The 144,179-nt window shown below is 33.8% G+C and overlaps 1 protein-coding gene across 3 annotated transcripts; it reads right to left on the bottom strand.

Annotated features, from left to right (window-relative positions):
* Positions 1–24,817: 24,817 nt before the first annotated feature.
* On the bottom strand, positions 24,818–84,933 carry CLINT1 (clathrin interactor 1). Of its 3 annotated transcripts, none has more exons than XM_074291936.1 (12): positions 84,654–84,933; positions 51,695–51,799; positions 50,956–51,052; positions 49,104–49,212; positions 48,033–48,197; positions 44,633–44,810; positions 41,578–41,824; positions 39,453–39,525; positions 32,327–32,401; positions 29,418–29,710; positions 27,325–27,475; positions 24,818–26,546 (listed from the first exon to the last, which is right to left on the bottom strand). In XM_074291936.1, the coding sequence occupies exons 1-12, from the start codon at positions 84,692–84,694 to the stop codon at positions 26,200–26,202; spliced, it is 1,881 nt and encodes a 626-aa protein (XP_074148037.1). In that variant the 5' UTR covers positions 84,695–84,933; the 3' UTR covers positions 24,818–26,199. The 3 variants fall into 3 exon arrangements, with proteins under 3 accessions (XP_074148037.1, XP_074148036.1, XP_074148039.1); XM_074291935.1 differs by having other exon boundaries at positions 27,325–27,529; positions 84,654–84,925; XM_074291938.1 differs by lacking the exon at positions 84,654–84,933 and adding an exon at positions 73,338–73,446 and having other exon boundaries at positions 27,325–27,529.
* Between the last annotated feature and the right edge of the window lie 59,246 nt (positions 84,934–144,179).

Below are 144,179 nucleotides of genomic sequence, written 5' to 3' on the forward strand. Positions count from 1 at the left end.
ATTTAATCTGCATTGGGGCACCTAGATGGCTCAATGGATAGAGTATCAGCACTGAAGTTAGGAGGAGCTGAGTTCAACTCTTGTTTTCAGACACAATACTAATTGTATGATCTTAGACAAGTCACTTAACCCTAATTGCCTTGCCAAAAAAGGAAAAAAATTTTATCTGCATTAACATTTTATCACTAAATCAAGCCCTTATTTTTATCATTTGCCAATTTCTGAGGTGTAAACTCCCATATTGGAAAAATTAACAATCAGCTCTCTTGATCTGATGCAAGCTAGCTCCAGCACATCCTTTCTTTCATTTTTAACATTATCTGATTCAGATTAATCATCACATCTCCCTTCCTAGAGCTATTGTAAAAACCCATGGCAAAGTAAGCAGAACAGAGATTAATGGGAGATAGAACACAGGCATTCCCATCTCCACCATAATTCTGTTTGTCTCATTGAATGTTTATTGTTTCAAGTGATAGATCAAAAATTAAAGGAAGCATGCCCTAATGGATAATTTGCTAGATATGAAAAGTCATTTTTAAAATTAAAACGTTTTTGAGTTTCAGGTAATTTTCTAAGATTAAAAGTCATAAATGGATTTTAACATATTGTTTAAAGTTTTAGACTGGTTAAAGGGAAGTTGAGGATAAAAGAAAGTTCTCCCAGATATTGCTTTTTAAAAGTTCACTGTTTGTTGTTTAGTTACATCTTTGTGACCTAGAGATATGTTCATGTGGTCTTCTTGGCAAGTATACTGAAATAGTTTGCCATTTCTTTATCTAACGTGTCCCCCATTTTATAGATAAGTAATTGAGGCAAATAGGATTGAATAATTTGCCCAGGATTATGTAGCTAGAAAGAGTCTGAGGCCACATTTGAACTCAGCTCCCCTTGACTATAGGCCCAAATGCCCTATCCATTGTAACACCTAGCTGCCCCATTTTTCTTATCTCTCTAAAATAATTCCCTCACCCTTCCTCTTCCATCCTTGCCTTTACAATAACTTGATTTGGTTGAATGCATTATTGGGAGGATCCATGTATGGTGAGTGGGGAGCTGTATGGTTAGCCTTTCCTTAGTCTTCATGGTTACTAAAAGGCAATTTTTTGAGAACATGCCATTGTATGAAGAACACTAGACTTAGAACTGGGATGCCCAAGTTTAATATCCACTTCTGACAATGTGTGAGTAACCTTTGAAAGGTATCACTTACCTTTTTTGAACCTCAGCTTCCTTATCGAAAAATTATGTTAATAATAATACTTGTACTACCCCAGTTTTATAAAGTTATAAAGTAATTTTAAAAATGTAAAATGATATGCTTCTATGTATATGTTATCACTAGTATTTTTTTTGTTTTTAAGTATTACATTTTTTAAATACATGCAAAGATAGTTTTTAATATTCACCTTTGCAAAACCTTGTATTCCAAATTTTTTTCTCTCCCCCCTCCTGAAGACAGCAAGCAATCCAATGTAAGCTAAACATGTGCAATTCTTCTAAACATATTTCCATATTTGTCATGCTGCACAAGAAAAATAAGCTAAAAAGAGAAAAACAAACAAGAAGAAAAAAAGGTAAAAATACTGTGCTTTGATCCACCATCAGTTTCTATAGTTCTCTTTCTGGATGTCGATAGCATTTTACATTTCAATTCTATCAGAATTACTTTGAATCACTGCATTGTTGAGAAGAACCAAATATATCACAGTTGATTATTTTATAATCTTCTTGTTACTATATACAATGTTCTCTTGATTCTGTTCACTTCATTGAGCATCAGTTTATTTAAGTCTTTCCAAAACTTTTCTGAAATCAGAAATGATATAGTCAGATCTGCTTTTTAGCAGTATCAATTTGACAATTGTATGGAAGATGATTTGAAAGGGAACTGGAAATTGGAGCAGAGATCAGTTAAGAAGTTATTTCTGTAGTCTTGGAGAGATGTTTTGAGAGCCTGAACTAGCATGGTGACTAGTGAATGGAGAGAAGGGAGCAGATGCATATGTGTAGACACAGAAATGACAAGACTGTAGAATTAAATGGACATAAGGGTTAAGATACAGAGCAGAGTCAAGGATTACTCCAGGATAATGAGCCTGAGTGAACAGAAGAATGCTGATATTACAAAATTACCTTGAAGTTTTACAGAGCCTTATGGACATTAGTCTTATAGACAATGACCTCATGAAGTACTGTGCTGTGCTGCCTTTATATCTATGTATAAGTATTCATAAAGGAGAGTTCTTGCTTCTCACTCTAGACATTGCAAATTGTCCAATTCTAGGGAAATGGAGTAGGTTTGACTGTTAACTACTTCAATTCTCTTAGTTTAACCTTTTCTGATAGTTTCTTCCAAGAGTCTCTTAGTCCTAATTGCTTCCATTGGCTTTCACTGTGTTAAAACTTCAATATATCATTGGGTCTTATACTGCCAGTGGGGTTACATACTCCCTAAGCATCCATTAGTCACCACGGGAGATACATTAACTAGGGTCACCAGAGTGGCGTAGAGCACTAGAATGGTAATTTCCTACATGGTACCCTAGTGACCTAGAGCCAGCTAGCTCAGCTGGTCCAAGCATGTGGCTAATGAGGCTAGGGTCATAGCTTCCATCCTGTATGGCCAATTAGCTTCATGCAGAGAAAAACTCCCTTCTAAGATTATAGTTTCTTATCTTCAACCAGCTATCTCACAAATGTGTACGATTGGTCACAAGGAGGATTGAGTGAGAGTATATGAATGGGTCAACATAGTCCATCACTACTTCTAAAAAAAAAAAAATAAATAGTTCATAGCTCACATCCTACTGAGGGGAGGTTAGTAGCTGCATCAAAGTATACAAAGAACAACACCTTCACCTCAATGACCTGGGGAATAACATACTTCTTGAAAAAGATCTTATCTAATGAAAATAATTTAAAGTTCCATTTTACTGGAAAGAAGCCTAAAGGTTCATGCCTTATAACCACCATTCATGAGAAACCAATGGGAAAGGGAAGAAAAAGACTAATTTTAATCAGTCAAATATAGATTTCATAGATTTCAAGATGTGGTTTAAAAATTTTGATCTGATCACTGTTTCAGCAAATCCAATTCTGATTGAAAATATCATATAAACATACTTATTACTGTCACACTAATTTTGCAAAGCAAGCCTTCCCAAAAAAACCAAAAAACTTAAATATCATACAGGCCTAAGTCTATAGATTGAATATATAACAGTTCCTAATATATATATATATGTACATATATATATATATATATGTACATATATATATATATATATATATATACATATATTATGTAATAGATGATCTCAGAGGAAGACAATAAGAGTAAGGAAGTCTGGGAAAAGTTCCTTGCAGCAGGTATAATTTAATTAAAGAAATGAGATGTGAAGGTTGCTACCTAGAAGGCAGAGAGGAGAGAAGAGATGTTCTAAGCATGGTGACAACCAGTGAAAATTCTTGGAGTTTTTTTAAAAATTCCCTTAAATTAGGAGAGGCAGTGTTTTTGTTTGTTTGTTTTTTAATTTTGATAATAGGTTTTTTACTTTTCAAAATACATGCAAATATAGTTTTCAACATTCTTTTTTTTTTTTTTTTTTTTTTAACTGAGGCAATTGGGATTAAATGACTTACCCAGTCATACAGCTAGAAAGTATTAAGTATCTGAGGCCAGATTTGAACTCACTTTCTTCTGATTTCAGGGCTGGTGCTCTATCCACTGCACCACCTAGGGGTCCCAAATTTTTCTCCCTCTCTCCCTACCTTCTTATCTTCACCCTCCCCTAGACAGCAAAAATCCAATATAGATTTAATATGTGCAATTCTTCTAAACATATTTCCACCTTTATCATGCTGCACAAGAAAAATCAGATCAAAAAGGAAAAAAATTGAGAGAAAAAATACAAGTAACCAAACAATAACAACAACAAAAATGGTGAAAATACAATTTAGTCCCCATAATGCTCTTTCTGGATGCAGAGGGCTCTCTCCATCATAACTCTACTGGAATTGGCCTGAATCACCTCATTGTTGAAAAGAGCAAGGTCTATCAGAGTTGATCATCACATAATCTTCTTGTTGCTGTGTACAATAATTCTACTCACTTGACTTAGCATCAATTCATATAAGTCTACTCTAGGCCTTTCTGAAATCATCTGAAGCAGTATTGTTTAAAAGGAACAGGAAGAAAGTCACTGTGACTAGAGTATATAAAGTATATGAGTATATGAAAGGAATTAGATGAAAGAAATCTAGAAAGGTAGGAAGGGGGTGGATTGTAAAGTGATTTGAAGACCAATAATAGTTAAGTAAAAGTTAACAGATTGTAGCAGAATACTAGAATGGTATCTCAGAGAAAACAGAGGCTTCAAACTCCTTAAGTAGATCCTCTACGGCAAATTCATGTACATACATATATAGGAATACCTCAGTTTGAGATAATGTAGGGATGGGGGAATTGTCTCAGTGGAAGAAGGAACAACATCAATAAGGGAATTCATTCATTGGAAGTACTGAAATATAAAAAATATATATTATTTAATTATAATGCCCATACTCAATTAGCAAATCTATCTCTTAGGACTATTTTTACTTTTACTCTGTGAGATTAATATGTACTTATATTTTGCTGCTCCACAAGGAGAGCTATTATTTTAAATGGATTTCAATGAATTGTCAAAGAAAATTTTTTCATTTTGACTTAAGAAAAAACTAGGCTTTGTGTGTGAGTGTGTGGTGAGGGTACTACAAGATTGTTTTGGGCCCCAGACTATTTGTACATTCTCCCTTGGTGATCTTATCATTTCTTAATGGTTTCTGTTATATGCAGATAAATTTCAAATCTATATATCCAGGCCCTAATCTAAAGGAAACAGATGATGTAGTGGATAGAGGGCTAAGCCTGGAGTCCAGAAGATCTGAATTCAAATCCCACCTGAGATATTAAATTCGCGCTGTACAAATCATTTAACCATTGTCTGCCTTAGTTTCCTCAATTGTAAAATGGGGATAATAACAGCACCCTTCTTATAAGGGTTGTTGTGAGGATAAAATTAATATTTGTAAATTACAGCATAGTGCCTTACATATAATAGCACATAATAAGTGTTTCCTTTTATCCCTTCTAATCTCTTTCTGGAAATCTAATGTCATGTTACCTATTGCTTGCTGGATATCTTCACCTGGAGGCTTCCTCATAGTTTGCCCAAAAACTGAACATTTCCCCCCCAGATGTGGAAGAACAAAGAATAACTAGTAGGACCATTTAATTAGGAAATGATATGAAGTAAGGCTGAAGTAGGTGGGAATGAGTTTGTTGGGCACATCTTAGAAACTGTACAGTCACAGAATCAAACAAGGGAGACAGAAACACAGAGAAAGAGACACACACACACACACACACACACACAGAGAGAAACTGATTGATTTGACAACTATATGAAAGGTTGATTGGAGAGGGGAGAGAGTAGAAGAAAGCCCAAAGAGTATTTCAGCAGTCCAGAAATATCCCTTTCTACATTCCCATTTTTGTCAAAGGCATCATTACCCTTATAGTCACCAAAGCTCCTCAACTACTTTCATTATCTAACCCAGAATTGTGCCAGTAGCCAGTAGTGTTTAACAACTGACACTCAGAAAAAAAGGAAAAAGAAAAAAAAAAAAAAAAAAAGACTACAACCTACTTTTAAGCTTAGTCTCCATTGTTAGCATTTTCTCTATCACTTTCTTAAGTATGGACAATCCACAAAACAATTAAGTCAAGCTCTTGATTTACATCAGAGATGTAAATACTTATATTGAAAATTTAATAGTTGGCTCTCCAAAGTTGACAGAAGCTGACTCCAGTACACCTCACTTCAATTTCTTCCCTCCCCTCCCCCTTCAAATTTCATCAGTTTGGGTAGTTCGATTATCTTCACACTATCCTTTGCATCTCATCTTCTATTCAACCACATTGTAGCAACCTTAGCTCAGACCCTTATCACTTCTCATCTGGACTGCTGAAATACTCTTTGGGCTTTCTTCTTTCTACTCTCTCCCCTCTCCAATCAACCTTTCATATAGTTGTCAAATCAATCAGTTTCTCTGTGTGTGTGTGTGTGTGTATGTGTGTGTTGTGTGTGTGTGTGTCTCTCTTTCTCTGTGTTTCTGTCTCCCTTGTTTGATTCTGTGACTGTACAGTTTCTAAGATGTGCCCAACAAACTCATTCCCACCTACTTCAGCCTTACTTCATATCATTTCCTAATTAAATGGTCCTACTAGTTATTCTTTGTTCTTCCACATCTGGAACACAATCCCTCTTCACCTTTGCCTCTTGAAATTGTTAGCTTCTTTCAAAGACCATCTCAGGTGTCACTTCCTATGTCATCTTTCCTGATTCTCTAAGTTATATGAGCTCTCTCTTTCCTCAAATTATCTTGTATTTTCTTACATGTTGTATCCCTATCAGTAATATCTTAGATATCATGGGCTCTCTTGTCTTTCTTTTTATCTAGACCAGTGGCCAGTAATGTTTGTTGATCCATATGTAGGTATAAGGTTTTATACAAATACCATTTGTGGAGGATTGAGGATCTTTGGACTAGGTTAGCTTTCAAAGGGATAAGCTGTTTATTTTATACCCCTGCTTTTTTCATCTTCCTTTTATTCATCAAGGACAATAGTAACCATGTGACTTTCCTTCAAAACCAGGTTCTTTTAAATAATAGCTTATCTTTTAATCACATATCTTTTAAAAATGAACCCCAGTCCACAGTGCTGAAGGAGGATCATGCGAATAAAACTTAATAGAACACTAAAGAGTCAGGGTAAATCTTATTCTAGGGCTAGCTGACTAGGTTAGGCAGACCAGGAACTCCTTTTCTAAAAGTTCAGTTCCACTCACTGATTGTTCCTAAGCTTTCAACAGTATCGAAGTGTGTGAGATCAAGAATTAGCTTTTGAGGTTTGGCTTAGGAAACTGATATGGTTTTTCCCTTCAGAGTGCAAATACTGGGGCTTTCTTGGGCAACCTTGCTCCAAATCCACAAATACCTAGATTGGAATTAAGAATGTGGTACTATCAACAGCCCCAACTGGTGGCTCCTGACTTGGAGATTCTTCTGCCAAAGCATCCTGCCATGTACAAATCTGAAAGGGCTAAAAAAATTTGGTGGTAACCCATCCTCATCAACATTTTGTTAAAGGACTAATTGCCAAATAGTGCATGCATGTGGGACCATTAGTAATTCTGTAGCTATGCAAATTAAAACAGTGATGTATGATTTATAGCTTTAATAATGTTCTGAAGGCTCTTAAATTTTAATCACTTGCAACATCCTTTTTAATATTCAATTACTTTATTAACTAATTAGGTCACTTGCTGAAAAAGCACATAAGGCTGGTGCTATTTTAATATCAGCTGAGCATCACAAAATACCTTTGAAATGGTGTAAATGGTTTATTTATTTTAAACAGATCATTAAGATGCTATAATTAATAAACCAATTATGAAGAATGGTCTGAAAGTGATAGATGCAAAAGTACAATAGCTATGTCCATTAGATTAGTCATTTTTACAAACATACATCAAGGGGGCAAAACTTAAATGAAAATCACTGCAAAAGTGCCTTCCTAAATAATTCAGTCATACAATGATTGATAACTAGAGCCTGGTGAACTTAACTTGAGGCTTGTTCATTACACAAACCTGTAATGCATGTTTTAGTTCAGCCTAATGATACTCAAGTTGGAAAAGCCTTTTGCAAGCTAAACTTTGTGTTCTCTGATTGCTTATAAGAGACTTAATTTGAGGACAGGGCCATGTGCTTTAGTGGTGTTAGTGGTTTTGAGAGATGAGAGCCACCAAGAGGAAAACCAGAAGGAAATATCTAAAGGGCCATAGACATCTTATCTGTTTTATTTCTCACTCTCAGATACTTGAAAACAAAGAATATTAAAAGAAGATTTAGATCGAGTCTTAAAGAATCTTTCAAACCCTGTTGCTTCTGCTGCCAAATTGAGAACCACAAAACTACAGGATATCAGAGAGTAAGTGACCTTGAAAGGTATAATGTCAAAGCTGGAAGAAACCTTAAAATGTAGAATGTCAGAACAGGAAGGAATCCTTAGAGTATAGAATTAAAATGTAGAATTTCAGAACTGGAAGAGACCTTAGGACATGGAATGTTTGAATTAGATGGGAATCTATTATATAGAATATCAAATATGAAAGCAGCATTAGTACCTAGAGAATGAAACAGTGAGAAGGGACTTTAAAATGTAGAATATTAAAATGGGAGGGATGTTAGAACATGGAATGTTTGCATTAGAAGATACTTTATTTAAAAAAATAAATTTAATCAGATAATAAAGCTAGAAGGGATTTTAGTATGTAGAATATCAAAATTGGAGATAGCCTTCATATGTGGAATTTTAGACAAGAAAAAGACCTTTAGAGCATAGAATGTAGAGTATCAAAGCTGAAGGGAATATTAGTATATAGAAAATATCATAATTGGAAAAAGACCTTGGAACAAAGGTAGAAAAAAAAATCTTACAACATAAAATGTTTGACTTGTAAAGTACCTTCATAGATAAAATAACAAAGATGGAAGGGACCCTCATTTATAGAACATATATAGAGCAGGCAGACTTAGATCATAGTATATAGAAAGGCAGCTAGGTTACAACATAGTGCATAGAGTACCTGGCCTGGAGTAAAGAAGACTCATCTGAGTTCAAATTTAGCCTCAGACACTAACTAGCTGTGTGACACTAGGTAAATTACTTAATCCTGTTTGCCTCAATTTTCTCATTTGTAAAATGCGCTGGAGAAGGAAATGGTAAACCACTTCAGGAATTTTGCTAAGAAAATCCCAAAGTGGGGGGTCTCACAGAAAGTTGGACACAACTGACACAACTCAACAACAGCAACAACATAGAATATAAGAGCTAGAAAGGCCTTATAATTAGAGGTTATATATAATTCAACCTCCTGTTTTGAAACTGAGAAAACTAAGTGGGGAAGTGACTTAGCCTAAGTTGCAGTAGCATTACCTTCAAAAATAGCACTTCACTAACCTGCAGTGTTAATTCAGAGAGATGGAGGAATCCTGACCGTTTAGTATTTTGTGATCTCCTTTATGAGTTAGGTAAGAAAATTAATCCTATTCTTTATCAAAGTTTTCTTGACTGTGAAGATATCACTAGCAATTTTACCAGGTTCAGTGCTTCTTTGTTTTTGTTTTTGTTTTAATTTAATTATATTAAACATTAAGCAAATATGATTTATTAAATAATAATTTAATGTTTATGAAATGCCTATTATGAGTACTGATTAAATACTGGGAATAGAAGAGAGATATGACACAGGTGCTGCTGGAAAGTAGTCTAGCAGGTTGGAAAGACATGTACCCAACTAACTATGACATGAATGTGTTAAGTTCAAAGGAGAGGCCCAGTCAATTATTCAACTGACAATGCTTATTAAGGCTGAGAAATCAATCAAGAAAAGCAAAAACTATCTTTTCCCTAAAGGAATTAACATTTTAATGGGGAACATAATACAACTATGTGTTTGAATCATGTACAGGAAGATGGGAGGTAATCTCAAAAGAGAATAGTCTAGAAGCCTGGGGTGAGGGGAGAACAGGAAAAGGCTTCTTTCAGAAAGTAAGATTTGAGCTGAGTTTCAGAGATAGCCAAAAGGTAAAAGTGAAGAGGAAAAAGGGATGGAAAGGGTGAGAGATGTCATGGAAGATTTTATGGACATGACATCTGAGCTGGGTCTGGAATTTAAAAATAAGACAGAATAGGAGAAAGAGAGTGAGAGAAAGGGAAGAAGGGAGGAGGGAAGAGAGGGAAAAGAGAGAGAGAGGGAAAAAGGGAGAGAGAGGGAAAGAGGAGGAAGAGGAGAGAAAGGGAGAAGGGGAGGAGAGAGGGAAAGATGGAAAATGGGAGACATATAGAGAGAGAGAGATAAAGGCAGAGATAGAAACAGAGGAGGAGAGAGACAAAAAGAGACAGAGACAGACAGACAGACAGACACAGACACACACACACAGACACAGAGACAAACAGAAGAGAAAGGAACAAAAATACTGCTATCCATTCCATGGACAGTCGATAGCATGAATGGTACATTGGGAGAAAGAAAAAAGAACCTTCTTAGAGATCATCTAGTATAACTTTCTTATTTAAAAAAAAAAAAAAAGATAAAAAACTTTTATTGGTGCCTTTTGTTTTTACATCACATTTATCTATCATTAAGAGGAAGTAAGAGGAAGAAGAAAGAATCATGAATTTGGAGTGAGAAAAACTTTCAAATTCTATCTCTGCTCCATGCTGTTTGTGTGGACTTGGGCAAATTTGAGAAGAATTTTCACTTCCAGCTTTAAATAAGTTATGTTTGAGCAATGATACTCTCATCTTTAAGTGAGATCTCCCTTTTAACAGCAGAAACAGAACAATCAACCTGCTTGTCTATGTCCCCTTTTGAAATTCCATCTGCTCTTAATTTTTTTTTAACATTTTATTGATACTCTTTCCTTTTTCTTATTTTGCATCATGATTATAAACACTAATCCCACCCCTCTCTGTAAACCGAAATTGTCTCTTGTAACAAGTAAACACAGTAAGAAAAACAATTCAACATCCAATGTTTCTCTAGCTTAAAAACTACTTTATAAAGGAAAGCTGTGTTGATTCTATGGCTTCCCATTCCCTAAACTTCAATCTCAATATAGTCTCTAGGTCTGGGCTCCCAATTAATTCAGATCACTCAGTGCAAGATGATGAGATTATTGGCCCAGATCTAAGATCCTATAAGACTTTCTACTTGCTTCAAAAGGAGATCACATTGGTGGCTGGGTTTAATAGTTACTATGATCTAGGATCTGTGCACCCATTTTATACCTCCTAGGGAAATTCACTAACAGCTTCTGACAAAGATCAGAGGTTAACAATCCATAGCAGAACTATTTTGGAAGTATCATGACTAAGATTCCCCTACTCTTCTCCATTTTAAAGATTAGAAAATAAAAGTCTATAGTGTTGAAGGGAGTTGCCCATTATTACACAGCAGGTTAGTACATTTATTAACTTTCAGTCTAGTGTTTTATTGGGGTGCCATTATGCTGCCTTTTCATTCACGAAATGCTTTAGGAGAAAGTTATATATACTACCTACTCTTTGTTGTAAGCCTAATAAGATGGACTATCTATGTGGAGCTGCATCATTTAAAGTACATACATGTATCCTAATTTTTGTCTTTTTCTTCCTGAGTTATTTTGAAATGAGGAGTTTGGCAGGACATTTTAAGTATAGTCTGTAATAATGTAATATTGATTATCTCTACTTTTGCACTTGTTTGTTTATGTATTGTTGAACTTTAGCCATAGTAATCTTCACCCTCCTCCACCTATTTCTTTGTCTGAAAATTGTAATCATGCAAATATGTATCATTCACTATGTATTCATGTACTTTGTAAGCAGCTAGATGGCACAGTGGATAGTGCCAGGACTGGAGTCAGGATGACTCATTTTCCAGAGTTCAAATTTGGTTTTAGACACTTACTAGCTGTGTGACTTTAGGCAAGTCACTTAATCCTGTTCGTCTCAGCTTCTTCAAGTGTAAAATGAATTATAGAAGAATATAGTAAACCACCAAATGAGTTCACAAAGAGTCAGACTGAAACTACTGAACAACTACAGTAACAGCCAAGGACATTGACATGTTGAGAAAACAACTGGAGCTTATTTTAAATGTTAGGTTATTTAATCCCCCTGAGGAAAATGTCTCTCTTAACTTCTTCATTCATTTGAAAGTTCAGAAAAGACCTTTAACTATGACTGATTAAAGTAATCTATCCCACTGATATATTTGTTTCAGAGAAAAGGAACCCTTCAAGCTTTGATCAGAAATTCCACATAAAATGCAAAACCCTGGGAATAAAGTGGGTAACAATTGTTAAGGGTATTGGGGAAAAACCCAATTGTATATGAATATAATGGAAATATCTTGTTGCAAGAAAAGATGAATATGAGGAATTCAGAGAAATATGGGAAGATTTGTATGTGATATAGGGTGAAATAAGCAGAATCAGGGAAATGATATAAACAACAATTACAATATTGTAAATTAAAAGAATCCTAAAAGAGGACTGAACTCTGAGCAATTGTAATGACACATTTTAATATTGGACAACAGATCCCTCGGTTACCCTGAATCTGGTTTAGTTCATCTGCCAAAATGGTTTACCGGGGTGTGGCTACTGTGCATACTACAGCTTCTTGGAGCTAATCTGGAGAATTAGGTAGATCAGGTAGACGCCTAAGATGATAGAAAGCAATCCTATAAAGGGCTCAGCATTAGTCGTCTCTGAATATACCCAAACCCCTGTCTGCTTACCAAAAAAGATTATAGAGAACTCACACATGGCCAGCGCTCACAAGGTGATCAGAAAAAGCAATACAAGGACAATACAGTCTTTCTTAAGAACTTAGAATTGATTATATGACATGGGAGACACTGGCAGAGAACTGTCCAGCATGGTGTGCCCTCATCAGAGAAGATGCTGTGATATGAGCAAAGCACAATTGAATTAACTCAGAAGAAATGTGGCAAGAAGAAATGTACAAAGTTAGAGAAGCTATCTCAAGTTGACTCAATAGTTGAACTATTTGTTCGTAACCTGTGGCAGAGCATTCTCAGCTCATTATTGGTCTGATCAGCCTCAGTTGAACACACTGGAACTCCATTCTAACATAATGATGTCATTTTGGTCCTCCTCTAGAATCAAGGACAACAATTAACCAACCAATCAGACACAAGTGCTTGTTGTGTTGGTTTGTTTTGCTGAACAGTTTTTCTTTGTTACAAGAGAAATTCAGTAATGAGAGATTGAGAAGAGGGGACTTATATACATAAATAATAATTATAACAGCAAACATTGATATACATTGAAATGTGCCTGGGACTGAGTTAAGTGCTTTATAAATATTATCTCATCTTCACTACAACCTGGGAAGTAGGTGCTTTTATTATTCCCATTTTATAGATAAGGAAATGAAGGCAGAGAAGTTAAATGACTTGCCCAGCAATAAGTGCCTAAAGTGATATTTGAACTTAAGTCTTCTGGAATCCAAGTCTAATAGTTTAGCCATTATATAAAACTGCATCTTCCACTTCTGAATCTATGATCCTAGGACAATTTATTTTCTACTTTATTTGTGTTTCAATTATGTTTAACCATGAGATAAGAACATGGTGAGCATTAAGAAATTCTTCAATCATTTATTAGGAGATAAAATCTTCAGCCTCCTCCCTATTTTAACCCTATTTCCAAAGCTCACCTTTACAAAGTTAAAAACATCTTAATGAGAACAAAGTTCTGGGTAATAATTAATTTGGCTTTATAAAAATAAGTCTTCCAGAAGGCTCTAATCTCCTTCTATGGCTATGACAGGTATGGCTGCCAGGAGGGAAATGAGAGATTGAATCTTGCTCCATTTGGAAACAGTCTTTGATTGTAATCCTCAAGACATTCTAATCAGTAAACCAGAGGCTCATGATCTAGATGACACAACTGTTAGCTGAATGTACAACTAAATGAAAAATGGACTTGGAGTGATTATCAGTGAATACAACAGTGGTGTTCCATACCAAGAATTCCTCAATGGCCTGAACATCATCCTTTGAACTTGTTATTCCTAGCAGGTATTTCTATCTGGGATTCCTGTCTAGAAGTAACTATAGCAGAAAGAATACTGACTTTGGATCAGAATCTGTATTCAAATCCTACTGCTTCTTACCAGCTCTCTGACCTGGGCAAGTCATTTGTACTTTTCCTCAACTTAAAAGTAATAGTAATGAACTTGATTCATTTAACATCAATATTTATTTTAAATTTGTATGTGCATGAATATATGTACATATGCATATAGGGCAGGCTAAGTGGTGCAATGGATAAGAGGCCTGGAGTCAGGAAGTACTGAGTTCAAATTTGACCTCAGAACACTTACTAGCTGTGTGACACTAGGCAAGTCACTTAACCCCATTTGCTTCAGTTTCCTCATAGAAGATAAAATGATAAATGATAAAATGAGCTGAAGGAGGAAATGGCAAAAATAATTCCAGTATGTTTACCAAGAAATCTCAAAAGGAGGATAGTCAGATATAACTGAACAACACATTATATATATGCACACACACACACACACACACACACAGAGTCTTGTTTTTATAGCACTCTTATTTCCACATATATCCCTTTTCCCTCTACCCCAATCCAGAGAGTAATCCCTTGTACCAAGAAGAAAAAAAAGCAAGTCAGAAACACTGTAGATCAATTTTGTATGACATTTGAGTATATGTACCGTCCCACATTCAGAATCTCCCACCTTTGCAAAGAAGGAGGCTTCTGGTCATCTTTTCATTGGGCCTACATTGGTCATTATTATTATATTTATAATCACATTTCTACAATCTTCATTTTTTTTGGTTGTTTCCATTTATGTTGCTGTATTTATCTATGTATATTGTTTTCCTCTTCTGCTTACTTCACTTTGTATCAGTTCATATCAATCTTCTTATGCTTCTCTGAATTCTCCATTTACATTTTTCTCCTGACAACACAATAATATTCCATAACATTCATACAGCACAACTGATTTAGCTCTCTCCCCAATTGATAGGCAATTATACTCTCAATTCTTCATTAATGAAAAAAAATTGCTATGAATACTTTGATATATATGGGACTTTTCTTTTTGATTGGTTTTTCCATGTGGCATATGTGAAGAATAGGACCTCTGAAAAAAAAGATAAGGACATTTTATAGCATAATTCTTTCATAGCATAATTCATTACTTAAGCAGGTGATGGGCACAGTGAGTAGAGAACTGGGCCTAGAGCTAGAAAATCTTGAGTTCAAATCCATCTCCAAATACTTACTAGCTATGTGACTCCTAGGCAAACAATGCATTAACCTCTGTTTAGCTCAGTCTCCTTAACTACAAAATGGGGATAACAATACCACCTATGTCCCAGGATTATTATGAAGATCAAATAAGAAAATAGTTGCTAAAAGCATTTAGCACAGTGCCTGGCACATAGTAGATGCTATATAAATGTTTATTTCCTCCCTTTCTTTTCCTCTAATTCCAAATTGTTTTCAAGAAGGATTGGACTAAATCATAGCTACATCAAGAATGCATTGATATGCTTTCAACAAACATTTGTTAAGTGTTTAGTATATACAATGAACTGGACATAATGGAATATGAAGTCAAAAGGAAAAAACAAACAAACAAACAAACAAAAATACTTGTCTTCTAATAGTTTATATTTTATTGAAGGAACATGGGTGATCTCCAAGGTATCCTCCATCACAAATTCTAGGATCAGATTACTTCTATTTTAAAGAGCAATAGGAACACTAATCATAGTTAACAGGGCAGTGAGCTGGCATAGTGGATAAGAGTGCCAGATCTGCAGTCAGGAAGAACTGAATTCTACTTGATATTTGCTAGCTATGAGACCCTGAGCAAGTCATATAACTGTTTGCCTCAGTTTCCTTATCTGAAAAAAGAAATGGAAACGCATTCCAGCATCCTTGTCAAGAAAACCCCAAATGGGGTCATGAAGAGTTGAACATGAGTGAAAAACGACTAAACAACTAAATAGAAATGGTTCTGCTGCATTTAGAAATAGAGAGTGTCACAAAGGGACATCCTGTATTAAATATTATGAAAGAAAGAAGTCTTCAAAGTCAACAATCCGTATCTCACTCCCATACCCCAGTTTTACAAATGAGAAAAGGAAGAAGGTGAGGGGCAAGAATAAGGTGCTTGAGATCACAAAGAAAGTTAGTAGCAAAGCTTAGATTAGGACCTCAGGATTTTTGTTTTCTAATTCTGTGGTCTTTCCACTATTTCATATAGCTTTGATGGAGCAAATTGGAAACCATTTTCCAGATATATACACTGGCATTCAGTTCAGATAAATAAGATGTACATCAAAAACACAGTTACCAGTTTGGGGCAAGTGTTAGAAGTCTAGAGCTACAAAGACAGTGGTAGCTAACAGTCCATTGTTAACCTCCCAAACTCTATTCAATGTGACAGTGACACTTCACAGCACATTGCATCCAATCTCATTTGAAGCTGACAAAGATTGTTTCTGCTTTACATCTATTGGTTTATTAATGGTCTACAGCCTCTTAAGCAGATGCATATTCATTAGGTAGCCAGCTGTTAGGAGGTTCCCAGATGTCGAATGTAACTCCGTCTTGGAATGTATTTTTTTTTTCCTTATCATGAAACAAAGTAATTGAGGCTCTATTAAAGAACCAGTTAATTACTAAAGCGGTACCTTATGGCATACTTTGTTTTTATCATTCAAATCTCAGAACTCTTGGGACCCTTAAAAATTTGGTGAAGAGACAGTATTTAACAGTCAACTTCTATCTACACACATTTACATATATGTACACACAGATGTTGGGTTGCTGCTCATAAATTCAAATATGCTTACAGTAGAGGAGCCAGAGCAAGTTTTTATAGGATGTTTTTTTAAGACAATATATCCCTCTTCTGGTTCATCAAAGAAACTAAGTCCAGAAGAGAACATTTATAAACCTTGTAAATCCAACCAGATTATTTTTATATTATATTTATATATATTATATATGTATACATATACATATACACATATATACATATATATGTATATATGTATATATATAATAAGCTATCTCATTGTTAGGGAATAGCTTTCAAAGTTGTTCTCTGAATAAGAGATTAAAAAAAAAAATTTGCTAATTTGTTCTCCCAACCTTATTTTGAAAGACAGATAATTTTTTTAAAATATTATCAGAAATGACGAGCTTTGATATTGGTAATAAAATGGAGCATTCAAAATATCATTTCTAAATATGGTGGTTTTCTTTATGGTAGCATGGTACAATGACTAGAATACAACCAAATTAGATTACTTGCTATTCCCCAAACTTAATATTTCATTGTCTTTGTCTATTTTCAGGCCTTTGCATGGGTGTTCCAGCATGCTTACAAAGTTCTCTAATTTCATCTTTTCATTTAAATTCTTCACTTGCCTTAGAGACTTCACTTAGGTGGCACCCTCTGAGAGTAAACTTGTTCCCTAAGTGGTCCTCAACCTCCCACCTCAGATTATCTCCTACCTCCTCACTTATGCAAATGTATCTCCCAGCTAGGGTAGAGCTCCTAGAGGGCAGAAACTAACTTTCATTTGCTGTTATGGTTCCAATAGTCAGTTCAAGGCCTCACACACAGTAAGCACTCAGTAAATTCTTGTTGCACAAGTGAAGAAACTAGGAAGGCCTGGACTCAAACCTAGCTGGGTGATTGATTATGAACAATTACATTAACTCATCACTTTACATTTAGTTCCCTCATGTAAATGAGAAATAACAAGAACGTGCCCAACTCACAAAATTATTATAAGGCTCATACAATGCCTTTAAATTTCACAGCACTCTAGGCTAATTCTTGTTGCTGTTGAGTCAGTTAAGTCATGTTCAACTCTTTGGAACCTTAATTTTAGGATTTTCTTGGCAAAGATAGTGGAAGGATTTGCCAATTCCTTTTCTGGCTCATTTTACAGAGAAGGAAGTGACTTGCCTAGCTAATAAGTGCCTGAAGCTGAAAAGGAACTTAGGAGAACCTAACTCCAGGGGTAGCACTCTCTCCACTGCACCACCTAGTGCTCCATGTATGTTAGTTGAGCTTGAGTAAATCACTTTTCTGTGAAATATTTTCCATTTGTAAAATGGGGATCAGTTATAGTACTAGCTCTCATAATAATGAAGAAAGCACCCTATGAACAGGAAATGCTTTCGAGAAGTGAAAACTCTTATTAAAAAATGAGCTGACTCCCAGATATTAGACAAGAAGCTCATCTTTTCACATGTCTATGAATCAAATGCAAACACCATGCACTGAAGAATGACTCTTTAAGAAAATATATATTATTTTATTACATATTATTACACTCATAGTTCTCCCAATATGAGTAATTTTGATGAAAATTGAATATAACAATAAAAATTCTCTACTCTTTCATCATGTCAAATATTTACCAATGAAGACTTTCTAATGTCAGTTGGGGATTATGTACTGCTTGAATTTTAGCTACTTATGGAAAGTCATATATCTATATTTTACCAAAAAAAGCAAAACTTAGAATTCTTAATAAACTCTGAACTTAATGTCTGTTTGCCTCACAGAACACTCTGAGTTAGTGACCTTTAGAGAATCCACATAATCTATGTAAATACTTCAGAGCTTACTAAAAACAGTAGTAGTCTTCAAGCCCTCAATAAATGTCTACTGAACGGCTCACTAGCTCACACTAGACATATGGGGAAGAAAGCTATCTGGGGGGGGGAAAAGAAATAAATTTCTACTTTAAAAAAATTTGTTTAATTTGAGATTTCAGATCTCAGGGATGGCTGTTTTTTAGTTTACAACATTTATAATGTCATATCTGGGTTATTATAAGAACTATTTTTAAAGAATCAAGAGGACAAAAGAAATTTCTGAGAATATTTTTCTTAACACATATTTAATATCATAAAATTTTTATTGGGTTGCCATGATCAAATAAGTCATCACCAATTTGTAATAATAACATCTATTTGGGCAACTAGGATAGGCTGTGGATAGAGCATCAATCTGGCTTCAGAGACTTACCAGATGTGTGATTCTGGGCAAGACACTTAACCTTGTTTATCTCAGTTTTCTCATCTGTGAAATGAGTTGGAGAAGAAAATGGAAAAGCAGTATCCTTGCCAAAAAAATTCCTAGTGGGGTAACAAAGAGTTGACCATGATTGAAAAATAACTAAATAATTAAACTTATTCTCATTGATATTTTTTGTTTTTCATCATTCTCAAATATATCCATTATCTCTTTTCTAGCCAGCAAGTCCTTGTAACAAAGCTTTTAAAAGGATGGAAAAGTTAATAGAACATATGCAATATTCCATATCCATTCTTTAAAGAGAGGATGGAAATACATTTTCTCAACTTCTAGAGAAGTCTTATATTTTTTAATGCCAATATTCTTCTACTGCTGCTTCCTGACAACAAATTATAGAAGAGAATAGTCTAAAAGGACATAGATACAAGGTTCAGAATTCCCAAAGATCCAATCCCTTCATTTTGTGTTGAAGAGCCTGAAGAACTGAAGGAATAAGAATCTGAGGTGGTGTCTTTTGCTTAAGGTGACAAAGCACCTATAATGTATTTCAAACTCAAAAATGACAATCCTAAATCTTGTGTTTTTAAATCACCTTAATTTATATACATTTATAGAACTTAATAGTAATTGATATGCATTTTAAGAATGTCAGAGTTTATGCTTCAGTTTCCTCTCCTGTAAAATTATTTATTTATTTTTCCAGTAGTGTCCTACCCTTTGTGACCCTGTTTGGGATTTTCTTGGCAAAGATATATTTGTTTGCCATTTCCTTCTCCAGCTCATTATATAGATGGGGAAACAGAGGCAAACAGGATTTAAGTGACTTGCCCAGAGTGACAGGGCTAATTAAGTGTCTGAGGTAAGATATGAATTCAAGTCTTATTGACTTTAGGTCTGGCATTCTATCCATTGTGCCACCTAGCTGCCTTGCCCTTCCTGTAAAACATATGTAATTAACAAGTTTACTAGATGAACAAATTTTCACATATTTCCCCAAATAAGATAAGGTAGATTGTTGGTTTTGATTATGTTCCTCTTTGTAAGTTTAAGAAAACAAAAGATATGCTAGGTGCCAATAGACAGTTAACAGAAGTGTCAAAGACACTTTTACAAAGTTGTATTGAATGCTGATGTCCCAGTTTTTTAGAAACCCTTCTTTAATAAATGTTGCTTACTTAAGACATTCATGCTGTCATACAAAGCACAATACTTTTCTTAAAGCTGTCACGTTTCCCTTGGAAAATAGTGGGCACTTTGCTGAATCTGGTTTCCTCTCTGGCACCACAATAAACCATAAAACTGGGATGAATACTTGGAATTTTGTGATTCACCAATATGTGGATATTAATTCATTTAAAAGCTAAAGTGGTTCAGATACTTCTTGTTTTTCAAAGCCAATGAGGAATCATCTAATAACTGCCTCATTACAGTGGTGAGTGGAAATTCAGCTGAATTTCTAAGAGATCAGCAGAGTTCTTGTTCTGACAAGATCTACTGCTCTACAAAACCTTGAGTAAAAGCCCAGAGAAAGATGTCATGTTAGTAGACTAGTCCAGCTGAATCTGAGGAGGCTTAGAAGCCCCTCTATGTGTGGATTTTTTTCTTCTATAAAATTCCTCAAGACCACCCAATAAAGTAAAAGTGGCGAACTATGTTAGTAAAGAAAAAACCATAGAACTTTGAAACACTGAATCTCTACTAATAATCTATCCTTTATCAATAGAGGCAAAATCCTTAAACACATGAGCAAAAATCATTAATTTTCAAAACATAATCATCAGTCTAAATTAAGTTTTGATATCTAGATAGGAATTTCACATGTAAATAAATAATCATGCCTGAACTTGAGGATCTGAAAAAATAAAGTAACCTAACTTACCTTATCAGGAGTGGTCTGGCCTGGAGACAAAGACTTATCTTCCTGAGTTCAGAATCTGGTCTCACTAGTTGGGGACCCTGGGCAAGTCACTTAATCCTGTTTACCTTAGTTCCTCATTTATAAAATAAGCTTAAGAAGAAAATGGCAAATTAGTCTAGTCTTTTTGCCAAATGAATCATTAAGAAATGAATCAATTAAGAATCATTAAGACACGATTGAAATGACTACTCATCAACAATTACAATTCAAGAAATTCTGAATCCCTAAAACCAACTCAATTGAGCTAAAACAAAATGAAGAAACAAACTTTTCTTATTAGTTGATCAGTTCTTATGTGAAAGAACATGCACAGTAACTACAAATGTTGGTTAGTTAGGATACTGAGTGTTTGTAACATACTTAGGAAACAGAAATAGATCTTAGCTGGAAAAGGAAATGGTGAGCCACTCCAGTATTTTTGCCAAGAAATATTCCAATTTAGGATACATGAACTGAACAAAGGATTCTGCTTAGCAAATATTTCAGATAGGATAACAAATATATCAGAAACTTTACTTTTTTACAATCAAGTACTTAAGGTTAATTTAATGAATTATTAGCTCCTTTGCATCATTCTTTCACATTACAAATTATACTTATAAAAAGTCTCTTTGATTAAGTTGGTAATAGCAAAGATTATCTTTGGTCTATATACAACTTGTAGAAAAGCTTAGTTCTTTCAAATTACTTGTTGAATTAGAGATGAAATCTACACGGAGAGTCACGATGAATAATTCCAAATGAAGATTTTTTTAAAATCATTTTTTAAGAAACAGAAATTTCACAATAAATATTAACATGGGAAATTTATGTGAGATAGATAGCTGAGAGGCACAGCAGATGGAGTATGGGAAGACCTGAACTCAGGAAGATCAGAGTTCATATCCTGCCTCAGAGATTTATTATGTGACCTTTGGATAAGTCATTTGATTAACCTAAGGTCAGGCTGTCTGAGCTGAGATTCAAATCAGATCATCTGGCTCTTGAGAGGATTCATTGTAAATCACTATAATGCTTTTCAATAAATACAGCTTCTCTAAGCCAGGGAATCATTAAGTCTTTAAAAATGTTTTATTGTCTTTTGCTTCTTCACATCATCCTTTCCTCCAGTATGTGTCCTCCTCGCCCTACCAGAGAGCCAAGAGGAAAACAATACTAACAGATCAATACATTAGAAAAGTCTGAAAACATTTGCAATGTACACTAGTGGGCCTCCCTCCTCTGCAGAAATGGAGTATTTACTCATCTCTTCTTCAAAACACATATATATATATGTTGTAGTAAGTTGTTCTTTCTGCTTGTTATACTCATTGCATATATTCTTGACTGCTTAATTCCTATTATCAGGGCATGTAGATCTCTTTATCATATATGTATTTTACAACACAGTATTATTTTATTGCAATGTACCACAATTTGTTTAGCCATAATCCAAAAAATATTTACTTTGTTTCCAATTCTTTTCTATCACAAAAAGTGCTGATATATATTTTGATTCACATGAGAAACTTTTTATCAATAACATACCAAGTAATGGAATCCCAAAAGGTTATAGAAATTTTACTCATACAGGAATTGCCTGCCTAACTCCAAATGATTTCACCAATTCAGTTTCAATTGGGTTTATCTTATGCTTATTAGGTACTTCCCACAATCCCTACAGCATTGACTATTTTTCATGTCATCTTTTGTCAATTTGAAGGATATGGGAGGTGAAATTAGGACTGTTTTGATTTTCAATTTCTTATTACTAATTTGGAGCTTTCTTTCATGTGACAACTGTTAACAAACTGTAATTCTCTGAATAGAACTTTGTCCCTATCTTTGGGTGCTTATCTATTAGAAAATAGCTATTAGTTGTATCTGTAGCTTGGATATGAAACTAAAACATCTTACAAGTCAATTTCCTTGCTCTTGAAAGTCTGATGTATTTGATAGATTTGGTTGTATTTGTAAATCCTTAATACCTACTGAACATTAGCAAGGAAAATACTGATCCACAAGACCAATAGCAAGTAATTAATAAAGGTTGGAATGGTATACAATTCCTGAAAGATGAAGACAGCTGGATGAGGAGCTCATGTCAAGTTCTGAAAACCTACAAAGATATCTCTTAGGTAGCATGCCCCTTGCTTCACAATGATATTTATAATTTCTTGGCCCATTTTTTAAAAAGGGAAAGAGTTTAAGGTCAGCAATTGAACATTATAATTTCAATTAGGCTTCCACCAGTTGCAGACCTCAACTGATGAGAACTCTTTAGACAAACTCCATTAAGGAAAAGACAAATCAAAAGAAAACCTTTTATCAGTGGTTTGTTGAAAACAATTCATTAAACTAACCACCATATTTGGCCTGAGATTTTGTCGAAAATTAAATCTCTTAGAAACTTCTCTAGAATATCTCTCTGGATCACCTGAATTAACTGCATTCAGCATTCCACATGTACTAAAGAATCCAGGTGTACCAATACATCTGAAAAGATGGCCTGAAGACCTGTGTAAATATACTGTTTCTTTCAGGTAAGAGTTCTCACCTTATGACCTTAAGTTTCTTCATTAATAAAATGGGGACACAGAGGTATATAGGAAGCACTATATGAATTATAAAGTTCTATTATAAATGACTTATTATTGAAAAATAAAAGATTGACTTTTAAACTGAAAAAAAATGCATTGTCTAGACCAAAACATTCCCAGAAGATATGACAAGATCAAGAAGCATTAAAATCTATAACTAGATTTGGAAGCCAGTAGGCTCAAAATACATTCAAAATACAAGTTTTGCTATTTTTAATAACTGTGACCTTGGGAAACCATTTGACTAACTTCTCTAGTTTTTTATTTACCTGTCAAATAATGGATTAGACTAAATTGAGCTAAGGTCCTTTTAATAGTAGCTAACATTTATACAGTACCTTAATATGTATGTGTCATGTGCTAAACCAAGCATTTTACAAGTATTAATTAATTTGGTCCTTACAATAACACTGGGAGAGATTAACCCTCTTTTATAGATGAGGAACATGAGGTAAACAGAGGTTAAATGCAATCATAGAAATTCTGAAAAAGATAAAACTCAGTTTTATCAGTTCATCCCCTCATTTTAAAGATGAGCCAGACTCAGAATGACTTCAACCCTTTCTTTTTCAATAAATCATGAGAAGTCCTAAGAATATAGATTTATAATTGGAAGCTAGTGATGTTGGAAATTTTTTGGGTGGGAGGGGTAGGTGATATGAGAATGTGCTCAACCTTTTAAGATGGGTAATGGGGAGCACAGGTCACCAAATGTTTCTTGGTGTCAATTTCAGAAAAGTGTGTTAGACTGTATAGATAGATCATGAGGTTTGATCCCATAGGGCAATTCTTGTCTTGTAGGATGCCAATAATGTTTAAAAGGAAAAAAACAAGATGTAGGAAGCCAACAAACACTATTTTCATGTACACAAAAAATGTGAGATATCTTCTCTTCTGGACTCAGGAGAAATCTTTTAGAAAGACAGTACATTTTCCCTAAATCAATTAAACCTTACTTATTAAAAATGCTAATTCTTTAGGGTATGAGATATCTGGGAATACAAACTTAACTTACTTCCTCCCTCTTACAATTGTATACTCCTGAAGGTAACAATTATCAGTTTAAAGCTTAAAACAAAACAAAACAAAACAAAAACATGGATTCCACCCCTGTCCCCCAATTTATAGATTAAAAAAAAAAAAAAAATCAGCACTGAGTTCTCCTGCCCTACCACTAGAGCCTGGCTTGATTACTTTGAAGTAACAACACTTGAAAGCTCCTATTCTTTGAAACTAATTTAAACACACTGAATTGTTGAAAGATTAAAAACCGCAGTCAGCTAATTACACTCTCTCTCATCTCTTATTCAGCAAATGAATCACTTTTCATTACCACTTAGCTGAAGTACATGAATTTCTGCCTAATTAGAAATGTTGTAGATGGAGCATTAGCAAGACTGGAGCAGGTCAGAATATCTTTGCTGCTTCATTTTTAATTCCTAACAGTAAAGTCAGATAGGAAAGGATAGAGAGAAGTCATTAAACAATTTTAAATTATTTATAAAAATTACTTTGCCAAATTATAATTATTTTTTCCCCAAACAGTCTCAAATGTCAAACAGAATGAAGGAAAAAGCGGTTCAACAATGATTTTAATGAATATTTTAATGTTATGTATAACAGAACATTATGAATACAATGGGAACAAAGTTTTATCAATTTAATAAAAAAGAAATCCAACATAAAGAGGGGAGGAATAATTTGATACCTATATTATAGTGTTTATTTTCAATATTATTATTTCCAACTTGTGGGTAAAACAATTCATTTTGCATTCCAAACTCTAGAATCATGATTTTCATGTGATCTTAATGCAGAATCATAGCAGGAAAACAAAAATGTTTTTTAATTAATTTCCTTTATCTTCCATTAAATCAATAAAATCTTTGACTGCTATAGGTCTCCTTTAATAATATATATTTAACTCCCGCTACTGGAACCACAGCTTGCAAATGCCATATTTACACCAAAAAACAAAACAAACCAAAACCAAAACCAAGTATTGTATAAAATCTAAAAACCAACACTGTTGGGTTTAAACATTTATATTTAACTTAAAAATGTATTAAGGCTTTTTACCTTTTTGGAAAAGATGCCGAAAAAAATAAATATTTTTGCTCTTTGACTTTTGCTGTTAACCAATGGCTATGGGAATAAACACAGAAAGAAGTCTTGTCCATCAATTACTGTAAATTGTAAAGAATGCCTACTGAAATAAAAGATGCTGGAGATCTTTTTTGAAAGGAAACCATACAACAGCCCCAAATAAAGCATTTCTCCCAGTTCTCCACTGAATGATAATTAGAGTGGAAGAAGTGGGGGAAGCCCCTTTATACCTATCACTAATTGCTTCAAAAGATTTTGTTATAATAAAAATTTGGATAGTATAGCAGTGTGCCTGGAACATTAGCAAAAGTATATACATTCCAGTTACCTCTGATTTAGCCATAATCACATATGTAAGCCTTTTTTTTGGACAAAAATAGATATTTTTATAAAAAACAGATTATCAGACTTGAATGACTTCAACTATGGACTCAAGAGTGGTAGTAAAAGCAACGGGTCCAATTATGACAAGGCGATTCAGGGACAGAAAAATCAAGTTCATCAGGTAAAAGAAAAGTACAAAATTAGAGATTCAAACAGATTTGTTCAGCCCTATTTCAGTCTTTCCACAAATTATGATGAAATTGCTTATTTAATTTATAAAGGCTTTTGATGGTCTCACTACAAAACAGTGTCTAGGCTCATTGGAAAAAATAATTATACTGCCTCTTTTGAAGTGCCCTGGCCTGTCCATCTCAAACACTAGATATTTCACTTTTACAAAAAAGCCTTTTTGGTTTTTTTATACAGGTTCATTTTTAGTAATTGATAAAAGAAAAGGGTACTGATCAGCATTTTCTACCCCAACATCACCTCTCTCTGCAGCTAAAAATCCTTCATTCAATCTGGTTCTTTATAGACTCTTATTTGCTAAAGTTGGCAAAGTTTGCAAAGGCATCTTGCTTGGGTTGTACAGTTCCAGAAGCCATGGCTAGACTGGGCACTCCCATGCCCATTGTGCCTGTCAATCCCAGCCCTGAAGTTGGCATCCCCATGTTCACATTCATTCCCATCATTCCCTGGTTCATCATAGGAGTATTTCCAAGAGAGGCAATGCCCATTGTGCCAGTTATCACATTGGGCATGCCCACAGGCATAGGTCCTCCCATCAGTGTATTGGTCTGAGGCCGGACAGGGATCATATTCGGTGGTGAGCTTAGATTCACAGCTCCAAAACTTTGGGTCATCACATTCATAGGCTGTTGCATATCTATAGGAACAAAGAAAAATTTTATTGCCTTAAAATCTCATATAGAAGCAGAGTGGAATGGAAAAAAACAAACAAACAAAAAAAACAGATAAAATTCCCTTGGTAAGGTTTTGTAAGGGCAATTAGGTGGTGCAGTGGATATAGTGCCTAGCCTAGTCAGGAAGACATCTTCCAGAGTTCAAATCTGGCCTCAGACACCTCCTAGTTGTTATGAGCCTGAGTAAGTCACTCTGTTGCCTTAGTTATCATCTATAAAATGAGCTGGAAAAGGAAATAGCAAACTACTGTAGTATCTTTGTCAAGATAACTTCAAACAAGGTCACAGAGTCTAACACAACTGAAAACAACTAAACAAAACCAACAAAAGTTAGCAGGTAGAACTTGAAGTCTTCTGCTCCCAGCTAATCTTGTGCTATTTTGGAAGACCAAGTCCACCAAAACAGTGGTGTAGAGGGAAGGGGAAAAGAGGAAAACATATGAGTCCCTCTATACTCAACCTCTTACTGGGTCCACACTAACAAAAGCTGCCAAGGTAAGAAAGAGTAGGGAAAAAAGAAATTTAATGTGATGGGAACAGACAATAATAGGGCAGCAAAAGGAAGCCAAATTTTAGGACTGACTATAGTTGGGCTGTCTTTGCAAAAAGTAAGAGACTTCATAGCTTGAAGTGTTTTTGACATGGAATCTAGCCACAGTGCTGGAATCAGGATTGTAGGCTGTAACATTGCATGGGAAGGGAACACTTCAAGGCTAAGGTGAAAGGGTTAGTGGCACTTACTTTGTTGCTGGATCATTGTGTTAAGAGATGGCTGCTGGGGTTTGGAAGGCTGCAGACCAGGTAGTAGGTTGTCCAGGCTAATGTTGACACTGGGGTCCGACCACGTAGATGGCAGGGTTTTGCTGACCGATTTCTGGACCATATCTGTATTCTGATTATAGAGAGGATTAGGCTTCTGCAGCACTGTGCTAACATTTTGTAAAGGCTGGAAGAAAGAAAAATGCTCTAAAAATTAAGCCTCTTCTCATCTGACACTATAAGGGAAAATAAGAAAGTTTGATCACGTAGTAGTTTTGTTAAAAAACAGCACCAATATATCAAACTTTCAAATGAAGTCCCTGAAACCAGGCCAACCACGACTGTTTTATGTAATTTATCATTTTTTTTTTTAAAAGCTTACATTAATAGAAAGCTTTGGGTTTATAAAGCAGTTTCTTTATACCCACCTTGTAAGTTGCAAGTGTGAGATGGGGAAACTGAGATGCAAAGACATGAATAAGATTGCCCAAGGAAATAGGTAAGAAGTAGAAGAGTTGGTCCTGAAGTCAAGGTTCTGACTCATTTTCCCCTCTTTAATCATATTTTAACAATTTCTATACCATAAAATCTAACAATTAGTTCCAGCTTTGTGTACTAATGTTTGGTGGCAAATTCCACTTTTATGATCCGAATTACCCACAAGGAACTATATAATATTAGTCTTAAGTAGGGTGTTGGCCAGAATCTACATTTTATCAAGAAACTAAAGTCTAGGGTAGCTTGACTCTCAGGATAAATTAGTTCAAGACCCTTCCTGGTACATAGTAGTGTTACTACAGATAGAAGTGTGCCATTTTTAAAGAAAATATTTTTCATAAAAATATGAACTTTAAGTGAAATGATTCCTTAAAATATTCCCTGATAAAATAAGAGGGTAAGAAATATATATGACACTCTGAATGCACCTATTATATATATATATATGTATATATATACATACATATATATATATATATATATATATATATATATATATATGTTGTGTTTTTTTGTGATTTCCAGAGAAAGGAAGTCACCTTAGACACCAGGATGATACAAGGAAAAAAAGAAATAAAAAGGTGGTAAAACAATGAGAAAAATATACCTTAAAAGATAGCAAGACCCAGGTATTATAGCAGAATTGACAAGCTTTAGTTTACATTGCAAAAAAATTTGAGACTTGTGAGGTTTTATACAGTTTCGCAAAAAAAAAAAAAAAAAAAAAAAAAAAAACCTGTTTGCTTAAAAGTAGGGGAATGCTGTCATCCCTGTTGGTGAAACCTTTCCCAGCACTTTCTCACCTTTCTTGTCCTATTTCCCACCACCCAGCATTATAATTTGTTTTTAAACTCAATTTCTGTATACAGAAGTCACCTCTTTATATTCTTTGTTCTCTTCCTGTATCCTACTACCTGGAAGAGTAGAACCTGGACATTGAAATTGTAAGTTAGCATCAGAGGTAAATTTGCTCAAGAGCTAGTCAAAAAATCAAGTTCCTCATTCAAACATTACCAAATTCTTAACTTGTACTTATTTTCAATTTAATCCTTTTCTATGTAGTAATTTAACCATATATAACAGTACTTCTAAACCTTACATTTTCATTTTATTTATATAAATAACCTAAGGAGTTCTGAAAGAGAAACAATTAATGTAAGATAAGACTCAAATCCATGGGATGAAGTGTTCACTTGAATGGTAGTATTTGGAGAAAAGACTTTCTAAATAAACTCGTGCTCAAATTACTTTTAATATCTCAAAGAGATAATGATTATCCACCTAAGTTTTGGTTTTCAGAATACAATAGGAAATTTTCATGTATCTGTATGTATGTATAAATATACACTAAAAGTGACATGCCTCAGTATGCTTCTTCATTCAAAATAATTTTATTACCTTCTAAATTATTGTTACATTTATATTCGTAATTTGAAAACTAAATAGCAGTATTTTCATTAAGTTGAAATTATCAAGCAGACAATTCAATATCTCCTGAGCTGATGAGTTTACTATTATTTTCTTTTGGGGAGTAGGGGTAAAGGGAATAGATGAAGCACAGGTTAGAATGGACTTACCTGTGATCGTGACATGGGTAAACCAAGGCCCACCGTATTAGTGCTCATCATAGAGAAATTCATACTTTGGGAAGATGTCATGGTTCCTTGGGAGGAGCCCATTAAATCAAATAGATCTGAAGTATTTGAGGCTACTGGAGGCTGACTTAGAGTTGGCTGTGAGCTACTGAAGAGTTCCACAGCTGGCTGGGAGGGGCTACTGAAAAGCTCTCCACCAGAAGTCATAGGACCAGAAGAAGCTTGGTTGAAGGCACTCCAGTCACCAAAGTCTCCATTCCCACTTGTTGTTGAACCTAAGAGAGAGGGGGGAGGGAGAGATGGGGAGAAAAGGGAAGAGATTTTCTGAAAGGCATAGAACAAATGCAACACTCCATGAACTGAAACAAATGAGAGCTGATTTGTGTCCATCCAGATTAACATCTGCAGATACAATTTCCATCTGGACTTCATTTTCTCTCATGAATATTCCATGAGTTTTAACAAGGTAGCAAAGAAAAAAAGAAAAAAAAAAACCTCCTACATATAAAGTAAAATTGATGTTTGACAGGTCTTCAGGTGACACACTTCTGAAGTGATAGTGAAAGAGGTTCCCTTCAGCCAAGTTTACAAATTAAAAGTGCTTCTACAGCTAGATGATAATGGTATGGTATGTGTAGGCTAAGTTCTAAACTGTCTGAACTTTTTCCTAGGAGTGCCAGCATTCTCAAAAAAGGAACCTGATAGAGAGAACAAATGCTCCTAAGGACTCCCTAGGAAAGCAGGCTACTTGGAATATCTAAAAAAACACCATTAATAGAATTCAATTAATAGAACACAAAAATAAGAAGCCAGTAAAATTAAAGAATCTTCAGACTATCTACAATACTTTCTAACTTAGCCAATTCTTCATTGCTAGCACATGTTGCACAAAGTCATTATAAAGGTAGCTATACTAACTCATTCTATTTCTTGCTTTAATTGGTTGCAGTATCAATCTTTTTAAAAAAGTCTTTCTTGACCATATTATAGAAGTAAACCTAAAAATATGTTCTTTAAAATGCAATTGTAGTTTTAAAACTGAAAATAAAGTTTTGTATGGAATATTCGATTCACAGTTAAGGTATGCTATAAGCAAATGCATAATAATTAAGGGATATCTTTTCCCTTTCAGTCAATAAGTAAATAACAAAATTTTCTTAACTCTCACTTAATAAAAAGTTATTTCACTGCTCCAAACACCATACTCTACATTTTCTACAAGTGAGTGGTACAAGAAACAGTTAAAAGCAAATAAACCTTTGAGAAATTAATTCATTTGCAGCACTTTGACAATTTGATTCAAATAGGCTACTATTCATTACCTCCGGGCCTTCACTTGGTCTTTGATCTTTTACAAAAAAAGAGACTGTATTGGGATATTCCAACTATTACTACATATTAAAATTTTAAACCAACTTAAGGTAATCTGGATGAAATGAATGTGCACATTCTACACTTATTTGACTAAAGCATGTTTTGGAAAATAGGGAGAGAAAATGGCAAAAATTGTTGCTCATTTATAAAATTTTATCAAAGATTATTAATCAAAAAAGAGGAAAAGTTTTCTAGAAGGGCTCTTATTATTCAAAAATAATTAATCATCTCACAAGTCTCTGCCCCCCTGAATAATATTGATCAGGTCAGATTAATCATACTAATATAAACAAATGTATTGTTTAAAATACAAACATATTCAAATGATGTACAAGACAGGGTCATATATACAAAAACTTTAAATACTGTAACTAAAGAGATGTTTCTGTTCATTTTGATTTCCATAAACTGAAGTCTATTAACTCTTGGTTGTAAGCAATCAATCATAATTCCCAATGAAACATTTAAGTAATGAATCAAAAGCTCTGGTTTCCCATTAATCTATGTTTCTGAAAAAGTCACTATTCTGTACTTGAAGTAGCTATTTTAGAGGATAATGAACCATGGTCTTTATGTCAATATAAAAACATATCTATTCCATTTCAAACTGAGAAATTTTATTTCTAATTCAGGAGTATCTTCTCATGTCTATATATGTCCAATTATGAGTTGAACAGTTGCAAACTGAAAAAAATAAAGCATATTGCAACTTTAAGAGTTTTTGGGTTTTTGTTTTTTTTAGTAAATAGCCTGTGTCTAATTATTAGACCACTACTAAAAAGAACAATTCTAACAAAGTGTTTCTTTACATAAAGATTTTACTAGGACAAATAAATATTGAAACGATCTGCTTGCTTTTCACTGCTTATTCTTTGAATAGTTATTTCATTCTTTAGATTTAGAAAAGGAACCTGCAATAGTAGTCTCTCTTACTATTTCTTGCCTTATCAAAAAGAGGTCTCAAAATATTTTAGGGCTATTTAAAGGTTTCTGTATCTTCATGTTCTAATGTAGTTAGCTATATTTTGTAGTAATTTATTTAAATATCTAAACAATTAAAGCATTTTAGCTCAACAGTTCATATGAATCTTGATTTATCCAAGAATTCTTCTGGGAAAAAAAATATACTAATAGCTAAACTGAATCACAAACCAAAAGACTTATAAAGATAAAATAAACACTCTAGTACAATGCCTGGTATGTAGTAGGGACTTAACAAATATTTTTGTTGATTTGACTCTTCTACTGCTTCCAAAGATGAAGAAAACTGCTCTGAATTACAATATTTCTCCAAACCAAAAGATATTTATATAAATAACTTATTCAACAGTACAATATGACTTATGTTTGGCAAATAATTCATTTGCCTAATTTAACTTTTTCATCCTAAGTACTCTAATGAGTAAACAGGAAGTGAAAAATACCAAAGATGGGAAAAAATGCTAAGGTGGAACTTAAAAAGAAAACTATTATTAACTTAACCCTGTAGTTCTACAGACATTAAAATCTTATCATACCTTGTGAAGGAAAGTTTCCTGTTGCAGCAGCTGATCCAAAATCAGCAAATCCTCCAAACAGATCAGCTGATCCACCTGGAAATTAGGTACAGAGAAAAAGTAAATATTATATTCAAAAAAGAACTATTAAATTCCAAAGCCATTTTTAACCCCCTAATTTTCGGAATAGATAAAAACCAGAATCCTATTCCCATAATGCTTGAAAGCAAGAGTTGATCAACATTAATTTGCAAAACACTACAATAAGGATTTTATGTGACGAGTGCCACTCAGTTCTATTTCTGGTGAAATAAAATGAACCATTTTGGGTCTTTTAAGTCATTACATTAAAAAAAAAAAAAAAAAAAAAAAAAAAGACTAAGACTAAGATAGGATGCTATGAAAAGTGAAATTACTGTTATTAAAATTCGAAGCTGATGGGATTAAAAAACAAAACAAATGAGGAATATATCAAAGCTCTAACATTTCAGGGAGATTAATTTTTAGTATAAAATTTACAATTTTAAAAATACCAACATTAAAAATATTAGGATTTATTTTTCTAATGTTTCTAGAAAAAGCAAGCATCATGCTCACTTAAAAACTAAATTTACTTTAAAAAGAGTCCAAATTGTGGATCTATACATATGTACATAATGTAAATCTAATTTTAAAAACTCATGTTTGGAATTTATGCCAAATTTAATTTCTAGCAACAGTTTCAACTGAGATATATCCTTTCAAATTATGGTATACTGAACATTTCTTTCTCCATTTCAGTTATAAATTTTCTAATAGGCTGACCTAAATTCTGAAATGGTTGCCCTTATTTTTGTTTGTCCTTAAAGGATTCACCTCATAACAGTCACAACCTTAGAAGTAGCAGCAGCTCAATTATTGTGCTTTTAGTGTTATGCGTACATTATATAGGTTACATCACAGCTGCTTAGCCTGCAGTGCTTAGAAACTAGCCAGGTGGGACTGGAACATCTGTGCTGCACTCAAACACCACCAGGGACAACTTCCAACATCTGGTGCCATTTCTGAATTGTCTTATCGCTGCAAGACATTCTGCCCCATCTGCTACACTCAACTGGGTTAATTAAACTAGAACCATCTCCCCTTTTTAATAAATGGCCAGCAGTAATGAAAGGAACAATTCAGTTTCTGATAACATGTGTACTTGTATTCCTTTATAATGCTATTTTATTGTACCCAGCTAACAGCAGGCATGACAAATACTCCTTTTCCCTTCTTAAAATGAGATCTAGCATCCACTATACCTAAACTCCTAAAAGATCTTAAGTCAAAGATGGAGTCATGTTTCTGTACTTTATACATAGTCTTTAAGGCATAATGTCATTATAACCTTAGTTTTCTCAGTATTTGTACACTCATTACATTTTGTGCTAATTAGTAAATAATCTGATCCATTAATTAATCCAATTTGTTTATATTAATTTAACTTAGTAATTAAAAAAAACTTGAATATAGGTCTAGAAAAATAATCTCAACCTAATAGATTTATTTATTGGATGACAAAACTGGCATTTGTGATTCTATAGGATCACTGATTTAGAGGGTTCATCTAATTCACTGATTTATTAGGGTTCATCTAATTCACCTCCCTCATTTTACAGGACAAACTGAACCTCAGAGGTGACCTGCCTAGTGTCACAGTTAGGAAATAGAAGAAAGGCTCCAAATCCAGGTCTTGCAACTCTAAAGCCAACATTTTCCTCATTATACCACAATGTTTTGTATTAACAAATGTGAACAGGAGAGCTGTTTTTAATTTCCTTGTATAATGAGCATAATACAGCATTTTCACTTAAATACTCCTTCCTCTCAAACAGTGAAGTATAAATTTAAATGCTCTATGTCCTAAACTGAGCCTTAACTTCACTAACTTGGTTCATTACCCATCTCTCTACCTTTTTAACCATAAAGTCCCTCAAACCAGAGGCATTTGTTGGAAATTTCAACTGTCTCTCTGCCTCCTTTAAGACTGCTCAAATTAAATCATCAAATCATCACCTCAAAAATGCTCATCTTATTAAATTCATCCCATATAATTATGATTCTACTTGGGCTCCAAAAAACAAATACTACCTTAACGTTGATGTTTCAAAGTTTCAATTCAAAACCCCTTATGTTTCAGTGAAATTTCCTCACTTACCTAGGAAACCTATCTTTTGCTCAAATGTGATACAACACACGCGCGCGTGCGCGCGCACACACACACACACACACACAATTAAAGCCAGCAACACTTTTTAAGCTTCTGGGGTTGTCCCAGCTAATTTCTTTAATGAGAATTTTAAAAGCAATCTTCTGATCTCTCAACATTCTTTGCTAATAAGAAAAAATGTTTCCATACTTATGCACAAAGTATACATTGGTCTATCACAAATCAAATGCATGTGAAAAGACTGTGTTAAACTTCACAACATGAGCTATCCTTCAAGATTCCCACATGAGAGCTGTCATTATAAATGAACCATTTCCATCTGCCTTCTCAGGGCAGCAAGGAGGTTATTTACAATCACCAGCTGGTAACACGTCTTTTTTCACAACCTTGTTATACAAAGGAAAAATATAGCCAAACTACACGGTGTTTAAAATACAGAGTAAATAGCATCTATTTGAGAAATATTTTCACCAGCTAGGTATTAAAACTGATGACTAAAATAAAACTGTCTAATATAGAACACCTGAATTTTAAGTTGGTATCCTGAGAATGCACTAGGTGTTTAATATTAATATTTATGTGAACTACAACAATGTCTTAGCTCTATTAAGGATTTCTCTGCAGATGTGTTAAGTATGTATTTAAATCTCTAAATTACTCATTAACAGAAAATCTTTGGTATAGATATAATAAAAAGTATTTTTCAGATATTTTGTAATTTTATGAAGGTGATAAAATATTTTATATTATTATTTTCTTTTTAAGAGAAAAATTTGTCACTTTACCTATATATATTTTTTCTTTTGTATACCATACCAAAAGATATAAATTATCTTTAATGGGTGGATCAGTATGGATCAGTACTTAAGAGGGACCTCTGGAACTCTAGAACTGTTTTTCAAGAATTTGTGATCTATTCAATACTAAAAGTAAAACAGGTTCCCCCTCCCATATCTGATGCTTACCAAATTTACCATCTTAAAAGCTACCAAAATATCTCTAAGACATAGCTCCACATAAAAGTATCCCAAATGTTTGAAAGTTTCCAACTGAATGGCTGTGTGTTAGTTTCCTTTTATTTTAAACTGTGTGGAATAGTTTATAATAGTTTTATGATAGGTGTTCTCAAAAAATGCTAACTGAAACTTGTCTCCCCCCCTCATATAAAAATTTTTCTTTTTTTTCTTCCTCAAAGGAGACTGTCATCTCTAAGCAGCACAGATGCCATATTTGCTTAAGTTTTACAGTTCATGCTCTTATTACTTGCAGGATGGCACCAGTATAAGTATAAGCACATCTGCTAAACAGCACCCAAATGGCATCCCATATAGCAACGTTTATGTGGTAGGTTCCTGCATCATCTTCAGATGTGTAGGTGTATCTTCTGTAAACAGTAAATTTGAAATGATTTGTATATTAATATTATTAAAACATTTAAATAGAGATCTAGGGTTTCTCATACAAAACTGATTTAATTTTTGCTCAAACACAAGAGAAAATCATGTTTAATGTGGGAACTTAAAAATTTTAAGTTTTCAATAAGTACTGGGGATAAAATGTTGACAGAACTTTATGGTTTCTGATACCTTATCACACCGTTAATAGATTTCTAATCTGCTTGTACTTGAGGAAGAAAACCATTCAAAGTTTTCTTGCCAAAGAAAAGAGGCATGCTGTTGCTCAAAAATTCTCTTTGTATTGATAGTTTCTCCTTCTCCCCAGGTTATAGTCATCCAACTGACATTCTTAGGACTGCTCTATTAGAAACATACCACAGATATGTGAAAGGAGCTATTTAATATTTCAAGCAAGGAAGTCTAAAATAATTGATGCTTTGTGACATCACTTCTATATTGAAGATAAATTTCAATTTAACTATTTTACATAGCTACAGAGGGAAAAAACTCAAAACTTAAAAATACATCCAAAAAAATAGAAAAAGATTAAATGGCTAAAATATTTACTACTTTAAGGTTACCAAACCAATAATGTTTGATAATTTTAGGTCTATTTATCAAATGAACATGAAGAAACAATAGTACAAAGGGGAACAGGACAGGTTTATGCATGAAAACACCTTCAAACTGTCTTCCAAGTACTTATCCTGGAATGCAAATTGTTTAGCTCAAATGTGCTTTAAACATTAATTACCTTCAAATGGTAACATTCAATCTACTCTAGCAGATTATTCATATCTCTTTCCTTATCCTGTCACCTTTCTTGCTGTTACGATTTCACTTAACATGTATCTAAAGTTGACTTAGTAAAATGTTTTTACTTGTTAACCTATCTTTCACCAAAACAATAATTTATTATGCTACAATCATACATACAAATCTTAAAAAAGAACATTTTTCCTGAATTCAATTTAAGGTTTAGAGAATATATAAGATGTTATTGTCTTGTTTTTTAAAAAACCCTACTAAGTAGAATGAATAAATTGTACCCTGGATTTTCTTCTTCCTGCCTCCAAACTGAACAAAAACTTGCTGTCTTCTAAACATATCATATGTTCAAGAAAATTAAAAGAAATTACATTCAAGAGAGGAATAACAAAACAAGCAGAACTTAGTGCCTTATCACCCCCCAAAGCAAGAGGTTCAATGGTTAGCAGCTTTATGAAAAAAAGTATTAACCATTTCTTTCCAAGTCAATTCAGAAAAACTAGAAAGTGACATGTGGTTTCAGTGACAATTCCATTAAACACCTGTAAGCTGAATATACACAAAAAAAGATGATTTTAAAGTCAAGCTATGGCTCCACTTTTAAAGAATTCAGATCTTGTCATGAACAGGAAACATCCATAAAAGACTGTAGCAAGATAAGCATTTGACTACACTGAACAATGCAAGCTGGAAGATTTTCCTTCAATAAAATATCTCTATTCATATAGAGATCAACATTCCTTGATAGCTCTGATTACAAAGATAACTATTCAGCAGTCCTTTGATAAATAATATTAAGCAAAGCATAAAATGGTGAGACACCAAATGTTTGTCATTGACATTTAGGAACTGTCTTATTCAAAGTTAAAATAGGGGCAGCTAGGTGGCGCAGTGGATAGAGCACCAGCCCTGAATTCAGGAGGACCCTAGTTCAAATCTGGTCTCAGACACTTAACACTTCCTAGCTGTGTGACCCTGGGCAAGTCACTTAACCCTAGCTTCGGAAAGGGGTGGGGGACACAAATTTTTTAAAAAATGTGGTCTACATGGACAGTAAATTTTTCTAAAAATTCCTTTTTGTAGACACAGTAAGCTATGGAGTTCTCTACAAAGTTTCTCAATGACATTCTACCCATTCAAAGAGACTAGTCTAGTAATCCATGCAACAAAAAAGAAAACAATTTAAAAAACACATAAAGGAGATCATCACATTTAATGCATGTGTCATTTATATTTTGGGCAGGTATTGAAGACAGACAATGAACAGCCTAAGTCCATGATAAAGTGGACTGGACTGCATTTGGAAAACAGTATAGCATTTTCAAAGTTTCCCTGCCATGAAATCACTTATTTTTATCTCCCTACATGCACACTTTTTTTTCCTTTTTTTACACAAGCACATTAATTTTTTTTTTTACACATTTCTTTATGAGTCATATTGGGAGAGAAAAATGAGAAGAGAAAAAACATGAGAGAAAAAAAACAGAAGAAAAAGAAAAAAGTGTTTTACATTCAGTTTCCATAGTTCTGTCTCTGTATCCAGATGACATTTTCTTTCCAAAGTCTATTGGAATTGCCTTAGCATTGAACTGCTGAGAACTACCATGTCTTTCATACTTGATCACTGCACAATCTTGATGTTACTATGTACAATGTATTCCTGGTTCTACATGCTCAGCATCAGTTTGTGTAAATCTTTCCAGGCCTTTCTAAAATCAGCTTATTTATTTATTTTTTTTTTTTTTTTTTTTTGTAAAACAGTAATATTACATTACTTTCATGCACCATAACTTATTCAGCCATTCCCTAATTAATGGTCATCTACTCATTTTCCAATTCTTTGCCAAAATCACATCTTTTTAAAAGTAATCAATGTGGCTATAAAATCATAGAATGCCAAGCTCACTGAATAATCATAATCAAAATGCAGGAGACCCAAAGAGAAATGAAAATTCATTTGGAGGGGGAAAAGATGTATAGAGGTAGGCTCCAAATGCTAATAGTCCAAAATAACGATTATAATAGCTTGCTGGGACCAGAAAAAAGAGGACTAGTCACAAAGCAGGATTAATAGATGGACAATGTTCAAAGAACCAGACAAATACTTCCATTTCATAGATACTATACAAGGCATGTATGAAAAGACAGATGAAAATCAAAGACTGAGAAAATATGACAGGACTATAATTTAGCTTTATGCCAACTAAGTGGCAGAGGTTACATATATTAGAAAAATTGAAAGATATATAATCAATAAGGAGTTAATCAGATTTTTTTGCCTTTCCATTACCTTATTACATCTAATCAAATAGTCATTATCATGGCAGGAGTTGAAATAGTAGTCTCTCATTTTCACATACACATATCATCACACATTATTTAAAGTTCCCTCTGCAATTGCTTTGTGTCTAAGTACTGTTGTCTTTTCCACCTTTATTTTTGTAGGATCGTGAAATATATGCATTACAAAAATTGAGAGCATATAGTTCAATCTCTTCATTTTTTAAAATGGAAGAAACAAATTTAGAAAACTTAACTGGCTTGACTATAAAACACAGGATAAAGTGGAGACAGGTACAAGACTGGTCTTTCTTATCCCTAATATAATGCTCTTTCTATTATATGTTATACTATATCCTTTTCAGAAATACTATTTTACAACTTTCTTTCCAGTTGTTTAAAAGTGATGCAATAAGGTGTTTTTTGTTTGTTTTTTTTTAAACTGGAGTCAAAGAGGTTCTTTGGATGAAAGTTTTTTTACTGAGGGAAAAATAGTAAACATGAAGCTTACCTGTTGGTTGGCTGGTACCATCGAATAGTAGATCAACAAGGTCACCAGATGATTTGCTGCTAGGCACTGAAGTCTAAAAGGAAACAATGTATAAACTTAAATAAAGCTTAATCTGTTCAATTTTTTTGGACCACAATTCTTCAAATGAATAAAACTTTTTAAGTGATTGAAAAAAGTTAAATGGATAGAAACTCTGGCCAGCTGGACAATTATTAAGTTTTATATTTTGCAAATTATCTACTACTTCTAATAAAGTGACTAAATATTCATTTTTAAATAAGGAAAGTCATATTCTTAAAAAGACTAACTTCAACTGCTGAAGAGGCTATTCTGAAACTTGCTCTTACACAGCAGATGCCAATCTGTACTAAGTAGGATCTAGTTCCTCAAAAGAAGCTTCCAAACATTAAATTATACTTCTAGTTAAAAAAAAAAAAAAAAAAAAACTTACGCAAACACTGACATGTCTACCATACAAATATTTTATTAAGAGGCTACAATCTGTTCAAAACTAGGGATTATGACAAATATCATGAAGACCACAAGATCATTATTCTAAATTAGCTCACAATAAAGTCAAGTTGGAAGGAATAAGATAAACTATTCTCTAATTTTCATATGTACAAGACAAATAATAGCATGTGTAAGTGCTCTAGATTTTGGAGAAGAGAAAGCTAACTGTAGACTGGAGTGATCTCCACAAAGAAAGTGGGACTTTAAAGAGTTGGACTGGTAAAGAAGAGGTGAAGAAGACTCCATACAAATGCACATGAAGCCAGTTGGGGAGGTCTGATTGAGAAAGGAAGGGCCAACTGATGGACAGTGAATGTCAAATTAATTTTCTTTTCTCTGAGCTAATATTTAATCTAGACCAGTGGTATCAAATTTGAATAAAAATGAAGTTCACTAAACCATACATAAAAATTCTTCTGAGCCCCATGTTGACTTAGAAAGCCACATATTAACCATACCTATGTCATGTTTTTATTTATTTTGTTAAATACTTCCTAATTACATTTGAATCTTGTTTGAGTCATACTTGAATGTAGTGGGTAGGCCACTTGATACCTTTAGTCTAGACCAGGGGTTCTCAAAGTACAGCCCGCAGGCCAGATGTGGCCCACTGGGTTATGACAAATGGGCTGAGGGGCGGAGACAGAGTGTGAGTTTTTGTTTTTACTATAGTCTGGCCCTCCAACAGTCTGAGGGATAGTGAACTGGCCCCCTATTTAAAAAGTTTGAGGACCACTGTCTAGACCACACAATCTAATACTTTAGAGATATATTTCTTCCTAATAGTCTCAGGCATGCATACATTATCTTGAAGTCTTAAAGTATCTAGTGACATATCACCTCTCCCAACAATAGGTTTGAAGATTTCTCCCAACCAAGATAAGGCAGAATTATAAATCAACATGGAAGATATATTGCTTAATAATCAAACCCTATGTCATGTTACATGTTACTTATGTCTGGGCAAGAGGTATAGCAAAATCATAAGATACATTTTTTTTTTCCAATTTTTAAGTCAGCAAATGACAGAAGATAGAATTGGAACAAGAACTTTGAGAAAATAAAACATTGAGAAAGTATAAACATCACACATGAGAATTTATTCAAAATAGCAGATATCTATATTAGCTCTTGTGTTGGATTTATTTCTAAAATGATTCATGAACAATTTGGAGTTATTTGACACTCTTAAAAGCTGACTGGCAAATTGGCAAATACTCTCAATCCCTTCTCTCTCCTCACCTCTTTTCATGTGTTTGTTAAATATTATCCCTATGTACTTCATTTCTTTTTTTTTTTTTTCTCTAAAATTTTCAATAACGGACTCTACACTCCAAAATTCTTCCATGGCTCCAATACTGATGTTAATTATTCTCAGAAGCAAGAGGTAGCTCCAAGAAAGAAATTTATAAATGACATTCTGTTTCTTCTACTTAAAATGAAATGTTGCTTCTGCATTCAGGATTTGTGTTCAGGAGTTACTAACTGAACACATTCTCTGCACAAAGAGCTTTCCTCTCATAAACAGATTTACTAGAGAATCCCTAATTAACATGGTTACCCACAATAGATTACTGTGTCCATACTGAAGAAAATTTAAGGCTATTCCTACCTTTATTGAAGACTGAGGTGTATGAGTTGTAGCATTTTGATCTGGACTTCCTTTATCCCCCGTATAATGTGCTGCTGCTCCAAGATCAATGGTTTTGGAAGGATTTGCTGTGCGTTTGTGTCTAGTGGTAGTTGTTTCTGTGGCCTGTGTAATATGAATATGTTTCGTCGTCACAGTTTCCTCTTCATCTTTGAATTCACTTTTGGGAGATTTACCTCTTCTTGCTTTCTTTTCTTCATCACTGTCACTAAAAGATATTTATAAAAATCAAGCAAAATAAGAGGGCTGCTAGGTGACGCAGTGGATAGAGCACCAGCCTTGAATTCAGGAGGACTCGAATTCAAATCTGACCTCAGACACTTAATACTTCCTAGCTGTGTGACCCTGGGCAAGTCATTTAACCCCAATTGCCTCAGCAAAAGAAAAACAATAACCACAAACAAGCAAAATAGAATATGATACTATCCTGAAACAGTTATCCTTAGTGATATGTATTTAAGAATATGATTTACAGTAACATCTAAATACCATACTTCATTAACTGTCTGGGATCATCAGAAAGCTATTTGAATAAATATTTTCTGGAAAGGAATAGCAATATATTTTGCAAATAAATCTTATGAAATCCATTTACTGTGGAAAAATAAGAAAAACTTTAAAATATCTGAAAACAACTGACAAGTAATCATCATTCAATGTTATTACAATAAGGAAAATGACTGAGGCTTTGAGTAATTAACTTATTTACCTAAGACATTTTTCTGATATATTACTTTCTAAATACAATACTTTCTGATACAACTTTCTAAAGCATATTTAATCTGAGATTAAAAAACAACCTAATAGGATCAACTTGACTTATTTTCAGATTTCAACAGTGTAAGCACCCAGATTTGGCATCCATTTTCTTGTCAAGATGCTTGCAAAATAACTTCCTGTTTGTTTCTTCTACATATTATTATATCATTACTAACTCACCTGAGCAAACTTTTGAAACACTACAGTTATCCCCTATTTCAATGGATAATTAAGTTGATTTCTACATAACCAGAGGAAAAAAAGCTCAGAATATAATTAATAACAAATATGCTGTATTTTATTCTACATGGAAAACTTAAATTTATTGAAATATTTAGAATTATCTTCATGTAAAGTCTAAAGCAAAAGTTTTTAACAGTATAAAAGAAAATAGTGCTTTAGTTGTCAAAACTCAAACACTTTAAGGGATTTGGGAGAAAAAAAAGGAATATGCCACATGTCGAATTTTATGTAATTTTACAGTAGGCGGTTTAATTTAGAGATACTATTTAATATAGTGTAGAAAAAAATTCCTCACTCACTATAAAAATAATTATTGAAATGCTGTAATTCAGGCTAATTTCAAGCTAAGAAGCAATTTTCTACTTAAACATGAATTATTCTGGAATTCTGAAAATCTAAGATGAGGAAGACTAGATTTCCACAAAGATAAAGAGGTTAACAATTTTTTTGGTAGTTACATGATTTTAAAGCCGTGATTGTAAAAAGCATTCAATGTCCTTTTCTACTTACCATCACAACAATCACTGAAATGAAGAATTATTATGGATCATGCTAGTTATACTGATAGAAATTTTACTTTTTTACACTCCACACATTTTAGGAGCAGACTAACTAACTTTGTAGCTTGTGACTTTTAAGCCCAAGATACCAATAATAAAATAATGAGCTTTGAAGTTCAAGTTCTATGAAGCACAATGAAAAGATCAGACTCGTTAGATTCTCTTACCCACATGACTATTTATTTTTGTCTGATGCTTAGAAGGGTCTAGCCATGTAAAAATCTTCATACCTCATTTCCCAAATAAGAAGATAATAGATCTGACCAGAAAGCTTCTGAGTGCTCTAAAGAGTAAAGCCTCTGTGATGTCAATTATTAAGACTTAATCTGGTAGGTCATATCCCCTTTTCCAATTTAGCTTCTCTCTATTCTTTTATATTTTTCTCTCTACTACAATCTGATTACTCCAAATCAAAGAAATGAAAATGCTAAGTTCTTAGACATATGTACAGAGGTTTTATTTTACATTTCAGGAATAAATGGAAAAAGTTAAGGAAGGGAGAAAAGATGTGAAAAAACAGAGAAAAAAAAAAAAAGGAAACAGGAAGAATACAGAAAAGAATATTAAGATTCAGAAAGTCAGATCCCTAGTAAATGGGCTATCTATCCTATCACCTTATTTATCTTCTAAATACAGCACTTGAATACAAGAATGCCAAAAAGAAAATTCTAAAAAACCATAAATTCTTAGGCCAAATAAGGCCATATTTCAGGAATGATCTTGAAAGTGATGGTCAGATTCTCAGGACTCTTGAGATGTAAACAAGATGCAAGGTATTAGTAAATATTACAATATCTTCACAGCCTTCAAATACAACAAATATCTCAGAAGATTAGTTTTGCTGTTTCTACAATGGTCATAGAAATATCACAGATTAATGTTTCTTTTAAATGTAGAAGGCTGTTCAACATGTAGAAAAGAAATACTTAAAAATAGGCTTACGAAAAAGCAACATAAATGCTGAAATAGTTAAATTTTGCTCTGTACAACTACTGGAGATAAATGGGACATATGAAAATGGATGCCACATCTCAGAACCATACTGTATGATATGAACAAACAATGAAGTGTCAGAAAGGAAAAAAAAAAAAAAATCCTAGAGCTTCTTTATATTTAGGAGAATAATTTCAATAAACTTGTAGTATCCATCCCTATCTTAGAAGCAATATCTTCTTTCTTATATGTTTCACCTGACACCTTAAGGCAAGCCATATTCTGCTGCAGAATCAAAATAAACAATAGCAGTTCTTGTTCTAAAGGAAATATTCACCACAGAAGAGATTAAGTGATGTTGAATAAATTCACAGAAAAAACTTTTTCATCTTTAGAATTGGTGAGAGTAACTGATAAGGAAAATGAATTAATAATGTTGGCAAAACATATGTGACAGAAAAAAAAAAAAAAAAAAAAGCTACAATCCTTTTCAAGAGACCTAGGAGACAAAGTGTTAATACCTGCATCTTTCTGGGGAGTCTTCTCTATCTTTCCTGCGGAACTTGCTGATGGTGTCATCAATTGTGCTTCCAATTTTATCACTCAGTTCACCTAATTTATCACTGAATGGAAAAGCACTCTTGTTTTTATCCCATTCCTCGTCCCATTTTGACTTTGGTTCAGGATCGTACCTTTCACCTATATGGTGCATTAAAAACATAAGTAAAGCTAAGGACATTAAATTCAAAAAGATGCCTGCAGTTTTAATTTCTGAAGCTTTTCCTCCTACAAAACAGTTTTCAAAGCAAAACTGAAGACTCCCACCGTGCTGAATCAACACAATTACAGCAAGGCACAGCATGTAATGCCAGTCATTAAATGGCAGGAATGCAGATTCAAAAGCTTTTGTTTATGAAAACTTCCATAGTCTGAATGCCCAGCCCAACACATCAGGAAGTTCTTAAATGCTGCTGAAAGAATCACCTCAAGATAGAAGGGGGAAAAAAAAAAAAAAAAAAAAATCAAATACAATGATAACAAGCAGATCAGAGATAGAAAAACAAAACAATTAATGGTCACTTAAAGAAAAATATTTTTAAAATATTTTAATTCTATGAATATTTGAAAACTACTGTAGTCCTTCACAGCCTAGGAAAAGTAATTTTGCCTTATTAACAAAATCTTATGATATTAGACTACATCATAAAAAACCTCTAACATCATTTAGCAAAAATCAAATTTTAGAGAATGGAAAGAAAATGAGCATAACATTTAGTTAAATAATACTGAAATGACACAAAAATATTATTTTCCAACATTACTGTATGTTTTCAACACACCAAAAAAAAACAAACAAACAAAAAAAAAAAAAAAACCTGATAGCAATTTTGAAGATTTAAATGAAATAAAACCAACTATTATTATCAAAGTTATAGATTTTCTAATATGTCAAAGGAATTTTGAGTTCTTTGTTTTAAATGACAGCATCATCAGAGGGAGAATAATTTAACTTTTCTACTGTGTAGTTGGGATCAGTAGTAGCAAATCAAAAGAAACAAATTCTTTCCATTACCAGTTACACAAGAGCAGAAACAAGATGACTAACAAAAAAGACCTTGGTGTAAAAGTAAACTAAACAGTTAAAAACAATACATCATTTGATCAACTATACATAGTCCAAACATACACTTGGACTTGCACTACTTAGAGACCATCTGCTTAAACTATAGGGAGCAGCTAGTGAACAAGTCTGAGACCATAATTTCAAGAGCTTCACTTTTAGTCTAGTTCATCTGGTGGCCCCAGAGAGAAATGAGAGAAAATAGTAATGAGTGGGATCTCATTCAGTGAGTTGAATACATATCCAAAATAAACTTAGGCAAGAAGTGAAATTTGACTTGGGGGAGGAGGAAGGTGAGGAAGTGAGTGAGGGATTCTCTTAAGTGGACTAAGGAAAGCAGTAAGTAAGGGACAGAATGATAAAAATAATGAACTCTGGAATAAGCTAACATTAATTATAATAGACTTCTTTCAATTATAATTTCTCAGTCTCTCAAGAATAAACACAGGGTATTAAGTGCTTCTGGAGCAGACCAATAATACTGCCCAACAGTCTTTAAAAATGAAAAATGCTGCATTTACAACATCATCTAAAAATTAAAAGAACTTTTTTTTTTTAAGCCTAGAAATACTCTAACTTAAAAGAAATAACTATATCCATGCCATCCAGACAAAACTGAACCTGGCTGGGTTTATCTTTTCAGTATCAGGAATGTTTCCCAATAATGAAATACAATCATAGGCAAAATTGAGATAAGATTATGAATAAAAAGCAAGAATTATAACTAAATAAGATGATTATATAAATGATGTACAAAGTCATTATACAAATTTTAATTAATCAGTTCACCTAACTTATCACTGAATGGAAATTTAAAATAACATCTCACAGAAAAAGGAAAAAGGCAGAAACAACTATTTGAGTCTGTAGGCTACACAAATTTGAAAAAATTTAAAAAAAAATTTTTTTTAAATTTCAAAAAACACAAATACAGAACAGAAATGATTAAAGTCTCCAACTACACTGAATTACGGCAATAGAAGAAAGTAGCTCATTATGACAGATTTTACATATTTCAATATATTTCAACGGTATCTCAAAGCTCTAAATCCTATGATTCTATCATTACAGAATATCCTTATCTAATTATACCAACATAGAAGTATGTATAGATAAAAAAAAATTTTAATTTTTTTAAAAAAGGAAATAAGTGTTCTAAAACTGTTCCTCTAAAAATAAAGCACACAACTGTCTAGCTGAACAAAATTTTGAAAATCTCTTTAATTTTGAGTAAAGTAATCAGAACTGTTCAACAATTACTTTTCTGTTAACACAAAAGTTTTTTGACTGTAGAGGTATTCCTGGATTTTAGGATTATCTGCATTCAACTATTTTTCTTTTCTCTGTGGTAATGGAATATAAGGAATTAAAAATTCTTCATATATAAGTGTTATACTTCTGTGTTTTCCAAACACCAATAAATCCAAACTTGTATTGTGTATGAATATGAAAGCATGTGTGCATGTGTATGCTTCCCAAGTTCAGAAGATAACTGGAGCCCATAGCATAGCATAGTATAAGCCAAAAGAAATGTACTTAAAAGGAGAGCTATTCTAATTTTACATTTATTACAAACATAAGGTAGACCACAGATAATGGTCTATCTTGTTTAGAAGGAGTAGCAAAGCAAAACAGAAGTGAATGAGTCCACTAAAATCATTCTAATTCATGTAAACTTGAAACCATGTTTAGGCAGGTGTAGTCAAATAGTATACGACCATATACCCAATGACTACTTAATTCTGTTATTTCACTGCCATGTGGGAGAAAATGGCTTTGTTCTGCTTAAGGAAAAGACTATTTTTATTAAGCTAGATTAAAAAAAAAGAGGACAACTCATTAATCAGTCACCTTTTCTTGGTCAGAAGTAGTTTTAGGAGTTGAGACATGAAGCCTCTCCAACAATGCAAAAATTTTCAACAAAAACCACATTGTTAATACATTATGCTTTTTTGTCCCTCTCCCATTGTTGTTGTTTGTTTCAAAGTTAAGCTTTAGAATACAGATATAAACGAACAGAAATTCTTTTGTTTTTGCAGGCACATTTCCTAATGATGCTATGGAATATACATTTAGTTGATGGCTAACTCTTCAACTTTATATTTTGAATCCTGGGTAGCATATTGGAAGATTCCCAGGATTCATCAACTAGATATTAAAAAAGCCATTCACACATTTCAAAGTGTAATATTCTATAGAGTCCTAAATAATTGGGCTCTAGTCTCCAGTATTTCATTGGATTTGCAATATGTCCCATGGGTCAACTAAATATTTCTGAATGCTCTTTGCCCACTACTCACCATATCTGAACCCTCCAACACTGTCTGAAGAAACCCCAACATATTTGTCTTTGTTCTTCTTTGCCTTCTTTCTCTCTTCTCGAAGTCTATCATCATCCTGGGCAAATTCTACCATTTCTTTTACCTTTTGGCGTATGTTTATACCTTGGTCCTTGCCATTTTCATCTGTATGTGTGAAAGAAGAACATAATCAACAAAAAGCAAATCGCAAGGGGAAAAAACAAAACAAAACCATGAACCAAAATCTTTCTAAAACACTAACGTCTACTAAACATCTTTTAAAAATAATAAAAGGTTAGTAGCAACATTTCATTTTTACTCAGTCCCTTCTACTGCAAATTCTAAGACAGTTTTAAAAATATTTTGGTTTAAAATATCTTTATAAGGAGTATCTGATTTGCTAAAAATAATTATAGGGTAGTAATACTATGAAATAGCTTATAACCAATGCCAGTTTGCTTTTCCCTTATATTAAAAAAAAAAATTTAAAAATGCTTTCAGTTTAAGCACTTTAAAAAAACTGTTTCTATTCCTTGGTTTCATTAGTAGTTCTGGAATATTAATTACTAGAGATTTTGTACTTAATTTTTTTTTTAAAGTACTTTCAGCTGGGGTACACTACAAACTGAAATTTGCTTCACTCTCTAGCCTCTTTCACATTCAAAACACACATACTGGCCTTGCTGCCTTTGCACAGTAAATATTATTTGGTGGGAGGAAAAAAACCCAGCTTCAAACAGATGTGTGTGTTTTGGAGCTCTAACCTTTTCTTCCCATATGATTAAAGCTATTCCTTTATGGACACCACAGGGGACCAGTCTCTAGTGCATATTTTAATATAAACCCGAACACTCATGTTGTGTTGGTTCTGTTGTTATTAGCCAGTCTTTTCTGCAAGTTCTTGTCTTCACTAATTAATACTCTAGGGTACCACGTCTTGGATTCTGCACTCTTCACACAACCAGCAACAGTCACATTCTAATTAGAGCGGAGAAGCTTCTAAGCTGGTTCAGGTGACTGACAACTCCAACTACTGTTTTAATTTGCTTATAAGATTTTTCTATTGCTCACCTACAAAGTGGTAATTTTCCAGGGATCGCAAATCATAAATGTGTTCTCTGGCACTTGTAACAACACGCTCTGATCCGTTCCTTATGAGGTAAGCTAGGAGCAGCAACGACTATAAAAATACAAAGCACCTTATGATAGCACGAACAAAAGCTCCATCAGCATTTTAAAAGTGTTTTTCTTTAAAAACCAACTAGATTACCAAATCAATTAAAAATATAGACTCATATCAGGCTACAAAGATTCTTACCTTAAACTATAACTTAGTTATACAGACATATAAAAACATAATTCTCATATTAAATGTAAATCAAATCAATTTTAACTTGTTTGAAGGAAGTCAATGTCTAGTTGAAAAGTAAAAATTTTACTCACTCAGATACTCCTAAATACCTAAACATGTGTTACCAGGTAAGCAAAGTATTTATATAGTGAACTGAATTTTTCACTTTTTATCCAAGTGACCTAGCACCATTATGGAACCATGTTTCTACACTGTGGATTATAGTAACCAAGTCAGTTTAAATAAACCAAGTGAATCCTTTAAGATTAAACAGAAAATTATATTTTAAAAAAGTATATGTGGATTCTCTTTTTTTTTGGTATTTAAAATTTTAAGAGTAATGACTACATAGGTTCTATTGGAAATATTTTGATTTATATTTGATTTATAAGATATAAAAATACCCTAAAATTTGAAAAAGCTCTGTTGGAATTAAAAACAAACAAAACAAAACATGAACATTTTCAAAAGCTTTATCTAACTCATGAAAACCTGATATGGAGAAAAGTGTATAATATGTATATAATTTTCTTTACCAGAGTATAATTTACTTTATAATTTGCCAAAAGATTTTTATGTTAAAATAGGATATAGATGTCAATTTCAACCACATCCTATTTTCAGGTTTGAAGTTTTTAAATAAAGTAAGGTTTGTCCATAATATTTATGCATATCAAGAAAAGACAGCAGATGTCAACAAGAACGTTTTTATTAAAGTATAGCTAGTGAAAATAGGCTTAAAGATTAAAATATGCTAATAGTAACAGTATCAAATTATAGACTACAGTGATTAAAAAAAAAAAAAACACCTATACTTAAGTATATAGTTTTAGAATTCTCTATTATAACCACACAAGGTAGCATTGTTGAGATAAAATCTTGTTAATTATTTTTACAACTCTCCTCCACTTCCCCCAAGATCTGTGATCATTTCATTGGAATTCTACTTCAATCAATACATATGATGATCACCCTTCCATACTTTACCATCCTCTATGATCCTGATATACACTAAAAAGGTAATACATACAATGTACATTCTTGCTTTGTGTATATGTAATCCAATAATAATAGGATTTTAAGGTCTACAAAGTACTTAACACTGTATCAGAACTAATTTTATTAGCTATAGTTTCTTTTTTCATGCCAGAATACCATACTGTGACAGTATTATATTTTTTAATGAAAATTTTCTTTAAAGATAAAATCAAATGGGAATCAGGGTTCTGTGTTAATTTCATACATTAAAATATACATTTTGGAAAAGAATACAATGAAATGATATCTTTTATACAAAGACTTAATTCTTTGTAGAAATTAAATAAGTGAAATATTACTTAGGACAATGAAATATACAATACACATTTAAAAGCATTATTAATACAACTTAAAACATTTTTACATAAGTAAATAATGTTTTAAAACGAGTAGAATACACAAATAGCAAGGCTACCTCTAAGCATTCTAATATACTGTAGCATATAAATGTGTTTTAAAAACACTTTATTAGTCTGAAACATATATAATGTATCATTAAATTAATAAAACTTTATAAAATTTCTCAAATCCAACCTTATAGACTCTTCTCCAGTTCTTTTTGTTGTCTTTCAACATTCGTGTCCAAAGCATGTTCATAAGTTCAGAAAACTGTTCATACATAAATGTGGCCCTTAAAAAAAACAACAACAGGGGGAGTCTACCTTGATTTTCTTAAAGGATTTACAATGTATTAATTTCAACAGTAGATGGCAGACTTGGTCTAACCTACATAGTATTTTCCCATAAAGCAATAAATAAATAAAACTTAATTGTTTTTCAAATATGACCCCTATAACTTAATGGGGACTAACTTCTTTGTAACAGTTAAAAATAAAGAAACAGGAATATATAGACAGAAAGACAAAGAGGTACATAATGTACACATAGGCAATACCCAGTTCACTGCAATTAATTTTAGATTATCTACATTTTTATTTGTTCCACCAATCTTTATACTTACTATGGAAAATTTTAAGCTTTAATTTCAGGTTCTTTTATCTGTACTACTATCAATAATTCTGCACTAAACATATAATTCTTTGTACCTTGTTAGAATACTAGAAACATAGGACAAGGAATTTATAAATACCACCTGTATCGCCCTTAAGCAGATACACTTTGCTTTTAATTTTCTACATTACTATCTGTTCAGATTTTACAAAATTAAGCTACTATTGATGGAAAATAAAGCCGGAGTTTGAAAGCAAGGTTTACATTTCTGTGTAAAGATGCACTACTTCTTTCTGCACTGCTGAGTCAAATTATCACTTACCTGGCAATCTCTCCCATGAGTTGCCCAGAAGGTCCCCAAGGATCATCGTTGGTTGCCTCTCGAACCTTAGACTCAATCTCTGAATAATTCATAACCACATTGGTGCTACAAAGGAAAAAAATTGCACACACATACACACGAAGATTAGCATCAAAACTGAGAAACACATGAAAACTTAATAATGACACTACCGGGTGTCCTAATGAGATACCTCTACAGGGTGGGAAAGAAAACATCTTTAGTGCACAAGCCACCCTGAGGACACTATACTATGCATTTAAGTTATCTTTAAGAAGGTTTTACTATTCCATTAGCCTTCCAAGACTACAGATGAGAGACTAGGGATTACATTAGAGTTGGCATAAATCCAATAAAAAAAATGGCTTTTGGTCAAATTAAAATTGAAATTGAACCAATAGAGTCTATTATAAGACAAAGTTGTCAGTTTCTTGATCAGATTTGATTTTTATACAGACTTACATGTTGTACATTTTACGAGAAATTCCATAACTCAATCAGCAAAATTAGACAGGATGTGATGATGAATGTCATGGTTTTCATTTTTTGAAAAAGGATTGCAAAGAATTTTCTTAATGTGAGAAATTTGAAAAGCTTGAAGATGTTTTAAAACAAGTAATGAAAAAAGCATTTTAAGCAAGAAGATCAAATTGAAAAATGAGATGGAAAGATAGCACTGATAAAACTCAATAATTCTTTTTATAAAATTTAAGAGTTTAAAGGCCCTTTTAGGAAAGTAATGAATAAGGTGACAATATTAAGTGTTATAATAGTATAAACATTTAAAGCACTTGTCATTAAGGAGTAATATTGAAGCATGTTAATGAGAACAGCTAAAATCACTAACTATTCTTATAAAAGTCTTAGAAATATAGTCAAAATGATTATTTACTGATTATATAGTTATACTGCCTCTTCCTCCTCCCTATCTATACTTGGCTTTACTTTTGTTGAGATTTTTGAAATCACCTAAAGTTTTTTAGGACTCATAAACTCTGCTACAACTGAACAGACACCAAAAATTCACTTCAATGCTTCAGTTCTGTCATCTTCATAAAATGAAGGCCAGGATAAAAAAAAAAAAAAAAAAAAAAAAAAAAAAAAAAACTTTCGATTAAATTAAAATGGAATGTAAAACAAAAAATTAAAATGCAAAATCAAACATTTTCTTCCCAAAGATAACTGCTAATGTAGATTTGGGTTTTTTTTTAAAAGATCTTTAAGAAAAGTTACCATATAAAATACTTAAAATGATACAAATTACTTTCCCTATGACTAAAAAAGGCAGGTAAAAGCTTAAATAAGTGACTTTTAATGGAGAAATGGCAATATTTGCAAATTGTCAGATATAACAAGGTAAAATAAAACCAGTGAAGCCATTGTCAAATTTTCATTGAAATATATCCTTGTAGTGAATTGAAAATACTTATATATCTCAATAAATGAAGAACATAAGCTTAAGTTGGCTACATTCGTAGCTAATTAGCAAAATGAGTCTATCATCTACCATAAATCAAAAAACATGTCAAAACACAGCTGTAGGCATGGACAATAGTAATTAGGGTTATGATATTTCATTTTATAAGCATTATTGAGAATTTATTTGTAATTTGCTTATGTAGTTTAATTCATTTCACAAAATACTGGAGCTAATTCATGTGTCTGTGTGTGTGTAGACATACACACATATATGAAATGTTTTTATTGGAGCTTTTGTGAGCCCTACAGTTTTCAGTACACTAGTTTCCTTGTTTAAACTACAAAGAGACCCATGGGTCAAATGAAATAGGTCCTATTTATATAACCCCCCTCACAAAGTTCTTGAAGGTCTGTATATATGTAGAATGACAGAGGGAGGGGGAAAAAATGTTTCCTATACTTCTTCAGATGAAAAATAGTACCAAATATTTTCATTTACAAATTCATAATTAAAAAAAACTAGGAAGCATTTAGTCTTTAGTGGTGAAATGGGGTTCAAGAATGAATACAGGAATCACAAAAATGTTAACTGTAATTAAAACAGCAATAAATAGGAAACCATGCTTCATTTCTAAAGTCAATATTGCAATAAATAAGCTTTTTGTTTTCAGCAAAATGAAAAAAGCTTTCTCAAAAATGCCAAGAAGATATCTTGGCATAAACAGTACTAAAACAAAATATCTTTAAGCCACATCTAATTCAGAAACAAATGTAAACTTGAAAAAAAAAAAAAAGTTGTATAGTTTGGCTTTTTTCCAGGTCATTTAAAAATAACTTTTTCTAAAAAGGTGGAAATAACATTTTATTCTTCCTTTCCCATGTTTTCTATGGCCTGTATTTCATGCCTTACCCATAATTCCTGTGACCTTTTCTACCAAGGGGGGAAAAAAAAAGACAATAATAATAATTTATGTCCAGATGTGAAGGAGGGAGAAAGGGGGAAGAGAATGACTAGTTTGATTTCTAAAACTTCCTGTGATCAAGAAAAAGTATAATTTAAAGTGCCTTTTAGGCACTAGAGGGAGCTCTTTGACAAGTTTTCACGTGGCACAATTCAAGCAATTGTTCACTAGCTACTTTTGCAAAAACAGTTATGACGTAACAAAAAGTTACGAGAATACTTCATCAACTAAAAGTTCTAATTTATGCATATTACTTTTATATTTATAGTAATACTATGCAATTTAGATCATATATACATAGAATTTCTCTTGTTAGTATATAGTCAAATTTCTAACAAACATGGATAACAAGAAAATAACATGAAAAAAGGAAAAAAGCAGTAAAGTTTTTCTATAATATATGCTCAAATTCTAAGTGGATTGCAATTTTTTTATTTCTTTATTAGAATTATATGACAGGCTACAGAACTTTTGTAGATTTAATCCAAAGCAACAATTTATGATAAAATTCTAAATTAAAACCAGGTATACCGAAGATATTGTTTATCAAAGATTATGATTAGTATTGGTTTAGATTCCATTATTCAGCTATAGTGAGAACTATTCTGGGGTAATTTCCTAGCAAAACTAATGAAGTATCAAAAAAAAAAAAAAAAGTAAGTAGGAAAGGAATAAATTGCTTTTTTATTTTTAAAGGCACTAAACATTTTGCTGAATGACTCCACTTTAGTTTCCAACAAGAAGAAATAATTTACTAAGCACTTATGACAGTGAGTAATGAAAAGAACATTTTATCTAAATAAAAGGACCTGAGTTTAGATCTACTACTATTATTTGTGAACTTTGGGCAAATCAAAACCTCAGCTTCTTTAAAATGAAGAACTTGGGTCTAATGAATCACTATGGTCTCTACCTTAAGAGTTTTAAACTGTGAGTCAAGAATTATCAAGTTCCCCAAAATATTTTAGTTATTCAAAAGCTAAACACTACAAAGCTAAGTATATTGATATACTATATATAACTTTGTGTATCCAGATCGACAACTATACATATAGCAAAATATACAAGAGCTACAGTCTCTACCGTAAATTATCTTACAATATGGGCTTTAAGTTAAATATTTAAAGTATTAAATAAAGGAGAATATAAAAGTCAGATGGTACCGTGAATGGAACACTGGAAGACATTTTACTGAATTGAAACCCACCCTCAGACACTTAAAAAACTGTATGAGCCTGAATAAGTAACTTAAATTACACTGCCTGAATAAGTAACTTAAATTACACTGCCTCAGTCTCTCATCTTTAATTGAGCTTAAGAAATGAATGGCAAACTACTCCAGTATCTTTGCCAAGAAAATCCCAAAACAGGATCCCCAAGAGTTGGACATGACTTAAATGAATACAGGAATCAAAAAAAAAGTTAACTGTAATTAAGATAGCACTAAATGACAACAAAATAACTTTAAAATAAGGAGTGAATTACTTCTAAGAATGGCGAGACAAGGGTCAGATTATATCAATTTCTTAAATGGGATTAATAGAAATACATATTCCCCAAAAGAGAAATGATTAATGCTTACCAACAAAGTTGGTTCTGAAAAGAATAACCACAAATTATTAAGAACCAAATGAATGACTGCTCCAAATCACTAATAATGAAAACAACCCTGAGTTTCACCTCTGCAAGTTGGCAAAAATAAGAAAAGGAATCTAAAGATAAGAAAAACATGGTAAGGATTGTGAAATACCACATGAATGTGCTTTTAGTAGAGCTGTGAACTAGTGTAACTATTCTGGAAAACAATTTCTAATTATACAAATACAATGACTAAAATGTCTATAACCTTTGAACCAGTGTTTCAATTGCTAGGCAGAAACCAGTTTACACACACACACACACACACACACACACACACACAGCCTACATGCCCCAAAATACTGATATAAGCACTTCTAATTAGGAAATGTTCCAAACTGTGGCATGGAATGCCATGAAATTATTATGCTATATAAGAAATGATGAATACAAAGAAGCATGCAAATATTTACATGAGCTAATATAAAGTAAGCAGAAAACAATATAAATTGCAAGAACTACCTCAAAACTGAATGGTGAACAAGGTATGACAAAGAGGAACTATGAGAAGAATCTTTTTACTGCTCCTTTATAGACATGAAGATCCATGTGTGGAATACTACAATTAGTGTCAGCTTTTTAAAAAATACATTCATAGGTTTGGTTGGCTTTTTTTTCTATACCATTCTATTCTATACTATTCTAACCAATTATTAAATGTGCACAAAATTTAAATAGTTAACCTTAAGTGTTAGCCTGATATTAAAGGAATTTAATTGAGAATGATTCCTGAATACCTGGAGAAAAAAAATGTCATGTAGTTATCAGAAAAAAGGTTGGGTTTTTTTTTTGTTTTTTTTTTTTTTAAAGGGAAGGTGTTCTGGATAAACATTTTCAAACGACATTATGAAAGTCAAACAAATTAAGAGAAAAATTGTATTGGAACTAGTCACTTTCTAAGAGTGCTGGGAAAATTTATTGCTATTTTTGTTTCTATGTAAGGACTTTTTAAAAAAAAAAACTGCAATGAAAAAAACTGATATTGATTCATGCAATTTCCAGAGTTTATCAGGGTGATATACTTTAAGAAAGTCTTCCCTGTTGGCAAGTTGAAAATTTCACTGGGTATTTTCTAAAATTGATGTAAATGTTCTACTTTATTGGAACTACCCACAAGTTACTAATTATATCACCTATTAATATGAAATTGATCATGAACAAACAACATCCCTCACCCAGCTGCAATAAATATATATTCCTTATTAAATCCCAAGAATAAGATTAGCTCATAAACATTCTGAGATTTTCAAAGCACATTCCCATTAAAATCCTCTGAGATAAGTTCAGTAGGAAAAACTATTAACTATCATTGCCAATTCTATTGCTATATTTGGTTACATGGGATCACAATTTACAAAAGAGCTGTTATAGAACTTGCAATGCCAAATAAAAGTACAGTATAACTTTACATCCCCCCCCCAAAAAAAACATTCAATAAACATTGCAAAGTTGATAGGTAACAACCTATTCTCCACTATTTAGGGAGGGGGATGTGGGGGGAAGGGGAGGACATCATAGAAAAAGGGAATAGGTAAGGAGAAAATTAAGTAATAATACTAATAAACAATAGCAAGTCATTAATGCAAATTATTACAACAAACAAAGTGTAAGGAAAAGTGGGAAAGATATATTCTGATCTATGACAATAACATCTCCATTCATCTTGCAAAATATAAAATACATTCTTGTGAATGGCAAAGTAAGGTATTGTGATAAACTACATTCATATACTATAAAAAGAAACGAAAACCACTCTGAATGGGAAAACATTTATTAACATTTCTAAAACCCAATGCCTTATTCTTTTATATGTGAAAAAAGTGAAACCTAGTTCCTTTTAAAATGTATTATTTCAAACCAATTATATCATGTGTACATGGAGTACCTATGTGCATAATATTATACAGTCAACTATTACACAAGAGGACCTTGCTGGATTAAGCACCTTCTGTTTTCCATCTTTATTTTCCAAGAGGGAACACTAAAATGCTAAATGCTGAAATGTGAAACTTTCTAACTCCCCCTCCTTTTTCTTTAACTACCACCTTGAGTTTTCATTGAAACTGTATACATCATTCTTTCAATATCTCCTTCCGTGAGGAATAAAGGAGATTAAACAAATAAAAAAAGCTCATTGCCAGGTTAGTTGGAAAGATTTTCCCTTCCAAAATTCAATGTTTAGGATCACTATAAATACTTTACATATGGACCAAATGGGTAGCCAAAACTTTTAAAATGCTAAAATATAGAAAATTTGCCTGTCATAAAATAATTAAAAATGGAAAAGTGCAGCTTGCTTATGCCAATCATATCGACTAACTGCTATCACTTTTTGAAATTCCAATAACTGCATCTATCATTTATTTTTATGCATAAGCCCTTAGCACAGAGCTTGGCACATAGGAGGTGCTTAATATGCTTGTTAACTTGATTTAATTTTCCAAATCTCTCCATAACTTATATACCAAGAAAACAAAGGGTTATATACATTTTTGCTAATCTGATTTGTCATTTTCAAAAGCTACCAAACATGTAAATTATAATTAACACTCCCCCTTCACCTTTGAAATTGGTCTATAATTTCTGTAGTAATCCACCAACCTGGTATTTTAGGAAGAATTCTGAACTACAGACTTTGAATTAATTCTGTTATTTTCCTATTAGAGTAATATTTTTCTCACCAATGCACTTGCCTGATAGTTTAAAATGTATGTATTTTAGTTGTCCCATTTGGATTATCTTTCATGTAAAAATAGAAAGACAATTTCAATGAAAATTTTTACTTTTTTGCAAGGGAAAGCCTATATATGAGGAAAATAAAGGGTTTGACAGGATTGGAATAAAATTAAAATTGATTACTATCAGTAATATTCCCACAGGAATTCTTAACATTTTAAGTATTCCTCAAAGGAAGTCTGTAATTATCTTAAATGCCTAAAAAAAAGGCCAAATCTTAAAAAGCAAACAGGAATTAAACCCTAAAATTTTAACCTTTTGTGGAAAAAAACATCTGGAAAAATCGAACATCTTGGTTTCGTGCAAAAAAGCACTGAAATTGCAATTAAGAAACTCAAATTCTACTTCCAGCTCTGTTATTTAACTAAGCCTTGTAGAAGATAGTATGCTTACTTCTCTTTAAGTGATCCTTTCTCTAAGCCCTTTTTTTTCCAAGTGTAAAATGGAGAATACTATCACCTATTTAACTACTACACTGGGGTTATTGTGATGATTCTTGCAGCATATATGCAAAAGTTTGTAATTAATCATATTATTCCTTATAGAAAAGATTGTCAAAATTCTTCCAGTTCTCAAAGAATGGAAAATCTGGATTGAGTCACAAGACCTGAGTTTAAGTTTCTGTTCTAGCTTACCAGACACTACTTATCTCACTGAATCTCTAAGGGATTCAGTTTGCTTATTTGGGAGAATATCTATACAAGGTTGCTATGAAAAAAGTATTAAATGAGTTTTTAAATACATGCTCCATTGACCTGAAGCACAGGTATAAAATAGAACAAAAAAAAAAAAAAAAAAAAAAAAAAAAAAGCTTATTCAGTGTAAATATGCATAAATCAAAGGAAACTCCTATTTTTAGTTTAATCAAAGCTGCACAAGAGGCAAGTACTCCTGCATGCATTTTCAACTGGTAAATAAATAGCCTGAATTGATCATTTTAAACATGCAATAGAGTAATTTACTTAAGATACAATGTAGGCAAACACTGCTACCTGGATCAATGTCATAAGCCATTAAGATATAGGCAACCCATAATAAAAATCAAATACAACTTGACCAAGAAAATATACTTAGATTCCTCCTCCCCAAACGTGAAAAACAAGAAAATTAATATGTCTGAATATACCAGTTTGTTCTTAAAGCTTGGATACTACCAGGCTTTCTCATTTTTTTCTCCTGAAAAATAATATCTTCTTGATATGCATTCAAAAATTGATTTGAATTTGCAACTTTTCAAGGGAATACTTTAATAATTTATGAAGCAGATGTGCAAGGCAAACTGCATAGAAACAGATAAGAAAAAAAAAATCCCCTCACCCCCAAACATCCTGATGTCCACAGCTGAATTATGACTAGTGGGAGAAAAAACTATAAAGCTATTTCCTGTGACTTATAACTTCAGTGGTTAGATAGCATACCAAGTAAAATAACCTATTATGTTGTTCCCTCCTTTTTAAACATTATAAAAGACCAAGACTCCAGGAATTCCCCATCCAATGTTTTTATACATTTCCTCTAATCCATTTGACTCTTTATGACTATTTGTTCAAAATAAATGCTCGGAAATTTTAGCAATTAAAAAAAAAATGAACATTGAAAAGCCAAAATGTATTAGGTTATTAAATAAGTTATTAATGTATTAAGAATGTCATCCTTTTTGTAATTTTTAAATGAAAAACACCTGGCCCAAAGGCAAAGTAATAAACTACTGTTTATTTTACAATATATATATAGATCAAAAGGTGTTCACTACCCATCACAGGGAAAAAATGAGCTTTGATACATTTTTTTCTATTCTAATGCTCAATTTCTTCCATAATTTTGTGGATAACCCCTTCTGAACTAATGTTTTATTTCGTAGCATATAAAAAATGTTTGGTACCCAAATTCTCCCCAGCCCTAATTTAATTCTTGTGCAGCTTTTAGACCTACCTACCACCTATGAGGAAGTGGTACTAATCTTATCAACCCCTCCATGAAATAACTATTACACAAATTATGTTGCCAACATAAACAAGCATATATCATGTACTTACTTATTACTCAAATTTGTTTAGAGACATTCTCTTTTTAAAAACACTCCAAGAATTAATTGTATCAGTACTAAGGGAAACAGTATCTGGACAAGAGGTGGTATGAATTCTTATATTGAGATTCTTTTTAAAACAATTCTTTTAAAAATGATTTTAAAGCAATTTTAATTATTATCTTGACAAACATTAACATAAATGTTTCCATATGCAAACAAACAAAAAAAAGATGATTGTATATGAAGCCCCAAATTTCTCTTACATATAGTAGATATTCTTACTGGTTTTAGTTTTTATTTTTTGTCTCAGGGCCTTTTGGCCGTTTGGCTAAGCCTCTGGAGTCTTTCTCAGAATGTTTAAATGTACACAATAAAATACATAGGATACAAAGGAAATTGATTATAATGTAATGCAGTTATCAAATATTTTTCCCATGCAAATTCATAGAACACTGCACCTCAGACATAATAGTTTTTGTTTAAAAATATGATTAAATTTAAAACAGGCATACCAGTACTGCCCTGATGTTTACTACAGATTATTTCCTTGACCTCTGAAGAAGCCTCATACCATTACATATATTCCTGTCTTCTGCTCCTTCTGTTGCTGATATCCCTATCACCTTGTTGATTCTGGTGCTGAGATGCTACTTCCCTTTTTAATTCAATACATTCTACATTATTTTGGGATTTATTAATTGGGCAGTGTTCTATCTTGATATTATTTTCCTCTTCAGACTGGTCCTAATTTGTTGACTAATAACTTCATCATAACTAGTTGAGTAATACAGTATTATAGAAAAATCACTTACTTGTCTGGTTTTCAGAGGCCAAAGTTTTAATCCTAAAGCTGTATGCTCACCTAGTATATGACACTGGACATGTCCAAAGTTCTCTAATTTTTATGCTTCTAAGCTATTAAAATAGTTTTATTAATCTTACCTACCTCTATATACTCCAACACATTTTAGTACCTTTCTATCAAAATGAAAGTGCTTTAAATTTTCAAGTGCTATAAAATAGATTACTGTTATGTGACAATTATATGATAAGGTATTGATGAACACTTCTAAAATTTTGACTTAAGAATTGCAAAACCTTAATTTTCAATGCCTCTGGCTTTGTACCTAAGGAAATCAGTGTATTGAAGTTGTCTGCTTCAACCACCCTGTTGTAATTTGAGCAGATATGTAGCATGTTCAAGGAAACTTCCACACAGGTTAAGATTAGTCCAACTAGACAAGCGGCTAGGAAGGAAATAATGGGGAAGAAGCAACGTGAATCAAGAGTTTTTAAGAGTCTAAAATCATAGATAACCTTTTTAGAAATGGTGAAAACAAACTGTTGGAAGTCATTTTCAAAACACTGGCTTTCTAATATTTGTCAATATACACCTTAAGTAGGTAAAATTTCATTTTAAAATCAACTTAGCTGGAATTTTTTATTTCATATATGGTCTCATAGCACTTTATATGATCTGTTATATACTATTCATTATATATCTTATCTCCTGCTATTATAATGTGAATTTTTTATAGACAAAAACTTTATTCTATTTATATCTATGCCAAGAACCATACAATGCAGATGATCAATGCTTAATAAATGCTTGTTAAATTGATGAGGACAATTTTTCTGTATTTTAAATTGTGTTTCAGCAACAGAAAAATTCAGATTAAATTTCAGATGCATAACAGCAGGTGGTCATCATTAACAAAGTTTTTATTTTATAAGGATTATATTCCCTTATGGAAGCATTCTCTCTGGCAATGAAAAAAGAAAAAAATAAAATCATACTTAATGCAAAAAGCTTGCAAAAAAGCATTTCTTTTCTTAATATAGTGGGAAGGCTAAGGAACAGTGAGCAAAGAAATTTCGTTTTTCTAGAATTATTAGAAAAGCATAAATACTTCAATCTCTTTGCCTAACCTTTGAAACAAAATCCCAGTACACCACCCATGTTTATAGTCAAGATTTCAGTTAAAACTTCATTTCTCTTAGGCATGCCATTCATGTCTAACAAGGAAAAAAATACTAATCTTTTAAGAAAATTATGTGTTTATGTACTGTACCTAGACTATATTGTAACACATGTAAAATGTATGGGATTGCCTGTCATCGGGGGGAGGGAATAGAGGAAGGGGGGGATAATTTGGAAAAATGAATACAAGGGATAATATTATAAAAATATATATATATAATAAAAAATTAAAAAAAAAAAGAAAAAAAAAAAGAAAATTATGTGTTTATCAAAACTATAAGCTGATTGCATTCTGAATAGTTTTTATCTCTTAAGGCAGATAACAATTAAAAAAACAAAGTTAATGTATCTTATTTACCCTTCTAGCCACCAGCAAAAATAAACTCTAGGTTGTAACTTAGGATAGTAGATTTAGTTTATAAAGTCTGGAAAGTGTTGGAATGAATGGTTGATAAATTCTACATGGGGGAAATTACTTCCTTTCAATTATGGATTTATCTTGATTGGAAGAATTATATCCTATGAAAGAATGAAATAAATAGTATAGGAAAAGTAAAATATAATGAATGAGTCAAGAGACAGATTCAGAATATTTGTGGACAATTAGATTGTGCAACAGATAGTGCAGGACATGAGGTCAAGAAAACTCATCTCCTGAATTCAGATCTGGCCTCAGATATTAACTAGCTTTGTGATCCCAGGCAATTCACTTGACCCTGTTTGCCTCAGTTTCCTCATCTGTAAAATGAGCTGGAGAAGGAATTGACAAAACTACAGTATCTTTGCCAAGAAAATCCCAAATGGGATCATTAAAAAGTTGAATATGACTAGAATGTCTGAAAATCCACTTTTTCCACCTGAAAACAAGATGCTATTTATTTTATTTGAATATACAAACTCTTTGATTACACCAAATTAAAGAGTTTCTGCACAAACAAAACTAATGCAAACAAGATTAGAAGGGAAGTAAATTGGGAAAACATTTTTACAGTTAAAGGTTCTGATAAAGGCCTCATTTCCAAAATATACAGAGAAATGACTAATTTATAAGAAATCAAGCCATTCTCCAATTGATAAATGGTCAAAGGATATGAACAGACAATTTTCAGATGATGAAATTAAAACTATTTCCACTCATGAGTGTTCCAAATCTCTATCGATCAGAGAAATGCAAATTAAGACAACTCTGAGATATCATTACACACCTGTCAGATTGGCTAAGATGACAGGAACAAATAATGACGAATGTTGGAGGGGCTGTGGGAAAACTGGGACACTGATGCATTGTTGGTGGAGTTGTGAAAGAATCCAACCATTCTGGAGAGCAATCTGGAATTATGCCCAAAAAGTTATCAAAATGTGCATACCCTTTGACCCAGCCGTACTACTACTGGGCTTATATCCCAAGGAAATACTAAAAAAGGGAAAGGGACCTGTATGTGCCAAAATGTTTGTGGCAGCCCTTTTCATAATGGCTAGAAACTGGAAAATGAATGGATGTCCATCAGTTGGAGAATGGTTGGGTAAATTACGGTATATGAATGTTATGGAATATTACTGTTCTGTAAGAAATGACCAACTGGAGGAATACAGAGAGGCTTGGAGAGACTTACATCAACTGATGCTGAGTGAAATGAGCAGAACTAGGGGATCATTATACACAATGATACTGTATGAGGATGTATTCTGATGGAAGAGGATATCTTCAACATAGAGAAGAGCTAATCCAATTCCAATTGATCAATGATGGACAGAATCAGCTACACCCAGAAAAGGAACACTGGGAAATGAGTGTTAACTGAGAGCATTGGTTTTTTTGTTTTGTTTTGTTTCTCTTCCCAGATTATTTTTACCTTGCGAATACAATCCTTCCTTTGCAACAACAATAACAACAAAATGGGGTTCTGCACATATATATTGTACCTAGGATATACTATAAGATATTTAATATGTATGGGAATGCCTGCCATCTATGGGAGGGGGTGGAGGGAAGGAGGGGAAAAACTCGGAACAGAAGGGAGTACAAGGGATAATGTTGTAAAAAATAAAAAAATTTTTAAAAATACCTATGCATATGTACTGTCAAAGAAAATGTTACAATTATAAAATTTAATTTAAAAAAATGAAAATCAAAAAAAAAAAGAAAAAGAAAAGAAAAATTAAAAATCAGAACAAAACAAATGCAACTGATATTTCAAATAAAAATGAAATACTGTAAACAAATAAGAAAGGATGAGATTAGTTATGGCCATGGTCAGTAACGAAATTAAATCCAAAATTCCACTGGTGAGTAGGGAGAAATTCTGGTACCAAGCTTCAGTGATTCTCTAGTATAAAATAAAAATTCTTCAGATTGGCATTTACAGCCCTTTGCAATCTGTCTCATACCATCTTCCTGGCTCATACTGCATACCTCCATTCACTCTAAAATCTTACAATAAATTTGCCTGCTTGCTGATTCCTTATCCTATGTTATTTCCTGCCTCTTGGCCTTTCAAAGGCAAGGTGCAAAATCTTTTATGCTAAGAATGTTCTACCTCAACTACCCTTCTTGGAAACCCTAACTCCTTTTAAGATATACCTCCTGTGCTACCACCCAGAACAGTTTTTCTTGACTTCCCTCTACTTCCAGTTTTTTATGATGTATATTTATTATCTATTTATTGTCTAAGTCTTACATACCCCCAGAAGCTGCTTCAATGTTTTGCTTTTGTTTTGATATCCTCAATGCCTAGTACAGATTCTTTAGACATTGTGGACAGCTGAGTAATTGAAGAATTGAATTACCTAACATATAGCCTACTAAATAAAGGTTAAGAGAAGCAGGGATTGAATTTGTAGCACTTTTTCCACTGTTCCCAATAGTGCCCTGTAAGTTAATGTTCAAATATTTACCGAACTGGACACATTCAGAAAGATATGCCTGATACATTTTTTTAAATGCTCACTATAAACTGCCAGTTAACAAATTCTAAAAATTATAATTAAACATTTTCAGAAAGAACCCACTGTAAGATCTGGACACTTATGCTATGTTGACCGAAGTGTTCATTTTTCAGATGAGGAAAATGAAGTCCAAGGAACTTAAAAGGACCTGTCTAAAATCACTTAATCCGGAGTCAGAATTCAAATCCAGTTTGCTTTGCTTCATTACCCTATGCTAGTAATAGGGAAACAGAATGAGCTTTATTGGTCCTTAAAAAAATTATCTAATTTGAAACCTTTAATTAATAATAGAGAAAGTAGAAAACATAATCTAACAGGAGACCCAAGTGTTAAGCAGGAAAGTCAGGATGTGCTGCCAATTATAGCATCTTAAACTACACACAGGGTTCTTTTACAAAGTCAGTTCTTCCTGGGCCATTTGAACAAGATGGGTTGTTTTTTCTTTTTTAAACAAATCATTAACCAATGACCAAAATGATTGAGGCACCTCTGACCAAAAAGCTTTTCTTGGTCCTTTTAGTGATCCTTTCTTGATAGTGTTCAATACCTCTGAAATATATACTGATCTATATAATTCTTTTATATCCATGTGCAAACCTGGAAAAACAGGATTGTTCTTTGTTTCTCACAGTAGTTTTTTTTTTCTGAAATCATCCTACTGATCATTTCTTAAAGAACAATAATATTTCTTAACATTCATACATTACAACTTATTTAGCCATTCTCCAACTGATGGGGATCCACTTAACTTTAGTTTCTTGCCACTAAAAAGGACTAACACAAACAGTTTTGCACAAAAGTCCTTTTTCCTTTTTTATGATCCCTTTGGGATACAGATCCAGTAGGGATACTATTATATCAAAGGGTATGTCAACAGTTCGATAGCCCTTTGGATATAATTCCATATAGCTCTCCAGAATGATTGTTTGGATCAGTTCATAACTCCATAAATAGTGCCTCAGTTTTCCCACATTCCCTCCAACATTCATCATTATCTTTTCCTGTCATTTTAGCTAATCTGAGAGGTGGTAACTAAGAGTTGCCTTAATTTGCATTTCTTTGATCAATAGTGATTTAGAGCATTTTTCATCCCATAAGAAATGGTTTCAAGTTCTTAACCTGAAAATTGACCATTTATCAATTGAAGAATGGCTTGTACTCTTATAAATGAGTTAATTCTCTATATATTTTATAAATGAACCCTTTATCAGAACTCTTAGATGTAAAATTTCTCCCAGTTTTCAGCTTTCCTAATCTTGTCTGCATTGTTAAGCAAATGTACTCTTTATTCTTCAGCCCCAAATTCCTTCTTTCTCCAGATTTGTGAAGCAGACTATCCTTTGATCTTCTGATGTGCTTATAATATCACCCTTTATGTTTAAATCATGAAGCTATTTTGATATTAGTATAGAGTGTTAGGTGTGGATCAATGCCTAGTTTCTGCCATACTAATTTCCAAGTTTCCTAGCAATTTTTGTCAAATAGTGAGTTATCCCAGAAGCTGGGGTCTTTGGGTTTATTGATTTTTGTGTTTTCTACTATATTAGTACTATTTCTACTATATTAGTGTATTCTACTATTTCTTAGCCAGTAGCAAATGGTTTTGATGACCACTGCCTTTGTAATATAGTTTTAGGTCTGGTAGAGCTAGGCCACCTTCATTTGCATTTTTTCCCATTAATTCTCTTAAAATTCTTGACCTTTTATTTTTCCAAATGAGCTGTTATTTTTTTCTAGCTCTCTAAAATAATTTTGTGGGAGTTTGACAAGGTATGGCACTGAATAAGTAAATTAATTTAGGTAGAATTGTTATTTTTATTATATTAGCTCAGCCTACTCATGGGCACTTGATATTCTTCCAATTGATTGGATCTGACTTTGTGTGAAAAGTTTTGTAATTGTTTTCATGTAGTTCCTGACTTTATATTGGTAGATAGACTCCCAGTTATTTTAATTGGAATTTCTCTTTGTATCTCTTACTGCTGAGAACGTATAAAAATGCTATTTATTTATGTAGATTTGTTTTGTATCCTGCAATATTGCTAAAATTGTGAATTGTTTCCAGTAGTTTTTTAGTTGATTCTCTAAAGTATACCATCATATCCTCTATAAAGAGTGATAATTTGGTTTTCTTATTACCTACTCTAATTCCTTTTTTTTTCTCTTACTGACAGTTAACATTTAATACAATATTGAATAGTAATTGTGATAAGGAACAACCTTGTTTCACTCCTGATCTTACTGGGAATTTTTCTAGTTTATAGCCATTATATGATGCTTGCTGATGGTTTTAAATAGATGCTACAGATCATTTTAAGGAAAATTCCATTTATTCCTATATTCTCTAATGTTTTTAATCAGAAAGGGTGTTGGGTTTTGTCAAATGCTTTTTATGCATCTATTGGAAATCATTTAATTGCTGCTTGTTTGGTTACTGATGTAGTCAATTATGCTAAATGTTTAATATTCTCTAATCATAATCAGAAAATGGAAACAGTAGTTTTTAGAATACTTAAGATAGAAAGTACCACAATAGCTTTCAAAGAATTTATTTTTACATTCTTCTCTGCACTCACACCATCCACTATCTCAATTCAGATCTTCATTAATGCATTTCAGTTGGACTATTATTTCAATAAACTTCTCCTTAACTGGTATCTTCCTAATAGCTTATAGTTTCTCACCTCTCTAATCCATGCTCCAACAAAGCTGTGTTACTAATCTTCCTATCACATAGGTTTCACTACATTATTTCCCTGATGAGACAGCTAGCTGCAATGGGATATAGAGCATTATTCAAATCTGACCTTAGAAATTTCCTAGCTGTGTGACCCTAAGTCACTTAACTTTGGTCTACCTCAGTTTTCTCAACTATAAAATGGAGAATAATAGCACCTACATTATAGGGTTGTTGTGAGGACCAAACAAAATAATATTTGTAAAATAACTGGCACATAGCAGATAATTAATAAGTGCTTGTGTTGCCTTTTTTTTTTTTTTTCCACTTTCTACTCAAAAATTCCAGTGGCTCCTTATTTTCTCTAGGATACAGTACAAATTGCTCAGGCTCACAATTATCATTCTATATAATATGGTGCTCATTTACTTTTCCAGATATATCTTCTGTTTTTGCACAGGCATGGAATAAATACGTATTCCCCTCACCTCTTCCTCTTAGAATCCTTAGTTTATTTCAAAGCTCAACTTAGATGCTACTTCCCAAGAGAAGCTTTTCTGAATCATACTAATTGTTATATTGTTCCTCTCTTAACATATTACCTAGTATTTACCTAACTACAAACATGATACACTCCCCCAACTGAAGATAAGCATCTTATGGGAAAGGTTTATTGCTTTTTCTTTGTAGTCCCAATGCCTAATATTACTTCTATAGTTTAAGAATTATTCATTAAATTGAATACTCTTACTCCATAACAGAAGATACTTGATTTCTAGTACTGATTCTTATCCAATTAAATTTGTTGCTTAATAACCTATTTTCACTTTGTTTTGTTTTTTTCTTTCTCTGGTTTTTCTTTTACTTTTAATTTTCTTTCCCAACATGGAAATATGTTTAAAATGACTGTACATGTATAACTTATAGCAGATTGTCTGCTGTTTTAAGAAGGGAAGAAATAGGAAAAAGAGGGAGAAAACATTTGGAACTCAAAAATCTTAGAAAAATGAATTTTGAAAAGTATCTTTACATGTAATTAGAAAAGCAAAATACTATTAAAATAAAAAATGAAACTTAATTTTCTATGATATGATCTAGGATGCGTAATTCTTAATTCAAGCTATCCATTTGATAAACTGGAAAATGTTCAGAAGGGGACACACAAACAGATGTTTTATCACTTTTTTTGCTTTTTAAAAATCCTGTGGAATTCTTGGCATTTATTTTTCCAAATTATGTAAAAATTATTTTTAACATTCATTTTTAAAACTTTTAAGTTCCAAATTCTCTCAACCAAAAAGGCAAGCAATTCGATGTAAGTCATACATATATAGTCATGTAAAACATTTCCACATCAGTCATGTTGTGGGAGAAAAAAAAAAAAAAAAACAGACCAAAATACAAACAAACAAGAAAACAAAGTAAATAACATATGTTTTAATCTATAATCAGACACCATCAGTTCTCTCTTGGAATGGACAGCATGCCCCATTATAAATCCTTAAAGCTGTCTTAGATCACAGTATCTCACAGTATTGCTGTTACTTTATACACAGTACATTTCACTTTGCATGAACTCATGGCTTTTCAGAAAAGCTTTCTGAAAGAGTCCTACTTTATCATTTCTTAGAGCACAATAGTATTCTATCACATAGTATGTTCAGCCACTTTCCAATTGATAAATATTCCAAGTTCCAACTCCTAGAAAAAAGTATGTTTCTACAGTTCTTTGGGCATAGTTCTAAATTGTTCTCCAGAATGGTTGAATAAGTTAACAACTTCACCAACAGTGCATTAATGTCTCATTTTCCTCAAATCCCCAGTAACATTTGTCATTCTTTTCAATTGTATTAGCCAATCTAAAGATATGAAGTAATACTCAGCATTGTTTTAACTTGCACTCCCCTTCAATCAATAATGATTTAGAGAACGTTGTCATATGGTTACAGATAGCTTTGATTACTTTATTTGAAAACTGTTTCTATCTCTTGATCTTTCATCAATTGCGGAATAGTTTCTACTTTATAAATCTGACTCAGTTCTTTAACATATTTGAGAAATGAGACCTTTATCAGGTAAATTTGCTTTCAATTTTTTTCCAGTTATGATTGCCAAATGTTATTTCCTCCATCCTATTTCCTTCCATCTATTCTATTTTGTCTCTCCTTTCATCCTGCCCCTCCTCAAAAAAGTATTTTGCTTTTGACTACTGCCTCCCCTAATTCCCTTCTATCCCTCCCACTGCTCCCTTTCTCTTATTCCCTTCCCCTCCTACTTTCCTGAAGAGTTAAGATAGATTTCTATACTCAAGTGTGTCCATTATTCCCTCTTTGAGCCAATTCTGATAAGAGTAAGGTTTCCCCAGTCCCTTATTTTCTCCTTCACTATTAAAAGCTTTCTCTTGCCTCTTATATTAAGATAATTTACCCCATTCTACTCCTTTTGTCCAATGCATTCCTTTTTCTCACCCTTAATTTTTTTTCATACCATCTCTTTATAATCAACTCACACCTATGCTCTGTGTTTATAGATAGATGGATGAATGGATAGCTTCCTAACTGCTCTAATAATGAGAAAGTTTTTATGAATTACAAATATTGTCTTCCCGTGTAGGAATATGACCAGTTTTAGCTTTAGTAAGTTCCTCATGATTTCACTTTCCAGTTTATCTTTTTAAGCTTCTCCTGAGTCTTGTACTTGAAAAGTTTTATTTTCTATTCAGTTCTCTTCATAATCTAATTCAGATTCTTTTCATCAAAAATGCTTGAAAGTCTTCTATTTCATTGAATGTCCAACTTCCCCCTGAAGGATTACATTACATTTACCTTGGCAAGTGATTCTTGATTGTAATCCTGCCCTCCAAAATATCATATTCTAAGCACGCTGATCTTTTTTAATGTAGAAACTATTAAATGTTGCATTATCCTCACTATGGTATTAAGAAACTTAGATTGTTTCTGTATGGTTGCTTGCAATATTTTCTCCTTGATCTGGAAACTCAAATTTAACTATAATATTCCTGGGAGTTTTTCATTTAAGGATCTCTTTCAGAAGTTGACTGATTGGTAGATTTTTATCTTTTTATTTTACCCTCTGATTCTACAAAGTCAGGCCACTTTTCCTTGATAATTTCTTGAAAGCTGTAGCTAGACTTTTTTTTTTTTTTTTTTGGGTCATGGCTTTCTAGATAGTCAAATAATTTTTAAATTACTTCTCCTGGATATATTTTCCCAGTCAGCTTCCCCCCCCCCCAAAGAGATATTTTACATTGTCTTCTATTTTTTTTCATTCTTTTGTTTTTGTTTTAGTGAGTTGATTTCTCATAAAATCATTGTGCCTCCTTTTCCATCTGGCCAATTCTAATTTTTAGGGAAATTTTTTTCTTCAGTGAATTTCTGTGCTTTTTTCCATTTGCTAATTCTGCTTTTCAAAGCATTCTTTCTATCAGATTTTTATACCTCTTTTACCATTTGGGCTATTCTGTTTTTTAAAGGTATTCTCCAGCATTTTTTTGGTGTTTCCTTTACCAAAATGTTGATTCTTTTTTCAAGATTTTTTTTTTTTTGCATCACTCTCATTTCTCTTAGCAATTTTTTCCCCTACCTGTTATTTGACTTTCAAAATTCTTTTTGTGCTCTTCCAGGGCCTGAAATCAATAAATTAAAAAAATAAAAAATAAAAAAAGGAGGCTTTGGATGTTGGAGCTTTGACTGTTATTTTCTTCTGAGCATATATGTTTTGGTCTTTATTGTCACCATAGCATCTTGCTATGGTCAGAATTTTTTCTATTGTTAACTCATTTTCCAATCTAGTTTTGACTGTTAAAGGGGAGCTAGATAAAAGATAAGAGGATGTACTATTCTCAAGCTTCAGTGGTTTTGTGCAACTATTTTAAGAGAGATTACTTAGGACCTGTAATTTCTTCCAAGATGTTATTATGCTCCAAAGAAAAGTGTATTTATTACTTTCCTGACCAGTATGGCATGCTTTTGTGCCCTGGAACTGTGATAAGAGTCCTTGCTCCACTGCAACTAGCTCTGGTATGCTAGTGCTCCTCCTTACCTTGGGATTACCATTCAGCATTGCAATACAAATCTTGAATATGGGTAAAGCAACAGTGTTCTGCTTTCATTGTCAGCAAATCTTAACAGTTCTTCAACTCCCTTATCATATCTGTGGGCTGAGAGCTTCAGAAAGGAGCTGTTTCTGCTGATTCAATGGCTCCCTGTCTGTGCTAGACTCTGCTCTATGTATGACAGACCTTTCCTGCCACTTGAATGGAAAATTATTTTATTTTTGTGAGTTCTGCTACCCCGGGAATTGTATTACGGCATTATTTAAGGGTGCTCAGAGAGGTTTTGAAGAGAATTCAGGCAAGTTGCTACTTTCTCTGCTATCGTGGGTCTGTCTCAAGTAGTATGTGTGTCACTGTTTTCATACAAATTTATCAACCTATTATTTTTTTTTAATTCCTACAAACTACGGAGCTTATGGTTTTGTGTATAATTATATTTCTTATTTCAGCATGTTTGTCATTCTCCCTTGAAAATAAGAGAAAGAAATCCTATCATATTATATAATTTTCTGAATTGCAGAAGGCTTTTGCCCAGATACTTCCCCTTTTTTGGCCTGTTTTTTTTTTTCTTTTTTCTTAAAGATAGAACCATGTGAAGGGGTGAAGCCAAGATGATGGGAGAGCAGACATGGCTTTATGTGACCTCTTGACATTTTCCTCAAATCAATAGCAGATCAAACCTCGGAACTGGTTTTGGAGTGACAGAGTCCACAAACATTTGAGTACAACAAATTTCCAGAAGAGGATACTTTGGAAGAACTTCAGAAAAGGTCTATTTCAATCAGGTAAGGGAAGAGGCTGATGAGCCCAGAATGCAGTGCAAGGAACTGGGACCAAGGATCTGGGGTGGGAAGCCAGAGCATTATAGAGTCCATGTACTGGGGAATCTACTGTGATGTTCTAAGGCTACTCTGTCCTGGTAGCAAGGTGGTGGTTTAGCAGATTTGCTGCCAGATACCCAAAAGCAAAAACAAAAGGCAAATTGTAAACCACTGAGCCCCAAGAAGAAAGTGGGATGGGATTATCCAGCCCCAGGGCAAACTAAAGCAGCTGTCCCCCCTCCCCCCTTTGCCTCAAGAGCAGACCTTATCCTTTAAAAAAATGAACAAAAATAGCAAAAAGAACTCTGACCATAGACAACTTTTATGGAGAGAAAACAGACCTCAAACTCTGAGATTCCTAAAGGCAAACCAGCTCCAGATGAAGTCCCAAAGGGTGATATGAATTGGTCTCCATTTCACAAGGCTCTCTTGGAAAAATTTTAAAAGGATCTTAAAAGAGAGAAGAAAATGGGGAAAGGAAATGAGATCTTTGCAAGAGGGTATGAAGAAGGAAAACCAGAATTATCTGAAAACTTAAAAAATAAATATGATGATGCCACATCATACCTTAAGATTGCAAATATCTACTACATCATAGATATAATTTAAACACAATTTTCTTCTTGGAAATAGGAGAGGGAAAGAATGATCATCTAAACATCAGCTTTCTTTTAATATGTCATGCACAGGCTAGTTGAATCCATATGACACATAACAAACCAGTCTGTGTTAAACAGAATTCTTTATTAGAGTCTAAAAAAAAAAAAAAAAAAAAGTCCCTTGGACTGTCTATCTTATTGTAACTCATCATTACCAACATGAATTAAAGGATTTGTGTTCAAACTCTGCACTTACTATGTGATACTGGGTACACTGCTCTAAATCATTTTGCCAAATCTATAATATTATGATCCGCATAGCTTTTCCCATGTCCTTCTTCAGTATTTCAATAAATATATAGTTTTATTAAGATGAAAAAAAAATAGATATGATGAAATGGGAAAAGCATATAATTCCCTACAAAATAGAATTGACAAAATGGAAAAGACAGAATTACGCAATGTTTCCTCTTTAAATGATAAACTGGCCCCACTAACAGATCAAATAACAAAAACTGATCAAAATAAGTACAACAGAAAATGGACCAAAAAATAATTGGAAACTAAATAATCTCATACTAAAGAATGATTGGGTGAAACAGCAAATCATAGACATAATTAATAACTTCACCCAAGAAAATGACAATAATGAGACATCATACCAAAATGTGTGGGATGCACCCAAAGCAGGGAAATTTTATATCTCTAGAGGTCTACTTGCATAAAATAGAGTAAGAGAAGGTCAATGAATTGGGCTTGCAACTAAAAATGCTAGGAAAGAAACAAATTAAAAACCCCCAGACAAACATGAAACTTGAAATTCTAAAAATAAAAGGAGATTAATAAAATTGAAAGTAAAAAAACTAAGAGTTAGTTCTATGAAAAAAACCACAACAAAATAGACAAACCCTTATTAAATTTGATTTAAAAAAAGAAAGAGGAAAATCAAATTGTTAGTCTTAAAAAAAAAAGGGTACAACAAAAGGGTTTCATTTGTACTACATTTCCAATACTAGTTTCCAAGTTAACAAGTCCCCTTGATAAAAATCAGGAGTTGCTTCAGAAAATAACCTTTAAAAGTTGAAAGTACAGATTTACTCAAAATTTCTCCCTATTTTCTTCTAAATAATCAGCATCTGGGGCAGGGAGGTGGTGCAATGGATAGAGCCCCAAATACCTCAGGGGGAAAAAAATCAGCACCAAGCCAAATCAAAATTGTTTATAGACTTTTCAAACAGTTTCTATTAGCAACTTAAAAACAAACAGAAATTGCAAATTGATAGAAACTTAATTATCACTGTTTGTAAGAAAGATTATTATTATTATTTTTCCCCCTGAGGCTGAGGTTAAGTGACTTGCTCAGGGTCACACAGCTAGGAAGTGTGAAGTGTTAAGTGTCTGAGATCAGATTTGAACTTGGGTCCTCTTGAATTCAAAATCTGGTGCTCTATCCACTGGGCCATCTAGCTGCTCCTAAAACCAAGTTCTTAATGCTAGAATCTCTTATTATCTGAAGGCACAATTTTGGAAATATGGACATAATTAAGGGGCATTTTCCTTAGTTGCTGCAAGAAGCAGTATCTTGTACATTTCAAACAGTTCACTTATATGGGGGAAAAAAAAAAGATCGGATTTTTTGCTTTTTTTCTCCCCATTAGAAAGAACTACCAAGTACCCACTAAATATTCAGCCTTGTAAATAAATAGTAAACTACTAAGGGATTCTCCATCTAATTCCTAAAAGCTTAATTTGATGTGTCCTATTTTTCATTCAATGCCTAAAATACCTAATTTTCTCTCCCCCCAATTCTTTTCAACCAATTTAATTACTTTAAAATCAAGTTAGGAACTTACCTACCACTTTCATAAAGTCTTTTCAAATAACTCTAATTCAATTCTTTCACACAACTCCAAAGCACTTCTTAGTCACATCTTTAAATTAGCATTTATCCTGCTGTAGCTTATTCTCTAAAAAGTGTCCCATATTTTTGTTTTGTCCTTTTACCAGAAATAAGCATCTTGTAGTAGAGGCTATATCTTCTACTCTGAGACTTTTATATCCTAAATTTCAGGGCAGATATATGGCACAATTAGAGCTCTAAGAAGACTCATAAGACTTGAGTTAGAATCCTATCTCAGACACTAATCAGTTGTATAAGCAAATCACAACTTGTCTGTCTCAGTTTCCTCATCTGTAAAATGAAAATAATAGCACTTACCTTCCAGGCTTACTGTGGGGAATTAGTAAAATAATATGTAAAGCACCTTGTAAATTTTAAAAGTGGTATGTTAAATACTATTATTACATTATTATTATCTCAATAAAACCTTACTAAGATCATTACAAACTAAGGCTGGAAGATAACAATTATCAGTGTGCATCAATTAATATTTCAAAAGTTATCACAATACAGGTATAGTTAATTAGGACTGGTAGAAATTTCACTGCTTTACAACAATCATAAATATGTTATATCAAGAAAAATCAAGAATAAAATTCCATAATTAAGGAATTAACATGAGTCACTATAGTACAGCATTATAGGTATAATTATTTCATGAAAAAAGTCAACAAGTGAACATACAGGCAGGGAACAGTTAAAAAAAAAAAAAAAAAAAAAAAAAAAAAAAGAACATTAAATTTACCAAAGCTGTTAGGTCATCAAGACAAGAAAGGTTTCAATTGAAAACAGGCAGAATCCACAAAATGTATGACTATGAGATCTCCGATGTAATATTAGAATGCTTTAAAAGCTAACCAGACTAAAGATCTTACAGATGTTTCAGGTGTTATTCACAAAACTAAGTATTTAGTAGGTGTCAAATTAACACTTGATTAATATGTTCTAATGGGGGAAAACTTTTATTTTTTGTTTGCTTGGCTTTTGTTGTTTTTAACCTAAGTAGACTATTTGAAATGTATAGATAATGCTTCTTGCAGCAACCAAGTAAAATGCCCAGTTGTCCAGATTTCCAAAACTGTACTCTCAGTTAATAGGAGATTCCTGGTATTAAGAACATGGCTTCTTTATGTTAGAAAAGTTAAGTGTCTGGTATGAGAGATGCTGGAGTCCTTCTAAATTTTATACAGAAGAAATTGTAAATGATTTAAAAGTTAAGTATTTCAATACAGACACTTTCAAAACCTACTGTCTTACTGTCTTAACTATTTCCCTTTCATTTGGAATCCTGTCCATCACTGAAAGGGGGTCTCTTCTTCCCTTACCCCCAAGTTACAGATTCATTTATTTGTACCTTTCTTCATGAAATGAAATCAGCAAGGAGGATAGGATAGAGAAACTAAATGGAACAAAAAAAAAAAATCTTAAAAAACAAACATACATACATAGATATTTTTTTCTTAAGGGCCAATCCAATATCTAGAATTATTATAATATGTATACTCTACTAGTACAGCAATGACTGTCCTGAAACTTTCACTAACTTTATAGGATCTCTACTAGTTAAAAAACTAACACTATTTAATTTTATTTGAGAATATCTTTATATAGTCTGATTTATATATAAGTTCATTTTCAACCTCCAACTGCTGAATGACTTAAATGAAAGGAAGCTTTGGTAATCACAGACATCCAACTAAAATGGATATAGATTGGCAAAGACAGTTAAAACCTGCATTTCAAGAATAATAACTTTCCCACAATTTCCATTAGATGACCTCCTTTGAACAAAGTATTTAAATTTGTAAGGTAAATCACCTTAGGTAGAAATTATATTAGAAATGAAAACTACTTTAAATATGCATATCTGATTATGTTCACACATACCAAAACCCGCCAAGTGATAAAGTTTAAATATTAATAAAATAATCTTCCACTAAGTCCTCCTTCATTACTTTACAGTGGTATGAAGTCAACCTTAAGTTCTCAAAGACTATATCAGTAGGCTAGTTCTTATAGGTGCTACATTGAGATGCTCAAAGCTATGAGAGGCTCATAACTAAAGTTGGCTACACTATGATTATTTTTTTTAGTTACTGCAATCTTTGTTTTCTTTGTAATTTAATTACAAGCCTATTATTAAAGTTCTGCTCTCCCCCAAAAGAAAAGAAAAATTTTGAAATAAACATGCCTATCCAAATGCAACAAATTCTCCCATTGGTCATGTCAAAAAAAAAAAATTATCCCTGAATTCATCATCTTTCTGCTAAGTTTCATCATTGGTTCTCTAGAGTCAATGACAGTTAAGGAAGCAGTTTTTTAAGATTTTTAGGTGTTTTTTTTTTCCCTGTATTATTTTGTTTCTATTTTAGAAATTGCTTTCTGTGTTCTGCTCAATTTATTTTTTATCAACTCATGTAAGTCTTTCTGGGTTTTTCTGAAAGCATAACTTGCTTACCAAAAAATGTTAGGGGCAGCTAAGTGGTGAAGTGGATAGAGCACTAGACCTGAAGTCAGAAGACCTGAGTTCAAATTTGACATCAGACACTTTAACACTTCCTAGCTATGTGACCCTGGTCAAGTCACTTAACCCCAATTGCCTGGGGGGGGGGGGGAGAAGAAAAAGAATGTTCTATCACATTCACACTCCTCATTTTGCACAGTAATTTCCCAATTGATAGGCAGTTTCTTAGCTTGCAGTTCTATGTTATATCAAAAGAGCTAAAGCAACTACTGAAGTTGCTAAGTGAGGAGCTATAATTGTCATTGGTAGAGAAGTACCCACAGTAATGAAATTAGGTCTTTGGACATAAAAACAGGTTTGCAAAGCAATGAATAGTAAAGGGAATTTTTTTAATTGAAAACACATACTTTTGTAAAATCTTATTTTTAATTAATACCTTTTGTTTTCACATCACCCAGTTTCCTCATTGAGGCCAATCCCAACAACACTTAAAAAAAAAAAAAAAAAAAAAAAAAAAACTACAAAAACACACCTTGGCAAAATCATTCATATTTCAGCTGTTTCTGTAACAGTATGCAGTATTTCACAACCTACCTCTAGAATTAGAGAAAAGGTTGTGCAGCCAAACGTTTATTTCAAAATAATTTAAAATGAAGGAAAATTAGTTACATAGAAAGTTGTGATATGTATCATTTTTGTTCTCAAAGATTTAAAACCTCAAATCTAAAACTAGTTGAATTATTTCAAAACCATATAATTATCAAAAATAGTTACTACATGAGATCTCTGAACAGAATATGATGTAACTAACAAATACTCTCCTGAATTATCCTTAACTGTTCACTCTCTTCTCAAGGCACATAATTAATCTGATGCCAAAACTTCTTGATTTCATCTTGCAATATTTTTTGTATAGGCTCCTCTGCTCTCCTGAGACAGCTACCACTCTAGGACCAGCCCTCATCATCTTACACCTAGATTATTTTAATAGCCTGCTGGTGGGTCAACCTGACTAAAAAGTCTGTCTTCACGCTACTCCATCCATTCAGCCACCACAGTGATTTTCCTAAGGGTAAATCAAACATTCCTCCCTCAGTAAACTCCAGTGGTTTCCTACTGCCTCCAGGATCAAATACAATAATTTTACCCCCCTCCTATCTTTCCCACACTCAGACCTTACTCTCTTCCCCCAATATATACTCTTCCAATCTTGTCAATGGCCTCCAGGCCAAATAAAACAATACTCCATTCTCTTTCCTCTGGGCATTTTCTCTAGCTCTCTTCCAAGTCTGGAAAGTTTTCCCTACTTCACTCAATCCCACTGACCTTTCCTGTTCTCTTCAAAGTATCAACTAAAATCTTAATCTTTTACTGCAAGCCTTCCTTAACCCTTAAAAATTCTTAATTGCTTCCCTCTGTTAATTATTGTCTATTTTTCCTATATATAGTTTGCTTTGTACAAATCTGTTTGCATATTGTCTCTCCCACAAGATTGCAAAGCTTCTTGAGGGCAGAGAGATTTTATCTATTTTTGTACCCCCAGACCTTAGCATAGTGACTAGAACATAGCAGATGCTTAAAAAAAGTTTTCATTTGCACTTTAGAAAAGACCAACTTTTGGAGTCTGTTCTCTGTGTCCATAATAGAAAAGTACTTTACAAAGTAGGAGTAGCAAGACTAAGTAAGGAAAAAAAATGCAGTTTGGATGGAATGGGTACTAATAAAAACAAAATAGAGGCTTTTATTACATATAAAATGTGTATTACTTTGAACAATTTCACAAAATACAGTTAAATAAGTTATCAACAAGTCGTATTATATTTCAACCATGTTTAACATATGTTCAATTATTTACCATCTAGGGGAAGGGTTAGAGGAAGGGGGGAAATCGGAACACAAGATTTTGCAAGATGTTGAAGAATTATAAGTGCATGTTTTGAAAAATAAAAAAGTCATGTTGTATTATAAAGAGTAATATATATAAAGTTCAATGAAAATATTATTTTTGCAAGAAGCAGCCACTGGAAATCAAAATGTTCCTTCCTTAAATTAAACATAAATTTTTATGAAGTCAAAGCTAGAGGCTTTCGTGTTAGATATTAGATGATTCAACTGAATATCTTGAAATATTTTAACACCTACTAGAATTAAATAGCATCCATTGATAGAAAAGTACCAGATTTTTAAAAAGCTTGTTAACTCACACTAGAAGGCATGAGACAAGAAAATTTGAGATATAGTAAATCACCTCTCAAAAAAAGCTGGGAAAAAGAAAGTAAACTTAAAACTTTATTCCCTACTTAAACATCTACTTATATTCTGGGTACTAGGATTACTTCACTGATCATATAATAAGTACTTAAGTTGGATATAAGGAATAGAGGAAGGAGAACTGAGAGATAAACTTCAGTCTTCACTCAACAAAATGTAAATGTGCAGGTTTTGAGTAGGTCTATAAAGATACAAAGATAAGACAGAGTCCAGGTTCTAGAAAAACAAAATATATGAAGAGATAACATATGCATACACATCCTTATCTGATATAAAATAGAACATTATAAGTGCAGAAGAGATACCAACTATAATATGGACTGAGGTGGGGAAAATCACTACTAATGGAAACAAAGGGAAAGCTTCAGAGGAGCCAGTATTTGGATTGGATTCTGCATCACTGATTTCTTAATTTTATTTGATGCTTTAAACTGTGCAAGAAATAAGGATGAGAAAGTTGTTATTAGAATCAAAATTATGGGGGAAAGCATATATGGCTGAAAAGAAAAGCAAAAAATAAAAATCACTAGCTTTGGATCACCACATATTCATGCCCTTTGAATAAAATAAAAGTTTTCTGAGGGTAGAGAGTGTAGCTTTGATGTTGAAAGTATATTGTGGGGGCAGCTAGGTGGCACAGTGGATAGAGCACCAGCCTTGAATTCAGGAGGACCAGAGTTCAAATCTGATCCCAGACACTTAATACTTCCTAGCTATGTGACCCTGGGCAAGTCACTTAACCCCAGCCTCAGAAAAGAAAAAAAGAAAAAAAAAAGTATATTGTGAATTTCCAATAAATGATAAACCTCTCTCTAATGGTTGATAAGATGCTATCTAAACATTTAGGAAATTTAAAATGCAGGACACATGCACCTGGATGCACACACATTTAAGTGAATGGGAAAAGTAGTCAAAACTAAAAAGTTCAATACAACAAATTGCCCCAAGACCTAGACTACAATCTGAACAAATCTTCACACAATACGTTCATTTGACAAATAGTGATTAATTTTAAAAATGTGAATGAGATAACTAGTCAAATGTAAATGATAATTTTTAAATTCTAAAAAATGGTCTTGCACTTCATTACTTATTACTTTAATAAGCAAGAATCTTTGTTCAAATTATCATTACCTTTTTAAAAAAAATTTTTTTTATCATTACCTTTCATATCAGAATGAAAGAGGAGAAATCATCTAGAATCAAACTATGCAGCATTAGCCCTACATGGCATAAACTGGAAAGATTTTTCTATTTCCCCACCCTTTCTAAACCTGAGAAGCAAACTCAACGGTCCTATATTTTATATGCCAATTACTGAGATTGATAAAGGAACAGAGGTATCCCAGTTAACTTGTTCTTCAAACAAATGAAGATAATTAGGTGACCAATACTGAAGTATCTTTACCCAAATGACCTTAGAAAAGAGAAAGATGAAGTGAAAAAACAATTGTACCTGGTCCTCATTTCTGGTATTTCCAGTCTTTTGTTCTCAGTTCCCAAGTCAACGAAATTAAAAAAAAGAAAAGAAATCCCTCTAACTTTCTCAAATCACATATATGAATACAAATTAGTTATATATGTGTCTGTGTGTGTGTGTGTGTGTGTATGTATATTTGTTTAAACATAGTGCATAACAACTCTATTCTGTCAGATGTCCATTATATACAGCTTAGTATTCTGTTTCTGGCAATGGTCTTAATGTTTCTATTTCAGAAGAATGTATTATTCCTGTCTTGACTGAACTTTGTTAGAGACAAATTCCAAATCTTTCTTTAAGTAACTATCATTTATAGTAGTAAACTCCACAGTGGTACTTTCTTTGTTTTGACAATATTTTTGCAAAGAGTGCTCTCATCTAAGATGAGATATTTAATCTATTGATACTATTCAAAATTTTGTAGATTTTAGTCATAAGCATTTTGAGTATTCCTAAATACATTACTCACTTCTCAGATGGATGTACCCCAATATAGCTACAAAAATTAGTTTTCCTCCACTGGGTCTTCACCAGATAACATATCAAGTTTCATCCAGAGAGCAATAAAGCAAAATGATAGTTGTGAGTAGACTATAACAAATTATAAATAGGGAATTATGAAAAAGTGGAGACAAATTTAAGAAATGTTGAGTGAAAAGGCTGGCAATATACTGATAGCAAAAAATAACCAACATACAAAACCAAGTGCTCCACTGACATTTTTAAGACATCAAAACTTCTATCTAGCTCATTGCTGAGTTCCTAAATCATATACTGACTATGTGCTTGGATGTTCATTTTAATTTTTTTTTTAATAATTTTGCTTTTGAAATTTGTGGGGGGAAAAAAAACAAAACAAAACAAACAACAACAAAAAAACACTACCTACTCACAATACAAATATTTTATTTATGAGTTAACATCTCTAAACTAAAATATATGGCAAAGTGAAGATGAAAACATTTTTCATGAATATAGCCTTCAGATAATTAGGAAAATTATGTAGTAACTTTAAGGTGAAGTAATTACCAAATTGTAACATTAGGTATATAAAAAATACACAGTAACCATAGGATCATAGATCTGGAGCTGTTAAAGAAACCTTAGATGCTAGAGTGCCAAAATCTTTTCATTTCACAGAGGAGGAAACTAAAGACTCAAAGAGGTTGTGACTTCTCCAAGGTCACAGAGGAAGTAAAGGAGGAAGGGGATCCAGGTCTTCTGATTTCCGGGAGATAAACACAACATTATTGGCAAAATTTTACTTGAAAAACCTTTGAGTCATATATCAAATAATTTGATCCCCTAAATTTAATTTCCACCTTTACTTTTCTTGCCTTCTATACATTCCTTTCCCCTTTCAATCTTCAACTTTCCGATCCAAATTTTAAAAAGACTTTCAGACCTAGATTAGTACCTATTTCAATTGTATATTGGTCTATTTGTAGTATAGCACATTAAGTTAAATAAAAATTAGAATAGCAATGTTTGCTTCCAATATTGGCTTAGTGAAAAGAAAAAGCAAAGGGCAGATATAAATTTAAATCAAAATTTTAATTATTTCATACAAGTGAGTTACTCTAATATAATTGACTAGATGTATATAGTGCAAAACCCTAATGTAAGCATTACACAAACATGGTACTAAAAAGAAATGTCATAGCCCCCATCAACACCATGCTATTTATGTTTATAATAGTTCTGAATGCTTACATTATTAACTTTCTGTACTATTTTCTTGTATTAAGGTAATTGGTTTACAAAATAAGCCAGTTTTTAACCACCATTCCTTGCATAATCACTAAACATTTAAAAGGAAGGAGGCAGTCTAAATTTTCTAACTTTTATTTCCTGTTGGCCTAGAAAAGTTACTTAATCCTCCATTTTATCCAACTGTATTCTTAACTACCAAAGTTTCCCCAGTACACTACCTATCCAAAAATTCTAATTTTTGAAAAAATGAGTAAATATTGTAAAATGTTTAATAGTGACAGATAACTTTAGTGTATTTAAAAGTAGTTAACATTAAGTGTTGTCCTTTAAAAAATGCAATTGCCACTAATAACAAAAGTATTTTCAGTTGTTTTGAGTGTACATTTACTTTACGGGAAATTTCTCAGTGCTTCCATTCAACAAGGAGGAAGTGGAACACCACAGCTAAGTATAATGGAAACAGGCACAACAAGTTATGGCAATGTACCTTTTCAAAGGTGTCACAAAAGTTAAAAAAAACTAAACACCGGAGTCAGCTTTAAAGCTGACTGTCATCACTCTTATCAACTTTCGACAATTACTTGGGTGACCACCTGTTAAACCTAACACCAACATGGTAAGGCTCACTTTAAAAGGCAAAAATAAAAGTTTTTTGGTGGGGTTTTTGGATAAGAAAACCAGATAGTTCAAAGGATGGACTCTATTCCAGGCCTCAGGTATCCTGCAGTATGACCGATAGTCCTCCCACCCTGTGAGATATCAGGGTCCCAGGTCCTGCATGCAAAAGCTTCCCCTACTCTCGGACCCTCTCTTCCCTGCTCCCCACTCCCCTGGTCCTGCTACTTCCCCCCACCGGGACGAGTCCACGGCCTGGCCAACTTCGTTCTCTGCCCCCTGGATCCAGGAGTTCCTTCCTTAGGCCAGGGGGGCTGCCAGAGGGCATTGGTTGCCCCGGAGATGAGTCCAGGGCGCGGGTCCGAATAAGTAAAGGAGTCGCTTCAAGAGGACAAATTGTACCTCTGGCTCCCTCCCGCCCCCACGAAGAGAGGGCCAGGAGGCAAGGAGACCTGTCGCCGCCATGATGGGATTGGATCAGCTGGAAGAAGTGGGGGGGGCAAAAGGGGGGTTGGCCAGTGTGACGTGGGGAAGCCCCGGCGCGCGGATCCGGCCCGCCCCCTCCCTCCGCGGGCCCCCGACAACAAACTGTCCCCCGGCTTTTCCCCAACTCACGCTTTGTCCACCAGTTCCCGGACCTTCCACATGTTCAACATCTTGCCCCACGGGAGCTGGGCCTCCGCCGCTTCCTCCTCCTCCTGCTCCCCACAGACCCAGGGGCACTTCCGTGTGGGAGCAGGGGCAGGTCGCGGCAGGGGATGATGTCGCCGGCTCCGTCGCCACCCGCCGCCGCTACCTCGAACTGGCCCCTTCACTCCTTCCTCTACCACAGCAGCGGCGCCGCCGGTGACACGTCGGGGACGTGGCGCTGCGTGAAGCGGAAGCGTTTGCTTACACTCCCTCCTCCTCCGCTCCCGCGCAAGGCACTCTGGGTGTTGTAGTTTTCTCAGCGGAAGGGGAGTTGTCCACAGTGGGTTAAGTTGCTCTCTAGTCACTATCCCCGGTGATTGACATAGAAAAGTGTTTTGATACGGTTGCCCTGATCTCCCTTTGACTACGTGGGTAAAGGCGACTTCCAAATTGAAAAGGAGATAAATGGGAACAGTTGCTGTTTCACTCATCCATCCTGTTCATTTGCACCAGAGACCAATTTAGAGGGACCTTTTAAAGTTTATGTAGGATCCCACATTTAGAGCCGGAAGATACGAGAGAGGTTATTTAGTACAGTTTTCTCACTTTACAGATAGGGAACACTGAGGTCCAAGTGACCTGTCCGAGATCCCCTGTTTCCAAATTCAGTTCTTCCAGGCTCTGGAATCATAGAGATCACTTGTATATTGGAAAGACCAGACCATAAACTCTACGGACTGAAGTGGAACGCAATCATTTCTGCAACCCTTCCCCTCTTCATAATTTTACTTTTATTGTCTGAGGAACTCCCATGGCTCCTCCTTGACTCTTCACTACTACTCCCACATCCAACAACTGTAGCTTTTATCTTTGCAACTGACAAGTCACTTTTCAACTTTGCAACTGACAAGTCACTTTTCCTGTGACAATGCAATGCCCGGTCCAGGTACTCATCATCTCACCCCCAGGGCTATTGCACCAAGCTTCTGGTGGGTCTCTCTTCCTCCTCTCTTCCCGCTCCACTGAGCTGCTAAAAGTGATTCTTCTGGGCAAATGTGCCCTTATCACTAGCGGATTCGATAAGCTTTAGTCAATAGCAGGAATAAAATTTTTAATTGCTGGCCAATCAGAAACTCCATCTCTTGATTGGGCATTGTCACTTGCTATCTAGCATTCCGGAAATGCTCTTCTTCACGTCTGACTCCTAGCTTGCTTAGCTGCCTTGAGATGACTGCTGCAAGCCCACCTACAGGAAAACTTTCCCCTCCTACTGAATATATTAGGGCCTTTTCCTCTGAAATTATTTTTTGCACAGTTATTTGTATGTTTTCTTCTCTCATTTGATTTTGATCTGAAGATAGAAATTTTTGTTAATATATTTTTTAAAATTTATTTCCCCAGTTACATGTAAAACCAACATTTTCTTCATGTATATTCATGTTTTTTACATATTTCCTTATGAATCAAGTTGGGAAACAAAAGTCAGATCAAAAGGGAAAAACCATGAAAGAAAGAAAAAAGAAGAAAAAGAGAAGGGGGCAGCTAGGTGGCGCAGTGGATAGAGCACCAGCCTTGAATTCAGGAGGCCCCGAGTTCAAATCTGCTCTCAGACACTTAACACTTCCTAGCTGTGTGACCCTGGGCAAGTCACTTAACCCCAGCCTCAAAAAAAAAAAAAAATTAAAAAGAAAAAGAGAAAAAAATGAGCATAGCATGAGTTGATTTACATTCAGTCTCTATAGTTCTCCCTCTGGGTGCAGATAGTGATTTCTATTCAAAATTTATTGGGATTTTCTTGGACTGCTGAACCACTGAGAAAAACCAAGAAGATCAGCCATAGATTATTATTGCCCAAATTTGCTATTATTGTGTACAGTGTTATCCTGATTCTGCTTGTTTCACTCAGCATTAGTTCATATAAATCTTTCCAGCCTTAAGTAGAAACTTTGCCTTCTCCAAATTCTTAGACTTAGCACAGTAACTGACACATAGTATATACTTAATAAATGCCTGTTGACTTGGATTCAAATATCACCTCTGAAGATATCATCTCTGTGACTTTAGGCAAGTTAACCCCCTTGACCTCAGTTTCCTCCTCTTTAGAACAAGGAAGTTGGCATTATCCTTCTGCTCTAGTAATTCTCTCTCAACAGGTAAGTTAAATAACTTGCCCATAGCAGCAAAGTAGGCAATAGAATCCAAATCTATCACTTTTTTGGCTTTATCCTTAGCCTTTTTTTGCTTTTGAGTCCCAATTCTCAAATTCCTTAAATTTAAGCATTCGATTCAATCTTAGGATGGGTTGGAGGAAATGAGGATCTGTAGTTTGAAGGAGAAAAGACTTTGGCCACAGAAGACAGAACCAGGAGTAATGGATTGAAAATTGCAAAGAAGTGTATATGGGTCTGATATTAGGAAAAACTTCCTAACAACCAGACCAGACCAAAACAGAATGGGGGGGAAGGAGGAGGAGAATGGTGCCCTGAGAAGTGGTAAATTTGAGAATCTTGAAATAGAGCTGAATAATCACTTGTGATTTAATTTACTTTTTACATTATTTATTTTATTATTACATATCACATATGTGTTACATATAACACAAATAATAATAAGTTATATTATTTATATATGATCACATGTATTTTTTATCTCTATACTGACAATTCTCAGATATTATTGTCCTGTGCCCAGGGAATGTTTGAATAAGTTATGATATATAAATGTAGTGGAATATTATTGTTTATAAGAAATAATAAGGAGCATGATTTGAGAAAAGCTTGGAAAGACTTACATGAACTGATCCTGAGTGGTGCGCAGAACCAAGAGAACATTTTACACAGTAACAAGATCATGTGATGATCAACTATGATGGATTCAAGGCAATTCCAATAGACTTGGGATGGAAAGTGCTATCCACATCCAAAAGGACAACTCTGGAGACCAATATGGATCAAAGCATATTGTTTTCACCTTTTTTGATGTATTTGCTGGTTTGTTTTTTTCTTTCTCATGATTTTTCCCCTTTTGATCTGATTTTTCTTACATAACATGACAAATATGGAAATATATTTAAAAGGATTGAACATTTTTAACCTATATCAGATTACTTGCTGTCTTGGGGGGGAAGGAGGTAAAGGAGGGAGAGAGAAAAATTTGTAACACAAAGTCTTACAAAAATGAATGTTGGAAAGCATCTTTACATGTTTTTGACAAAATAAAATATTATTGAAAAAAATATTTCTAGGAATATCTAGGTGGCACAGTGTTTAGAGCATCAGCTCTGAAGTCAGGAGGATCTGAGTTCAAATTTGATCTCAAACATTTAATACTTCTTAGTGTGTGAATCTGGGCAAATCACTTAATACCAATTGCCTAGGCAGAAAGAAAGAAGTAGAAAAAAAAAGAAAGGAAGAAAAGAGAAAGAAATAAAAAAGAGAAGAGAAAAGAAAAGAAAAGAAAGAATATTTCTATTTTGTCCCAATCTTTCTGATGACCTCCAATTTTGTATCTGAGTGCCTTTCAGACATATCAAACTCCATATCCAATAGACATTTTAAACTCAATATGTCAAAATTGAACTCATTATCTTTCATTCTATAGCCTCCCTACATCCTATCTTTCCTATTAGTATAGAGGGCAAGACCATTCTCCCAGCCCTTTAGGCCAAAAATGTAGGTGGTATCCTAAATTCTTTACTATCTCTCATTTCTCCTCTCCCATAATTAATTTGTTGCCAAGGCCTGTCAGTTCCATCCATGCAACAATTCTCCAATATACCACCTTCTCTGATACTACCGCTACTTTACTGTAGATCCTCATCACATTACACCTGGACTATTGCTATGGCCTTTGAATGGGTCTGACTGCCTCAAATCTCTTCCCCACTCTAATCTATCTTCTGTTCATCTGCTAAAATGATTTTTCTAAAGTACAGGTCCAATCATGTCACTTCCTTACTAAGTACTTTCCAGTGGCTCCCTGTTAACTCCTGTATCAAATAAAAAATCACTTCCTTGTCATTTAATAAACTTCACAAATTAACCCACTCTTAATTTTCCAGTCTTCTTGTACCTTGCCATCTCCTGTGTTTGTACTCTTAGATAACAGTGACACTGACCTCCCAGCTATTCCATAAATAAGACACTAGATGCCTAGAATGCTCTGTTTCCTCATATCACCCCACTGGTTTCCCTGTTTAAATCTCAACTAAAATTACACCTTCTACAAGAAATTTTCCCCAATTCCTTTCATTTTCCAAATTATTTCCTATTTACTCAGTATCTAGTTTGTTTTACATATTATTTGCTGGTTTTCTCCATTATATTGTAAGCTCAGTGTGAACATGGATTCTTTTGTCTCTTAACTGTATCCTTAGCATTTAGCACAGTGCCTGGCACATCAAAAATACTTAATAAATGTTTATGACTGATTACATTGGGATAGAAATTCCTTTTGAATACAAGTTGGAATAGATGACTACTGAGGTCCAATCCAACTGTCAAAGTCTGAGATTGTAAGATTCTATAATTTAATGAACATTTACTAAACACTTGTATGCAAAGACACTCCAGACAAAAGAAATAAAGAAAAATAGCTCTCAAAGGCCTTACTTTGTAACCCTGTGGGGAAGAAAGGGAAACAATCATTTTAGTATTTTAGTATATTAGTATATAAAACATAATTTGGGGAAAATGCACTAACAGAGTGACCCTGAAAGACTTCCTGTAGCAGAAAGAAGTAGAAATGAACTTAGAAGGAAGCTAAGGGTTCTAAAAGCAAGAAGAGAGGCAGGAATACTGTACTATAGGCATACAAGGCACCGAAGTAGAATGTGGAATGCTGAGTTCACAGAAAAGAAAGAAGGCCCAATTGTCTGGTGCCTACAATTTGTAAAAGGAAATCATCTGCAATAAGCCTGTGAAAGAAGGTGGAGTCAGACTATGATAGGTTTTAAATATCAAACTGAAGTTAAACCTAGAGGCAAATGGTAATCACTGAAACCTCTTGAATAGGAGAATGACACGGGCAGTCTTGTTCTTTAGGAAGATCATTTGAGCAGTTGTGTGGAGTTTGGGTTGGGGAAGAGAAATTGGAAGAATGGAAACCCATTAAAAATCTATTGACTTTCGTCTGGTCAACACCTTAAAAATGTGGGATATCTACTTTAGGTTTCTGTCTAAGAAGTTTCCCTGCAGAATATCAGTAAAACCTTATTTCATATCCCAGAAAGTTATGTCAGTTTAATCCTGATTTGAGTCTGTGAGGTAAATTTATTAAAAAGGGCCTGAATTCATACTACTTAGCACTTAGAAGGGTAGTTATGAACTGCCTCAATGTTTATGCTCCTAGCTAGTGTACAGGTCTTTATAAGAATAGCCTGAGGTTTGAGCTTCTCATCTTACACTAGGAAAAGTTCCTCTCTCCTACCCTTGGGTCCTCAAGCCACAAAGGAAAGGACAACTCATAAGATAAGAACAGTATTGATCATAAATGTTTGTGAGAAATAAAATTAAATCCAGCAAGTGCATTCTTTAACAAAATGAATTTAAGGAGTGAAGCTGGGGCAGCAGAGGGCCTAGTCAGCTGGCTTGCTTCTTTCAGACAAATTCCTGAGATTGAACATTAACAGTTTCACAAGTGTGCAAACACCTTACAATTAGTCCATTTAAGTGAAGATCATCGTTCATGCTCTAATGCAGAAAGAAACTGAAAATGAGGCAGTTTTTTCCAGAACTGAAAAATGGCTGCTGCCCCAGTAAGTTGCTGCCATAGAAAACTGCTGGTTCTGCTTTTTCTTCTTGTATTCTATAGTCCCCAGACTTCTATAGATCCCATGCTTAAAAACAAACAAAACAAAACAAGACAATTCCATTTCCTCCCTACTCTCCCTCTCCATTATTCACTCTCTACTCCAGGACTGATCTTGCCACTTCTTTTTGGGAAGAATACAAACCCCAGGAGGCTTGAAACATCAATATTGGCCTGTCAGTCCACACCTGCCACTGCCAACACACTACAGTGAAATTTTGATAAATAATATTCCCCCATTTTAAAAAGGTGCTGATGGGAATTTAAAGACAATTTAATTCTCATCTTCTGGACAATGGGCCAGTAACTGAGAAGTCCAAGGTAGAGTAATGCTTCTCAAAGACACCTAAGTCTGACTAGATGAGAGTAGCAATTCTAGGTCTGGTCACTTGGAGAATCTCTGGGAAGCACTCCTAGGACTTAAAAATAGTCACCTGGGCATAGGGGAGTGACTGCTGAGGGGATGTTCTAAGGAAAATTCCTTTCCTCCTCCAACCTGAATTATCCTGAGAGAACCAAGAAAACCCAACCCATCGTAAATGCATAGAAGGGAACTCCCAATTGAGAGAATCATAAAATTGGAGATTGGTTTTATTTTGTTCTTCTTCTTTTCTCTGGGAGATTTTGTTTCCTTTTATCTGGTTAGATGTTTTGACTTGCCCTTTGATATTCATATTGTAAAGGACCAAGGAGAAACTACATAACATAGAAGTTTATTTGGTATCATTTTGGCCTTCATTTTCATCTTTTCCATCAACCAAGACAACAACATTATTTTAGAAACTCTATTTCCTCAGGTTTCTTTGTTCCAGCTGTAAGACTTGAATCTTGTTTTTTTGTTTTTGTTTTTGTTTTGGTGGGAGAGGCACCTTACTGTTTTATCTAAAGACCTGTGTTCTTTCTTTTCTCTATTTATTGTATTGTGGCTAAAGTTCCCATTTTGGACATTCTGGAAACTATTTCCATCCATCTTATCAGCTAGTCTTTCTTTAGACTGCAGGGATTGGGTTACTTTTCCTCCATCTCTTATTGGAAATTTTGTTCCAGAATTCAGCCTTTGAGAATAAGTAGAAAAATTAGAGCTACACTTTATCTAAGAGTTTTCCTTGGTTGGGAATTAGAGTGGGATGTCTCTATGATGAGAGTCACATTTTAGGGGGACTTCTCACTCTCCCTTGTGTGTTTCTACCAGAGGGAACTGTGTTCCTGCTGTATGAAGATTAACTTTCTGCCCATAACCACTCCTGAGATTCCTTCCTCTGCTAACCTGGGTGTCTGTTCTACTGCCACCTTTTTAGTGGTGGAATTACTTCTCATTCTCTATCAGAAATTTGAGAGGCTTTTTAACCTACTAAAAGATGACTACTCAATTTGCTTGTGAGGTGACTGGCAGTGAATCTTTTTCCTTAGATAAAATGGACTTTCAAGGGCTTAATTAATTCAGTGGAAGTGGGAGGGGGGAAGAGAATTCTTTTAAGGACTTCCCTTAACCAATGACTCCCCTTTGATTTGGTTTGGACTACCTTTACGACTAAAATCACTCAATACATCCTTACTCTCTCCATAATCCCAAATTCAGATCTTGAATTTAACTGATCATTCCTCTTCATGGTGAGCTTCATAGCAGTCTTTCTCTAATCTTCATCTCAGCAGTACCTATTACCAAATTCCCTTTTGTGACTGTTTATCCTACATTCAAGACCTCTAACATAATGTTTGCTATCCCTAATTGTTATATTAATCTTACCTTCCCAACCAATTAATAATTTATCATGGACCATCATGATATCAAACTGAATCACTAGAAGAATAAAACTTGTCCAACAAACATCAGTCCTTAAAAGAAGGTTATCAACAGAGGTCATAGCAAGCTCTTTACGCTGGGTTTGTTTTATGAGACTCTTAATTTCACTCTTGCTCATGGCCTTCTATGTTTGATCAATCATATCAACTAGTATTCTGATGCCTAAAAGCTCTTCATTAGTACTGAGAAGGAAATCTAAAGTCTTCCAATTAGATGCAATCAAAATCTCTCAACATTTCTGAATTGCTTACTTTGTGTGGCAAGATATATTGTATTGTAATAACATAATAATAGATTAATACTGAACTAATCCTAGAATTTAGACATGTCATAAGGTAGGTACCCTAGAAAATTGGCATAAGATGGCAACTTAAGGAGATAGTACTATTGGTCAGTATGAGTTTCTGAAATAACCATGGAGCTGTATGTATGTCTTAAACTTGGAATTTTTCTCCCCAACCCCTATTCTCTTCTTAATTTTCATGTTAATATACTTTTGAAGGCTCCACCATTGTCTTAGGCATCTAGCTTATAACTTCAATGTTATCCTTCAGTTGTATTTACCCCCACCTATTCAATTTGTTGCCAATATTTACTTTTACCTTCACAACCTCTCATAAAAGTCCTTCTTTCCTGTTACTACCCTAATACAGGTATACCTTGATTACTCCAAGAGCTTACAGGTTGGTCTCACTGGTTCAACTTTCTTCTTATTCCAATCCATCCTCCATACTTTGCCCAAATAATCTTTCCAAAGTGTTAATCTGTCATCCTGTTTCTTTCCTTTTCAGAAAACTATATTGACTCCTTTTAATGCCTTCAAGACCAAATATCAAATATAAGCTCTTTTGTCTGATTTTAAAGTTCATCATACAGTAGTACGTTCCTATAATTCCTGTTTTCTTACATTTTACTCTTCTCCTATGGTCTAGCAACACAGGCTTTCATTCTATATATAAAATTAAGAAAACTCTAAAAAGAAATTATAAAACTCTAGTCATAAAATACAAATAATGTATGTGGAACATTCTGTAACAATTAAAAGAGGACCCTGTGTGTTAACTATTCTCTGCAAGAATTCATATTAAATTTCTTTATTTGCAAATTTTGTTGAATATAAATAATATTTAATGAAATAAGTTACAACTTAGAAAATGTTTAGCATAATATAATAACCATATAAAATTAAATTTGATATTGGATGTTTTTATTTGAACAAAGGTTTCTAATATTTGACTCAACACTGGACAGTCTTAAATATTGTTCTACATTAAATTTATTTGTATATTTTGATTTAAAACAAGTGAAAATGCTTATTTATACAAATGAACAATGGAAAATAGAAATTTTTTTAGCTCTCTGGTTAAGAGTTGGAAATACATTCTTTAAAATATTTCAATGTAATCAATCAATCAAAAAACACTATAATATGAAATATTTACTTTTGTACTGGCTAATGGCAAGCATTGGATTAAATAATAAATGTACTCAAAATTCAATTGTATATGATGCTTCATTTTTAATAATGTCTATAGATTTGAACTAACTTTTATAAGGAAAGAATCTCTCAGACATGATTTTCTTCTTTTGTACAGTAGCTTCACTTTCACAGAAACTCTATTGAATGACTGACCAGTGTTGCCAACAAATTCACTTGAAAATACATCAGATGTTCCCCAATTGATAAATGGCCAAAGGATATGAACAGATAATTTTCAGATAAAGAAATTAAAGCCATTTATAATCATTTAAAATGCTCTAAATCACTACTGATTAGAGAAATGCAAATTAAAATACTTCACACCCCTCAGCTTAGCTAAGATGACAGGAAAAAAATCATGATAAATGTTGAAGAGGCTATGGAAAAACTGGGACACTAATACATTGTTGGTGGAGTTGTGAAATGACCCAACTATTCTGGAGAATAAGTTGAAGCTATGCTATAAAGCTGTGGATACCCTTTGATCTAGTAGTGCCACTACTAGGTCTTTATCCCAGAGAAATCAAAAAAGAGGGGAAAAAACACATGAGTGCAAAAAATATTTGTAGTGGTTCTTTTTTGTGGAGGCAAAGAATTGGAAAAATTTTGCCTGTTAATTGGGGAATAGGTTATGGTATATGACAGTAATAGAATATTATTGTTCTATTAAAAATGATGAATAGTCTGATTTTAGAAAGGCCTGGAAAGATTTACATGAATTAATGCTGAGCAAAACAAGCAGAAGCAGGAAAACAATTTACACTGCAACAGCAAGATTGTACAATGACAGTCTTAATTTTTCTCAGTGGTTCAGTGATTGAAGTTAATCTCAATAACTTTTGGCCATCTGCATCCAGAGAAAGAACTATAGAGACTGAATCTAAATGAACACATGCTATGTTCATTTTTTTTCTTTTTCTTCTGTTTTTTTTTTTTTCCCTCTCATGGTTTTCCCCTTTTATTCTGATTTTTCTTTCCCAACATGATTCATAAGGAAATATATTTTAAAATATATACATATATAACCCCACCAAAAAGTTGTTTCTATATGTAACTAGGGGAGATAAAAATTTTAAAAAGAAAAGAAAAGAAAAAGAAAATACATTAGATGGTGGAATAGTAATGTAAGTGAAGAATAAATTTAAATTAGAAGACAGTCTTAATATTAAAAGGAGAGATGATACAAAGTTTGTTTCTGGAAAATACCTTCAAGATATCTTATAAGGGTCATGTGCTAAGTGATCATGGTATTTACACAACTTGATATTTGTCTATAAGAACACAAATGTTTGTTATACTATGATCATATGATCACACAGTTGATGGGAAATGGTTTTCTTTTCAAAGAAAAAGGGAGCTGCTCTTGTGAAGTGTACAGAATGCAAATGAAGGTATGCACATATATCTGATCATCTATTGGGAACATATTTGAGCTCCAATTTTGAATTCATGTGGTGATTTGGAAACAATTTGATGACAAGTGAGAAACTACAAGAATACCTTATGCTTAGTCAGAAATTGTCAGACTTTGATATAATCACTGCACCAAACACCAGATTATTGAGTGCATAAGAATGACTTTCAAATCACTTTAGAAACACACATGTAAATGTCAAACTTGCTCATTCTTGATGTTACAGAAGAAAAATAAACTTGTAACATAACTGGATAATTATTAATTGCTTAATGCACCACTGCAGAATTTTTTGCACAAACCTTATACTATTGCTGAAGTACACAAACTAGCAAAAGAGAACCACTATCCTACATATAATAGGTGTTTAGTTGTTACTGAATGGTTAAATGAATCTTTTATAACATAGAGGTGAAAATCGAATTCATACAGTCCCAGGCAAAATTAATTTGCATTTCAGCTATTTAGAAGTAGCTTCCAGACACAAATTCTACCATTAATCAATCATTCTACTCAGCAAACATTTATTAAGCACTCACTTTGTGCTAGTCATCATGCTAAGCATTGGTGATTAAAAAAATACACATACACACACACACAAAAGAAATAATCCTAACTAAATAATCCCTATTTTCTAATAACTTGGCTATAGAGTAGATAGGTTGCTGATCCTGGGGTTTGAAAGGATTGTATTTAAATTGAGCCTAAAACATTAGGGTTTTTTTGACAAATTAATCTCTATCTGCTTCAGTCTTCTCATTTGCAAAACAGGGATAATAGCATCTTTTTCCTAGGGCTGTTTTAAGTATAAAATGAGATAAGGTTTATAAAATGCTTTTTAAATCTTAAAGCAATATATAAATTCTAGCTACTGTTATTATTGTAGTTTTTGGTATTGCTGTTATTTACTTAAGTCCCCCCAAACTATCAATCAACAGCAGATGATTGTCTTATAAACACTGTATATAAACACTATATATAAACACTGTATATATGTATATAAGACTTGGTTATTGCTGTCAGGAATTTAGTCTAATTGGAAGGATGGGAACATGAAAAATATAGTAACTAAGCAAGGAAAGTGTGGTGAGGGGGAAATGAATGTTTTGGACAGTAAGTGCTATGGTATAGTTAGAGGAAAGAAAGACTGCTATAGTGTAGAATAGTCAGAAAAGACTTCCTAAGTAATATAGGCTTTGATGAATTATGGGGAGGAATTAGTTAAAGAAAGAAAGAAAGGGAAGATATTTCAAGGGGCAAAATCATGGAAGTAGGCAAAGGAATCAAAAAATTTATAGAATGAATATTAAGTTTGCAATAAGAGGACCTGAAAAATAACTTCTCTGAGCTTTTGCTTCTTTAAGTATAAAATCAACCTGATTCTTAAGGCCTCTTTCAGCTCTAAGTTCTATGATCTTGTGATAAACTCTATCTTTATCTCTTTCCTGCATCAGAGAAGACCATTTCCTTTAAATTCAAGCTACCTAATCTAATTGTTCTCCATATATGTCATAATCATTACTTATTTATCCTTTCCATACTTTTGCTCAAATTGTTCCCACAGCCAGAGATTCCCTACCTTCTTCTCTTTACTATTCAAATTATACTTGTCCTCTAAGTCCCAATTCTAACCCTGACTTTCCCATAAGCTACTCCTAAGTATTTTACCCTACTTTAATATACTGAGGTTATAGATGTGAAAACACTTTGGAAACTTTAAGTGTTATAAAATATAAAGTTGTATTGTCTTTTATATTAGGTAAGCCACTGAATGTTAAATAAAATGAATTTTTATAAAACAAAGACATTTGGGCTAAGTAAATATGTGTAATTTCTTTTATAATTTCTAGTTTTAATAGCTTCCCACTCAATTTTATGCCCATCCCATTGTTAATCTGCATTATCCGAAGAAGATATGTATACTGATTGATTAAATCAATGTGCTACCCATCTGCCTACATGTTGTAATGTGGTCTACTCAGAATTTTCATAGACTTAAGATTTCTCTTTTGAATGACTTTGAATCTCTTGAGGGAGGCTCTGACATATTTTATGACTAGATACATCAGCAAAATATCATCCACAAATATAAGCATTTGCTAGATGTCATCATCCATCGGTAACTCTAAATCTAGTTGAATTCTTGTTCAGTTACACCCTCCATGACACTGATCCTTCTATATAGTTATAAATCATGAAATAGCACAATTCCAGAAGAAGCAAATTAGCAAATGATCCACAAAAGAATGGGAAAGATGAATTTTTGGTCTAAGTAGGCTGCTGGATATTATAAATTATGAATAATTTTAGAAATGTGGTATAAAAATGCCACTAAAGGCATGCATATCTGAAAAGAGGTGAGACCTAGTCAAATAACAAAAGTCGGAGTTAATGATAGCCCAAGTGCTACAATGATGTATACACAGTATTAAGATATCTAAAGGAAGATCTTCAGTTCACTGAAAAGTTCTTCTTTAGAGAAGGAGGAACTATTTGCTAAAGTAGAAATTATGAGATACATAGGAAGAGTAACCCCTCCATCTTCTAATTGGCAATAGAAGAGAAAAATGTCAAATATTGTATGATTTACCTTAGATTTTTGGAAAGCAAATTTCAAAGATTTCAAAGAAAGGATAGATAAGTTTCATGGTTTCAAATCTTTAAGATCAGTCCAAAAGTGATAGGAAGATCCCAAGAAAATAAATTCTAATGACATAAAGATAAATTATTCTGATGAGGAATAAAAGCAAGAATCATCTTATAAGACTGGCATCAATGCACAAAGAACTCATCCTCTAATTTAGATTTTAAGAAGACATAACATGGAAATGAGGATGGATAATTGAGGATGACTACAAAAAAGGACCTTTCTTTTAAGAAGTGTCAGAAGTATTAAAACCAAGAATGAGCTGAGTCTGCAAATGGATGTTAAGGACAATAAATGCTAGGGACAAGAAGTATATCAAGGAAAAGACAGAATCACTGCTCAGGCAATATGGGGTAATGATAAACAATGACAAAGATCAAGCTAAATTACGCATCTCCTATTTAGCTTCTGTTTTCTCTAAAAAAGAAGATGGCCTTTGGGCTAGGTAGAATACATCAAAAATAACTAACATGGTATTAAAATCCACAATAAATAAGAGAACACCTCACTTCCTTAGTGAGTTCAAGTCATCAGGCCAAATGTATAATGGATAGAACACTTAAATACTGTTAGTGATTTTTGATTTATATGAGAAATGTCATAACCCTGGAGTTGGGAAAATGTCCTGATTTTCATAAAAAGATGGAGACTTTGTCCAATAAGCTTGATTTGGATTTCTACAAGATTTAGAGTAGTTTATTAAAGTCATGATTTGAGAGCACTTTCACTAACAGCCAGAATGAATTTGTCAAGAACATTTTAAAACAGACTTCCTACATTAACTTTTTGGTTAGGGTTACCAGAACTGATAGATCAGAGAAATGCTAAAGATACAAAAAATCCTAACTTGGAAGAGATAGCTAATATGTTCAATGGCAGAATCAGTGTCCAAAAAGATTCAGATAGTCTGGGATAATGGGCTAAATTGAATAAGATGAAATTTAGAAGATAAATAGAATGGGCCACATGGATTCAAAAAGGCTTATACAAGTGTAATATAGGAAAGGATTGCTAAAAAAAAAAAAAAAAAAAAAAGTTTACATGAAAAAGTCACTGGGTTTCTAGTGAATAATGTGCTCAGGATGAGTCAACAATGTAACATGGTAAACAAAAAAAGGCCTTATGACCTTAATTATATTACAAGAAGCATACTACTTACAATATACTTTCACTGGACTGTGCTGTGGTCAGATCCTATCTACTGTATTATTGTGTTCAGAACCAGGAGGCATATTTTCAGAAGGACTTTGGGGAAATGAAGTACGACCAGGGTAGTATGGAGGACTAGAGGACCATGGATATGAAAAAACTAGGGATATTAGTCTAGGGAAAAGTTGCAGGAGAGGGATAGAACATAAACTTGTTTTCAAGTATTTGAAGAGCTATCATATGAAAGAATTGGATTTATTCTATCTGTCTCCAGAGAAATAAACTAAGAGCAATCGATAGCTAAAAATTGCAAAGAGGCAAATTTTTGGCTCAACAGAGAAAAAAAAATACTTAATGATTTGAGCTGTCAAAAAAAACGTATTGGATTGAGTTATGAATTCCCCATTTTTAGAAGTTTTCAAGTGGAAGCTGGAAGTGGGGATATTGTTCAGGGATTCCTATTTAGTTAGGTATAAGTTGGAATAAATGACCTATTTAAATAGTAGGTTGAAATAAATAACCTCTGAATTCTCTTCCAACTTTGGCATTCTATGAATCTGAATGAGTAAAAAGACCTAAATAAGAATTATACAGTATGAGAAGACATGGAAAAGTTTTCAGTCTTTATGGGTACAGGAAGTATTCCTATTACTGGCACTATGTATATTTTTGAAGTTTGAAGTTTCTAAGCAACAGCATTAGTCAGAGACAGATTGAATCACTATCTTTGCTTACAGTTTAATATAGTACAACTTAGTCTAAATAGTAGGTGCTTAATAAATGTTTGTTGAATTGAGATAAATGCTAATTGCAGAGAAATGAATTAGGAGGAGATACACATAAAAGACATTCAATCAGTCACAAAGATACACGAAGAAATTATTACATAAATTATAGTAGAGTGTCATGATATAAAAGTGGAGGTTGATGAATACATGGAGTAACTGCAGTTGAGTTAGTTGGAGAAAGCTTCATGGATTTAGAACTATAAGGGACCTTTTGGGACATCTAGTCCAAACTCAATTTTTTTAGATGAAGAACTTGAAGTTAATAGTAAGTGTTTGAAGTGGGATTTAAAGTGTCTGATATCCCTGATTCTAAATTCAGCACTCTCACCACTACACAATAAAGGACAAAGACTGAAAAATCATCTAGTAAGATAAGGTCAGAAAAGCCTTTATATCCAGAGAAGAATAAAGAAGGCACCCTCTCTTTTTGGGCAGAAAAATCACTTACCACTGTTGGTCCTATTCACTTCCAAGAATTTGTGATTTCATATGTATGTGTACTCCCTTTATTGGTATGGATTGCAACTATTTTTTTTTCCATGACAGATGGTCGTTTTCAGTTGTGGTCAAAAGCTTCACCATATGATGGCCATTCTTCTGGAGATAATCCTCTCTGATGAAATACCAATTTTTTCTCAATCAACAAGGTATTCTTAGGCCCTACCCCAAGGCTTTTCAGCTTTACAAATCTTACTTGTTAACATGTATTTGGGGTTTTCCTCTACATATTTATTTATTTTAAGCCCAAACACAAAATAAGAAAAGAAAAAAATTGCCATGTGCATAGTAAAATATGAGAGGATTCAAAATTTAAAAGAATTAATTTCTATTTCAAGAAAGCCTATATAATGAATAGTATAAGTTGTGTTCAGAACCGTCCATCTTTTATTTCCTTCCTTTTATATTTTCTTTTGTTCTCTGTTGTGAACTTTTTACTTTGTTTTTCCTCCTTTTCCCATTCCCCACCCTCAAAGGCTACAGTTAAACATGGAGATAAATATACATATACACCTATATACATGCATGTATATATAATCATTTACATATATACACATATACAGTCATATACATATTTGTAAGACCATGCTATGTTTATTTCTACTCATCCCCTGTTTATCTGAAAGTAAATGACATCTTGCTTCATAAGTCCAAATCTTTCCTTATTTTTCTAAATTCACCAACTCATCACTTCCTATACTATAATAATATTCTAACCTTGTGCTGTCTTATTGTTTTAGTCTAAAACAATATTGATTAATGGCAGTGTATAGTGCAGTTTCCCTATTTTTCTCTCCTGATTAAATTAATTCTAGCTTTAACTTTGTCAGAGATTATGATTACCACCCCTGCTTTATTTACATAATAAATTCTATACTTGATCTATATTTTGTTTTTTGTGTATCTCTCATTTTTATAGCATTTCTTAGAAACAACATATTGTTGAGTTCAAATTTTTTTAATCTACTATCTCTTTCCATTTTATGGGTGAATTCATCCAAATCACATTCTAAGTTATAATTACTTGTTGTTTATTTTCTTCTTTTCTATTTTCCTCACTATCTTCATTCTGTTTCCATCCCTCCTAACTCTTCTATTTTACTTCCACCCACTACCTTAACTCTCCTAATACTTAGCTAAACCTCTATCAAGAATCCCTCCTTTTTCCTCTCCCCCTACTCTGTCCCCTTGTCCTCTTGTTTCTACCTGAATTTAGAAGACTTTTATACCCTTCCAAATATATTTTATATGTTGTTCCCTCTTTATTCCATTCCCATTAATCTGCACACTCTTCTATACACCCCCATCCCATTCCCTCACCCTCTTATTTTTTTAATAAATTCCTCCATTGTCTCATCTCCCCCTCCCTATCCCCTTACCTTCTTTCTATTTATATATGTGTACACACACATATATATTTTATTTCTACACAATAAATTCTGTCTAACATATGCACAAGAAGAAATCTTTAAAAATACCTTCCTCACAAAACATTTAGCTTGTTGATTTTTAACTTCTTTGTCTTTGCCTTCTTTTACACAAAGAAAATTCTTTAACTCTGGCAATATAATGTTACCATTAAAAACAGCAATTGCCTAAAGTTTTGTTGTCTTTCTATATTGATTTTATTTATATTGTTGAAATCTTAGTATATACTGCCTTTCAGTCCTGCTTTTTTCACTCTATATCACTATATGAACATTTTCCCACATTTCTCTGATTTCTTCATACTCCTTTTGGCACAGGCATATTCCATTACATTCACATATTATGATTTGTTTGTCCATCTGCCAGTCACTAAACATTCTTTCCCATCAGTATGTACACACACACACACACACACACACACACACACACACACACACTGTTATGAACATTTGCTACATATGCTTTTGTTGTCAGTCATCTCCTTGGAATTGGTCTTTTGCCAGTATTCTCCTCTCCGATTCATTTTCCACACAGTTACTAAATTAATATTCCTAAAATTGAGAAATGGCAATGTCATCTTCCTGTTAAAAAATATTCAGTGGGTCTCTATTGCCTGTAGGATAAGATACAAATTATTTAGTCTGTAATGTAAAGCTCTCCACTAGCTGGTTTCTGTCTTCCTTCCTGTCTTATTTCATGTTACTCCTCTTCATGCATTCACCTGTCTAATCAAACCATGCTATTTTAGGATTCCTGTATTGACCATTTCATCTTTTACTTCTATGACTTTGAACAAATTGTTTCTCGAATCTGGAATATCTTCTTCTCACCTCTGACTTTTTTTTATTCCAAAGAACTTTTTACTCCCTTTAAAGCTGAGCTCAGGTTCTACTGATGCCCCTTCTTATTGCCAGTCCCCACCCCCTTTTGAATCACTTTGATTTATTTTGTATATACTTCGTATTTACTTACTTGTTCACATGTTATATCCTTATAGGAGAATATAAACTTTTTTAGAACAGACACAATTTTGTTTTTGTCTATAGCAGTACCTTTATGAGTTTTGTTCCAGACCACCACAATAAAGCAAATATTACAATAAAATATGTAATGTATTTTTTTGTTTTCCCAGTGCATATAAAAGTTATATTTGCACTATACTGTAGTCTATTAAGTGTGCAATTGTATGATGCCTAAAAAACTCATTGTATATACTTTAATTAAAAAAATACTTTCTTGTTAAAAAAAAAATGCTAAGCATCATCTGAGTCTTCAGTGAGTCATAACCTTTTTGCTGGTGGAGTGTCTTGCTTCAATGCTCTTTTTTTTTATTAATTTTATAATTATAAAATTTTTTTGACAGCATGAGTAATTTTTTTTATAACATTATCCCTTGTATTCATTTTTCCAAATTTTCCCCTCCCTCTCCCTACTCTCTCCCCTAGATGACAGGCAATCCCATATATAGTAAATGTGTTACAGTATAACCTAGATACAATATATGTGTTACACGGTAAGAATTGGATTCCGAAGGTTTAAGTAACCTGGGTAGAAAGACAGTAGTGCTAACAATTTACATTCACTTCCCAGTGTTCCTTCCCCGGGTGTAGTTGTTTCTGTCCATCATTGATCAACTGGAAGTGAGTTGGTTTTTCTTTATGTTGAAGATATCCACTTCCATCAGAATACATCCTCATACAGCATTGAAGTGTACAGTGATCTTCTGGTTCTGTTCATTTCACTCAGCATCAGTTCATGTAAGTCTCTCCAAACCTTTCTGAATTCATCCTGCTGGTCATTTCTTACAAAGCAATAATATTTCATAACATTCATATATTATAACTTACCCAACCATTCTCCAATTGATGGACATCCATTTTTCAGTTTCTAGCCACCACAAAAAGAGCTGCCATAAACATTAGGGCACATACAGGTCCCTTTCCCCTCTTTAGTATTTCTTTGGGATATAAGCCCAATAGTTTGCTTCAATGCTTTTGATGCTAACTGAACAGAGTGCTAGTTGCTGAAGTTTGGGCTGTGGCAATTTCTTCAAATAAGGCAACAATGAAGTTTGCTACATCAATTGACTCCTTTTATTTGAATACTTAGGGGCCATTATAAAGTTATTAATTGGCCTAATTTCGATATTTATATGTCTTAGGGAATAGGGGCCTAACTAAAGAGAGAGAAATGGGGAATGATCCTTCAGTGGAGCAGTCAAAAAACACACATTTAGTAATTAAGTTTGCTGTCTTACGGGCACAGTTTGTGACTTCTCAAAATACTTACAGCAGAAATATCAAAGATCACTAATCACAGCTCACAATAATAGATATGGTAATAATATGGTAATAACAGAAGGTAATAATGAAGAAGTCTGAAACATTGAGAGACAAAATATGACAGAAACATGATGTGAGCACATGCTGTTGGAAAAATGACACCAACAGAGTTGCTTGATGCAGGATTGTCATAAACTGTCAATTTATAAAAATAAATAAATACCCCTCCCAAAAACAAGCCATCCCCATGCCCCCATTAATATTGTGAAGAGTAATAAGGTGAAGTGCAATATAAAGAGGTATGCCTGTAGCTGGAATTTTAAGTAATGTTTGTGGAATTAAATTGAATAGAATTCAACCAGGATCTTATTGCAAAAGCTGTACCTTTGAGTAAGAGAATATAACCAGTTTAATAACTTTTCTCACATATTTTCAAATTATTTTCCAAAGCAGCTGATCTAATTCACAGTTCTATTCATTATGATTACCATGCCCATCTTTCCATAAGCTCTTTAATAAAGAGCTTGACAATCTTTTCAGTCTCTCTTTTGTCTTGATGAATGTAAAATGACATCTTCAGGTTGTTCTAATTTGCATTTCTGATTTATTAGACATTGTTAAACATTTTTATTTTTTTTTATTATAGCTTTTTATTTACAAAACACATGCATGGATAATTTTTCAACATTGACCCTTGCAAAACCTGTTCCAAATTTTCCCCTCCTTCCTCCACCCTCTCCCCTAGATGGTAAGTATTCCAATACATGTTAAAATATGTGCTAAATCCAATATAGGTATACATATCCATACAGTTATCTTGCTGCACAAGAAAAATCTAAAAAAACCAAAAAACAAAAAACCTGAGAAGGAAAACAAAAATTCAAGCAAACAACATCAGAAAGAGTGAAAATGCTATGCTGTGGTCTATACTCAGTTCTCACAGTCCTCTCCCTGGGTGTAGATGGCTCCCTTCATTACTAAACAATTGAAACTGGTCTGAATCAATTCATTGTTGTTGAAGAGAGCCACAACCATCAGAATTGATCATCATATAGTCTTGTTGTTGCCTTGTACAATGATCTCCTGGTTCTGCTCATTTCACTTAGCATCAGTTCATGTAAGTCTAGCTAAACATTTTTAAGTGATTATTTATAATTTATACTTCTCCCATGGACTTTGGATGTCAAGCTTTAATCAGAGATATTTAAAGCTATTTTGTTTGTTTGCAATTTGTATCTTTTCTTTCAATTATTATTAATTTTATCATGCAAATGTCTTAATTTTAGTTAATGAAGATAGTTTCTTTAATTTTTTCTTATTTCTTCTACCTGAACCTGAATTTTTATCCTAACCTTAATTGTAAAAACTAAATCACTTTTAATGATCATCTAATTTTTGTGTTTTGACTTCTTAGATTTAGATAATTTACCCATTTGGAATTTATTCTGATGTAAACTTTAGCAGAAGACAGAAACCTATTTTTTACCAGACTGCTGTGCATTCTGCTTCTAGACTTCCCTTTCCCAGTAGTTTATGCTAAAGTGTATTTTAATTTATTTTAATTTGTTTCTAGGTCTTACCGGTTCCATCCATAGATATATTTTTAATCTAGTATCAAGATGTTTTGGTTGTTACTGCATTCTAATACAGTTTTAAATCAGGCAGCATCTATCCCCTCTCTTTTCTACTATTTTATTATATCTCTTGTTATTTTTTTACCTTTTATTCATCCAAATAAATTTTGTTTAATTACATAAAGTCTCTACTTGGCAACTTAAATGGAATAGCACTAAATCCACAAGATAATTTGACTTGAGTTGACATTTTTACTAAATTAACTCAGCCTAATCATGAATATTGAACACTTCTTTAGTTATTTAGGTCTTCTCATATTTCTGTAAAAATTATTTTGCAGCTTTATTTACATAATCTTGCATATATTTTGGCAGATTTGTTTAAGGATATTTAATACATTCATTGTTATCTTAAATATAATTTTTCCTGATCTCTTTCACCTAGGTTTTGTTGGTAATATCTAATCTTGGCAAATCACTATTGAGTTCACAGGGATTTAGGATGCTGTGCCCACTCCCAGTTTAAACCAAAGTATGTAGTCTATATCAGGTTTACTTCTAGGAGAGCCTAACATCTAATGAGAAAGTTTCTCACACTTTTTATCCCATTTCCATTATTAGCTTAGATTAGGGCTCACATTTAGGGTTTCCCAAAAATGAGGGAATAAAAGATAATCAATGTATAATATAAATCAGGTATGAAGCATATTTGTTCCTGCACTAAAAAAAAATCTAAACATAAAGGACATAATAGCATGTATTAACAATGACTTAAAAATAAAATATAGTAACTTAATTTAGAAATACAAGGTTATAAGTTGCCAGGAGATTGATATTTAAACTTTATTGAAACAGAAAGTAATTTATAAACATTTTTTATCTTATTTCAGCTCTCCACTTTCCAAATAATTCTTGATCCATGTCTGCTAGTAAAACACTCATTTGAGCCAATTCCCATTTAGGTGTTCATTTTCTCCAAAAGTGCTAGAGTGGTTACTGAAGACTTTCTTTCTACCAGTTAAGCTCTAATATGATGGGTTCCATCTCAAACTTATAAGATTGTCTTGAAGCCTGAATGGCTTGGGACAGACAGATGCCTAATTGCTTAAGATAAGAAGGGGACAAACACAAAAGTAGACTAAGCATCCAAGAACCTAGACGCAAACCTAATAGTATATCTACTAGCAACCATAAAAGCATAGTTGCCATGATGATATTATGGAGAAAGACCATTCTTTCTCCAACCTTTACAAGAAGTCTCTGAGTTTTATTATGCTACCAGAGAGTTATCTCTTCTTTTAACTGTGACAGCCTCTTGCCACTGTCACATATGGGGAAAAGATCAAGCAACTACTCAATGCTTGTCATAAACACTAAGTTCTCCCAGAGCTGGGTCACAACAAAGACAGAAGATCCTACAATTTCCATGTAATGAACCAGAACCAGGAAGGGCATCTTTGAGCACACTCCATGGGATGGTCTCACCTACAAATATATGAAAAAGATAATAATTTTACTGTATTTATTTTGTGTCCCACTATTTTACTAAAGCTACTCATTGAAATGAACTCTGTATTTTTACAAAAGTGTCTACAATAAACAAAGAAATGTGTTTGAATCATGAGATATAAAGACAAAACGAAAAACATATTCACCCCTCAAGGAGCTTATATGCAATAAGGGGTATGTAACATGCACCTAGCAAAGGCAATTTAAGAAGAAGGGAGCATTGACAACTATGAAGATAGGAAAAAACTTTCTTTTTGGAGGTGTTACCTGAATCTGAGTCTGGAAAGAATCTAAGGATTCTGAGAAGCACAAGTGAGGAGAATATTCTAAGATACAAGAATAAATCTGTGCAATGGTGTGAAAGCAGAATTGGTGCAAGTCAAGCTTGACCAGAATATAGAATGTGAAAGAGGTGTAATACAAAATAAGATTGGAAAGATAGGCTTGTATACCTGATTGTAAATTGCTAAGTTCTGAGTTGAGAATTTTGTATCCTAGAGTTATCCTAGAGTGATTCATGGCTACAACAATGTAGTAAAAAAAAAAAAAAAAAAAAAAAAAGTGAAAAAATAATAGTTGAAAAAAAATAGTTGAAAAAAAAAATAGTGGTTTAAAATATTGGAGTTAGTTTTAGTAAGAAGCTTGGAGTCAATAAAAGAAGTTTTCAGTTTCCCAAAGACAATCCAGGCTGTTATCTTGTTCAGTTCTGGCACCAATTCATGGATGCAAGTCACAGATAATCAGTATGAAGAACTAAAACAGAAACTCATAAAAGAGCAATGGAAACTGGGGGATATAAAGGGCTGAAACTGAGATACACTTGAATAACCAAGCACTTGAGGCTAATTACCAATTGGACAATACTCTATTAGCATATGCTTGGAGAATGGCCCAGCCCACTATCCTGTGCTGGCTCAATCTGTGGGTGTAGACAGTGAATGGAAAGAGGCATCAGAGCGTGGAGTAGGACAAGGTGGAATCACTTTTGGGCAGTGGGAAGAGAGAAAAAAGGTGTGGAGATTCCTTTATCTATTTCCCTGATGATGACCCCAAAAGACCAACAATAAAGATCAAGGACTTTTGCTTATCCCGATTCTGGCTGATTCTAAGGTATCCAGAGTGCTAACTTGATCATCACAAAGGAACATCATGGATACGAATGGTCTGTAACACACAACAACAAATTTTCAAGGTAAACAGTATAAATTAAATCATTAGCAAAATATATGAGTGAGGAAAGCAAAATACTCAATAAACATTTAAGTACTTACTATGTGCCAGGAATTGTGCTAAGTTTTATGAAAAACAAATACAAAAAAGACAGTTCCAGATCCCTGCCCTCAAGGTGCTTACAACATATTTGGAAAAGACCAAAAAACAGAAGAAAGCTAAAAAGTTGGTAGGGTGGTGATGTAGCAGTGGTGTTGAAGGTACTTGACACAGCCTCATGGTGGAGAACTCAAAAAAAGTCCAAAGTGAATGCAGGCAGGTAAGAAATGAAGAGATGTCTTTCTTGTCTCTAAATAGATGATGAGAAGTTCATGGCTTCCTCCTACAGAAGAGCAGAGGATACTCATGAGTATCAATGAGTACTGATGAAGATGATGTAGACATTTGACAGAAGTAAGTTTTAAGCAACATACATCCTATTAGCTCCACTGGTAGCTTTGTGAAATGTCAGTTGTTTGTTCTTCATTCTCAAAGAAGACCATAACATCAGGAAGGTGATGCCATAGCTTGTGAGCAAATTGGGTTTAAGTGAGGAAAGTTATGCAAAATCACCTGTCTCACCCTTTACTCAGGAGCCATTTGGGTTCAGTGGCAAGATATAAATCAGGATGACTGGAGTCAGTCTTGGATGCAGTGGGAGACCTTGACTTTTTAAAGCTAAGGTCTTCAGCAGGATGAATACAGAGAGGCTTGGAGAGACTTACATCAACTGATGCTGAGTGAAATGAGCAGAACCAGGAGATCACTATACACTTCAACAACAATACTGTATGAGGAAGTGGATATCTTCAACATAGAGAAGAGCTAATCCAATTCCAATTGATCAATGATGGACAGAATCAGCTATACCCAGAGAAGAAACACTGGGAAATGAGTGTAAACTTCATTTTTTTTGGTTTTTCTCCCCAGGTTATTTTTATCTTCTGAATCCAATTCTTCCTTTGCAACAACAACAACAACAAAATTTGGTTCTGCACATATATATTGTACCTAGGATATACTATAACATATGTAATATGTATGGGAATGCCTGCCATCTAGGGGAGGGGGTGGAGAGGAGGGGAAAATTCAGAACAGAAGGAGTACAAGGGATAATGTCGTAAATAATTACCTATGCATATGTACTGTCAAAAAAAAGTTATAATTATAAAATTAATAAAAATAAAATAAAATAAAATAAAGCTAAAGTCTTTCCCAGATCTCACTCAGTCTGACTGAGGCAATGCCTGTTTAGTGATTAAGGGTAAACAAAGAATGGTCTCTTTGACCTAGTTTAAAAAAAAAAAATCTTATCTGGGAGGGGAAGACACTCAGGGTTTCTGGCCAAAACAGAAACAGTTACCATTTACATTCACTTATGGCCCAAACAAAGACCAAGTGAGGTTTGGATTGGACCTATTTGTTGGCCAATCAATGAGGGAGACAGAGTGATTTGAATTTAAGGTATATCCTTAAGAATGAAATCTAGCCTATAAACTCCAAGATATTTTTTGAGGTTTCTGTGATCAAAATTTATATTCCTTTGGGCAGAGAACCCACAGATATGGCCATGATAATCTATGTGGACAGAGGGGGAAGGAAAGAAGGAAAGGAGGGAGGGAGGAAGGGAGGAAGGAAGCTGTTGTCCAACTGAACTGGACAGTTGGGTACCCATACCCATAGACCACTTTTTATTTACAAAACATATGCATGGGTAATTTTTCCAACATTGACCCTTGCTTAACCTTTTGTTCCATATTTTCCCCTCCTCCCCCCCCCTCTCCCCTAGCTGTCAGGTAGGCCAGTATATGGTAAATATGTTGAAATACATGTTAGATCCAACATATGTATACATATTTATACAATTATCTTGTTGCATAAGAAAAATCAGATCAAGAAAGAAGAGGAAAAAAAGCTTCGAAAGAAAACACAATGCAAGGAAATAACAACAGAGAGAGTGAGAATGCTTTGTGTGGTTCACTGAACGTTCAGTTCCCACTGTCCTCTCTCTGGGTGTAGATGGCTCTCTTCATCACTGCACAAGTGGAACTAGTTTGGATCATCTCAATATTGAAGAGAGCCACATCCATCAGAATGGATCATTGTATAGTTTTGTTGTATATAATGATCTCCTGGTCCTGCTCATTTCACTCAGCATCAGTTCATGTAAGTCTCTCCAGGCCTTTCTGAAATCATCTTGTTGGTCATTTCTTATAGAACAATAATATTCCATAATATCCATATATTATATTCTATTAAGCCATTCTCTAACTGATGGGCATCCATTCATTTTCCAGTTTCTTGCCACTACAAAGAGGGTTGCCACAAACATTTTTGCACATGTGGGTCCCTTTCCCTCCTTTAGGATCTCTTGGGATATAATTCCAGTAGTAACACTGCTTAGTTAAAGAGTATGGACAGATTAGTAACTTTTTGAGCATAATTCCAAATTGCTCTCCAGAATGGTTGGATCTATTCACAGTTTCACCAACAATGTATCAGTGTCCCAGTTTTCCCACATCCCCTCCAACATTCTGCATTATCTTGCCCTGTCATTCTACCCAATCTGACAGGTGTGTAGTGATATCTCAGAGTTGTCTTAACTTGCATTTCTCTGATTAATAATGACTTGGAGCACCTTTTCATGTGGCTACAAATAGTTTCAATTTCTTCATCTGAAAATTATGTTCATATCCTCTGACCATTTATTAATTGGAGAATGGCTTGATTTCTTATAAATTAGTCATGAATTAAATTATTTTAAAAATAAATACATAATAGTATTATTATTCTCAAATGGTGATCAAGATAAAATCAATAACTATTCATTCATGTCTATTTTCCTGCCTCTAGAAATTTTTTTATAAAAATATCCTACATAATCTGATAAAGGCCTCATTTCTAAAATATATAGAGAATTGACTCAAATTTATATCCAAGACATATAAGATCATATAAGATTTCCAAAGATTTAATAAGGGGCATAACTTGATTTGACAATCTTCTGATTACTAATATTAAATAAGGCATAAAACAGGTTTACTACTATCATGGAAAATGTACAGGTAGAGTCAAATTGAAGAAAGGTTGCCTATAGATGCTCCTTATTATGAATGATATTGGGTTGATTTTATCAGGCCTGAAACATTGCAGAGTAAAATCGCTCAAAGGTTTAACTTTAGCTTAACTTATCCACAAAAGAATGTTTTCTGTCCTAACGATTAACATACAGCTGAATGAACCACCCATAGTGCTCATTTATTGATACATTTATCTTGGTTAGACAGTCAAAATAGACAATGTGCTGTTCAGAATTGAACAGAAGGAGAGTGGGCTAGATTGCCTGTAGGAAATTGCACAATTCTTTTAAAAACCACAGGCTTCTCCTTGAAACAAAGCCTCATTTTTTAAACACAAATATTTTTCCGGTTATTCTGTATGACTGTGAATCATGGAATACCAATCTTTAAAGAACTGAAGTTGATCATCCAAAGGGCAGTGGAAAAACACTTGATTGGAGTGAGCATGCTCATTACCAAATTGAAACTGTGTACTAGAGGAGGTATAATGGATAAAATTAGAGGGATGTATTACTAGAAAATAATAGATCAGTTGGTTAGGTAGTGAGATTGAAGGAAAACTAATGGGCACCAGTGTATTCCATTGGTAATCACACAATGTCAAGAAATCTGAAGACTTCTAAAATGCTGGATGGATTTATGCTAAGACACCAACTATAGTCATAGAGCTCGGGATGATTGTGAGCTACATCATTAGGACTGACTTCAGAGATGAAATTGCATATTCAACAAATCTGAATTCAACAAAGCAACTGAAGAATAGCTTTAGCTTAGTGCTATGTAAAATAATAGGAAAGACAGTAGACATCTTTATGTTCCCTTAATCCCTTTTTTGGGGGGTCATGGACTCTCGGCACTCCCTTAAACCTATGGACACCATCCTAAAAAAATGTTTTCAAATAAATTTAAAGTAAAATGTAGAGAGATATAAAGGAAAACAATTATTTTAAATTATAGCTATCAAAATTATATATTTTAAAAACCAAGGCTAATGACCTCTTGTTTTAATCTTATTAAGAAATCTTCAAGTTTCTCCATTGAAAATGATGCTAGATTTTAGAGAGATATTTTGATCAACTTAAAGACAGGTACTCATTTTTAGAATATTTAACATAAATGAGCATAGCATTTCTTCAAAAACTTTTTCAGCATCTATATTTGTAATTATGTGATTTTATTGTTGTCGTTAACATGATTTATTATGGTTGTCATTTTTCTAATAATGAATCATTCTTACATTTCTGACTACTTAAATCTTAGTCACTATGATCAAATTTATCACTGTGAAAGTTTTTTTTAAATATATTGCTGAAGTATTTTTGCTAATATTTAATTTAATTGCTTTAATATTCTTTACTGATATTATTCCAATTTTCTTTTTTTACTTTTATCTCTCCTTGAGGTGGGTACAAAGATGATACTAGCCTCTCAGAAGAAATTTGATATGTCATCTTTTCCTATTTTTATGAACAGTTATTGTAGCATAAAAATGTTATTTTTAAGTGTTTACTATAATTTATTTGTAGGAATCTGCATCAGGGATTTCATTTATGGTTTGAATGATTTATCGCCTAAAATTTAGTTGTATACCAAGACTTCTTATACTTTTCTACTCATGACTCTTTTTTCTCTGAGAAATTTATATATGAACCTAAGTATATAAGTAAATAAATAGGTACACAAATCAAAAATTTTCTGATAATAAATCATAATTTTATGACCACCACATTCAGTTACAAAACCCTATATAAGGCTCTGAACCACTCTTTGAAAAGTTGGTGTGCAGACTTTCTATTTTCCTGTTTTATTATCTGGATATCTTTTGTTTTCTATAAATATTTTAAATTTCATTAAAATTTTTAGTTTTGTTAGCAGAAAATTGGGTATAGAAGTTTTTAACATTTTCTTTAGTTCTTTTTCCTTCACTGTGACATTCCTTTTTTACTTTTAATTTCAGTGATTTAGTTTTCCTTTTTTTCTTTTTTTTTTTCCTTTGGAATTTTTTTCACAGTATATATGCATGAGTAATTTTTTTTTTATAATATTATCCCTTGTATTCATTTTTTCAAATTATCCCCCCCTCCCTTCATTCCCTCCCCCCTATGACAGGCAATCCCATACATTTTACATGTGTTACAGTAAAACCTAGATACAATATATGTGTGTAAATACCATTTTCTTGTTGCACATTAAGTATTAGATTCCGAAGGTATAAGTAACCTGGGTATAGTTTTCCTTTTTCTTTGAGAAAATACAATATATTAGCTAAATTTTATTCATTTTATTGGTCTTAAAAAGACCCAGACTTAGCTTGTTTGATAGTCATGTTTTTTTTTTCAATTTTAATTATTCTTTGATGTTCAACATTTCTACTTTTGTGCTTACTTTGAATTTATTAAACTGTTGATTTTCTAATGATATTTACATGTTCACTTCATTAGTCTTCCCTCCGTCCCCCCTTTTTGTTAATAAAAGGATTCAGGGATATACATACATACATACATATATACATATACATATATATATTCATTCTGTTTTAGCTGATTCCTACAAATTTTGTATTGGTGGCTGATTCTTACAATATTCTTTAATACAATTATTTATGTTTTCATGATCTTATTTTTACCCTCTCATTGTTTATAATCCTATTTAATCCCATTCCTTATTTTCTTTTCTTTATTGATTTCAATTTTTATTATATTGTGATCTGTGGAGTTCCCATTTAATATTGCAGTTTTTCTGCATTTATACATATGATCTTTAGCATGTGAAATTAGATAGTCAAGAAGTTTTTAATCAGGTCCTTATTTTGTTGTATATCCAATGTTACGTGTTGGGGATATAAAGAAAGGCAAAAACAGTTTCTTCCTGAAGAAGCTCACATTCTAATGAAAAAAATACCATGTAAATACAATTAATCCCCAACTTTCATAGGGGCAGCATTCCTTAAAAATGGTGTAATAGTAAAAAATATGAATGCTGAGACATTGAAACTATAAAGTGTCAGATTCCCAGGTACACCAAAATTTGTAATCTTTTGCAAAATATTTGAAGAAAATTTTTACATATTATTCTTTATAACAAAACATGAAATATTACAGAAATGTGTTACACAAAATAAAATTGATAACATGCAAAACATGTTTTTCTTACTAGTAATACCCTATAATTTGATGCTTTTGTGCTAATATCTCAATAAAAAGTGATTAATTTCTGAAAATATTTACTTTTCACAACACCTGAAATTTATACTACCATAAATACTGTATAGCAAATAAAATTCCTAAAACTAAGACATTTTTTAACCTGAACCTTACCTTCTACTGTTCAGATGATGGTGTAAGGTCATTGATTTGTGTACTATACTGCAATAAACCTTTCTATCTTGTCTGACCTCTGAAAACCAAGGGAGAGTTTGCTATAACTTTAGTTGTTGCTGTTGAAGAAAATAAGACAAAGATCACATTCAAAAAATAAAAAATTGAAAATAAAACAACAAAGAGTGATTGATTTTTGTTTGTATGTTTCCAGAATGTTAAGGAAATATCATTTTGATAATAGTGTGATGGTAACTAGATGAAAGACTTTGTGGAAACATATCAAAAAGAGAATTGAAAGTGATACCATTAGATGATACCCCAGTCTATTAATCTTGGTTTTGATTCTAACTAATAAACAGTGTCATGCTGATCCCTCAGGATCAGTTTATCACCAGCAAACTTTCATCTTTTCAGAGACTACTTCAGCTTTGGTATTCATATCTCATCAGAACCTTAGTTACTTCTGTCCCTCAGACTGGAGAATAGAGAAAAAAAAAAAAAAAACTCCTCTCAGTCTTTTTGGGCTCAAAAATCTCAACCATCTCTTCATTTGCCACCAGCTATTTGGCCTGGTTTTGTCTCCAGCATCAGCATCATGCCTCCAAGCCAGGTATCCTCTGGTGCCTCTCTCAAACCCTTTTACTTTCATTTTGTGTATTGTTTCCTCCATTAGCTTGTAAGTTCCTTGAGGGCAAGAATGCTTTTCTTTTTCTTATTTGTATCCCCCAGTGCTTCTGATAGGGAGAACCCTGAAACTGTTCTTTGACTTTGGGGGAGAAGCCATGGTGGAACTCTGGAGAAACTCTCTGCTGGGAGAAGCTTTCTTCAAGGAATCAAGATAAAGTGATTTCATTCTGTTATCTTGGTGGGACTGGCTGCATCCTTTATTGAGCTGAAAATTAGTCCAGAATCACTCCTACTTAGCTTAAGTGGTCTCACTCAACTGGAAATCCAGGCCTGGGAGCAGTGACAACACTGAAAGAATCTCATTCAATTGATATCTTATAAAAAAGGGCAACTTTAAACTCATAATTTGCCTAGGTCCCAATTGGCACAGCTGCCTACCAGGACTGCTGTCCACTGTGAAGAGACACCTTCGTCTCAGTGTTATCACCTCTATTTATTTCTTTGCTAGGACCTTTATCTCTCTGCCAGGATTTTGTCACTCAGAAGTCAATCTTCCTAGCAAAAGATGACTTCTGCAGTGCCAACAATAAACTCCCAGTTAAATATTTCGGGTTAGTGATTTTTTCATGTTGAATCTGCACCAATCAGAAGAGGATTCTCACACCTCAACTCTCTGCACTGCCACTGACCGCATCACTTCCCCATGAGATCTTATACTATATCTCTTTGCATTACACTTAGGATGCTGATAAAGTAGCAGACATATTCTGGAGACCCTACATACCAGGGAAAGTAGGATTGGAAGAGTAAGCCTAGAGCCTATATGATATATACAGAAGTGGGAATTGAATCCGTAACCACTGACTTCAAATTTGATGAATTTCCATGTTTCTTTTCTCATTCTTTTATGTTCTTTGAGTCTCATATAGGGCAGACACACTTATTTAAGAGTTTTGTTATGGTACCTGTTGCTCCTTTACTTTTTATATTTACTAATTTCTCTCCAATGATTACAGATTTTTAGATTTCTAAAGCTTGAAGGGACCTCTCTGCTTGTAAGCATACTCTCCCTTCCTCAAACCATCCTCCACAACAATCTTATCATGTCATGTCCTTGTTCAAGAAACTTCACTGTAAAAAAAAAAAAAAAAAGATATTTTACTAAGAACTCCACAAACTCACTGATAAATGCAGGAAAGATTTATTTTACATATTTGCAAGAATGAGTGCCTAAATAAGTAGACACACCTTTGAAATTCCAAAGGCAGCATTTTATTTCCTTTCTGGAAGGGAAAGTTCCTCTCCGGATTCCCCATTAATTAGAAATTACAGGAATTTGAATCTCCACCCCTCATTACATAGCAATTTCATCCCCCAAGGAGCTTACATTCTAGAAGGGGAAAGTTAATAAAGGAAGACAAAGATTCTTTTTCAAATCTCAGGCCTCCATCCCTGATTGCAAAAATCAGTCCCTGCCTCCAAGGAGCTTACATTTTTGGGGGGGAAGATAATTTCTACCTTAGATTATTCTTTGGTGTTGCTGGGGTTTCAGTTTTCTAATTTAAGTTTCATTTCTCCAATTTGATTCTCAGAACTGTGGAAACCAAAATGCCCATCCATTTCTCACATTTACTCTCTGCATATTTCCTCTGTTTTAGAGATGAGGGAGGACATGGCTTGGAGTGGTGGAGGCTTTATCAAGGTCAAAGAGTGAGTGGAGGGCAGACCTGTGATGAGAAGCCAGGTCTCCTAGAACATTAGAACATGTCATCTGGGGATTGTTGCATCCACCCAATTAAGAGACGTGGCCTAGAAGGGGTCACAGTGGGCCTTGGGGGAAGCTTCTTGGCAGATGTGACTGAGATGGCAAAAGAGAAAATTTAGAAATAGAAGTATAATACATGAATGGAGTATCTCAAAATTATATCAAGATAAGAGTACTTGGCAAAGAGGTGGTGCAGATGTGAATGGGGAATGGATGGAGTAGGCAAAGATAAATCTGAATAGGTGGGGCTAGGGTTTTCAAAAGGATTCATTTATATTTCCAATTGAAAAAAATTGCTGGATGAAGATTCAAAGGCTAGAATGTGTCCAGGGCTGATAAGACACAATAACTACTTTACGTAAATAAGATCTTACTTTCCTACAATGGGACTCAGATTATATCAGCCAGGTGAGACTGTCCTGCCAGCTTCCCACACCAAAAAGAGTTTGCACATTCACAGCATTATATGAGAACCTGAATACAAAATTACTCAGCTTTGCAACATGTGATTAGCCAGTTGGTTGGAGAGGAATACATATATTCCAAAATTATAATTTATAAGATTTTCATGTTTGCCCTGGTCTGCTTAGGTTGTCCCAGTGCAGAAAATTATGTGTGTGCCATTCATTCAAGAAAGCCCAAAATAGATGGACCAAAATAAAAAAAGGATACTGTAAAATAAGTCTTCTCAGGGGAGTGTCATTTAATGTCCTCATCAACAAAGTGTTGCTGAATTTGTCTGTAGAAATTACTTTTCTTTGCAAGAATTTAGAGGTTTCCATAGAAACTGCTTTGCAATTTAAATATGTGCCTGTTGGAAAAATAAATAGGAAACCAACTGCCACTCCCCCAGAAAAAAACCCCAAACCCCAATACATGTATTTACCAAATAAGATGATATATTTAGCAAGACTGAAACCTATGCATATTTTGAAAGAAAAACTATACACAGCTGTGATACTTATATGTAGAAAACAGCTATAGAAAATGGACACTATCTACTTTGTTAATGTGTTGAGGTTCCAGGTGTTTCCCCCATTCAATTTTTATTTTTATTTATTTATTTATTTGCTTTGCTGAGGCATTTGGGGTTAAGTGGCACCCAGGGTCCCACACCTAGGAAGTGTTAAGTGTCTGGGAGCAAATTTGAACTCAGGTCCTCCTGACTTCAAGGCTGGAGCTCTATCCACTGTGCCCCTACTATCATTTAATTTTAAACATATACTTATGCCTTGCTTTCAGGAAAATTATGATTTAAACTAAAATTAATTCAGTAAGTATTTAAGAGCACCTACTATGTACTAGGAGCTGGTGATTAAAAAGAAATAATCCTTGCTTAGTGAAATCTACACTAGATTTGGACAAAGAAATACATACTAGTAAAGGATGTTGTTTCTTTTGACAGATTCATTAGTGAGTAGAGCACTGTTCTTGGAATCAGGTGGCTTGGCCTCAAGTTCCTTGTTCTAATACTTACTAGCTGGGTCACTCTAGGCATTTTCGTTTTGCTTCTCTGAACCTGTTTTTTTAGCTGTTAAGAAAGGAGATGTAGAATTTTCACTTTATCTTGTGGTTGTGAAGAAAGGATTTTGTAAACCTGAAGGAACTATAAAAATGGAAATTATTATTATGACTGGAATCCATGGAAGCATCTGGACTGGGGGGAAAAAAGAAATATTTGTGTAAGAATAATTGAAAAGAGCTGGAGGGGATGTGGGAAAACTGGGACACTGATGCATTGTTGGTGGAGTTGTGAAAGAATCCAACCATTCTGGAGAGCAATCTGGAATTATGCCCAAAAAGTTATCAAAATGTGCATGCCCTTTGACCCAGCAGTGCTACTACTGGGCTTATATCCCAAAGAAATACTAAAGAAGGGAAAGGGACCTGTATGTGCCAAAATGTTTGTGGCAGCTCTTTTTGTTGTAGCTAGAAACTGGAAGATGAATGGATGTCCATCAATTGGAGAATGGTTGGGTAAATTATGGTATATGAAGGTTATGGAATATTATTGTTCTGTAAGAAATGACCAACAGGATGAATACAGAGAGGCTTGGAGAGACTTACATCAACTGATGCTGAGTGAAACGAGCAGAACCAGAAGATCACTATATACTTCGACAACAATACTGTATGAAGATGTATTCTGATGGAAGTGGAAATCTTCAACATAAAGAAGATCCAACTCACTTCCAGTTGATCAATGATGGACAGAGGTAGCTACACCCAGAGAAGAAACACTGGGAATTGAATGTAAACTGTTAGCACTACTGTCTATCTACCCAGGTTACTTATACCTTCGGAATCCAATTCTTTTTTTTTTTTTTTTTTTAGTTAATTAATTTTTTTTCTGGAATCCAATGCTTAACATGCAACAAGAAAATTGGATTTACACACATATATTGTATCTAGGTTATACGGTAACACGTGTAAAAGTATGGGATTGCCTGTCATCTAGGGGAGGGACTAGAGGGAAGGAGGGGAAAATTTGGAAAAATGAATATGAGGGATAATGTTGTAAAAAAAAAAAATTATGCATATGTATTGTCAAAAAAATTTTTTTATAATTATAAAATTAATTTAAAAAAAGAAGAAGAATTGAAAAGAGAAGGGAAATGAATAGGGAAAGGTGTTCTGAGTCAGGAAAATTATGCTTTTGAGTTGCAAACACTGTGTAACTTGTAAATTGATCACTTATGTAGGCCCCAGCTCATTTTCTGTTCTGCTCCATGGTCAGGCCCCTTCTAAGACGAAATTGAATCCCCTTTCAGGTAGTCATCAGGGCTCAAATGGACCAATTCAAGAGGCAGGCTAAGCATTATAAAAGGTAGAATCAAATCTAAATTCTCTTGTGAAAATGTGAAGGTGCTGACAAGAGGTAAAAGGGATAGAGGAAGGGATTAATATTATAGGAATCATATCCCTACCCTCTATGGAGAAATCTCTCTGTTTACTGGCTATGGGGTAGGATAGAGTGTAAGTTACTGGTAGATCTTCAGCAAAATCCTCTTCAAAAGGAGACAGACTGCTGCTAATGAGGAAAGCTGGGGATTGAATGATTCAGAGAGCTGGTCATGAATGAAGAATTTGGTGTTACTAGTTTTTGCAAGTAATTTCCAACCAGGAAACACACAGGAGCAATGGATTGAATTCTGGGAAGAGATGTCCTCAAACTCAGTTCTCTACTCTTACATAGGAGTAAATTGAGATCCGGAGGAAAATGCAGCAAGTCTATAAGCATTTATTGTGCAACAGACCTTAAACTGAATGATAAGATTACCAAAAAAAGGGCAAAAACTCTGTTTCTGCTTTCAGAAAGATCACATTCTACTGGGGAGACAGCATGTAAACAACCTCACTCAAAAAAGACATATGTAATTGTGTATGTGTGTTGTATGCATCTGTGAATATACAGATGCACACACATATATGTAGTGTATATATGCATGTATGTGATTGTGTGTGTATATATAAGTATATTTATTTGTGTGGACATATAATCTCAGTCACCCAAGTCCTCTGCCACCTGTCAAGGACCTTTCCCTTATATGACAACCAGTCCACCTGGTGTTTGTCAGGGGCAGTGTGATATGATAGAAAAATCACAGAAGAAACTATACTAGAAAACCTGATTGTCACTCTCAGCTTTGTAAACTAATCATGTGGCAAGCAAATCATTTAATCTGGTGTCTGCAGGACTGGAACTTGTGAGGACTCTTTTCTCATCTCTCAAAAGGTAATAATAGTTTCATTGTTTACTTCATAGAGTGGTGAGGAGAGTGTTTTGTGAAGTTTTATGAGTTATAATCTGGACAGGAGTCTATTATTCAGCTCCTAATTCTTTGAGTCACCTAGTTTCTTCCTCTCAGGGTCTTCCCAGATTTATTTATTTATTTAGATTGTTGTTTGTTTATTTGTTTCTTTCTCTCTTTTTTTTGCCTAAGTGAAAGAGGAAATTCTTCACCTAAATTTTGCCTAAATTGCTAGCCTTAATCATGAATAAATATGGCTTCAATCAAACTGAGACATATTGAAGATCTTAGCTTAAAAAGGTTAAGGTCTCCCATTTTAGAAAAATCATCTTCAGTCGTCTTGATCTGTATCTGACCACTGGACCCAGATGGCTGTGGAGGGGAAAGTGAGGCAGGTGCTCTTGCACAGCCCTTCCTCACCTAAATCCAATTCATCTGCATGTCATGGTACTCTTTGAGAACAAAGGCCAAACCAAGCTATCTTGTGTATGTGTGTGTGTGTGTGTGTGTGTATACATACTTAGGCATGCATATATTTGTATTTATTTACTTTATATTTATGCTGAATATACTAAAAAATATACTGTGGCCCCCCCCATTTAGACTAAATATCATTCTTGCTCATATTCTCAGCACCTAGCTCAGAGCCTGACACATAATAAATACTTAATAAATGTTTGTTGACTAGTTTACTGAATGGCATAAAAATCATTTTGTATTAGCCATCACCCAATGGCTAATTTGGCTAATCTGAAAAAGGAGCTAGAATTTTGGTTTAAAATCCAAGGCCACATAGTCATTCAGGCTTTGATCAGAAGATGAAAGAAATGGGAACCAGTAATTTTACTTTTCTTTGTGCTTTCCTTTATATGTAGTTATAATTAGATAACTTCCCAAGCTCCTTCAAATTTCACTGTTACCTTTCTTCTTTGTCTCTTCTTTCACATATTAGGACACAGCACCCCAACAATAATACTTTCTAATGTGTTGGGAGACAGTGGTTATTGAGATGAGGCCCAAGAAAACAGAAGAGAAAAAGACAGTTATATTTCTTAACTGTACCTACCCTCAAAAGAAAAAGGAACAATGGACTGCTAATCGATACCAAAGCACAATATCAAAGATTAGCACAAAGTCGGTTTGCACCTTCCTAGAAGCCCACTCAGACACTGGGTAGCATTTTGCTGGGGTCCATTCACCCCAACAATCAGTTTCACTCCAAATAAATGGGCCTAAAGTTCTTTAGGGGATGGGGCAATGATTTCATCTACTGAAACTATTTCCTGCTGGGAATGAACATAAAGCTCATTTGGAAGGGGGTGCTAGGAGATGACTAAAATGAGTTGTCCAGTGAATTCTAAGTCAGGTCCTGAACTGGTCAATACATTTGTCTAGTGCTGGTTATTTGAAGGTTGATTAATCAAAGTCCAGAGGGAAACAAATCTGATAGGTAGAGGTTAGGGACAGTAGCATTGCAAACAGGGGTCTCTTAGGTGGCCAAGGGAACATGTGCTTTAGTATTTTAAAAAGTATTTAAAAGTATTAAAGTATTTAAGTATTTTTAAAACTGACCTAAAATACTCTACTTTAAGTCACACTTCATGAGAATAGCAGCAGTCTCACAAAGAGTTGCATCAATAGCTAAATGTTAATAAAATATATCTCTAGTAACACACAGATGGCTATGATAAATATTCACCTACCCAATGATGGAAAAGTCATTTATCTAATGACTACACATTTTCAGACAGAAAACAGGAAGATTTTATACTTGCATCTTGCTCATGGCCTTTAAATGGTTCACTTGCTCTAAATATAGAGATTTGCTATAAGAGAAAAAAAGCAGGGACAGGTCAAAGCATCCTTAGCTCTTTGACTTCAGGTATGAAAACCATGGAGGAATGCCATCCCCTTGCCAGACTCAGGAATAGGTGGGAATCATTCCAACAGAAAGGAACACGATTTTGAGAATCAAGATAGAAGGAAGCAGAACTCAAAAAGCCATCTTTCAAACTCCTTTTTGCTCAGAAGAAGAAACCTCCACCTTCTGAAGTTCTGTGGCATTTCTCTGTGATAGTGGGTTTTCTGATTTGTTGGTCCTCATCTATACCGGGATTCAAACTCGAGAAATAATATTATGGTCCCAACATTTTCTCTCAAATAGCCCAATCCCATATCAGAGGCTTTAGATTTAAAAAGAAAAAAAAGCTTACAAATCATTGTGCTTAAAACTATCTTAGAATTGATATGATAGAAGGCAGTAAACAATGAAACCATGATGTACTTAATAAATATTAGATAATTAGCTGAATGAATTTTGAAATGACCATTTTCAGATAATTTGTAGCTAGCCAGAAATCTAACAAATTTCTCTTAGAAGTTTCTTGAATTATTAAGCAGAAGAACCTTGATACAACATCTTATCAAAACAATCTTCATTACAGAAGTGATTTTGCTCTTAAAACAACTACCACAAAAAATGAATGTTATGGAATATTATTGTTCTGTAAGAAATGACCAGCAGAATGATTTCAGAAAGGCCTGGAGAGACTTACAGGAATTGATGCTGAGTGAAATGAGCAGGACCAGGAGATCATTGTATACTTCAACAACAATACTATGTGATGATCAATTCTCATGGAAGTGGCCCTCTCCAACAAGGAGATGAACCAAATCAGTTCCATTTGTTCAATAATGAAGAAAACCAGCTACACCCAGTGAAAGAACTTTGGGAAATGAGTGTGAACCACAACATAGCACTCCCTCTATTTTTGTCTGCTTGCATTTTTATTTTCCTTCTCAGGTTAATTTTACCTTATTTCAAAGTCTAATTCTTCTTGTGCAGCAAAATAACTGTATGGACATGTATGCATATATTGTATTTAACATATACTTTAACATTATTAACATGTATTGGTCAACCTGCCATCTGGGGAGAAAGAGGGGAAAAGTTGGAACAGAAGGTTTTGCAAGGATCAGTGCTGAAAAATTACCCATCCATATATCTTTTTTTTTTTTTTTTTTTTTTTAATTATATATATATATATATATATTTTATAATATTATCCCTTGTATTCATTTTTCCAATTTACCCCCCCTCCCTCTATTCCCTCCCCCCGACGACAGGCAATACCATACATTTTACATGTGTTACAATATAGTCTAGGTACAATACAGTGTGCGAATATCATTTTCTTGTTGCACAATAAACATTAGAATCCGAAGGTACATGCAACCTGGGCAGACAGATATTAGTGCTAACAATTTTCATTCCCCTCCCAGTGTTTCTTCTCTGGGTGCAGCTACCTCTGTCCATCATTGATCAACTGGAGTGAGTGGATCTTCTTTATGTTGAGATTTCACTTCCATCAGAATACATCCTCATACAGTATTGTTGTTGAAGTGTACAGTGATCTTCTGGTTCTGCTCATTTCACTCAGCATCAGTTGATTTAAGTCTCTCCAGGCCTCTCTGTATTCCTCCTGCTGGTCATTTCTTACCGAGCAATAATATTCCATAACCTTCATATACCACAATTTACCCAACCATTCTCCAACTCCATCCATATATCTTAAAAAGCTATAATAATAATATAAAAATACAAAGTTGAGAGTCAAATAAAAAACAAACAAAAAATAACTACCATAGACTTGGAAAATAAAACAATATAATTGTGTAAATATAAGCTGAAAAGAGTTTTAAAAGTATGCCAAGACCTATTTCCCAGGTGAGTATCTTGATAGAAGGTTAATACTAACTTCCACATAATGAATTGAAGAATGAGCAAATGTTTTGTTGGATGTTTAAAGTTGAAGAAATTTCATTTAACCAGCAGGGTGGGGCCCAAAGAAGAGCTGAGCATGAGTGGGTCATCTTCACCTTCCCCAATAATCAGTGAAGTGGTGGAAGGGCTAGGCCATGCTAGAAGCAGCCACACCCAATGAGAGAAGAGTGGACTACACCCTCATTTATTATTATGCTAATTGATCTAAAATAAAGCTACAATACAATTTTCAATCCTAAATTTCATATTACACCTGTATCCTTGTATGGGAATTTCACACCAAGCTCATTTCCTAAAGGCTTATGACCTAGAAAGAATGGGCTTCATGGGCTTCAAGAATAAAATCCATCTAGATAAAGCCTTTACCATATCCTTTCAACTAGGAACCAGTTTTAATTTTTAAAATCATCAATTTCAAATAACTCAGAAAATAATTTATCCCAGTACTACAACCTCAGAAAGAACCCATGAACTCAGTTAATATCTATTGAGAAACTTTAGCTGATAGTTTTTGTTATAGACACAAGACAATTCTAAAATTTAGAATATAGGTGATAACTAAATAATTTTGAGTAAAAACTTCACAAAATAAAGTAGGCAGATATTCGGTGGGCTGACAGAATTTTAAAACATAGCTCATAACATTTTACAATTTCATAATAGACAATTTAGAAAGCAGCATAATACCTTAAACACATTTCATTTAATTAAGAGATACAAACATGTGACTCAGTTTTTGCTTAAAATCAAGTCAAATTCAGATTTAAATTTCCAGTAGTAAATTTCAAATTGTGCACATGGGTTTCTAAGATCTTATATCAGAATAAACAAGTTCACAATTTTAGTAAGCACTAATTAATAGTAATTATTTCATACAATTCAGAATCAGATTCTAATTTAAACACACACAACCCCAAAATTTAAGATGGCAGAAAACTGCCCTTTCAAATCCATTTATCCAATCCACATGAGAAAGAAACATGCAGAGTTCCCATTTCCATAACAAGAGATGTAAGAAGAACTTTAAGTAATTAGCAGACTTTAGGACCCTGAAGAAGAGGGTCAAAGAATTTTGGATCTGGGTGTTTGTGGCTTAGTGATTACCTACCTTCCATGCCAGAAATTCTGAGGAGTTATATCAAAGACATAGGGGTACCAGCATAAACTCCAGAAGCATCCAGGTTGGCCAAGACAAATTCCACAAACCTCTAAAAGAGAGAGAAGGAAAATCCCACAGAGAGGGGGCTTTTTCTTTCTGCAGCTTTTCTGCAAGCTTTTAATTATAAGCCAAATTTCAGTTCTATTTATCAGCTAGTATTTACTAAGTTTCATAGCAAGTGAATTTCCCTTTTGTGTTAGGGAAATAACAAGTCAATTAGTACCAAACAACTTAATAATCAGTCTCATAAACCCCAGAATCTGCTAAAAAGTTTTCAGCAATTCTAAAATGTTAATGAACTATTTCTGTGGATCCAAAGTAAACAGTTACAGAAATATGTCAGGTTTTTCTTTATGACACAATAGTTAAAAATCTTTCCCTATCTCATAACTTGTTCTTAAGGCGTAGGAGGCCTTCAGAGATGAGGAAGTGGCTCAGAAAAAGGTCAACCATAGTTCTTCCTCTCTTTGAGCTAAATGAGCTACCTAAAAGCCATTTCTATAAGTGCAATTATAATTTCAAAGAGAATCCAGTTCTGCAAAAGAGGACCTAGGGTCCTCTTAATTTAACTCTTAACACTGAGAGTGTTTCTCAGTCATGATGAGGTATTCTCCCTGACAAAAGGGTCTCAGTGTGGGTCCCCAAAGCTGACTCCCACAGTCCCAGGATCCCAGAAAAAGTGGGATCCTCAGCAGAAATGGCAAAACAACTTGATTCCTGGGCATCCCCTGAATACGTCTGATCACTAGCCCCCAGTTTTGCTAAGTGACCAACAAGTTTTGGAAGAAAAAAAAATTTGGGTTTCCCCAAAATAGCTCCTCTATTTAGAGGAATGGGACTTAAATTGGGGGAACCCCTTTACTTTTTGGCCAGTAGTCTCAGGATAGACTGAAGGAGGTCTAGAAAATTAGCAATTCACTTAGCTAGTAATTCTAATAGCTTACAAAGTGGTAAAAAAAGAGTAAAGGAAGATGTTAAGTTGAGGGGTTTCTACTGGAGACAAAGAAGGAGCAAAACGTTTTCATTGTTTCACAATCCTTGGTTAGATAGTAGACCCTGGGATGTGACCTATCAGTAAAATAGGCCAGAGAAGTGATAAATGGATTTAGATTTGGGAGAGCAATCAATTGTAAAATAATATATAAAAATAGTATACTTACAGTTCAATCAACCTATAGAATTCAAGTCAGATATCCATTATAGCTTACTAAGATTTTGCGATTTTATTATGTAAATAGCACATAGGAAGTTAGCAAGAAAGGGCTTTTTGTTTTGTTTTAACAATTATAAGGGAAAGACAAATTTTCTAGTGGAACTCAATCAGGAGAAACAAGCCATTAAAGGGAAGACCCTATGAGGCTAGAGTACACTTAGACTACACTAACCCCAAAAGGGGGTTAGCAGAGAAGAGATTATGCGATTGATTAAGTACCCTAAAAGGTATTTAGAATCCTAAGAGTTAGCTATAACAAGGAAAAAGACACTAGGAGGTCAGAGTACCTCATGGCAAGGTTAGTCCTAAAAAGGATTTAGCTAAAATCTATACCAAGAGCAGATCTTTTGTTGGGGAAATATAACCCAGGGGGAAAGAGGGGAGGTTGACATAATAAATTGATTTTCTAATTAGATAAGTAAAAGTGGGATTTCCAGAGACCCCCATTTGGGATTGAAATCCTTTTGAACTAAAGACCTACTTGAGAACAACACTTAAAGCTGAGGTAATCCTGGAAGTGCCCTTCCCTGCTTTGCCTCGGGGAATATTATAATCCGATCAGTACTTCAGGCTTTCTCTGCCAATGCCCACCTAACTAACTAACAAGGACTTCATCAGTTGGGACATAGAACACAGAGAATGAGAACAGTTTGGTTGTAACATGGGATATATAAAAGGAGGTGAGTAAAGTGAAATCAATATGAAAAGATAAATTTAAATGAGATTTCAGGTGTTTTAAATTCCAAACAGAGGCATTTATTATTTATCCTGGGGCACTTGGAGATGACTGAAACTTTCAGAGCTGCAAGTTGATATCAATCATTCAATCTAGATCACTCTCTTTATTCTATCAGGCATCTGTCCTGGATCTTCTTCTCTCCTACATTTATATTACTTCACTATCAGGTCCCATGGGTTTAATTGTCATTTCTATGTTAATGGTTTTTAAATCTACCTTTCCTATCCCAGCCTCTATATTGACCTCTAATCTCACAGTCCAGCGACCTTTTGACATCTTGGACTAGACATAGAGTAGATATCTTTTTTTTTTAAGTTTTTTATTTTTAAAACATGCAAGGATAATTTTTTCAACATTAACCCTTGAAAAATTTTATGTTCCAATTTCCCCCCTTCCCCCCACCCCTCCCCTAGATGGCATGTATTATGTTAAACATGGTAAAAATATGTTAAATCTGAAATAAGCATACATATTTATACAATTGTCTTGCTGTCCAAGAAAAATCAGATTAAAAAAAATGAGAAAAACTAAATTCAAGCAAACCACAACAAAAAGAGTAAAATGCTATGTTGTAATCCATCCTCATTTCCCATAGTCCTCTCTCTGGGTGGAGATGGCTCTCATCATCACAAGATCATTAGAACTGATTTGGTTCATCTCATTGTTGAAGAGAGCCAGGTCCATCAGAATTGATCATCATATAGCATTGTTGTTGAAGTATATAATGATCTCCTGGTCCTGCTCATTTTACTCACCATCAGTTCATGTAAGTCTCTCCAGGCCTCTCTGAAATCATCCTGTTGGTCATTTCTTACAGAAGAATAATATTCCATAACATTCATACACCACAATTTATTCAGCCAATCTCCAATTGATGGGCATCCACATAGTTTCCAGTTTTTGGCCACTACAAAAAGGGCTGCTACAAATATTTTTCACATGTGGGTCCATTTCCCTTCTTTAAGATGTTTTTGGGATATAAACCCAGTAGAAACACTGCTGGGTCAAAGGATCAAAACACAGTTTGATAGCCCTTTAGGCACAATTCTCAATTGCTCTCCAATATGATATCCAGTAGACATCTTACACTAAACATGTTTAAAACCAAACTTGGGGCAGCTAGGTGGTGCAGTGGATAGAGCACTAGCCCTGAATTCAGGAGGACCCACGTCAAATCTGATCTCAGACACTTAACTAGCTGTGTGACCCTGGGCAAGTCACTTAACCCCAGTCTCAGGGAAAAAAAAAAAAGAGAAAACCAAACTTATTATTTTTCTCTCTAACACCTTCTCCACCCTTTTCTCTTACTCATCTTCCCTGTCTTTCAGCTTCACAAATTAGGAGTAATCTTGGACTCCTCACTGCTCTTCCTCTGCTCCCATATCCAAGGTGCTTGCTGATCTCATCTCTTCAATATCTTTCAAATATATTCATTCTTTCCTTTGTTATTGCCACCCTGCAGATCCTTTTCACCTCATGCCTGGATTACTTTAATAGCCTGCTTATGAGTCTGCCTACCTCAAATCTCTTCTTACTCCAATCCATCCTTCTCAGCCTTCAAAATGATTTTCCTAAAATGCAGGTCTGACATGTTATCCCACTCCCACTCAATCAATAGGCTCCAGAGACTTCCAGCATCAAATACTGAATACTCTATTTGACATTCAAAGCCCTTCATAATTTCTCATATTTTTCTAGTCTTTTTATACCTTCCTGTTGAGGTTCAGAAGGAGACCCCAAAAGGTTGGGATTGCAGACTGGTTTTGTGAGGTGTCTCAAAAGAATTTTCAGGCTTGAACCCAACTCCAAGTCAGGTGATGTGGGTTGTGCTCCCTTTAAGAAACTAATCCTTTCAGGGTATGCTGTGGGTTGTGCTCCCTTAAAGAAACTAATCCTTTTAGGGTATGCTGTGGATTGGGCTCCCTTTAAGAAACTAATCCTTTCAGATAGATTTATTCCTTTCTGATTCTTCCCCTGACCTTATTGTTGTTTTAACAATCTATCTGTCAAATATAGCTATGATCCCTAGGACCCCTGACTTTAGAGTGCTATTGTTCTAACAACCCATCTACTATTCTAAAGTTTTCTAGCTTTAGAATAGTCCTATAAACAGATAATCTGCTGATCAGTGATAACCAATTAGTGGGCAGATTTCCTAATGAAGAAGTTGGCAAAGAATGAGTTGGCAGAAACCTGTTTTATGAGCAAATCTGGGGGCAGTTTGAACAGATTATCAGACCAGGATCTCCCAATTGAATGAAAATCATTCTGAAGGTTTCCTGAATGGGAATCCAGCTTCCCAATGTGGGGGGTGATTTGCCTTAGAAAAGCCCTGGAAAGTATGCCTTCTTCTGATTCTTTGGAGTCTGGGATATCCTAATCACTCTTCTTTTGCGGATCAAAGGGGACACAGTTTCAGTTATTTTACAGATTAAAGGAGACACCATTTTTACAGAGTTCAACCTGCATCATTTCCTAATCCCTCTTGATTCTAGTGGATTTTTTTTTCTTTTAATTATTTTTTACTTATTCTTGTATATAATTTGCTTATTGCTCTTTGAGGGCAAGGACTATCTTTTGCCTCTTTTTGAACCCCCAGTTTAGCACATTGTTTGGCACATACTAAGAACTTAATTTTTTTATCAATTGATATTATATTGCCCCCACTTTTCATCCCAGGACAAGTCTGAGGGGTCCTGGGATGTCTCTCCCTAATGCTCATGAGTTCCTATATGTACATTTTCACTATGATTATAAACTGATACCAGTTAACTGACCAGACCTAATTAACTTTAAGAAATGGGTTTTTATTACAATATTATAGTTGTCAAAACATTTCCCCCTTTTCTCCCAAATCTGTGGCACATTCTCCAACTATATTTATAGAGTTCAGTGAAAAGTGGGATCAGGCTTAGAGGACTAGTGGCAAAGAGAGATAACTCAGATATTAGAAATCCATTTATTGGAGCCTTCAAAATATTCTACTTAGGTATAGTGCAACTTTTCTTCTTGGATCCTTAAATCTGCTTTTCCTCATCTCTTCTCACCTGTCCTTGGCTTCCAATGCAGAATATAGTTTCAGCTGTTCTTTGAATGCTTCATTAGAAAAGTCTGACAAAAGTTATTTTACATATCTTTCATAGGCTGAATTGATAACTATCTTTCCCCTCACATTATGGCAAGATAAGCATACCAAAGTGCTTTAGATTTTTCACAACTTACATAGTCCTACACTAATGGACTGAAGAACCAGGAAAAAGCCTGGGACTGAGGCTACTACTGAGGAAACAAATGTAATTATTTTCTTCCCCACCAATCAATTCCTTCTCAAAGGTTTTCTCTATGCTTGCAGATTCTGATCCTTGATTCCACACTAACATTCTGAGTTTATGGAAGCCCCAGAGAGTATGAAACCTCTCAAGCAACCTGAAAAGACTTCTTTTGTATTTTCTAATTTTCAAGGACTTCTAAATTGATCAATAACTTTTTATTCTTAGTCTGAAGCCTATTATTGACTTGATAGATATTTGAGGCTATTTGACTCCTTGGTTTCTAATAGGAACTAATAGCTGGTTTCTACCTCAATTTGATTGCTTTATCAGATATATGTTCTCACTTGACCAAAGTATCAAGGATAAGTGGTGATGGGATTCAATCAATTCCTACCCTTATAGAAAGAATTGGTAAAAATTTTCTAAATGAATTAGGGAATATCTGCCTTAGAACTTATTTTACAGCTGACTGGCTTAGTTCCTCTGCTCTCTCTCACCTAGCTTTGCATGTTTAGTATTATGCCCAGGAGTCCCACTGCCACAGATGCCAAGTGGATTTGGCAGAATTAATGATTAGCTGTAGAGACCTGTGGGGTCTGCCTATCCATTCCCATCCAGCAGGTCTAGAGGCAAACTGGGCCTCTGTTCCCTCTGTAATTCTGCCAGCATTCCAGCCACTGGTGTACTTTATATAGTCTCATTGGACACAGCATGAAAGTCAACTCCCTACTGGCTCACTTAGAATGCTAATAGAATGTTTTTAAAAAATGCAAACAGCCAGAATAATGTCCCCAGATACTTTTCTGAGCACTGTTCTTTTCCAGGTTAGCTCTCTAATGACGGGCTGATGTGTGCTGAATTAAGAAATATAAATAAAGCAAGGCCAAATTAATATAGCACATTTAAAAGGCAGGACATCATTATTAATGACAATAGTAATAGTGGGAATTATTATTGTACTTGTTAGCTTGTGTCAGGCATTTTTCCTCCTTCCTGTTCAGCCCTAGACATTTTGGTTCCAATCATTGCCCCAGAATCACTGACTCTAGAAATTTTCTTGTCAGACATAATAACAAACCTGGCAAGGTGCTAAGGTGGTAACAATAATAATAGCTTACTTTTCTATAATGCTTTACAATTGACAATAGTAGTGGGATTGTAAGGATAGCAAAAAAAAAAAAAATTAGCTGCCTTGTTCCAAAATACTTCCCCAGGTCAATTCAATCAGTTTGGTTCAATTCAATTCAACAAACATTCATTAAGCACTAATAGGCTAGGCATTGTGCATATAAAACCATTTCTAGCAGTACAATTTGCAATAGTAAAAAAAAAAAAAATACTGGAAATAAACTGTCCAGTGATTAGTGAATAACTGAATATATTATAAGTTTGATATATGAATGTAATGGAAGTATACCAAAACAGTACCAGAAAACTACCAAAGCACACCTAAACAAAAATGAATATTTTTTTAAAAACCCAGAAATACAGAAAAATGTACATGAAATGATGCAGAACAGCAAAAATGGAAGCTAAAGAACAAAGAATGTCCTAATTGCAACTATATGATTAAAGACAATAATAACAGCAACAAATTCATGTTTTTCTTCTAAGAGGTCTACAACAGGAAGGTTTTTTTTATTAAAGCTTTTTATTTTTCAAAACTATGCATGAATAACCCTTGCAAACCTTGTGTTCTAATTTTTTCTTCCCTTCTCTCATCCCCCTTCCCTAGATGGTATGTAGTCCAAGTAAACATGGTAGAAATATATGTTAAATCCAATATATCTATAAATATTTATATGATTATCTTGCTGCACAAGAAAAATAAAATCAAACCAGAAAAAAAAATGAGAGAAAATTAAAATGCAAGGAAACCACAACAAAAAGTGGTTGTGATCCACCCTCATTTCCTACAGTTCTCTTTCTAGGTGTAGATGTCTCTCTTCATCACAGGATCATTGGATTGGTTTTGAATCATCTCATTGTTGAAGAGAACCATGTACATCAGAATTGATCATTATATAGTCTTGTTATTGCCCGTGTACAGTGATCTCCTGGTTCTGCTCATTTCACTTAGCATTAGTTCATGTAAGTCTCTCCAGGTCTCTCTGAAATCATCTTGCTGATAAATTATTATAGAATAATAATATTCCATAATATTCATATACCATAACTTATTCCTCCATTCTCTAAATGATGGTCATCCACTCAGTTTCCAGTTTCTGGCCACTACAAAAAGGGCTGCTACAAACATTTTTGCACATTTGGATTCCTTTCTCTCCTTTAAGATCTCTTTGGATTAATGCAGACAAGATGAAAAGGGAAGCAATAAATTGGGAAAACATTTTTTATATGTAAAGGCCTCATTTCTAAAATATATAGAGAATTTATTCAAATTTATAAGAATTCAAGGCATTCTCCAATTGATAAATGGTCAAAGGATATGCACAGACATTTTAGATGAAGTTATTGAAACTATTTCTAATCATATGAGAAGGTGCTCCAAATCATTATTGATCAAAGAAATGCAAATTAAGACAATTCTGAGATACCACTACACACTTCTCAGATTGGCTAAGATGACAGGAAAAGATAATCATGAATGTTGGAGGGCATGCGGGAAAACTGGGACACTGGTACATTGTTGGTGGAGTTGTGAACTAATTCAATGAACTATGCTCAAAAAGTTGTCAAACTGTATATACCCTTGATCTAGAAGTGTTACTACTGGGCTTATGTCCCAAAGAGATCTTAAAGGAGGAAAAGGGACCTGTATGTGCCAAAATGTTTGTGGCAGCCCTTTTTAGAATGGCTACAAAATGGAAACTGAGTGGATACCCATCAATTGGAGAATGGTTGAATAAGTTATGGTATATAAATTCTATGGAATATTATTGTTCTGTAAGAAACAACCAGCAGGATGATTTTAGAGAGGCTTGGACAAATTTACATGAACTGATGCTAAGTGAAATGAGCAGAACCAAGAGATTATTATACATGGCACCAACAAGATTATATAATGATCCATTCTGATGGATGTGGCTCTCTTCAATATTGAGATGGATCAAACCAGTTCTAATTGTTCAATGATGAAGAGAGCCATCTATATCCAGAGAGAGGACTATGGGAATTGAGTGTGGTTCACAATATAGCATTTCCACTCTTTTTGTTGTTATATGCTTGCATTTTATTTTGCTTCTCTTTTTCTCTGGTGCGGCACAATAATTGTATAAATATGTATGCATGTATTGGATTTAACATATATTTCTACCATGTTTAACATATATTGGACTACTTGCCATCTAAGAGAGGGTGTGGAGGAAGGTGGGGAAAATTGGAACACAGATTTGCAAGGGCTAATGTTAAGAATTATCCATGCATGTTTTGGAAAATAAAAAATAAAAGAAAAATCTCTTTGGAATATAAGCCCAGTAGAAATACTGCTGGATCAAAGGGTATGAACAGTTTGATAACTTTTGAGCCTAATTCCAAATTGCTCTCCAGAATGGTTGGATCTGTTTACAAATCCACTAATAATGTATTAGTATCCCAGTTCTCCTACATGCCCTCCAACATTCATCATTATCTTTTCCTGTCATTTTAGCCAATCTGAGAAGTGTGTTGTGGTATCTCAGAGTTGTCTTAATTTGCATTGCTCTGATCAATAGTGATTTAGAGTACCTTTTCACATGATTAGAAATGGTTTCAATTTCTTCACCTGAGAATTGTCTGCTCATATCCTTTGACTATTATTGGAGAATGGCTTTAATTCTTATAAATTTGAGTAAATTCTCTATATATTTCAGAAATGAAGCCTTTATCAGAACCCTTTAATGTAAAAATGTTTTCCCAATTTATTGCTTCCCTTCTAATCTTGTCTGCATTAGTTTTGTTTGTACAAAAAAAAATTTAACTTAATATAATCAAAATTATCTTTATGATCGATAATGATCCAGTTCTTTAGTAAAAAATTCCTTCCTCCTTCATAGATCTGAGAGGTAAACTATTCAATGTTCTTCTAATCACTCTTTATGTCTAGATCATGAACTCATTTCAACCTTATCTTGGTATATGCCATACTAGTTTTCAATTTTCCCAGCAGTTTTTGTCAAATAGTGAGTTCTTACTTGTTCTGTGAACTTTTTATTTTTACTCTTTTGAAGCAATTAGAGTTAAATGATGTATCCAGGGTCACATTGCTAGGAAGTATTAAGTGTCTGAGGCTGGATTTGAAATCAGGTCCTTTTTGACTTTAGGCTTGGTGCTCTATCCACTGCACTATTTACCTACCCCAGTCTGTACACTTAAAAAGGAATTTTTTTTTGATAATTGTTTTTCAAAATGTTTCCTTTGTAAAAATGACACAAGCAATATTTTAACCATTGTTCCCTCTTTCCTTGAACCCCACATGTGAGTTAGGTTAATTTTTCCTTAAAAGCTTTTGAGATATTTGTTGAACCATAAAAAACTCAGTAGATTAAATTTGCTCTTGTTTAGTTTTTTTCAGACTATTCATCATCCTTTTTGGAGCTGTCTTGGTAAAGATACTGAAGTGGTTTGCCATTACCTTCTTGAGCTCATTTTACAGATGAGGAAAATGGGGTAGACTGGGTTAAGTGACTTGACAAGGATCACACAACTTAAGTTGTCTAAAGTCAAATTTGAATTCAATTCTTACTGACAGCAGGCCTATAACCCAATCCACTGTGTAACCTAGCTCCCTCAAGGGATCTGGAAGACTATAAACTCAGACTATTGACATTACTTCTTGGTCACTTAAGTACAAAGCCTGCACAAGGAGTTTCAGAAGCACTCTGATGGCTAGCTCCAGTGGGTCAACTCAGGCAATCGAATTTACTCTAACAGATTACATTAAGATGCCTTCGATGTTTATCCTTGTTGAGTATCTTCCTATTGCACGAAATGAGCAAACTTGTTTTTTTTTTTTTTCATTTTGTTTTGTTTTGTTTTACCTATTGAGTAACCTATGAATGTCTCATTTTGTTTCAATATAGGAATAGCCTAAATCAATCAAGGATTAGAAAAAGTCTTGTATTTTTTATGCATTTATAAACATATTCTGGGAAGAGATACTTATGCTTCACCATATCAAAGGAGTCCATGACACAAAGATTTAAAAAACCAGTTCTAGAAAGAATCATGAAAACAAGACTACTATGTGTATTACTAGGTTCAAGTCAATAGGCACATCTTTTCAATTAAGGATTGATCAATAAATAATAGAATTGCACATCTGTTTGAAATCTGTTAATTTGTTTCATTTTGTTTTTTCTTATTCTCGTTTTTGTTTGAAGCATTGATTTAATGGTTAGAAAGCCAAAAAGACATAATTGTGTTAAGAATCAAGTTACAGGGTATCTAAGTGTGACTGATCAGATCAATATGAGCTCAGAAGGTTCTACCCTAGGTCAAGCACAAATAGTCCATATGAATATTGGGGTGAATTCTCTAAATCTGCACATCTCGAATTTTTTTTTGAGCCATTAAATTCTGTTTATGACATGGGTTTAAGTCCTATTTCTGACACATATTGACTTTGTAATAGTAAGCAATTCATTTAATCCCTCAGTGTCCCCACATAGCTGTCCATTATAAAAAGTTGTAGAACAACTGGCAGTCTGTATTGATAGAGTAGGTTTCCTTACCTGGTACTCTCTACATCAAGAGAATATTGCATATTTTTTTTTTTAATTTTTTTTATTATATATATATATATATTTTATAATATTATCCCTTGCATTCATTTTTCCAAATTACCCCCCCTCCCTTATTCCCTCCCCCCGACGACAGGCAATACCATACATTTTACATGTGTTACAATATAGTCTAAGTACAATACATGTGTGTGAATATCATTTTCTTGTTGCACAATAAACATTAGAATCCGAAGGTACATGCAATCTGGGCAGACAGATATTAGTGCTAACAATTTACATTCCCCTCCCAGTGTTTCCTCTCTGGGTGTATCTACCTCTGTCTATCATTGATCAACTGGAAGTGAGTTGGATCTTCTCCATGTTGAAGATTTCCACTTCCATCAGAATACATCCCCATACAGTATCGTTGTTGAAGTATACAGTGATCTTCTGGTTCTGCTCATTTCACTCAGCATCAGTTGATTTAAGTCTCTCCAACCCTCTCTGTATTCCTCCTGCTGGTCATTTCTTACTGAGCAATAATATTCCATAACTTTCATATACCACAATTTACCCAACCATTCTCCAACTGATGGACATCCATTCATCTTCCAGTTTCTAGCTACAACAAAAAGAGCTGCCACAAACATTTTGGCACATATATGTCTCTTTCCGCTCTTTAGTATTTCTTTGGGATATAATCCCAGTAGTAGCGCTGCTGGGTCAAAGGGTATGCACAGTTTGATAACTTTTTGGGCATAATTCCAGATTGCTCTCCAGAATGGCTGGATTCTTTCACAACTCCACCAGCAATGTATTAGTGTCCCAATTTCCCCACATCCCCTCCAACATTTGTCATTATTTGTTCCTGTCATCTTAGCCAATCTGACAGGTGTGTAGTGGTATCTCAGAGTGGTCTTAATTTGCATTTCTCTGATCAGTAGTGATTTGGAACACTCTTTCATGTGAGTGGATATAGTTTCAATTTCTTCCTCTGAGAATTGTCTGTTCATATCCTTTGACCATTTATCAATTGGAGAATGGTTTGGTTTCTTATAAATTATGGTCAGTTCTCTATATATTTTGGAAATGAGACCTTTGTCAGAACCTTTGTTTTTAAAAATATTTTCCCAATTTGTTACTTCCCTTCTAATCTTGTTTGCATTAGTATTATTTGTACAGAAACTTTTTAGTTTGATGTAATCAAAATCTTCTATTTTGTGATCAATAATGATCTCTAGTTCTCCTCTGGTCATAAATTCCTTCCTCCTCCACAAGTCTGAGAGGTAGATTATCCTCTGTTCCTCTAATCTATTTATTATCTCCCTCTTTATGCCTAAATCATGGACCCATTTTGATCTTATCTTGGTATATGGTGTTAAGTGTGGATCCATATCTAATTTCTGCCATACTAATTTCCAGTTTTCCCAACAGTTTTTTCCGAATAATGAATTTTTATCCTTAATGTTGGAATCTTTGGGTTTGTCAAAGATTAGATTGCTATAGATGTACCCTTTTTTGTCCTTTGTATCTAATCTGTTCCACTGATCTACCGGTCTATTTCTTAGCCAATACCAAATGGTTTTGGTGACTGCTGCTATATAATATAGCTTTAGATCAGGTACACTTAGACCACCTTCCTCTGAGTTTTTTTTCATTAGTTCCCTTGCAATTCTTGACCTTTTATTCTTCCATATGAATTTTGTTGTTATTTTTTCTAGGTCATTAAAATAGTTTCTTGGGAGTCTGATTGGTATAGCACTAAATAAATAGATTAGTTTGGGGAGTATTGTCATCTTTATTATATTCGCTCGGCCTATCCAAGAGCACTGAATGTCTTTCCAATTATTTAAATCTGATTTTATTTTTGTGGCAAGTGTTTTGTAATTTTTCTCATATAATTCCTGACTTTTCTTTGGTAGATGGATTCCCAAATATTTTATACTATCAACATTTGTTTGGAATGGAATTTCTCTTTGTATCTCTTGCTGTTGCATTTTGTTAGTGATATATAAAAATGCCGAGGATTTATGTGGATTTATTTTGTATCCTGCCACTTTGCTGAAATTTTGAATTATTTCTAGTAGCTTTTTAGCAGAGTCTTTGGGGTTCTCTAAGTATACCATCATGTCATCTGCAAAAAGTGATAGTTTAATTTCCTCATTTCCTACTCTAATTCCTTGAATCTCTTTCTCGGCTCTTATTGCCGAGGCTAGCGTTTCTAGTACTATATTGAATAGTAATGGTGATAGTGGGCAACCTTGTTTCACTCCTGATCTTACTGGGAAAGGTTGCAGTTTATTTCTATTGCATATTATGCTTACTGACGGTCTTAAATATATACTCCTGATTATTCTAAGGAATAATCCATTTATTCCTATACTCTCAAGAGTTTTTAGTAGGAATGGATGTTGGATTTTGTCAAATGCTTTTTCTGCATCTATTGAGATGATCATATGGTTCTTATTAATTTGATTATTAATATGGTCAATTATATTAATAGTTTTCTTAATATTAAACCAGCCCTGCATTCCTGGAATAAATCCTACTTGATCATAGTGTATTATCTTGGAGATGATTTTCTGAAGTCTTTTTGCTAATATCTTATTTAAGATTTTAGCATCAATATTCATTAAGGAGATTGGTCTATAATTTTCTTTCTCAGTTTTCGATCTACCAGGTTTAGGTATCAGTACCATGTCTGTGTCATAAAAGGAATTTGGTAGGACTCCTTCATCCCCTATTTTTTCAAATAATTTATATAACATTGGGGCTAATTGTTCTTTAAATGTTTGGTAGAATTCACATGTGAATCCATCTGGCCCTGGGGATTTTTTCCTGGGGAGTTGATTAATAGCTTGTTCTATTTCTTTTTCTGAAATGGGACTATTTAAGCAATTTATCTCCTCCTCTGTTAATCTAGGGAGCCTATATTTTTGGAGGAAGTCATCCATTTCACTTAAGTTATCAAATTTATTGGCATAAAGTTGGGCAAAGTAACTCCTTATTATTTCTCTAATTTCCTCTTCATTGGTGGAAAGATCCCCCTTTTCATTTGTAAGACTATCAATTTGATTTTCCTCTTTCTTTTTTTTGATCAAATTTACCAAAGGTTTATCTATTTTATTGGCTTTTTCATAAAACCAACTCTTGGTTTTATTTATTAATTCAATAGTTTTTTTACTTTCAATTTTATTGATTTCTCCTTTTAATTTTTGTATTTCGAGTTTAATTTTTGGTTGGGGGTTTATAATTTGGTCTTTTTCTAGCCTTTTAAGTTGTAAGCCCAATTCGTTAATCTTCTCTTTCTCAATTTTCTTCAAATAAGCCTCTAAAGATATAAAATTTCCCCTTATTACTGCTTTAGCTGCATCCCAAAGATTTTGATATGATGTCTCATCATTATCATTATCTTGGGTGAAATTGTTAATTGTTTCTATAATTTGCTCTTTCACCCAGTCATTCTTTAAGATGAGATTATTCAGTTTCCAATTACTTTTTGGTCTATTTACCCCTAACTTTTTACTGAATGTAGCTTTTATTGCATTGTGATCTGAGAAGAAGGCATTTATTATTTCTGCCTTCCTACATTTAATTTTGAGATCTTTATGTCCTAGTATATGGTCAATTTTTGTATAGGATCCATGAACTGCTGAGAAGAAAGTATATTCCTTCCTATTGCCATTCAGTTTTCTCCAAAGGTCTATCATACCTAGTTTTTCTAATGTTCTATTTACTTTTTTAATTTCTTTCTTGTTTGTTTTGTGGTTTGATTTGTCTAAATCTGAGAGTGCAAGGTTGAGATCTCCCACTATTATAGTTTTACTGTCTATTTCTTCTTGCAGTTCTCTTAACTTTTCCTTTAGAAAGTTAGATGCTATACCACTTGGTGCATATATGTTTAGTATTGATATGGCTTCATTATTTATGCTACCTTTCAGCAGGATATAGTTTCCTTCCTTATCTTTTTTAACGAGATCTACTTCTGCTTTTGCTTGATCTGAGATAAGGATAGCTACCCCTGCTTTTTTGGCTTTACCTGAAGCATAATAGGCTCTGTTCCAACCTTTTACCTTTACTCTGTATGTATCTCCCTGCTTTAAGTGTGTTTCCTGTAGGCAACATATTGTAGGGTTTTGCTTTTTGATCCAATTTACTATCCGTCTCCGTTTGATGGGATCGTTCATCCCATTTACATTTACAGTTAAAATTACTAATTCTGTATTTCCTGCCATCGTATTATCCCCAGATTATGCTTTTTTCCCTTGACCCCCCTGATCCCCCTCCCCGATATTTAATTTACAGACCCCCCTTGTGACGCGCAACCCTCCCTCTTTTTTTTTTTTTTTTTTTAGGATCCCTCCCCCCTCCCTCCAAGTCCCTTCACTTATTCCCCTTTTCCTTTTCCCTTTTCCTCTCCCCCCTTTTAATGAGGTGAGAGAAAATTCTCTGAAAAACAAATATGTTAATTATTTACTCTTTGAGCCTCTTCTGATGAGAGTAAGATTCACACAATGATTCTCCCCCTCACTAAGTTCCCTCAGATATGGTGTATTTTCTATGTCTCTTCCTGGGATGTAGTTTCCCTCTTTTTATCACTCCTTCCCCTTTTTCTGAACCGACCTCCTTCCCTTTACTACACCCCCCTTTTTTTCTTTTATATCAGTAAAATCAAATTATCCTTGAGTATTTTTTATATACCCACAACAGAGTTACAGTTCTCAAGGGTTCTGTGTACCTTTTTCTGTTTCTCTTCAGTCTTGTGGATGTAGATCAAATTTTTTGTTTAAGTCTGGTTTTTTTCTTAGAAACATATAGAATTCCTCTGTTTCATTGAATGACCATCTTCTTCCGTGGAAAAAGATGCTAAACTTAGCTGGGTAGTTCATTCTTGGTTGCAGTCCTTGATCTTTTGCCTTACGGAATATCAGGTTCCAGGCCCTTCTATCTTTTAATGTGGAGGCAGCCAGATCTTGGGTGACCCTTATTGTGGCACCTTGGTATTTAAATTGTTTTTTTCTAGCTGCTTGCAGGATTTTCTCCTTTGTGTGGTAATTCTGCAGCTTAGCCACAATATTCCGTGGTGTTCTTTTTTTAGGGTCTATTTCAGAAGGAGTTCGATGAATTCTTTCCACATCTACTTTCCCTTCTGTTTCTATTATCTCTGGACAGTTCTCTTTGATAATTTCCTGTAAAATAGAATCTAGGCTCTTTTTTTGGTCATAGTTTTCTGGAAGTCCAATAATCCGCAGATTATCTCTCCTAGATCTATTTTCCAGGTCTATAGATTTTCCCAGTAAGTATTTGACGTTGTTCTCCAGCTTCTCATTTTTTTTGTTTTGTTTGACTGATTCTTGGGTTCTCTGTGAATCATTCATTTCTATTTGTTCCATCCTGACTTTTAAGGAGTTATTTTCTTCTTTCACAGTTTTTAGTTCTTTTTGTAAATGCCCAATTTCGTTTTTAAATGAATTGTTTTGCTCTATTGAATTTTTTTCCATTTCCCTAATTTTTTTTTTTTGAGAATTATTTTCTTTTTCCAATTCAGAAATTCTATTTTCTTGAGACTTTTTTATCTTTTCCAATTCAGAAATCCTACTTTCCTGTGTTTTTTTAACCTTTTCTAATTCACTAATTTTGTTTCCCTGCATCTCCTGTGAATTCTTTATTTTTTCCAACTCCAATTTCAGGACGTTGTTATTCTCTATCATAACTTCCCTTTCCTTGCCCCATTTTTCTTCGATCTCCCTCAATTTCTTAAGAGCTTCTTCTAGGAGAGAGTTATGTGATGGGGGGCAGGAATCGTTCCCCTTTAGGTTGTTATCTTCTGAATCTTTGCTGTTAACTTCCTCGGGGTTGGATACCCGCTCTTTCTCTGTATAGAAGGAATCTATAGTTTTTCTAGCTTTTTTGCTCATACTTAAAAAATGTTTTGGGGTCTGTCCCTGGGGTAGGAAATTATTTACTTCTTTACCAGCTTCCTCCCAGACCGGATGGATGCAGCGGCCCCTGCGCCCGCGCTAAGAGAGAGCTCTGGGAGAGAGTTCCCCACCCCCTCCCTGGAAGTGCCTCAGAGGTGATTAGCACTGCTGTGCTTTGAGGGCGTAGAATAGTGAAGACAGCAAGAAGCTCAGCCTATGTGTCCGGGTGGGGAGTGGATGTCTGCAGCAGGTGACGTGAGAAGCCCCTGTGCTCAAACTGGAAGTGTCTGCCAGAAACCGCGGTCCCTAGTTCAAAGGTTCCGCTTCTCTGGGACTTCCTGGAGCTGAGTTCCACTCCCTCCAGCTAAGCTAGGCAGTGTGTGTTGCCTTGGGCCGTATCCACCCACTTGTCAGTCTCTTAACTATTCTCAGGAGGTAGCTGAGGCCACACCCCCTGGTGCCGAGTCTGCCGAGTCACCCCCAGGGTGGGGGGGGGGGAAATCTAATCTGAGTTTTAAAATATTTTGGCTTTCTCTTCTGAACTGCTAAATAATTAGCAGAGAAGAGCTAACAGCCTGTGCCAGATTCCTTTACCTCAGTGGCTTCTCTGATCCCAGAGCCCCTCCCAGCGCAATGGGCGCAGTGTGCCCCTACCCCACCGTCTGTGCTGGTCTTTCTTATTCCTCCCCTGAGAACTGACCTTTCCTGTTGAAACTCCAGATTCTCTTCAGCTGGTAAGTCGTGCTTCCAGTCCTTGTGGTATCTATCAGTCCTGAGCTAATTTTGAGACTTAATTTATCTAATTGGTTGTGAGGGAGTGAGGACGTTCACTGAGTCGTGTGTTTCTTCTCCGCCATCTTGGCTCCGCCCGAATATTGCATATTTTTAAAAAATGTTATTATTTTAAGTTACATTATTTAAAGAACAACTGAGTGTCATTTTTGACTTTTGTAAATACCCAAATTACAAAGGGCATATGAAGATATTCTGCATCCAGAGAAATGATAGAAATATATATAAAATGGTTTTACATGTGTGTATATATACGTACATATTTGCGTCTGATGTCTAATGGTAGCCATCTCTAGGGTGGGATGGGGAGAAAAGAAAGAAAAAGTTCCATGATAACTATATAATAGTTCCATGATAATTATATATTTAAAAGGAATAGTAAATTGTGTATAACAGATTTGTAGATTTATATGCGACCATCTTTTTTTGTATTCTATATTATGGAAATATTTGCTTAATTTCTTAAGTTCAAAATAAAATTTTAAAAAATTTAAATATAAAAGCCTAAAAAAATAAAAGTTCTTTCATACATATCCATAAACTTATATTTGCCAATGGAAGATAGACATGTATAGAGATTGTTTTAGTTATACATGAGAGGCAGAAAGATATAATGGATAATGTTGTAGTGGCTGGCTGAAGAGTCAGAAAGTCCCAGGTTCAAGATTAACTTCTTACATATACTGGCTTTGTGATCCTAGATGGGTCATTTTCCTTCTCGGATCCTTAGGCTAAAGTTGTTTAAGTCTTGAGACTGAATATAGGAGTTGCAACATTATGATTTATTGTCAGTAAATGTTTGATTTGTATACCTATATATTTGGGGTCATTAAAAAA

Source organism: Sminthopsis crassicaudata, chromosome 2, assembly GCF_048593235.1.
Source record: "Sminthopsis crassicaudata isolate SCR6 chromosome 2, ASM4859323v1, whole genome shotgun sequence".
NCBI classification, from domain to species: domain Eukaryota; kingdom Metazoa; phylum Chordata; class Mammalia; order Dasyuromorphia; family Dasyuridae; genus Sminthopsis; species Sminthopsis crassicaudata.

Excerpts from the sequence above, each read along its gene's own strand:
- CLINT1 (XM_074291935.1), bottom strand. The coding sequence starts at position 84,694 with ATGTTGAACATGTGGAAGGTCCGGGAACTGGTGGACAAAGC. Across the intron at positions 51,053-51,694 it reads CTCATGGGAGAGATTGCCAG|GGCCACATTTATGTATGAAC; the intron begins GTAAGTGATAAT and ends GTTTTTTTTAAG. Across the intron at positions 26,547-27,324 it reads CACAATGATCCAGCAACAAA|ATATGCAACAGCCTATGAAT; the intron begins GTAAGTGCCACT and ends TTGTTCCTATAG.